Below are 144,179 nucleotides of genomic sequence, written 5' to 3' on the forward strand. Positions count from 1 at the left end.
CTGGGAGGAGTGAAGCTGGGGAGGGGGGGATGGCCCCTCAGTCAGCCCCCTCCCTGCACAGCCGGTGACTGACTCCACACTCCCTGCCCATCGCCCTGCCCTTAGCCCCGTCGCAGAGCAGGAGGCTCACGCCCCTGTTGGCAGTCCCGTGCATTCAAAAAATCACCAGTCAGGCCTCAAGGAATCAGGAGATCAGCTTAAAAATCACCAGGCTTTTACAACCACTAATTTTGGGGGTATTTTTATTTGCTTTGGGGTGGCTGAGCCTTTATGTTCCCCTTTTCAAGTTTTTCTTGACGCCAGCCCTGAGGACGGGAGATTGTATCTTTAAAAAAAATAAAATCTGAGATTCCCAGGTAATCACGTGACTGTAAGAGCTGGTGCTGTCACATACCCACTGGGGCAGGAGTGAGGTACAGAGAGCAGGTGGCTTGCCCAAGCTCATGCAGAGACGGAGCAAATTTTAACCCCTTGTTCTGCCTTTCTAGGCACTTAGCCTCCGCCACAGTAATAGGAAAGTGTGGTCTCCCAAGGAATTAAAAATGAAAGAAAATTAACACCTTGTGGTATGGGCTTGCTATTGTGAAATTTAAGGCCAGGTGTGTTATGGGGGAGAAGTTTGTACTATGGTTCTCTTTCCCCAGATCCATGCTGCCGCCTGCGAAAAAATTATATGTAGTTGTAATGGAGAGGGTTCAGAGATGGGACCAACAAGATTGAGTAGGAACATGGAAAGACTCTTATAAAGAGTCTGATAAGATGGAGATTGCTTACCTTAGAGAGGAGGTGAAAAAGAGGATACATGATAAAAGTATACAAAATAAAAAATTGCATGGAGAAGGTAGATTGAAATCTTCTGTTCTACTTGTCTCCCAACGCAAGGACAAGGGGAGACACTCAATGAAATTGGAAGGTGGCAAATCAAAACCGATAAAAGAAGATACAGTATGTGTTTACACAACTCATGATTAGTCTGTGGAACTCATTGCCCCAAAATACCATTGAGGTCAAAAGCTTATCATGAGTCACAAAAGGACTGGATGTGAATACAAGTAACAAGAACATCCAGAGTTATATAGGCCCTACACTCACAGAAGTAACCCCCTGTCACACTGTCTGCAGTGGCTAATGACCATGAGTGCCTACCTCAGGACAGACTGTTGAAAGCAGGGCAGTCACCCCAAACTGGTGGTATGTTCTAAAGTTAGATTTCACCAACTCAGAACCAAATGTGAACACCCAAAGTACTACAAAGTACTACAATAGTCTTATAATGGAAGCACAGACAGTCCCTTTAGACATGCCAGTATATCTTGCCACCCAGGCAAGCTGGATGGACTATGTAATAAATGGTCACTTACACTGAAAATCACAAAATATTCACATTGCACCCAGTCCCAAGAGACCAGTCACTCACCAGGTTGATCTCCATCTTAGGTCTCACACCAAAGACAATGCTGGTAGCCAATTTTATAGTAAACTAACTAAAGGTTCATTACCTAAGAAAAAGGAATGAGAGTTATTGAGAGGTCAAACCAGATAAAAATATATGTACAGGTGAGTTACAGATATATGTTCAAAAGGTACTAGAGATTAATCTGCCAGTTTCCCAAAAGTCTTTTAGGGCTACCCAGAATAACTTGGGGGAATCTCTGTCTTGTTTGGTTATTTTACCATGTATGACAAAGTTCCTGCTCTACCTTGGTGAGTCTTGCGCTTATTGGCGGATTTGCTTGCCTTGGAGCTTCACGTCAGCCGTCAGCTTGGCCGTTTTTCTGAATTCACAGTCCAGCTCGACTCCTCCTGTGTCTGACCAGGAGTTGGGAGGATTTGGGGGGAACCCGGGCCCGCCCTCTACTCTGGGTTCCAGCCCAGGGCCCTGTGGAATGCAGCTGTCTAGAGTACCTCCTGGAACAGCTATGCGACAGCTACAACTCCCTGGGCTACTTCCCCATGGCCTCCTCCCAACACCTTCTATATCCTCACCATAGGACCTTCCTAAAGCCCCACAAAATCACGGGATCTCCTGGTTAACCTCCTCCTAGCCTTGGCTAAAACAGCCATTTATAAAACCAGAGAGAGGAGGTTGGCCCATGAAACGTCCTGCGATTGTAGGGCCTTTTTCCGATCCTCAGTACATTCACGTATCCGAGCGGAGTTCCTCTGGGCGGCGTCCACCGACTCCCTTGACGCCTTCGAGAAGCGGTGGGCGCTGTCCGGGGTTCTCTGCTCGGTGACCCCGTACGGTTCCCTCCGTCTGACCCTTTGATTGAGGGGAAGAGCGAGAGACACCAGCCCCAGCTGTTGCCGCTGTGGATACCATCATTACTGTCATCTAGGAGGGGTCCTATAATATATGGGTGTCTACCCGCCCCCACCCCCAAACCGCCCACCCCGCAGCCATGCCCATCTTGCCGGGCACTCTCAGGAGAGGGATAATCAGTGACACTGGGCGCGGCACTAGGTAACTCGAGGGGGTGGAAGACCACGAGTGTCGAGGAAGCCCCCCCGCTCTAGGCCACCAAGTAACTCAGGACGGTGGAAGACCACGAGTGTCGAGGAAGCCCCCCCTCTCTGGGCCCAGGCTAGCCTGAACACTTCTCCCTCCTGAAAGCTGCTGTGTTATACCTTCTGTTTGCTTTGTTTTGTTGCATAGTTTGTTTTGTTTTCTTTGTTAACTCTTTGCAAGTGTTACACAATAAAATTCTTTTCTGTTTTAAAAAAAAAAAAAAAAACCTTCCCTGTTACCTTACCCAGGGAAAAGGGACCTATATAGCCAGGGGCTAATATATCTGCCTTCTATTTTAACTATTCCAAGCGGCTGCTGGAGAGTGGTTTTGACCCAAAGATTCGTGACAGTCGTGGCCAAACTGGGCTCCACCTTGCAGCAGCCAGAGGAAATGTAGTCAGCTGTTGCACAAATTTGGTGCTGATCTACTGGCCAATGATTACCAAGGTAACACAGCCCTTCACCTGTGGGGGCATGTGGATACCATCCAGCTCCTAGTCTCTAATGGACTCCAAATTGATATTTGCAATCACCAAGGTGCAACACCACTTGTTCTGGCAAAACGAAGAGGAGTAAATAAGGATGTAATTCGATTGCTGGAGTCTTTGGAGGAGCAGGAGGTGAAAGGATTTAACAGAGGAGCTCACTCTAAGATGGAAACCATGCAGACTGCAGAAAGTGAAAGTGCAATGGAAAGCCATTCCCTCCTTAATCTGAACCTGCAGCAAGGTGCAGGGGTTCTTTCCAGCTTCCGCACAACATGGCAAGAGTTTGTGGAGGACCTGGGCTTCTGGAGGGTGCTACTCCTGATCATCGTCATTGCCCTTCTCTCTCTTGGAATCACATACTATGTTAGTGGGGTGCTTCCTTTTGTGGAAACTCAGCCTGAATTGGTGCATTAAAGCAAATGAAAAGAGGCAAAAAAAAAAAAATTACTCTCCTATAGCCATCTGGCCTGACCCTGTCACACATGTTAGAACCCAAACAGTCCAGAGATAAAGAATTCTTCCTTGTGTCTGTACTTATAGCTTCTCTCAGAACCCAAGCGGATAGCAACAGGTCCCATGCAGGTCCCTTCTTCATGGAGTGGCTGGGGGAGAGGAGGAATGCACTTAAAGTCTTTGATCCTTGATCTCACAGGATGGCTCATTTGTGTTTAATGAACAGGATTTAACATCTTCTTGTAAGAGACCATCATTCGCATTACACAAGACTTTTTTCTTGTTTGATGGGTCATAGTGACAGGAGTATATACAATGCAAATGTCTGCTGTGACATTATAATATGGTGTATAGCTGAGTGAGAAAAATATATGCAGCATCCTACAAGCATTTTATAAAACACTAAACACATTCTTATCGACTTAATATCTAATATTGATTTTGATAATGCTAACACACAGGTAAACAGGACTGGTTTCCAGTTATATATTTGTACGTGTTCAGTGAGGTCTGGGCCCTTGATATGAGCGAGCGCCAGGTCTGCCAGAGCCTCAACCCCTATCCAGCTTCCTTTGAGAGTGATGTACGGCCATCTTGGCCAGTACCAAGAGGAGGCTGATGAGGAGATTCCATAAATTTGTGAGACCACAGATGGAGTGTGCAAGAATTAGGAGATGCAGGGGAAAGTATTCTGGTCAATGTCGGAGACAGGTTCCTGGATTAGATTGGCTACAGGTCTGGTCCAGTATGTCAATTCTTATATTCCTGTGTTTCTAAATCTATTCAAGGAAAGAATCCAGCAGTCTGGACTCCACTTTCCACCTTGACCCTTTGTGACTTTAGGGCACAATACTTAGAGCAAAGAGCTCAGTCCAGGTGGATCCCATAGGTCTATGCACATAGCGCTCACACCAGGATTTAGGACCACACACTTCACAAGCAGCAGAATCTGCTGGAGCTGCCAGTGTCAAAGAATAAATGGGTGCAAATGTGCTATTTGGATGAAGAGGAGAGAAGACTGAAGTGTGAAATTACAAAATATGCACAAGGGTTTTCAGGATATGTCCAGAGGTTAAGGAGAAGAAGAGGAAGGGTACAAACACCCAGCTGGGAGTACAAGAGTGACTACAGTAATCATCACAGTTTTCCTGTGGTAGGTGCTGTACAATATAATAATAAAAAAAGATGAATTTGGACTATTATGGCCCTGATCTTGGAAAGACCTACGCATGTGGTTAACTTCAAGTATTCAAGTAATCCCATTGAACTCACATGCTTAAAAATAAGCATATGCATACGTTTTTTGCAGGTTTGGGGCCCATATGTGGAATAAAAAATGATCAAATGAATTTAAAAGTAATTCTAATTAATCTACTAAATTTAATAAATAATATAAAATCATTGTAAAAATATGATAAATTATATTCTCAGTTTCAGTTAGGTTAGGAATGTTGTTATTGCCGCTGGAGCCAATAATATGTGGTTCATTTGCTGCTTTATTGCTATTATATTTTGCCCCCTGGTGGTTATTTTAGTTTTTTCAGATAGCTGTCTAAAATCATGTATAAAGCACCTGTTGATCTGAAAGGAAGTAAAAAATGAAATGGGGGAAGGAGGAGAACAGGAAGCAGGATAATTTAACACACTACAAAAGGTCAGGGTAAAACACCTTAGATTATTCTGTTTGGAAGCAAGGAAGAAAAAAATCTTTTTAAGAACAGGAAAATACAAATGGTTGTAAGTGAACAGACAAGCAGCCCATCTCTTCCCATATCTGGCAATGGCTATTAAAGTCTTAAAGGCCCGATAATGTACCTAACTGCACAGCAGTGTACCATGAAGGGTTCAGTTCTGACTCCAGCTGTGATCAGTTTATGGCCTCAGCCATAAGTGTTGATAGCTCTTATAATAATTTCATTCTAGCTAGTAAAAAGAAAAGGAGTACTTGTGGCACCTTAGAGACTAACAAATTTATTTGATCATAAGCTTTCGTGAGCTACAGCTCACTTTGCGATGAAGTGAACTGTAGCTCACGAAAACTTATGCTCAAATAAATTTGTTAGTCTCTAAGGTGCCACAAGTACTCCTTTTCTTTTTGCAAATACAGACTAACACGGCTGCTACTCTGAAACTTATTCTAGCTAGTATAACTACAGGTGCTAATCTAAAAAAAAAAATCCAATAATCTTTTAAATTTACTGTAGGAACTATGTGTATCAATAATATGCCATGGCTGTGACTTCCATAGGTATGGGCCTGAGCCTATGAGGTGCTGAGGGTCTCCAAGTCAATGGGAGTTTCACGGCTCACATGATCAGATCCATGAATCAGCATTGATTGGTTGTTTTGTATGGAAATTCACTTTACAACAATCAAAACTGAATGCAGTATCAGATATGAGAAGTAAGCGTTCAACCTGGAAAGTGAAGATGAAGCTCAGTATTTATGTACAATATGTATGGGTAGTTGGGAATGTGTGGTGAGATGTGTATTTTTATATCTTCTGTGACTGAAAGAGGTCAAATTTTTTCCACTATGAAGAGATTCACTCTATGACAGTGATAACTACTATAGATTTGTTCTGTGAGAGCCCAGATTTCCAGAGTCTGAACCAATACGTTACAGCACTAATTTCAATAGAAAACCTTTTCACCATCTAAAGTTTCCTTTATAAAAAGTGTATTACTGGTGAGCACTGTAAGTCATATGAGGGTCATGAAAACATTGTTCCATTAATCTTGATTTAAGGATCTTTTTCTTAAAAGTTGTTTTTTCACTTTATACTTTCAAGACATTTAATCTCTCAGCAGCTGGGTGTAGAAACTAGTTCTCTCAAGTTAGCTAGCTTGATGTAAATCCTAGTGGAGACAAAACACTGTAATTTTTACCTTGAGGTAACTAGTCCTGACAAACTCCAAGCAGGGGTATCCAAGTGGAGGGTATAAGGTTGACCTCAACTACCTACATCAATCTGTGCCTTGTTTTCACTAGGAGCTTACATCACAATAACTATCTTGATATAAAAACACACATTTTTTGTGGCAAAGACACAGTCTGAATTTCACTCTTTAAGTCTTCTCTGGACTAGAGAACTGAACTGTTGCAGCTTGAAGCTGGTGGATGACTGTGACATAGCGGGATACCATTCAAACCAGTGTGGGGAGGAGCTTGTGTCACCCCTGCCCTGCTGCTGTAGGCTCCAATGTGGACTGCTCACAAACAGCCTTCCACCATAAAAACCACACTCTGTGTGTAACTGCAGCCTGCCATTTAGACTCTGGCTATCACCAGCCTTGGTTATTCTGCATTGTGACTCCAACCCACCTCGGTCCCAGATTTCCCCCCAGAAATGTATGTCCTGTATTGCCCTCTCCTAGACAGTACAAATATATTAATTCCATTATTCCTTTAAGGAAATAATATACCAGCTAATTATCTTAAATAGAGTTATTCAGACACTTTAACTTAAACATTCCGGATTAGGTAAAACAGTGAAACAAGTTTATTGACTACAAAGAGAGATTTTAAGTGAGTACAAGTAATGAGGCATAAAAGTCAGAAATGGCTACCAGAAAAATTAAAAAAAAATGCTTTCTAGTGCTTAACTTAAACTATATTTGATTCAAGCAAAATTTCTCACCACATGCTTTCAGCAAGGTTACTGACCAAACTCTTCAGGTCAGGACCCCTCCTGCAAAGTCCAACAGCTGTTTTCCTTTGTCTTCTTGAGTGTGTTTACTACTTAAATGCAAATTAAGGCAAACATACATTCCTTTGTTCAAGACAGGCCCGTTTGGCCAGTTTGGTGCTATGTGAGTTTTGAACATGCACTCTTAACATCATACAGGGGAATCTTGTAACTTCACAAAAATGTGTTTCCACTGACCAGCAAATTATGAGTTTTCAAATGATACCTTACAAGACATACCTTGTACAAAGATCATTACAATAGTGAGTAGGAATGTATTCCGTCACACTGGCAAAGGTGTAAATTGTAATGAAGCAGTGTATTCACGCTAGCCATCTTATTTTGGGTGCACTACTGCCGTGAATCCACACACAGGACTCCCTGATCTGCAGTTCCCCAACACAGTTCCTATCCCACTATTTTAGTAGAATAGCCTGCAAAAAATACCATTCAGTGCATAAGTGGCAGCACTGTAACTAGTGCTTATGATATATTCCATATGAGATATTTAAAATGAATTTAAAGTATTATAACTTGTTAGTTATTGCAATATAACATGCAACTTACTATAATTATATTGTAACAATTACTACAAATAATGTTGCTTCTGATTCTTTGGTGTTTGGTGGCTAGTCCCAATGGTTTAGTCCGATGATTGTTTGCAGCCGGTTCTGTCCTGGTTGAGGAAATGTGCATGCATCCCAGGGTCTACCTGCTCACACCACTCTTCATGGTGAGATAGTGGATAGCTGCCCAGGCTGTTCCCCTTCCCACTGGTGCCCACGAAGGTATTCTGAAGAGCACGGCTGCATGTGGTGCTCAACCAAGCAAGGAAATAGTTCCTTACTTTTCCACACAGTTAGTGGTTGTGTGTGAAAGCGTTGTTGTTTTCATACTTTAATGGCTTCTTTTTCTCATGTGAGCTCCTTAGAATCTAGAGACCAGAGTCCCAAAGGGGAAAATAGAAGCTGGGCAAGTCCTTCTGGGAGACTCCTTTACCCAGAACTCAGCTGCCCCAATTCCCCTGCCACATCTATGGCAGTGCTCTCATTGGGGGGCTATTCTGTGCAGCAGGAGGAGGGGGACAGAGGAAATGCATGGTCAATAGAGAGCCACCTGCTGTTAAGTTAAAGATGTCTTGAGGGTGGGTTGGGAAGTTCAACTAGTGATTCTGTGCCTCTCTCTCTAAAATTAATTTTAAACCAGTTTAACTCCAGCAAGATCACAACCAGCAACCCCCATATATTTATTGTTGTTTTCCTAATTGTTCCTTTTGTATGGTCTGTCTCGGGTCTCCAGTATTCAGGAGATGCTTGTGCATCTGCTGCCCGATTAAGCCCATTGTAAGGGACAGACATTTATTTCACATGTGCTTCACTTTCAAATTCAGGCCTAGAGTGTTGTACTGTTTTCTAACCTTTTATTTTCCTTTCTTTTTTTGATACCAAGGTTAAAAGAAAAGGAGAATGGGTTATACTGTTAAAAATATTTTCTTGAAAAATGCAAAGTCTGTTGTATAAAGTAGTTATGAATATATTTGTTTCACATTCCTCTATGACTGCAATACCTGGACTACTTATCAGTGCCACATAAAACACTTGATCCAATTCCACCTACAGTGTCTATGGTGGATAATCAAAATTAAATGGCAAGATTTGGTTCCAAACATCGAGGTCCTCGAGTGCTGCAACATCACAGATATTGAAGCTTTTATTGTGAGACCACAGCTGAGATGGTGTGGTCATGTGATCTGTATGTCTGACAGTAGAATACCTAAGACTGTCTTTTATGGAGAATTGCAGCCTGGAACTCATTTAGCCACAGACCAAGAAAGCATTACAAAGACACTCTCCATCTCAACCTCTAATCTTTCACTGTTGACCTCAACACCTGGGAGCTCTTGACAAGATCTGATGGAGGCAGCTCTGCCACCTTGGACAGAGATTTTGAAAGCTCGCAGATTGCTGCAAATCAAGGATAGACAAGTAAGGCGTGAAGCTAAAAGCATTATACATTCACCTACAATAGTCTTCACCTGTGGCACTCACAGATAGGGCTGTAGGTATGAAATTGGTCTTTGGTCTCAGCTCAGGATGCACAAGAAGTGACTGTAGCTCATCCTTCAAACTCAATGGGAGATTCCATCAATAAAGATTTATTTTTTGAAAAGAAAATAATGGGAACACTGTTTTTCCATTTTGAAAATAAAAATGTAATTGGCTGTTTAGATGTGCCCTGCAGGGGCGGAGAGGGCAGAATCAGGACCAGCCAAAGACCACCTCCGCTCTCCTTGGCGCTGCATGTAGCGGTGGGGGGAATCTTCACGAGTAATGAAACTAGTGCTCTGTGCTCTCATAACTGTCACTGAAAGCTGAACAGGAGCATTGTGGGATTGCATTAGGAGGACTAATTGCACCATTGCAGCTGCTGCACTAGCACATGCTGTCTGCGCTCTCATTGTAACAGTTCAGAGTGACATGATGATGGATACAACATTGCTTAGCCTGACTCCGAGCACATACAGTCACAACAGTTGGTTGATCTATTGTATGCTGTTGTAAGCACTGTTGTGAATGGACTCAAAGTATGTTAGAGACTTGCTAGGGGGTTGCCACAACTCTGGCAATGTGAAAATATTATGGCACAGACAGAACCTCTGTGCCTCCCAGAATTATAAAGCATATATATATATAAAGATATATTGCTCTGTCTTTCCTCTCTCTGACCAGCAGGGACTGGACTTTGTTTACTTTTGTTTGTTTGTTGTGTGGTCCTTGTGTTAGAAGGATACCTCGACAAAGTGTGCAGTTTGCTCTAAAGTTTCAGAACTTTGTGGTCATCCTGATATCTTCTGGAGTGGAATTCCAGATGTTGTGGGCTGATTGCTGAGAAAGCTCTGATTCTTGTATATGTGAGTTTTGTTCTTGAGGATAATAATTATAACTATCCAGTGATATTTATGGGAAATGATTGTGACAGACTTTCAACTCGAGCAGTTGGTTTACATTTTGGAGGTTATCTTTGCAATTAAAACTACTAGATTTACTTGCTTTCTAAGTGCCAACTGAAATTAGCTGTGACATTTTTAAAGGATCTCCAAAACAAGGAGAACAATGCTTGGTGGCTAATAATTCAGTTGTTCCAATAGAATATAGCTATTGTGGAAGCACATGAGCATGAAGGGTGAGATGGTTCCTCATGTAATTTAGCCTAATCCCATCAAAGCTTTGAAGATGAGGATTGGAAGCTTGATTTTTGACATGATATGTTATGGAGAGCCAGGAAAGACAGCGGAGGACTATGGTAACATGCAGCCAGTGACCTGGATTGCTAAGCGCATGTATTGCTGTGTTGTTAAAGGTTTATAGCTTTTTTAAGGTATGTGTTTTCATACCTAGGTGCAGAGAAACACAATAATGAAGCCTGGAGGTCTTGAATTCATGGATCATTGTATTTAAATCCTAATCTGACAGGAGAGATTTTAATCTCTTTACCAGCCATAATCAAAGGTATCTTTTGCAGCTGTTGTTATTTGGATATCTGGAGGCCTAGAAAGTTTGTCCCCAGTAACTCTGAAACTATAAAATCTACCTATCAGACACTGCCTGTGAAAGTGGAACTGGAAATGGCAAGGACAAACTGTCATGATTCACCTGCCTATCTGTCATAAAACCCAACCATTTGTCAGTCTTAATAAAATGGCAATTTTCTATAAAGATCCTGCAGTTTAATTGATGCCCACTTTGGAGCCTGTAGCACTCTGGTGTGAATTTAGTGTTCATGAAAGATGATGGCTCGACAGCCCTGGATACTGAAGTCCTCTCTTCCATTATTATAGAATAGATACGGCACAGCATCCCCTCACCTCCCCACCTCTGTGTCCCAACCCTGACTTGAAGAAACCACTTCTAATTGAAGGATAGATCATTCTTTATCTCCCTTCATTGGCCTCTCTGTTAAGGCTGCCAATAGGGCTGGTCAAAAACCAGAATTTTTGTTCTGTGGGAAATTTTGTTCTGAATTGGAACAAAAAGCTGAAACTTTCCTCAGAATAAAAGTTCAAAAAAAAATTCAGTTCAGAACCATCTAATTGTTTTGCTTCAGTAATGTTGAATTGTTTCATTTCACTAATGTCAAAATGTTTTTTTCTGCAACACTGCAGCCTCAAATCAGACAACCTGACCTTTTGGGCCTGCAGAGCCACCAAGCCTTGTTCTCCTTGTTTTGGGGATCCTTTAAAAATGTCACAGCTAATTTCAGCAGGCACTTAGAAAGCAAGTAAATCTAGTAGTTTTAATTGCAAAGAACTTTCAAAATGTAAACCAGCTGCTCAAGTTGAAAGTCTGTCACAATCATTTCCCATAAATATCCAGTGATATTTATGTTCTTGACATTATTTTATAGGGATCCCAGAAATTATTGGGGGCTGCAAGGCCTGTGGCTTCCTTATTTTGGCTCAGATTGATTTTGCTAGGATGGGGGAAAGTTAACTGAAACTAGTTGCATTAATGTTTCTGTGAGCTTCTTTCTGAATACCAATCATCTGTCAAAAACAATGAGGAGTTTGATGGCACCTTAAAGGCAAACAGATTTATTTGGGCATAAGCTTTTGTGGGTAAAAAATCCACTGGACTCCATGCATCTGAAGAAGTGGAGTTTTTACACTCACGAAAGCTTATCCCCAAATAAATCTGTTAGTCTTTAAGGTGCCACCGGACTCCTTGTTGTTTTTGTGGATACAGACTAACACGGCTACCCCTCTGATAGTTCCGTAAAGGCTCTGACAGATGATTACTGTCAGTTCAAGCTGGCCACAAGGGAGCAGCCCAGTGGAATAACCATCTTGGAGCCAACACAAAAGGATCAAAAAAGTAAGAGACCCATTCTCCCTTTCCACATACACAAAATGGTTGTAGTTGTTGATTTCAGAGGAGTTACACTATGGATAAATTTTGCCCCAGTGCATACTTAATCTATTAAGCATCACATGCAAAATGCATATTACTAGATGTTCAGTTTATCAAGAAACGTACAGTTTAACCTGTGGCAATATTGCTAACTCTTGCTATTTTCTCCTGAGTCTCACCATAATTTGCTATTTTTCTTAAAGTCCCAACTCCTAGAGAGATGGGATTATGTGGAAATCTCAGCTTTCATTAAGAAAACAAAAGCACGTTTCTAGCCCTCAGGATTGTAGAGAAAAGCTTGAAGATTTAACTGAGTATACTCTAAAGGCTCAAAACCCTGATGATTTTTGAACACTTGGGGTTGGCAATACTGAAAATGTAGGAAGACAATTGTTCTGTTTTAATTCTTATTTTTATTAAACAAAACAAAAAATTTCAACGTCATTCTCCTTCTTTATGCCTTGGTTTCTTTATCTGTAAAATGGGGATAATACCTAAATACCTCACAGTTAAGGTTTGTATGGAACTCTAAACATGTAAAGTACTAAACATGTTTAAGTGATAAGTATTATAATGGTCTCCTTCAAATTGAGCTGTTTTGAACAGTAATAAACCCTGTTAACCTTCATTAACATTTATTTTAATAGTCTAATTTCTAGGAGGTGAAGAAGCCTTTCTGCATAGGTGCAGCAACCATTTAATACTGAGTTTTTGAACTGGTTTATTTTTCTTTTAAACATAAAACAATTAGTCAGCAGCCATATTACACTGTGTTGTAATCCCATCAGGTCTCCCAATATAAACATGGTCAATAGGGCAGAGATACCTCCTTGCTGAACAGAGATCAGCAGACGATGAGGAAGCAACATGCCATGTTGCAACACTGAAATGCAGAGAAGAAAGATCACTGCTAAAAAGCCTATTGGAAGCAATCTATCCTGGCACTAGGGCTTATAGTAGATATGTAGGACAGAGCAACTAAACGTGGAGGAATTATAGGAGCTGTGTCACCCCTTACATCCCTCGATGAATAGCCATCCAGTCTCAGACTGACAAGAGGGACACATATTCCTTTTCTGATTGGGCACCACATGAACCTATCCAGACACCTGATTCATGGCACAGAGGCCAATGTGCAGCAATAACTTGTAATAAGTTTCTAACCATTACATGCACAGATACTAAGTTATAGCATATGTATAAACGGAGGGTTGGCCCCAGTTCTAATCAGGCATCCTCTTCTGCTGTCAGGAGAACTCCTAATGATAGCAAGACGCTTAGAGAAAACTCCCTTGTCCAGTGGGATGCCTACCTATTGGTGGAGTCATTTACTTCAAATTGCTGTTCTCCACACTGAAAAATGGAGGGGAGTGTGTATACATCTGGGCTTTGTAGTGATCTTTTAGTTTATCTGTGTCAAGCAATCAGATAAAGGCATCAGGATGCACAGAAATAGGGGATCAACCATTACATTGTACATTTTCTAGACTTACTCATTTTCCTTAGTTCAGGAGTATTCTCCTGTCACAGAAGGAGACTTCTATGGCTGCAACAATCAGTTCTGCTGGAGTTTTGTGGCAATGGAGGAAAGTGTCAGTCTTCACATCCCTGTATGGAATGATGTCAAAATTGCATGTGCTGTGAGCATTCTGAAGACGTGGAAGAGCTGAAATGACTAAAAGTGAATGTCTAAGATGCAGATATTTCAACTATTTAGAAGCTTATTTGAATTTCAACAATACACAGTAACACTGGCACCATCCTCCATTTATTTTCTGAACTTTAGGGGTGTATACATTTTCAAAGTATAATCTGCCTTTGGAGTCTAAAATGCTCTGCTTTGATGTTGATTCACAAGAATATTAATATTGATGTAGGAGCTTCTGGACATTCCCCCCCACACATCAGTTAGCATTGTGTAACTTAGCCTTGTAAATATCAATACAAATCATCTGGGAATACGCCATCTACTCCAGCTGTTGTGGAGTCACATCCCTAGCAAAGGCCACTGCTCTGACTTAGAAACCTGAATACATTTCCTGGACCTGAAGAGCTCTGTGTAAGCTCCAAAGCTTCTCTCTCTCTCAACAGGAGTTGGTCCAAGAAAAGATATTACCTCACTCCCCTTCTCTCTCTCACTAATATCCTGGGACCAACACAGCTACAACACTGCATACTAACCTAGAAATGGCAGTAACGGGAACATATTGAGTTAGGTCGAGTAAATGGGAGCAAGATCAGACCCTCAAGAAGCATGTTCCGAATTGGGCTTGAACGGCCCAAATGTTAGAGGAAGGACTTGGGAAGAAATGAGTTGAATGGAGCAGCAGTGGGAGGAGGAGAGGATTGAACAGAAAGGATGGAGCAAGGAACAACAGCAGGACAATCAAAGGGACACTGGAACAGAGGTTCTGGGGCAGAGACTGATGAAGCAGTGGGGGGAAGTCCAGAGTTGAAAGCTTCTCCCACACTTAATGTACAGGATCAAACAAAGATTCCCATGGAGTGGCAGAATCAGTTGCTGCTGGGGCAACTAGAAAAGACTAGAGACAGCTGAACCAAGCATTCCAAACATCTGCAAATTCTGTTTCAACTAATCAGTATGTGAACATAAAAAACCATTGCATTAAGTTGTAGGACTCCATCTGGGTACTAGAGGGAAGTGAAAGCACATGTTGCTGCATGAGGCTCGGCTGCTCGTGCTTGGTGGGAGGAACAAGAAGTCAGCCAGTGACTATGGCAGTGTTCCAGACCCTAGAGAGAAATTTTAGGGTATGAGCACAACCCTCGCTCTCCTTGCACACTCACTCGCAGCTGCAGAGCAGCACTAAAGGCCAGCACAGGCTATATCTGTAGAACTGATGTAGCAACTACCACTGCTAAGCATGCTCACCTCAGCACCCCTGCAACATTACACCTGCTCTCTTCTCTAGGCAGCCACAATTGGCCAGATCCTCAACTATTGTAATCGGGAGCCTGTGACGGGGGCATTCAACTCACTACCATGGCACCTCCTGCTGACCATCCTGGGAATTAGCTTGGGGTTGCCAGTGTGCCCTCAGGTGGTGTGTCGCCCGTCATCACTCCTGCCTCCACATCCAGGACCTGCGTCGCTCCCCAGACTGCATCATCCTCTTCTGGACACAGCCCTCCAGCTGTGCCCCACTTGGCTCTTTCCCCACTTCCAGGGGACTGACAGTCCTCAGTCCAGCCACTTGCCTCAGTGGCAATCTGCAGTCCAGGTTCTAGACACTCGTCTCAGTGGCAGACTGCAGTCTATGCACTGGTCACTTCCCTCAGTGGCCAGTGGAGAGAGAGGGGGAGCACACGCCTGTCCACTACTCCAGGCCCTGACCCAGGAACCCTATAGGCAGGAGCCACATACTGGCCCTCCTCCAACTCTCCCATCTCCTTCCCTGGAGCACTTCCCCACAGCCCCTGCACCTCCTCTGCCCTTGTATCAGGGCCTTAGTTTGGTAGTCATCAGTCTGGAGCTTCCTCATACTCTGCTGACCCAGCTCAGCACTGCTCTGTCCATGGTGCTCCAGCCCTCTAAGCAGCCAGTCCTCCTTCCTCAAACTCCAGGGAGTGACTGCCTCAGAGTTCCTCAGCATCCCCTTCTTATATGGGCCAGCGTGGTCCTGACTGGCTCCTCCAATAAGCCTTCCCCTAATTGGCTGGCACTACAAGCCTTTTCCTTATTGGCTGCCTCCTATGCAGCCTTCCCAGGGTTGCTTTAACCCCTTATATACCAGTGAGGGGCAGTCGCCCCGTCACACACCCTCCCCGTTAAAGACCACACCCCTGGGGGGGTGTAAGAAGGAGTTTCTGTCTTCCTAGCTTCCCTTGCAGCTGGGCCTGTAGAGTGTCTGTCTCCTGCCTCAGGCTCTCCACAAAGAAGAGCACCCTGTCTCCCACTTCCAGGGTCTGGGTCACCAGCATAGCCTGTCCCGCTCCTTTGTGGGTTCTCCTGTCTGTCTGGGTCCCTACTGTAGCTTGTCCTACTCCCATGTGGCTTCACCTGTTTCTCTGGGTCCTCTCTGCCCGACTCATATTACCCATCACCTTCCTACCTCCCCCTGCTGGGTGTGAGAGATGGCTATCTATCAGGGCCTTGGGCCTCATTGCCCCATCACTCTGAGCATTTTCTGACTGAGCCTGGAACTCAGACATCCACCCCCTTCTCTTCTGAGGGCAATGCCTTTTTATATGGCCTTCTCATGGCACTGGAAGCACGTCCCTTGTTTCCCCTTGACCATGGCCCTCTCATGGTCCTTCTCCTTTTGCTTGGCCCCTTCCCCTGGGCTAGGCTTACCCCTACAATCCAGAGGGCACTGCCTCCACACATGTCCCTGTTGCCCACAGGTCCAACATACCCAGTGCCTCCCTGTTCTCCTCACAAGGGGGTTTCTCTTGGGCTCTTTTGTTTTCCTGTTCTCCGTGTGGGGCCTCCATGCCCCATCCTGGTCGGGGCACTCCCTCTTAATGTGTGCGAGCCACCCACAGGTAAAACATTATCTTGGCCTCCTGGTCCTGGTGCTTGGCTTTTCCTCTCACTCCCTGTGACTATCACAGACTCTCCTTCTCAGAAACTTAAAACAGGCACAGCTGCTGTTTTGCTAACCCCACCATATAGGCATGCAGGTGCTGCTGTACCTCCCACTGTCTCTGCTGGGTGGTGAGCACCTGCTGTAGCAGAGTCTGAAGCTGCCCTTGTGACCTGTCAGCCTCTTCCCACAGGGGCACCGCCTTCGGAGTCCAGTTTGGGAAGGCCCAGAATCCTCTGCAAAGAAGGCCTTGGTATACCGCAATATATTCTCCACCTTAGGTATCCGTTAGTCTCTCAAATAGGCAATAGTCCCCACAGTCTTCTATCTTCCCCTTTTATCAGGGGTGACTGTCTGCCCGCATTCTCCACCAGGTGTAATGGGGGTGTTTGACTCACCACCACAGCACCACCTGCTGACCGTCCTGGGAATTAGTTCAGGGTTGTCAGTGCACCCTCCTCAGGTGGTGTCTTGCCCATCATCACTCCTGTCTCCGCATCCAGGATCTGCATTGTTTCCTTGACTACATCATACTCTTATGGACACAGCCCTCCAGCTGTGCCCCACTTGGTTCTTTCCCCACTTCCAGGGGACTGACAGTCCTCAGTCCAGCCACTTGCCTCAGTGGCAATCTGCAGTCCAGGTTCTAGACACTCATCTCAGTAGCAGACTGCAGTCTATGCACTGGTCACTTCCCTCAGTGGCCAGTGGAGGGAGAGGGGGAGTACACACCTGTCTACTACTCCAGGCCCCAACCCAGGAACCCTATAGCCAGGAGCCACATACTGCCCCTCCTCCAATTCCACTGTCTCCTTCCCTAGGCTACTTCCCCACAGCCCCTGCACCTCCTCTGCCCTTGTATCAGGGCCTTAGTTTGGCAGTCATCAGTCTGGAGCTTCCTCATATTCTGCTGATCCTGCCTAGCACTGCTTTGTCCATGGTGCTCCAGCCCTCTAAGCAACCAGTCCTCCTCCCTCAAACTCTAGGGAGTGACTGCCTCTGTTTTGCTCGGCAACCTCTCTTATATGGGCCATCCTGGACCTGATTGGCTCCTCCAATAAGCCTTCCCCTAATTGGCTGGCACTTCAAGCCTTTTCCTTATTGGCTGCCTCCTGCACAGCATCTCAAGGATTGCTTTAACTCCTTATATACCAGTGAGGGGGCAGCCGCCACATCACAGAGCCATTCTTTTGACATATATGAGGCTGTTCATTTGGCCCCCAGTCTACAGGGACCCCCACTCAGGCAGTGCTGAGCATTCCCAGCAAAGCTCTGGATCCATAACAGAGCCAAAATAGAGCCCGTACAACTTAAAAAGGGAGTACTTTTTTTAGAAACGTATGCATCACAAAAACGATGAGCCAAATCCAGCTGTCACAGGGTGACTGACCCCTTTAATGGGAAATAGAGTCAGCTGCACTCATGCCATAATTAATTAGCTGCTTCCCATTCTGAGGAGGACAGGAGACTAAGGAGGGTCAGCTGATAGTTTAACAGACAGATGGGCCTTATGAAAGGGCTGAGAGAGATCAGTTTCCCCAGTAGAACCACAGGAAGTAGGCAGGCTCCTGTGGAAGGCCCTGAGCTTGTGGACTGTGTGCTCTGTGCTGGAGCAGGGAAGGATGCAAGGAACAGAGCCCAGCAGAGGCTGAGAACAATACTCCAGGAGAACTAGCCTGGAGGCTGAGTGCTCTATCCCCAAAATATAGACTCTTAAAGGTACCACAGAAAAGGCCTGGGAATAGGGCCCAGAGGTACAGCTGAAGAGAAGCCCTCAAAGGGAAGAACAACCTTTTTTGTTTGTTAGGACTTTTAGCTGGACTTTTCCTACCCTAGAGGCGGTTAAGTTTTGTTTGTGACTTGGCCAGAGGGCTAAGCCACATCTCCAGCACAGACTGGCATGTGTGGAGAACCAAGGAGATCCACCTCGGGGAACGAAACTCAGGCAGGGAACACCTGTAGTGCCTCATTTGACCAGTAGGGATTGCTAGGGAGCAGCCCCACCCCATGACACCATCCCTGGTGTAATTCTATTGAAGTCAGTGGATTTACATGAGACCAGAATTTGTTTTATTTATATTAACCATTTAATTTTAAAAAATCAATACTGTTTGATAATTACAATAACACACTATTGGTTCATCTGTCAATATGCACATTTCTTAGATGCGATGAAGGCACAGGCATGGTGACAAAAGCCCTGAAGAATATACACTTATGTATTGCATATTTTGTTACACATACATTTTTCAAGGAGTAGCTTTGTATTTATTTCTCCATATGTGTTTAAGGAATTATTTACAGCTACTATATATTTTGGCAATATGGACTTTATTGTTTGCTTGGTCAATGTCCAAATCAGCAGTTCTGTGCCTTTAATGAAGTACTAATTGCTACTGATGAGCAATTTATATGTAAATTGTATTGGTGCTATTTGCATAATTGTGCAATTTGCAATTTTATATTCGGAGTGCTGGAATGACTGTATCCATAAAACCATTTAAATGTGAAGGGCCCTATTGTCTCTTCCCATAGAAAGTCCCATGGAGGAGGGAATGTACTCGTGAAAATTTGTGAAGTTCACGGTGCTTCATCCTTTCAAATGGAGTTTGTTCCCCTGCTGAAGAATCAAGATGCTTGGCCCTCCACCCACACAGTTATCCCCAAGATCCACAGGTAAAACCTATCCTGACAGCACAGCTCACTTAGGAACCATGTTGTTATTTGTGGGCTACCTGCGTGGTAAGAATGCTTCTCAGAATAGTACTGATAAGAAATCAGATGGAAATAGCATGGATTTCCCAGGGGATAATGACCCCTCCAACCAGACATGCCCCCTAAACTAGAAGGAACTCCTACTGAGAGCTGTTCATCAGGGTGGGTGGGCGGTTCTGGAGGCTTGAGGACTAGGGAGATAATGCCTCATTGGCTGCCCTTTTGGGGTACGTCTGGCAGAAATTACTCATTTGATTCCATGTGCACTGCCCAGCAGAGGAGATGATGGGGCCTGAATTAGAACTCAAATAAAATTATATTTTTGTTATCAATCCTTTAGAGATCCCTGTATTGTACCACTTCAGGAAAAAGCACCACAGACCTGTTCTAACCCATTGTCCCTACACTCAGGCAACTTGGAATATACTTGTATCCTCTCCATGGCTGAAAGAGGGGTGAACTGTTTTTGTCTTTTTCCATATCAGCATCTTCAGATGCAGCACTCCAGAAAGGCATGTTAAAGAGATTTTTTCCATTCTGTGGTTATTTCACCATTAAGATGTGGATAAAATTCCTTATATGATGAAACGTCAGAGACGCCTGCATCATTTACACATCTCCTGGCTCGGCTGAATGTTCACACTGCAGTGCTTGCTTACAGCACGGCAATCCCCTTGGGAGCTCATCCTCTCAGATCAATACATATTAAGGCAGACAAAGCTGCACTTTTGCTGTAACTGGAAAGCAGAGTGTCACCTACCAACAATGTGTAGCCAATTAGTTCATTTTATCATTTAATTGTGCTATCTATTATTGTGGTTAACTCATACATTATTTCATATGTAATTAATGTGTGATGCATAGAGTTAAGTTGTAGATATAAGCATGGGAGGAGGAGTATAAGGTTGACAAGTATTTAGAAGTGATGAGTGTGTATTAGGTATGTAAATAAAGTAAGGCTGTAATGCAAGGCCTACAGGCTAAGGCCTGTAAAATTTCAGCTTAGCCATACTAGGCCTCAGGCCTAAGGAGGCTTGACATACGTAGGTGACCCAGGAATAACCCTGTACCCGCAAAGTTACAAGATTACTGTAAAGAATGTGCCAATAGGTGATGTTCGGGAAAATATGCCGGAGTGTACCCGTAGAGACCGTAAGACACCTGATGGTAGCATCATGGACATTTCTGCTTTCACTGCAGGTTATCATGGGAACATGTTTATGTAAATACTAATAAGATGCTAATGAGAATAAGGGGAATTAAGAGAACAACCTATAAGAAGCAGGGCCCATCTGAAAGTTTATGGAGTTCTGGAAATACAGATTTGAACCCTCATGCATATGATAGGGTCATGAGACAGGATAAAAAGGGTTCCCTGGTATGGATAGGGTGAGAAGACTCCAGCAGAAATCACCCCTCTATCGATGACCACCTGTTGAGAGTTCCAGCAGACTCTATGCCAGGGTATCTTTGGGTATGTGAAAACGATTACAGCATTGGCTATTGCATTGGCTCTCTTGGGGTTTGTGATTGTAGCCTTAATCATCTGCTTAGCTTTAGTGAAACTTATAATACAGACAAGTTTCCTTACTTGTGACTATGTTTGTGGTCACTGTCTTACTTTGTTCTTCATGTGTTCCCAACAGCCTTCTAACCTAAGAGAATCGCTAGGGGTATCTTTCACCGTGTTGATCTTAAAACTGTAGCAACACAGGAGCTGGAGTCACTCATTAGGCACACTCATTTAACACAAAACTACCAATTCAATTTAAAATAAAGGCTACAAATGGGTATGTCTACGCTGCAGCTGGGAGCATGCTTCCCTGATTCGGTAGGCAAATAGGTGCTAAGTCTGTTCAAGCTAGAAAGCTAAAAATAGCAGCATAGCTTGGGGTAGCACAGGCAGGGGGTTAGGCTAGCTGCCCAAGTCTGATCCCAGGGGGTGGGGGCAGGTTTCTAGTCAAGCAGGTAGCTTGAGCTGCCAGCTGTGCTACACCTGGCTACACAGCTATTTTTAGAGTGCCAGCTGGAGCAGAGCTAGCACATCTGTCTTCCCCAGCTGGGAAGCATGTTCCCAAACTGCAGTATAGACATACCCAGAGAGTCACTTTGTGTTTAGTTTTGGAGCTGTATTTTCTTTTCGGGCAGCTGCTATGGCACTTCTAATTCAGCTTTGATGGACCAGGAAAGTTTCTATTGTTTTTATTTAATTATTTTGCATAGCATCTGGTCATGGATTAGAACCCCCTGGTTCTGAGGTGTTTGTGGGGTGTCTTCTGTTTTGTACTGCTTGGAGGTAGCCATCACCAGGCTATAAACTAATCTGAAGAGATTCTCCAGGCTTATATTTATCTATGGGAAAGTTTCAACTGCAGGAAGGCTCATCCCCTTATTGCTGTGGCATACCTAGGGCTGTCACATCCCTAACTGGGGAGAGGTGGTCAGCTCTGAGATGCTGCTCAAGACAATCTGCCACCCTAGGCAAACTTCGGTGCTAAATTTGCTAACTGTTGCAAGTGAGCCCCAGCCTACTTTGCTTAGCCACCGTTAGCCAGCTCAAGTAGGAGTTTATTCTTTGGGTATTAGTGAGAGCGGCAGGCTGGTTGACAGTGGGTGATTGAATTGTAAAGCTGTCATTTCGTCCCCGGCTCAGTTTCACAGGCTGAGCATTCAAAATAAAATAAAAAACCAAACGCTTTTCCCCAGAGGTGGCAGAAGCTCACCTCGAATGGGAGGGCTGAGGTTTGGGGCTGGGAGTGTGGCACTGAGGGAGTTCAGGCAGCACCCAGGGCGATGGCGGTGGGTGGCAGGGCAGGCACTCAAGTTGGTCTTGGAGACATGCAGCAGGCTCAGGAAGTGGCCTGGTCTGGGTGGCAGCGGCAGCATAGTGTCCCCACTTCTGCACCCACAGCAGCTGCCCACCCAGCTCCCTGCCCCCACTGCTGCTTTTGTGCAACTGGCAGCTTCTCCTGCACTGGAGGGGGAAAAACTCTCTCTCCATGCCCAAAATGATGCCGCTCCACCCAGCTGCCCCTTCCCTGCCCATCCCCTCCCTCCAGGCTCTCAGGCCGGAGGAGGAGCAGAACCCTAGGCTCTCTCATCTCACACCCACCCTGGGCACAGAGAAAATATTGGAGGGTGGAAACATAGATCAACCCCCAGAATATTTCCATTGCAGGGCTGCTAGCCCCTATGGCCTCCCAGTTCTAGCAGCTGCCTAGTTTGCTCTGCCCTTTTCTTAGGATTGATATGAAGAGTTAGATGGAAGAAGGTTCCACCTGTGTTAGACCCAGAGCTCACTCCTAGCACAGATGGGGCTCTACAAAGTGCTGCGGAAATTTGTAGCAGGTTGCTGGGGAAGCTCGCTTATAGTGATGCTGTTGGAGAGTGAGTATGTAATCTGGAAAGGAGCAGATAGTCTCTCTAGTCCTGACAGCCTAGCACTACCCACAGAAAATGCACTGCATTTGTGTGAGCTTTTGAATCCTGTTTTACTCCTGCACTTCTGTTTCTTTGGGCTGATAAATTATTCTTGAATGTGACCATTTCAGTTCCTATGAAGTGAACATCACCACCAGCACACACAGGTGCAGTTTGCATTTATCACTGCCTGTTATCATTTGACTACCAGAGAAGGTGACTCTTTTAACCAGGAGATGACTGCCAGAAGAGAGGCCTCCAATGAGACCATTACCAAAATATTGTTCCATGATCAAAGAACTCAGCAACCCATCATTCTTATGCTACAACATCTAACTCACCTCACATACACTCTTGTCATATTATATTATATTAAAAGTCAAAACATTTCAAATGTCAGAGATGTGTGGGTGTGTACACACACACATAAAACATGCAGATATATGTGTATACATTTAGCCAAATATGGAGCGTGTAGCATACTTTGTGACTAATTTTGTTTGTATGAAAATACTATCTCCAAGCTGTTGTTCAGATTGTTGTGTGACAGGGTTTAAAATTAACTGGCTGTTTTTATATAAAATTTCTTTATAACTTTACTCCAAAGGGGACCATGTATCTCTCCAACTCAGAAGGGGCAACACCAAGCCCTTCCCTGATCCATCCTAAAAGTGGGGGCTTTCTCTTTAAAAGGCACTCCTGGTATGAATAAAACTGTCTGTCAAAACAACCATCTGCAGTTTTGTGCCTTTAGAAGGTGTAATCCAAACCTAATCTAACCAGGAATTTGCGGGCTTGATTTTTCCCTCACAGATACTAGTATAAATCAAAAATAGTTCTGTTGGCAGTGATGGAGTTACAGTGGTATGAAATGGGTTGAAGTGGGAGGAGAATCAGGCACTGAATTTCTAAGCTCTGTCCTGCCCTCCATCATCACCGTGGCAGCATATGCCCAGGAAAGAATAGAACCAGGAAGTAGTGTCTATCTGAAGTTCCTTAATTTAACAAGTCCTATTAGCTGATCATTACACCTGTATTCACTGGTGTTTGTGACTCTCACAGCCTTTAACCTGAAGTCTTTGCTCAGTGTTTACTTGAGCAAAGCTCTCATTGAAGTCCGTGGGAGATTTGCTTGAGTAAGAACACAACAGAACTTCCTGGATTTGGCTTAACGTGTCTATATAAAGAACACAGCTGTAAGAAAATGAAAAGCCTGCAGTCATAGAATATCAGGGTTGGAAGGTCATCTAGTCCAACCCCCTGCTCAAAGGAGGACCAATCACCAATTTTTGGCCCAGATCCCTAAATAGCCCCCTCAAGGATTGAGCTCACAACCCTGGCTTTAGCCGGCCAATGCTCAAACCACTGAGCTATCTTCCTCCCCCCTTCAGTCCTGATCTGCTGAGTAATGCTTTTCCCTGGGTGGTGGCAAATGTACTCAATGTAATGCATTCAGACTAAAGGCTGAGTAAGCAGTTGGAGTAGCTGTTACTCTTCACTGAAACCATGTTCCTTTTCCCTCTATTTTTCAGAGGCACTGTGGATTTTTTGCTTTTTGTTTTTAGTAGAGAGGCTGTTGTGTTTTGAGTAACTTGCCAATACTTAGCAGTATTATGTAAGAAGAGAATCATCTGCACGCTTACTGGCAGAGCCAGTCTGGGTTGTTGCTGGTTGATTATTATGAGAATGTGACCTGCACGTTGTTTCTGTCACATACATTCACCCATGAGGTGTCCATCTAATAACAGTAACTGACATTTATACTTTTAGCCAAATATTCCCAAGAGTTAGACAAACAGATTTGTATACAGTGATCACTTCACCCATCACTGATGTTAAGCCACTTCTGAGTGAAAAGGTGGCAGGCTTTAAACAGCACCCACAAATGCTGCACCCGAAACAAAGGACAAAAAAGAAAGACTGTGGGCAAAATTCATTCCCAGAGTAAACCCACCAACATCAATGGAGTTATGCGAGGGATGTATTTGACTTTGTCTTATCACATTTAACCTGCCGGGGAATTTAGCACAGGGGATTGGAATTCAGTTACCCAATTGGAATTTAGCTGGGACATCCAGGAGATAACGCTACTGTTCTTGAAAGTGGTGCCATGGACCAACTCTCCCCACTTTCCAGAATATCTAGCATTCCGAGATCTGTTTTTCTCTTCCTCCTTTCAGAGACAGGAGAAAGATGGTGGTCAGTTAGAAATAGGTATGGTTATAAAATTCTCCAGTCTGAGCTCAGTCTGAAGTGAGATACCTGGTCTCTGTAGATACAGTTCTGCTTTATCTTTCTTTACAAAGATGAGCCAGACATTTGGGGGTGAAAATTTCCCCTTTACCCTTCTGAGGTCTACCTCTTTTTAATAATTTAGGGCCTGATTCAGCACCCATTGAAGTCAATGGAAAGATTCCCATTAACTTCAATGGGTGTTGGATCAGTTCCTTAGGGACCTCTGCTCCAAAAAGCAACAAAACAGAAGTTCTTAAATAAACCCTACATGCTTGAAGTTCTTTCCACATCATATGGAGATTCTAGTTAATAGAGTTCGTTGTATTCCTTACGTGTAAAAGGTAGGGTTACCATACATCTGGGTTTTCCCCCGACATGGCCTCTCTGTCTGGGCAGATTTCTGAAATAAGAGGAAATGTCCAGGATTTTTTGTTGCAGAGCAGACATTGCAGCTCAGGAAGAGCAGTCTCCACACCCTGATTGGCCCCTCCCCTGCGTCCGCAGCTGCTGAATTCGGCCCGCCAGGTAAGTGGAGCTGCCAAGTGCCTCTTGGCCAGGTCACCTGCCCTGCCGTAGGGCCTCAGAGCTCAGTCGGAAGGGGTGACAGGGCCAAGCCCTAGGTCCCTACCTTGGGAAGTGGGAGAGGACTGTAGAGAGGTGCTGACTGATAGGCTGGTGCTGCGTCCCTGGCCTGCAACAGCCTCCCTGCCACTGTGACACTGCTCCCCACTTTGAGTGTGACTGGAGGCCTCATGTACCCCCTTCAGCACCCCTCAAATGTCCCCTTCAGCACTGCCAAATACCCCTTCCCACAACACACGCACCACTCCAGCACCTCCAAATACACACACCCCTCCAGCACCCCCAATGCCCCCTCCAATACACCTCTCCAGCACTCCCCAATACTCCCTCCCAGTACACATACACCCCTCCAGCACCCCCCAAATACTACCTCCCAGTACACACACCCATTCAGCCCCCCAATATCACCTCCTAGTACACCCCTCCAGCACCCCAATACCTCCTCCCAGTACACACACACCCACCAGCACCTCCAATACTGCCTCCCAGTACACACACACCCCTCCAGCATCCCCAATATGCCCTCCCAGTACCCCCCAGTACCCCCCAAATATCCCCTTCCAATACACCCCCGGCACCCCTCTAATACCCCCTCCCAGTACACACACACCCCTTCAGCACCCCCAATACTCCCTCCCAGTACCCACACATCCCTCAAGTGCCCCCCAAATACCCCCTCCAGCACCTCCAACTTTACCCCACTCCCAATAACCCTTCCTGCTGCCACTGGCAGTGTCTTCTCTTTGGGAACTTGAAATATGGAAACTCTAGTAAAACGTCTTTGCATCTCTTTGTCAGATTGAAAAGGAGGTACTTTATGTATATATTGTCACAGGTAGGTTGTCCGTCTGTTAATTCCAGGGCTTTTTTCCATTCAGAGCCACCGTATTGTCAGAACAGGTGGTCCCCTGTGGAAGCAAAATAATTAGTGTCTGTTTATTATGTGAGTGATGTATTCTCATTTGCCTTTGGCAGCCAAAAGCTGATTCTATTGCTTACCTTAGTGTGGTGTATTTTCACTTTTCCTTTTTTACTTAGGTATTTAAGGAGATGCATCTCAGAGTCATACATTCACCACTAGTTATGGCATGCTTGGCTTTATTCTTTTGTGAATCTTGGACACAAAGTTTTGGCTAGTAGGAGTCACTCAAAACAAGATTCTCAACTTTGCTCCCTAATTTAGGCATCCACTTGGTATAATCTGAAGCAGAGCATTTGTGGATTAAGCATCAGATTTTACTGCACTAAATAGTCAGAGTTGCTCTTTGAAGCCTTCGCCCTGGGAAGCTGTTGACACATGTTTGAGTCGCTGTGCTATCTTTTTCCAATAAATGCACATATAATTTTGTTTATATGCATTAGTTATATGTTCCTGCTCACTGAAGGAAGTGTTGGCACATTGTTTATATCCGTTTGCCAAATATCACAGCCAGTGGCTCCATGACCATAAATGGAAACTCACCTGTGAAGGTATCCAGAGTTTCCCTTCGGACATGCTTGAGGAATAGGATGAATAGCTCAGGTAAAGGTAAACACACCTGACGTGTGTTCAACATCTGTTGCAATCTCTAGGTGAGGAGCTGTCAGCTCTCACTTCGCTCTGCTTCACATTCTCATGAAAGTCATGAATTATATGTCTTAGTTTCAAACACTCCCAGGAATGGAATGAACTTTTTGTGCTATACTCTGTCAGTCAAACACTTAAAAATAGTAATAAAACCATTGGCCAAATCTTGCCACTCCACTCCAGCATTGTGGGCTAAAAATCTGGCCTCAGTAGAGAGGAAGTAACAATGGTTTACTGTACATGGGGGAGCAGGCTTTGGAGAGTTCACACAGTAGGAGTGGAGGTAGGTCAAAGCTAGCTGAGGAGACACAGGACAGTAAAATCCAGTACCATGACTACAAGGGTCCACTGTTTAAAATCCCTCATGTACGTAGAAGGCAAGCACTGGAGTCACTAGTAAAATCCATTGGCTGCAGTAGTAACTGTGGCAATTTCATTCCCTGTTTTCCCACAAAGGCCCTGATTCAGAAAAGTTCTTAAGCTCATGCCTACCATTGTTTAAATTGTCCTAAATTGGGGCCAAACACTTCCTGGGCCCAGTTAGTTTCCTTGGGCTTTATACAAGTGATCAGGATTTGGCTCAATAGGTGAGTCTTCATCTTACATTTGCATATCTCAGATTGGTGTTAGACAATGTTTAATCTCTTGAAATGTACCTTTCTTGATCTGAGAGACACTTTTTGTTCTTCTGCCAGTTAACTCTCATTGTGTGGTTTGCATGGACACTATTTAACTTTTTAAAAAAAAGTCTGCTGTGATGGATATGCGTCTCATGTCACACACATCCTTCCATAGATTCTCAAATAACTCCAGTGATAACACGATAGTCAATATCTGTGTATAGGTCATCAGGAATAGAACAAAATAGAAGAGGAGTCTATGTTAAGAGCTTCCATACTCAATGTGTCTCAGAGTACTTTACAAAGGATCTCAGGCTATTGCTAGCTCACAGTAAAGAATGGGAGACCCACTGCAAATGATTGAATTTTTCAAATTAGTAAGGGAACATAGGCATAAAAACACAATGTATTTTGTTCACTTATTTTACTGAATGTAGCTGAACTTATTTATGATAATATCCCCTGGTAAATTGGCTTTAAGATATTATGTGCAAGTGATGAGTCCTAGTAATATGAATCTGCTGTTAAGTCTTTGCTGGGAAATGAGATCAAACTGATTTTTGCGGGGAGTGTTGTGGTTTGTGGATTAGTGAAGTGTGGTTCCCTTGCAAGGAGTTGAAGTGTGATTGTGGCAGAAAGGCGACTGTATAAAAATGGCAATTTCTGACTCTGCATACATGCTTCCTGTGTGTGTTTGAGTCACGGCTGCTTGCTTATCTGACAAAACTGTTAGCATAACAGAGCCAGTACAGGTGTGGAAGACTGAGCTGGAATCTGTTCGGCCTCACTCAAATAGAATTGTCAGTCAAGTTCTGACTGCAGAACCTTAATGACTGAGGAAGATGTAAGAGGCAGAAAGAACCAGTAAAGCCACCACATTAAAGAGAAAAAGTAAAAACGGAACAGGAATGAGATTGCATTCAGGGCCTGATTGAAATTCACTGACGTTTTCGATTGGAAGCTCTTTTTTGGCAGGCCCATCTTTTTGTTCTGTGTTTGTACAATGTGTAGCGCAGTGGGAGCCTTGTCCATGACTAGGGCTCCTTGGGACTATGGTAGTAATGCAAATAATAATACTAATAGAGTCAGTAAGAGTGTTTGAGGGGGACATCAACAGGATAGTGTCTCAGCTGTGAGCTGGAAGGACTGCTAACTAGGGTAGCAGGCAGTCATTCAGTACCATGTCCATCCTGTCCTTTGCTAAGTGTGGGAAAGGGTGCTGCTGGGGGGCATGGAAAATCTCAGATGAAGAGAGATCAAAAAGATTGGGATGGTTTACCTTAGAGAGGAGATGAATAAGAGAGCATGTGATAAAGGTATGCAAAATGTAGACTGGTATAAAGAAAGTAGATTGGGATCTTCTATTTACCCTGTCCTCTAATATTCTACTTACCCTATCCTCTAATAAAGTATAAAGAAGCATTCAGCAAAACTGAAAGGGGTCAAATTCAAAACTGATAAAATAAAATACTTTTTCACACAGTGCAAATTAGTTTCATTGCCACAAGATATCATCGTGCCGAAAGTGAAGCAGGATTCCAAAGTGAATTAGACTTTTATATGAAACAAGAATATCCAGAGTTATAACAGTAAATATATAAGACTCAGGAGTTCTGAATAGGATACAAACACGCATGCTTCAGGGCAGAAACTAACCTCTAATTAATGGGGATTAGGAGAAAACTTTCCCTGGGGGCGGGTTATCCCATAACTGTCTAAGCACTATCTACCCCATCCTCTGAAGCAGCTGGTAGTGGCCACTGCCAGAAATGATATTCGATTAGTTGGACCACTGATTGGATCCAACATAGCAAATCCTAGGTTCCTAAAATGGATGGAGATAATCATCTCCTTTACTTCAGAGAGTAATGGTTTTCTGCTGAGTCTACTGACCTGTGGCAAGACTATGCAGTGGCTGAAGGAGATGCCAGGATGTAGAAATGGAAGATATACAAGTGACAGTCTGACTCCTCACTCTATATACTGCTGGTTGCCTCAAGCGTGTATCTCTTGTTACTCCTGCAAGTGTACCCAAGTATCTATGTTTGCTCTTAATAACTATTACCTTCCAGAGTTTGATGGCCAGCTGTGTAAGGAGTCTAACACATGGCCACCAATATTCTCCACCAACATCATGATGTACTTTCTAATGTGTTACGGTGCAAACTGAGGAACGGTGAGAGCAGACTGGCAAGACTGCATATGGGTCATCTCTTCACTGTGGCAAGTAAGGCGCATTGGCTCCCACTTCTCTTCCATACTGGCCAGTGCAGGATCGGTGCAGTTTCAAACTGGAGACTTAGAGGTAACAGCTCTGTCCTCACCAATTGTCAAGCTTCTGAGCTATCCTGTGCCGCTCCGAATAGGAGAACTGTTGGTGGTGTTGCCCAGGAATTCTTCCACTGATGTTTTGATATGCGAGTACATGATCATCCAGTTGCTACAATTACATTGTGGGAATCAGTTTCTAAAAATATTGCAGTCTCTGCTACCCTCTAACAATAGCCAAAGATAATGTGTCATGTTCCTTAGTTACCAGTGACATACAGGATGAAACTAATCAATACAGCTGTTAACATAAAAAGCAATCGTAATTGTAGCTGATTTTCCTTTTGCTTCAGCCTTAAAGAAACCCATCGTCATTTATCCTGCAGTATCACACCCTCACTCGCACAATGAATTAAAATTCTCACACGTTTCCCTTTGCATATGCTGATTAGACTCCTGTTAGTCTTTTTTGCCTGAGAGCATTTGTGAACAGCATAAAGTAATTAGTTTTATTGTGAGTCCCTAAGCAAACTCATATTAGACCAGATCATCAACTGGTATAAATCGGTGTCCCTCCATTGAAATCAATGGAGCTATGCCAGTTTGCACCAGCTGAGGATCTAGCCAATCATTTTGTCTAGGGGAATGTGTGTCTGTGTTGGCCACAACATCTTCTGAAAGGCAGGTGCAGCAAACTACTGCTTGTTCTTGGGCCTGATTTCCTTTCATTCTGTATTATTTATATTGCATTTTAAAACGTGCTTCAGTAGTGGTATGCAAACACTTTTTAACATAATGCCAAACCTTCTGTTTGCAAGGTTTGATCATTGTGTATTTCTTTTTTCTAAAACAGTCGGACTCTGGGGGGAGGGAGAAAAAGTGCCTTTGAAATTTTGTGGATTTTTTTTCATTGTGGGCCATTGTTGAATGAAAAATAAGGTTCTGGTTGGCTCAATTTAGGTATGAAATACACAAATATTTCATAATTTTGAAGTGATATTTTCTTTTAATGTTCCACATATTTTTATTCTAATTGACTTTTGTTCAAATGCTTTTGATGTGAGAAAAGGCCATTTCATGAAATTTCGTGACAAGAAACAAAATTTTGGGGGTCACCAAATGGTCCAGAATTAAAGGATAAAATGTTTGCACCAAATACCAGGATTTTTGCACAATTCTAATAATAAAATATGCATTTCAATACTACGGAACTTTAAGACTGAGTCTATAGAGACCACACTGTCCGAGGGCCAACTTCTGCCACTTCTGTTCTTCTTGTGAGCAGTGCTTTACTCCACAAATGGTCTCTTTCATTTTAACTGAAGTACTTGCAGAGTATATTACTACTCAGTAGGAATAAGGGTGGAAGAACCTGGCCCTAAATAGTTATCATTATAATGAACAGTGTTGTCTGGTGATTGGAGCCTGCACTCAGAGGTTCACTCAGGTATCATAGTGATGGGTGTGCTAAAATGTAGCTAGAGAGATCTATTCCCAGCTCTGTCACTGATGTCTGTGAAAGCCACATATAACCTAATTCCTAAGTTCTCCGGACTGTAAAATGACACAATAAAAATTAAATGATATTTTGTGAATCTTATTAAGGGTTTGTAAAGTGTTTTGAGATTCTTCTGTAAGAGGTGCTATGTAAGTGAACACTATTATATACATATTCAGGTCTGAATGAAGTAGTAAGTGCCTCAGATGATGTGCGTAGAAAAGAGATGGGTCTGTGTCTCCAAGTTAGGATCCAGATCCAGAAGTGAACTTCTTTGGAGCCAGGATTTTTCATCCAGGTTTATCTCTGGTGCAGATTATCTGTCACCACTAAGAAAAGTATGTGAAGTTGAGTGGTGATTGAATGAAGAAAAGTCTCACATTTCTATTGATCCTTTCAGTACAAAATACATAGTCACTCCTGGGTTGGCTTTCTCTGACTGTGCATTTGTGTACACTACTAAAAACCAAACCAAACCAAAAAACGCCCCCCACACACAGCAGTGAGTCTCAGAGCCTAGGTCTACAGACTTAGGCTCGCAGGGCTTGCACTATGGTGCTAATAATAGCAGTATAGACATTCCCACTCTGGCTCTGAAATCTGGCGAGGGGGGTAGGTCTTAAGGCCCAAGCTCCGGTCCAAATGGGAATATCTGCATTGCTATTATTAGCACCGGAGCATGAGCCCCGCAAACCCAAATCCGTATAGCTGGGCTATTGTTTGCTCTGTGCAGCCCCTTGTGACTTTTACTCCGTGAGCTGGGAGGTAAAAGGAGGCCCGTCTGCATCATCCTCTATGCTATCTTTGTGTTTCTTTAATTCAAAGATCTTGTTTTCATCTCTAGTAAGTACTGGACCTATTGGATTTTTAAAAAACTCCTTTTTTACTATGGGCCAAATACCCTCCTGGGCTCCAATCTGCGGGCTTTGAATAGGGTTCATGATGCATAAAGGCTGAGTAAATTGGAAGTTTCTCAGGGGGAGGGGGAGAGAGAATCCACTATCCCAGGCTACGAGTCAGCCATGCAGTAGCTTTGCAGCTGCTACTAAACTCCTCATGGATTTTAATATTATGGGCACTGGCTGTGCCCCATACATAGTGGCTTTTGGCCAATGGATCTGCGCAGTCACAGAGCTGCTGGGCATGTCTTTGAAATCTCCTGTACAATAACTCTGATCAGGTCCCTGCAAAACATTCCTTCCCTGGTATGCAGGGGGTGTGGATCACCCAGCAGGGGCTATCTTGGCCCACACACCCACTTTCAGTACAGCAGAATCACTTCTGTTGCACTGTCTTTTGGATACTGTGCACAAGAGGAAGGAACCAAGCAGGGTACAGACCTATGTCACCGAGACATTATAATCTAGTACTGAAGGCCTCTCTGCTCCACTTGAATTGCTGCAACCAAAAAGAGATACTATTCAGCCTCACGGAAAGTTTTCTCTAATTAACCCAACCTTCATTCTACCTGGGCAAGCCAATTCCTTCATGCCACACTGAAAATCCTGAGAAGTCCCAAACCTTTACTGCTGCTCCACTCTTGAATCTCTATTTCAAAATTACCATTGGTCAGCCCAGGGAACAGGATGGGGATTCTTTTTGTCACATCAACACAGGTCTTTAACTGGCCAGAAGGATTGTTGCTGCAACGCACCTCCTCCTCAAGCTCTTTAGTTGGCTGCAGGGGCATTTATTGAGGTACGCCCTCCACCTCAGAGTCTGGGGTGGCAGCATTCCCTGCCTGTGCCAACAAGCCCTGTCTGGGAATTGAACTGCCTCCTACCTAAATCCCTGCATAAGAAAAGAATTTATAACCCTTCAGAGGATGCGTACATGAAATTTCAGAACCAGACTTAGATGAACAGTGAACAGATTTCATACTTTAAAAAATACCTGCTGCTGTATTTGCAGTAAGTAGCTGCATTAATGGTATTTCTGCGTGTAAATCCCTCCACATGAATGGGCTTCAGATATGCCACATTTTGGTGGAGTATAACATAATCAATTCTCTAGATCAGCGGTTCTCAACCAGGGGTACATGTACCCCTGGGACTATGCAGAGATCTTCCAGTGGATACATCACTCATCTACATATTTGCCTAGTTTTATGACAGGTGACATGAAAAGCACTAGTGAAGTCAGTAAAAACTAAAATTTCATACAAAGCCTTGTTTATACTGCTCTATATACTAGATCAGTAGTTCTCAAACTGTGGGTGAGTTTGTTTTAATAGGGTTCACCAGGGCCAGCTTTAGGCTTGCTGGGGCCCAGGGCAGAAAGCCGAAGTCTGAGCCCTGCCACATGTGACTAAAGCCGAGCCCGAATTTTTAAGTGAGATGAAACTTGGGGTACGCAACACAGATCAGACTCCTGAAAGGGGTACAGTAGTCTGGAAAGGTTGAGAGCCACTGCTCTAGTTCTTCCACGGCTGAAGTGGGAGTTAGACACCCAACTATCATTGAGAATCATTGGAAGTTAGATGTCGAATTCCCATTCCTACTTTTTGAAAACCTCCCTCCCCGGCCACTTATATCACACTCAGTGCTGTGGTATCGGTTGGGTGCTGACGGCAGCCTTTGTACAACGTTTTTGCTGTGCCAAGATATTGGCATTCTCCAAACAGTGTGCGAAGACAGATACACATTTCTAACACGTCTGTGCCTGAAGAGAACAAAAATGGGGTGTGGATTGATCGAAAGTGGGAGGTTTAACATCAAGACTCCACCCAGCTGTAGAATACAAACTGATCAGGAACAACTTTAAGTGTAATTTATTCTGTACTTTTGCTGGAATAATCAATGCACAGGAACTGGCTGGCTACATATAATTGTACATACCTTTCAGTTAAATCAGAGAGCTAAATGCAAAATCCAGCTCTCAGGGACAGCATTTGTGACAGATGCTGAAGAGCACTGTGGTTTACACTCACACAAGATGGATATAATATGGCCAGATTTCATCTAGTGAAATTCTTGCTCCCCTCTCCTCAAGTGCTGAGGGCCCTTAATGCAGAGCTACTATAGTTCCACGGCAGTGGTGCGAGGACGGTGGATATAGGGAGAGGGCTCATGAGATCTATGAACTAGCGATCTGCAGGGGCTCTCTGTGTCCTGACAGGTCTGGGGAAAGGAAAGATGAACCCATACCTATGCAGATCTACCAGCCAACCCTGCCACCCACTCCCAGTCTCACACATAAGGGTGCAGCAGCCTCAGGGGCTAATGAAACCCTGAGTCTACAGTCTGCTGTTGCTCCGCACTTTGAAAGGGCTACTTTCCCTCCACTGCCAGCACACAGCTAATTTACTCAGGAAGTGCACCTGATCCACAACGTACCCCTTAGCATTTAAGGCCAGATCCAAAGCCCACCAGTCAAGGGAGAGATTCCCATTGGCTTTGGGCCCCAGCTGTAGAATAATTCAGTGCAGTACAAATTTCAGGCCACCATATCTGAGAGAAACTTATTTCTTTTTAAACAAATGCTAATTTGTGCCCCAAGACTATTTGCCAGTTCCCCTTTCACATGGATTGCGGGGATTTCTTAATATACAAATTCTGTTTAGAATAGTGGGGAAAATATAGAGTCAACTTCAAAGTCGGTGCAAGCTGGTAACCCCTTTGATGGCAATGACTTACACCAGGTGTGAAATTGGTCCACAGCTGCAAAAAGGTAAGGAGAGGGAAATAATCTCCCAGTTCCAAAACCTCTTTTCCATGCCAAAAATGTAACATTTTATTGGAAAAGGGTTAGAATGGCTAAGTTTGAATCCCAGTTCCCCAGCTGTTCAATGCTGTTTGGATCTAGGGTTTGGACTTGGACCCATTTCTACCTTTTACAGCACAGAGTTTGCTATAGGGCCCATCCTTCTCCCCTTGAAATCAACTGGAGTTTTGACAATAACTTTAATAGTAACAGTATGAGACCTTCAGGCCTGATCTGGGCCCATTTAGGTCAATATGAAGACTCCCAATTGAGTTCAGGGGGCACTGAATCAAGCTTTTAATCAGCATCACTCATGTCAAAAGTTGAAATATTGTAGAGTTACTTCTCTGGCATAGACCCAGGGCTCGATCCTGCAGGCTTTACTCACAAAAGTAATCCTTATGCATGAAAGTATTCCCACTGAAGTCCACAGGACTACATGTGTGAGTAAGGACTGCTCATTTGGGTGATGCTTTAGAGACTCAGCCCCCTAAATCTTACAGCCAAACATCCATATAGAAGCCCTGCTGTCCTGGCATTAAGAGCTGAGTCATGCTCATCTTACATTACTTGATGTCAATGGGAATTTTGCATGAGTAAGGCAAGTAAGATTTGCCCTTAAGAATGTAACCTGACTGTCCAGGATGGTGCATTTGAACTGAAAAGTTGTTTCACCCAAGCAGCTATCAAAGCTGCAGTCTGGAGCCCCACACTGCCGTTTTAGTAGGGGAAGAATCTAGAAAATGTTCAGAGGATGACGTTTGAAAGAAATGAAGAGGCTGCGTAATTAGAATAAAGCATCCAGGTAAATGACACCACCAATTAATGGTTTCATATTTTATTCTTATTAAAAGTTCATTATCAAATTGGCACAACATAAAAATAGATTTGTGGTGAACAATACATATTATTATTGCCAGATCAAATCATGCATACCCTTTTCTAAAATCAGAATGTAACTTTCGTGAAGCTCTCCACTGTGCTCACCTCCAAACCAGCATTACTGCAGAACGGAAAGGCTGTGCTTTCTAATGGTTCTATTCAAATACATATGGCAGGCAAGAAATATTCCCCATCTCATACTTCAAAGTAAATTTAGAAGAATAAAATACACCTATAAACTGATGCTCAAACTTTGTATGTTTCAGGTCAGAATAATAGGACTGGGGTGTAGAAGAGAAATATCCTCATTCCTATGGACCTACTCCCACTCAAGTCAAAGAGAATTTTGTCATTGACCTCAAAAGGAAAGATACAGCTCTATGCTAACAGACAGATCCAATAGGTCTAGCAATAGAAACTAGGGAAGATGTGTAGTTACGTGGGCATTGATTATTTTGATGTTGCACACAGTGCTGATCATCATACAGCAGGCAATCCCTAGTTACACTAATTGTATTTTTCATACAAATCACTGGTTGCTGGGAGGAGCCGAGAGGGTGTATCAAAGCAAGACAAAAAGTGCATACAGCTCATTTTTCCCCCATTTGGGTTGGCCCTAGTTATGAATGCAGATACAACTTTTCTAATTAATTGTGTAGCTGAGATCAGAATCTGGACCTTTTTCTTTAACACATGACACACACGGCACAGCTCAAGTTTCAAACACATCGCTGAAAACAGTTTAACCAAACAGAAAAATATACACCTCTCACCAAGGAGTAATCTTTCGTTTTTCTGCAAAAAGCAGGGAATTCATTGCTAGGGTTCAGTTTATCTTAAGAAATTAGAGTTTGAAATATTTGTTTGCACTCTTTAGAAAGCGGCAGGGGAAGGGATACCTAGATTCTGCCTTGGGACGTGTGTATGCAAATTGACCTATAGGGCCAGATCCTCAGCTGGTGTAATTGGTGAAGCTCCACTGAAGTCATGCCTACATATACCAGCTGAGGATCTAGTTCATATATTTTCAGGAGCTGAGCATAGGTATCCAAGGTCAGAATTTGGCCTGTAATCACCATCAGCCGAATTTTGATGTCACTTACGCTGGTGAAATACCATTGATTTCAGGAAAGTTCCTCTTGATTTCCACCTAAGTGAGAGCAGACTCAGGGCCCATGGTGCTGCAGTTCTCGATATAGAAAAGTCAGTGTCACTGACCTAAGTGATCAAGGTACCGTGCACTATGGGTCTGCTCCTGGAGCCATTTGGCACGTGGCGCTCCCATAGATTTCAATGGGAGGCCCATGCAAGGAGCAGCTACAGGCCCACGTCAGATGTACCATATGACTGTCAGCATTACAGACTACTGCACTAGAATGGCTACCATGCTTTTTTTCCCTAAGCTATCTTCTTATTTACCCTCAGTCCCTGTTTCAAACAAGGAAGCTAGGAATTTAAGTAAGGTCAGGTCTTCCAAACTTAAATTCCAAAACTAGCCTCAGGGACATTTGCGCATGTCCTTCAAACATACCTTCTCAGCTTAACTCACTCTCTTATGCTTTGGCAGGCTGTGGTACAGAACTTGAACTCTGCCTTTGAGCTTACGCTCCATTAGCATTGCAATACAGCGTGCTACCACCGTGCCACTAGAAAGCCAGTGTGATGGCCCCATGGTTCTCATTTCCTCCTTGCGCACAATTTTAAATAATGGAAGATAAAATCTCAACCCCGCTCCTACACATTAAGAGTAATCAACAAAAATCTCTGGGCCTGCCTCTCCATTTGGTTGCACCAGCTTCATTGATCTCAGTGGCATTACAACGGCATCAAACTGGCATAGCAGAATGGTAAATCAGGCTCTCGCTCATGCCACATGCAGTATGTTCAAAACAGCCCTCAAGCAAGACGTTTGCTTCAAGCAGACTTTACACTGAATTGGTTTCGTGACACCGCATATTTTTACAAGCTGGTCATGGAAACGAGAGGAAGTTCAACATCTCACACATAATTTGGAGGTTCACTTACACAACGCGAGAATATTTAGTACAAAACGTTCTTCTAGTTTAGTGCAAATATCTTTAACTGTGACATAGAAACATTAGAAGACACACTGTAACATTTTAAGCAGCTTAGCCAAGAAAAAGCATTTCTGTGAAGTATTTTCAGAGAAATACTATCTCTATACAATGCTGAAGTATTTCAAGGCTGTTTCTGAGTAGGCAACATTCTCGGATTTAAAAACCAGTAAGGAAATCAGGTTGTGTTTTATCACTGCCAATTCCAAACATAACAGTGTGGATTTTAAAGCTATACTAGTTAAGAGGATAGCATCTACTCCTATTGGTATTTTATCACTCGGGGCTTTATTCATTCAATATTAGGTTCCTCTCATTGTAACAACTGACGGCACTGGGAGGAAATTTACAAAATAAACTACAGCGAAATGTTTCTCTAGTAGATTATTAACCTGCTCACCCCAGGTGGGTCAGCTCAGCACCCCAGAGCTCCTATTGAGAACAATACAAGTGGAACTCTTTGGAAAACCTCCCCTTGGGAGGTGCTGAGTCTTTTTGAGAGTCAGACCCATAGAGGCTGCATGCTAGATCATCCACCACATCAATGGACTAATACTAAAGACAGGTTTAAAAAAAAAAACTCCCAGAGCTGAATAATCCCCAAATTCCAGGGAAACTTGCATCCAGACCCAAGCTTTGCAGCATAGTCCCATCTCTAACGAATACTCTGCATTTTCCTATTAAATCACATAAGGGCCTGGTGATATATTTGGTTCTAAAGCTTACTGAACAGAAACATGTAGGGCCTGATTCTTGTCTGACTTATTCCACACATCAATTAGTTAAGAGCAGCTCCTCAATGGAGTTAGCTTGTATAAATCCAGTCTCCAGTAAATCAGAATCTGGTGCTTACTTACATGCCATCTCCAGTCTTGTTTGATTCTTTATAGCCTGGAACTGCCCAATGCAAAAAATGAAAAGGCTTCAAGTATCTACCAAAGAGACTAACGGGGATGGAAGCTGTAACTGGGACTTCCTGGCAGGTTTCCTCAGCATTAAAGGCTGCAGATCTTTATGCTAAGTTAAGTCCAAACATACTATAAATGTGTTTATGATCTTCCGTCTCTCTGGGCCTGCTTCTAATCTCATACCAGTGTAAATCAGGAGGCTAGCCATCGAAGTCAATGGAATTATATTAGGCAAGACTGGAATCAGGCCCTACAAGCCTTTTCCTGGGACAGAAAAGTATAATATGTTGTAAAGAGGGACTTGAATGCAGTTGAGAGCCATAAAACAGTAGCTTATACGGGACTGGTATAGCACTAAGAGCCATATAAGGGTGGGAGAGTTGGATGGGCCACATCATGGGGTCTGTTGATCCGCACAGAGCACCTGTCATGGGCATGTGCTTTGCACTCTCTGGTCCTGCTGCTGGTCTGTACAGGGCTAGTGCTGGGTTACAGCAGACTGGGGGCTGCTCTAATTTATACCAGCTGCAAACAGTCCCAAGGGGCAGAAAATGTAGTGAGAGAGCAGCTTAGCATAGCGGCAGCCCAACCAAGCCTCTTGTCCCCAGCTATACAAACAGTGGGGACGGGAAGTGGCATAAGAGCACAGAGCCAGTGGAAGGCTATCGGAGGATTGTTCTTTCTTTGGTGATAGCCTCCTTGGGCCAGGTACACGAGCATTCTGACTGGATTCTGCTGGTGATATGGCACAAAGTAGCAGCACCACCCCAGAGAGCCTGCCCCTAAACGTTCAAGGTTGAGAAGATGCTGGACCAGTTGGCTACTAATGTATCTTCCTAAGCATAATTCATCTTCTACCTGCATCTGCCTTGCAACTATAAACAGTTTCAAAGCTGGAGAATAATCCAGAGGTTTCATGTAAAAGCTTCTTTTCCTAGGATTTTATTTTTAAGAATATATTTTTGTATTGAAACACGGCCAGCATTCTTAACATATTTGAAAATGACACAGTCATTTCATTACTTATGTATCGTGTAAAACTGATAAAAACAAAGCAAGACAGGAACATTTCATATCAAGAATCAACCTGCAATACAAACAGAGTCCATTTTACATATAAAGTCACACACCAGAAAAAAATCACCTGAAAATAACATTTGGGCTGGTTTAAATGGGGGGAGGGTGGGGGAGAGGAGAAATCACAAATTCAAAGATAAGGCTAAAACTCCATCTTTAATTTGCACTGTATGGCTAGGGGCGCAATCCTGATCTCACTTGCACCAGCACAACTCCAGACTTTAACAGAGTTACTTTTCATTTACATTAGCGTAAGTGAGATACGGATCAGGCCTCTATGTTTGTAGCTCATATGGAGTCTCATCCGAAGGCCACGGAAGTCAACAGAAAGACTCCCATTGACTTTAATAAGCTTTGGATCAGGGCCATAATTGGAATTTTGGCTCACTGTCTAAGGCTTCCTGATTCAGGGCCAGATTAGCTCAAAGGGAGGGCAAAATGAACTGATTGACAATTGGTGTTCTGTCCTCACTCTGGATGTTTCAGTTTTGGTTGGCTTAAACCAGATCTTTATCGTAAGTTTAACATAGTTCAGAGATTATTCTTCCTTTTTTTTTTTTTTTATGTTGTGCTACAAAAAAGGCTCCAAAATACATGCCTTAAAAAAGTCCCTATAATACATGTTTTATAAATTGTCTAAATAAATGTTTATTTCACAGACTAGAACATCTCAAAAAGACTTGTTGTAGTCCATTGTGTACATCCAAGGAAAAGTGTATGAAGTCCTAAAGAAACTATGAAAAGTTACTGTGTTCATCCGTAGTGTAGATCAGTTACAGTGTTTAGAGAGCTACACCTATTACTTAAAAAGCTATTTGGAAAACTTATTCAAGTGCAGTAGCTGATTTTCAAGTGCTAATAACTTGGCTGTCCACACACGATTTTAAATTTTAATACCAAAGATCAAATTCTGCCCTTCGATGCGCCCAGAGAATTTCCCACTTACCCCCAAAAGGCTAGTGCCCATTATGAACTGATGGGAACAGAATTAAATTCTGCAAGCTAAGTTCCAAAAAGCACAACTAAACCTACAAACCTTCTATATAAAGATTTTTTTTTAAACTGCTTTAGCTCAGACTTAACATTTACAGCAAAGTTGTAAAGTCCTGAAAAACAGTCTATAGTGAATACACGAGCAGACCCCCTACCTTTCTGGGTTTACAGGGCACAATTAGAATGTAACCGACCGTTCAGCAAGACACCTGTACTGCTTCAATAATGATATGTCAAGTTTACCCAAAGAATCTAAGACATTTGTACATTCAAAATACTTCTACTTTGCTGTTCTTAATTATCAGTAAAATCGTTCATTTTTACTAAGAATACATACAGAGATGAGTATAAATAAATAAACTACGGGTAAGCGTCAAAAACTGTATTAACGTTCATTTGTGCAAAAACTTGTAACAATCTACATTCTATGCAAATACCCTGACTAAAATATACAAGCCAAATCCTGAAGCCCTTACTCAGTTTTTGCACAGTCCCAACTCTTCCTCTGGCATAAATCAGCCTAGTTCCACTGAAGTTAATAGAACTGCGCTGATTTACATCAGCTGAGGATCTGCCCTTTTCTTTGGCAAAACTCACAGAAATCAATGAGAATTGTGCTCGACTAAAGGACTGAAAGTTTGATCATGAGTCATGACTCATTGAAGTCAATGGGAGTTTTGCCATTGATTTAAATAGAGACAGGATCAGGCCCTGGATAAGGACGTCAGCATTTGGCCCTGTTTTGTGCTACACTAATCCACTTCAGTGCAGAAACTATTTGCAAAAAAAAATTTTTTTTTTAAATCGCTGATCAATAGCTGGCTTTAGCGCTTGTTTCAGAAATTGCCTTTCTCTGAGAAGGTTAATAGCTGCTACAACTTATGACAAGACTGTAAATCTTTCTGAATCCATTCTAATTTGATTATCCTGCATGGAGGGGCTAGTCTGTTTGAAGAAAAATGGCTCAGTGTCTATAAATCAACAGCTTTCTTCAGTAGGATAAATATCAGTTCAATTCATCAACATATTCTTTACTGGACACAGGAAAGAAACAGTGAAGCTTGCCTATAATAGTTGTGTCCAAACTCAGCTGTCACTGATCTTCCAGATAGAAGATTCACCTGAGCCAGTTTGGAATCTACAGTTTTCACTAGGTTAGCCAAGTTTAGTAAGTCGAAGATCTCCATTTATCTTTATTGTGTCAATTGCTGACAGCGTTTCAATACGATGGTAAAAATCAAAAAGCTGATGTCCATCCACAAATACTCTAAAACGTGGGTGCTCACAAAGTATTTCAACCTGTAAAAAACAAAAATGATGAACCAGGTTCACAGTGTAACCAGAGTGCTTCATTTCCAAGGGCACAAATGTCACTCAGTTATTCTTTACATGATAACTGTTGGCCATTTTATTACTGAAACACCATGTACCAGTGAGGGTATCGTGGCCAAAGTCTGCTTTCCATTACTCTCATAGATCTGGAGTTACTTCACAGAGATCACTGAGGTTACTCTAGATGTACAGTAGTACAGTCAGACGCATACTGGATCCCAGTCCTATTGTTCTGCACACAAAAGTTCCGCTGACTTCAATGGGAATTCCCAGTTTGGAATAATGGCAAAAACAGGCCCCATATGCTAAGTAACATGTAATTACAGAGGCACAGATCATGCCTCCAGGGTCACGTGTGGATTTCTACTCCCTCCTGTGCAGAATAAGAAGTAGGATGACAGCAAATGTAAAAAATCAGGGCAGGGGTGGGGGGGTAATAGGAGCCTATATAAGAAAAAGATGTCCAAAAATCGGGACATCTGGTCACCCTAATAAGAAGGGTAGTTGCTTCCACAGCACTACCCCTCCCTTCAAAGGATTCTCTGGGTGTTGAAATTCATGAGAGGGGAAGAGATTAGGGACTGGTTAAGCTGGAGCAGGTAAAGGATAGTATCACACTGGGTGTGCCTGGGGTCAGGGAAGGATGCACATCATCTCCCCCTACTGCCCTATGGAGACACCTTGAAAAAAGTGATGTAGCCTAGTGCTGTATCTTCTGTTCTGCACAGCATTGTCCATGGTGATTACTCACATTTAAGGGAATCCCTAATCTAGCTGCAGTCAGAGGGAGTCACAGAGCCATACTGCCAATAAGCAGGGATGTGAGATTGCTGGGGGCACAGAGTGGGTCCATATGATCCTGGCCATCCATATCTGGAGGATCTCCAGGGATCTGTGTCTAATCAGGATTTTTAAAGCTTAATAGGAGCAAATAAAGCACTCTCAGGCTTTCTGGGGCCTTGTGCAAAATCAGACAGACAGTGCCTGAAGCATGCTTCCATAACCTACCCCGTGTGGAAGACTGTTAGCTTTTTGGGTTGGAGGAGGATTATCTTGGGGCAGGATGGTTTGGCAGTTGGTCAGAGTTGGCATTTGTTTTGGGGGTCAGACAGGCTTTATTACTAGGGAGAGGAGCGAGGCCTTTTCTGGATTAGCTGCATGGAGAAGGCAGCTTGCCTGCCTTTCTTCTCTGTGCACTTTGAGGTTGCTGAGAGCAAGGCCCTGTGCAGAGGCACCGTTTGTTGGCCACGATTAGCAAAGATGTCTTCATATAATCATAAAAATTAGAGATGGGAAAGTATATTAGGTCAATCCAGTCCATCTCCCTGCCAGTGCAGGATTGTTCAAACTGCTACATCTTTACATTATATAAGATTTTTTTTTAACTCCAGGGTACAGAATTACTAATGATATATATATATATTTATTTTAATCTATTAACACAATGGGCCAAAATCAACCCTGGAGTAACTCCACTGGGGACAAACAGTTACACCAAGGCTGAATAAAGCCCACTTTAAGTATAAAAATTACAAACACTATGTCCACTATGATATTACAGCCTATTTGGGAAAATATTCTACAGCTGCAAGTATGAGCATATGCATGAAAACACACAACAGCTGATCAATACTTTAATGCCTTTAGGTCTGTTAGTTGTTACCGTAACAGAAGAAATTCTTGTACCTTAATGTGATTTCTGAACATGCACACAAAAATGTTTTGCACTATCACATCAAGTAACACCTTGTCAAATATGATGTATACTCTTCGGCTGGTGGTACTCACCCTAAATGGCTGGTCTGGAATAAATGGAAAGTAAGGAATCGATGATTGTTCTTCGCCCCATTCGCCAGATACACAAGAGTTTCTGAGGAACTGTTTGTCTGTAAATACAGCTTTCAGTTCAATGGCTACATCCGCAGGAGGATCTTCTGATTCCCCACATGTCAGACTGATGTCAAAGCTGAAATAGGAATAAAACGGTTCTCACTCGGCAAGAAAGAAGCAAACAAATCCAAAATGCAGCACCACGCCTGATTTCTAAGCTTATTCAACAAGCCAATCTGAATTTGTAACGGGATATGGCTAGTCCCCAAAGTTGAGAAAGGGACCATGACACAATATACGCTGTGCTCTTATATTATTCTCTAAATTGTGTCCTCCTTTAAAATGTTGGGAAACAAAAAGATCCTTTTAAGAAATGCCCCCTCTATGGGTCAAAGGAGAAATCAGCACTCTATAATCTCTGATAAAAATAGCTGTCTTCAGAAATGATGGATGTTTTTTGGGCAAATTCTCATCATGGGAATGTAGTACTTTCTTGGAGCTCTTCATTGGGAAAATGTAGACAGGACTGGAGCAGCCCTGCCAACCAGAAGCAAGCTCTGCCTCTGTGTTATTACCTCTCGGGGTTGAGATCCACCATGCCCATAACTAAGACCTTCTTTCCTGGCCTCATTCCTCCTTTGATGTGTCCACAAAATGGGACGATCTGGAAAAGAACAGCCGGGAATCAGAGGGAGGAACCCTCAAGCTGGAAACAGACTGGGCCAAATCCAGACCACAAGCACAAATTATAGGAAAGGGAGGGGTAGCAAGTCAAAACAATTTACCAGCCGTGGAAAATACACATCTGCTTGCACTGGAGATCCCAAGGAGTTGTTTAAATGTCCGTCCTCTATTTGCTAAAGAGGAAACAAACACACACTGAGACAGAGAAACCACTGCTCCTTCTGTGCGTTTATTACCGAGCCTGCCTGTGACTGGGACGATCTGCAGCAAACAACAGCTTGGGAAAGTCTCTCTGCAGCTTGCCAATTTAATTTCAAGTCACCTCCTCAATATGGTCCATATTCCGAACTCCTTTGCAAAACAAAGGGTGTTTCCTGCTCTCCGAGGGTGCTTCTCTTAAATTCCCAGCAAGTGTCCAGGCTCAAATTCAAAAGCCAGATGTCGAGCCCTGGCAATATTTAGCTATGCACATAGTCTGTCCCCCGACCCCTCTCCTGGCCCCTACCAATGCCCAGCTGCATGCAGGAGCATTCCCACGCACCCCAGGATCGTCCCTCTGGAGAGATAGGGGAAAGAGATCCACGCAAGGGGATGGGTTACCTCCCCCCATTCAGCCCTCTAGCCCAGCCACCGCATCCGCCCTGACCACAAGACACCCCTAAGCCGCAGCCAGCCTGGCCGACTCACGGGCGGGGGGGCTGCTGCCGCCGCGGGCGCTGCTCACAGGTATGCCGGAGACGCGGCGGCCGGCGTCCCGAGCGGCGCTAGGCGCCCAGCGGCTCCGTCCCAGGGGTGGGGGCTCCGCATGGCCCCCGGAGCGGAGCGGAGCAGGGCAGGGCCCCCCCCGGCAGCAGGCAGGAAACGGGCCACTTACCAGCGCGTCCCTCTTCGCCACCGATCCCGCCATCTTGTTGAATCGGTGCAGTTGTGAAGGCGCAGGCGGCCGGTGCGGGGCTGGAGCGGGAAAGGGGGAGGGCGCGGGACGCAGCTCGGCGCAGGGCTGACCCGGCCGAGGGAGGGGGCGGGGGCTCGGCGCTGGACCCGGAGCAAAGCCCGCCGGCCCGCGTGCACCCAGGCGGGCTGGTGCCGCGGCAGGGGAAGTGGCGGCGGCGGCGGCAGGCGGCATATAAAGCCCTGCCCCGGCCGTGGGGCAGCCCGGGGGCAGGGGCCGGGTGGGGACTCGGCGCGGTTGTTGCAGCTTGTTCCACTCGCCGCGCTCTTGACGCAGAGAGTCGGGAGGGGGCCGGGGCCGTGCGGCGAGCTGGGAAGGGCAGGCGAGCAGCTGAGAGCCAGCGCCGGGCTCCCGGGGCCCTCCTGCCTAGGATGAGGGCCCCATGGAGAAGGGGCGCTTGGTTCAGCTCCTGAGGGAGAGCGGGGGCTGGATTTCACACGCCCCAGCGGTCAGGGATGGGGGCTTCATGTTGGGCCCCGCCCCCAACCGTCTTCTTTGTCTCCTGGGCTTCTCCCAAGCCAAGACCCCGAATCTGAACACCCTCCAACCTGTTAGGGCCCGCCTCTGCGCCTGGGGTTGGGCCAGAAGTTTGCAAATAGCCCCCGTGTTTATACTGGGCCACATCAAAAGCCCAGATCGAAACGTGCCTCGAGCTTTGGGGTCTTCGAAGCTGGGATTCCGACGTTGTGGCTTCTGCGTCTGTCTACACTATGAAATTACGTCGAATTTATAGAAGTCGAATTTTTAGAAAGCGATTTTACACAGTCGGTTGTGTGTCCCCCCCCACTTAAGACCATTAAGTCGGCGGCGTGTGTCCACAGTACCGAGGCTAGCGTCGACTTCCGGAGCGGTGCACTGTGGGTAGCTATCCCACAGTTCCCGCAGTCTCCGCCGCCCATTTGAATTCTGGGTAGAAATCCCAGTGCCTGATGGGGCAAAAACATTGTCGCGGGTGGTTCTGGGTACATGTCGTCAGGCCCCCCCCACCCCCCCTTCGTGAAAGCAATGGCAGACAATCATTTCGCGCCTTTTTTCCTGGGTTACCCGTGCAGACGCCATACCATAGCAAGCATGGAGCCCGCTCACCTCACCGTCACCGTATGTCTCCTGGGTGCTGGCAGACGTGGCACTGCATTGCTACACAGCAGCAGCAACCCATTGCCTTGTGGCAGCAGACAGTGCAGTACTACCAGTAGCTGTCCTCGTTGTCTCCTGGGTGCTCTTGGCTGGCCTCGGTCAGGTTGGTCAGGGCACCTGGGTGGACATGGGTGCTCCTGGCAGACCTCTGTAAAGTCTGTCAGGGGTGCCTGCATATAAATAGGAGTGACTCAGGTCATTCTCTTCTTTAAGTTTTGTCTAATGGAGATTCAGTCCTGCCTGGAATATTGGCAGAGGGATAGCTCAGTGGTTTGAGACTTGGCCTACTTAAACCCAGCGTTGTGAGCTCAATCCTTGAGGGGGCCATTCTGCCTCAGGCTGCTCTCCCAGCCAGCGTAGCCCTTCCTCCGTGAAAGCAACGGCCGACAATTGTTTCGCACCTTTTTCCATGCGGGCGCCATATTGCTGTCAGCACCGTCCTCCAGCATTGCTGCTTCCACTGCCACTCTGCTCTCTCGCTCACGCCATACCACAGCAAGCATGGAGCCCGCTCAGATCACCGCGGCTGTTGTGACCACTCTAAACACCACACGCATTATCCTGCAGTATATGCAGAACCAGAACCTGCAAAAGCAGGCGAGGAGGCGACGGCAGCGTGGTGAGGAGAGTGATGAGGACATGGACACAGACTTCTCTCAAAGTACGGGACCCGGCAATTTGGACATCTGGTGGCAATGGGGCAGGCTCATGCTGTGGAATGCCGATTCTGGGCCCGGGAAACAAGCACAGACTGGTGGGACCACATAGTGTTGCAGGTCTGGGATGATTCCAATGCCTGCGAAACTTTGGTATGCGTAAGGGCACTTTCATGGAACTTTGTGACTTGCTTTCCCCTGCCCTGAAGTGCCAGAATACCAAGATGAGAGCAGCCCTCGCAGTTCACAAGCGAGTGGTGATAGCCCTGTGGAAGCTTGCAACGCCAGACAGCTACCGGTCAGTTGGGAATCAATTTGGAGTGGGCAGATCTACTGTGGGGGCTGCTGTGATGCAAGTAGCCAACGCAATCACTGAGCTACTGCTATTAAAGGTAGTGACTCTGGGAAACGCGCAGGTCATAGTGGATGGCTTTGTTGCAATGGAATTCCCTAGCTGTGGTGGGGCTATAGACGGAACGCATATCCCTATCTTGGGACCGGACCACCAAGGCAGCCAGTACATAAACCGAAAGGGGTACTTTTCAATAGTGCTGCAAGCACTGGTGGATCACAAGGGACGTTTCACCAACATCAACGTGGGATGGCTGGGAAAGGTACATGACGCCTGCATCTTTAGGAACTCTGGTCTGTGAGAATGGCTGCAGCAAGGGACTTACTTTCCAGACCAGAAAATAACCATTGGGGATGTTGAAATGCCTATATGTATCCTTGGGGACGCAGCCTACCCCTTAATGCCATGGCTCATGAAGCCATACACAGGCACCCTGGACAGTAGTCAGGAGCTGTTCAACTATAGGCTGAGCAAGTGCAGAATGGTGGTAGAATGTGCATTCGGACATTTAAAAGTGCGCTGGTGCAGTTTACTGACTCAGTTAGACCTCAGCAAAACCAATATTCCCATCGTTATTACTGCTTGCGGTGTGCTCCACAATATCTGTGAGAGTAAGGGGGAAACGTTTATGGCAGGGTGGGAGGTTGAGGCAACTCGCCTGGCCGCTGATTACATGCAGCCAGACACCAGGGTGGTTAGAAGAGCACAGTAGGGCATGCTGCGCATCAGAGAAGCTTTGAAAACCAGTTTCATGGCTGACCAGGCTATGGTGTGAAAGTTCTGTTTGTTTCTTGATGAAAACCCGCCCCCTTGGTTCACTCTAGTTCCCTGTAAGCCAACCGCTCTCCCCTCCCCCCTTTGATCACCGCTTGCAGAGGCAATAAAGTCATTTCATGCATTCTTTATTAATTCGTCACACAAATGGGGGGATAGCTGCCAAGGTAGCCCAGGAGGGGTGGGGAGGATGGAAGGACAAGGCCACACTGCACTTCAAAACTCCTTGAATGCTTGGGCAGTCCTCTGGGGTGGAGTGGTTGGGTGCCCGGAGGCCCCCACACCGCATTCTTGGGCGTCTGGGTGAGGAGGCTATGGAACTTGGGGAGGAGGGCGGTTGGTTACACAGGGGCTGTAGCGGCGGTCTTGCTCCTGCTGCCTTTCCTGCACCTCAACCATACGCCAGAGCATATCAGTTTGATCCTCCAGTAGCCTCAGCTTTGCATCCTGCCTCCTCTCATCACACTGATGCCACCTCTCCTCTCGCTCATCCCTCTTCTCCTCTCACTTGTCCCTCCTGTCCTCGCGTTCATTTTGTGCTTTCCTGGACTCTGACATTGTCTCCCTCAACGCATTGTGCTGGGCTCTTTCAGTGTGGGAGGCCTGCATGAGCTCAGAGAACATTTCATCACGAGTGCGGTTTTTTGGGCTTCTATGATAGCCTCTGGGACGGAGATGATACGTGGAGTGATGAAACATTTGGCTCTGTGGGAGGGAAAAAAGGGAGATTAGTCTTTAAAAAGAGACATTTTAGAGAACAATGGGTAGACTCTTTCACGGTGAACCAAGCTGTTAACATTACATAGCACGTGTGCTTTCTTTACAAGGTCGCATTTTGCCTCTTATATCGAGGGCCTTCCGGTATGGTGTGAGAGATCACACACGCAGGGCCGGCGGGCAACAGAATTTGGCTTGCAGGCGGACATGGTAAGCCACCGTCTTTTGGCTTCTTTAACCTTCCTAACATGTGGGAATGGTTTCAAACAGCAGTGCCCTCCTTTCCCATACCAAGCACCCGTTGGGTTGGCCTTTAAAAGGGGTTGGCCATTGAAAAGGAGGGGTTGCGGTTTTCAGGTTAACGTGCAGCACAAACCCAACTAACACCCCCCCCCCCACACCCACACACAACCAATTCTCTGGGAAGATCGCTTACCCCTCCTCCCACCGCGTGGCTAACAGCGGGGATGATTTCTGTTCAGCCACAGGCAAACAGCCCAGCAGGAACGGCCACCTCTGAATGTCCCCTTAATAAAATTCCCCTATTTCAACTGGGTGACCATGAATGACATCACTCTCCTGAGAATAACACAGAGAGATAAAGAACGGATGTTGCTTGAATGCCAGCAAACACCAGGACCATACGCTGCCAGGCTTTGTTATGCAATGATTCCGGACTACGTGCTGCTGGCCTGCCATGGTAAAGTGTCCTACCATGGAGGATAGAATTAGGCTGCCCTCCCCAGAAACCTTTTGCAAAGGCTTCGGGAGTACATCCGGGAGAGCTTCATTGAGATGTCCCTGGAGGATTTCCGCTCCATCCCCATACACGTTAACAGACTTTTCCTGTAGCTGTACTGGCCGCGAATGCATCCCAAGTCTTCAGGGCAAATTAATCATTAAACACGCTTGCTTTTAAACTGTGTATTACATTTACAAAGGTACACTCACCAGAGGTTGCTTCTCCGCCTTCTAGGTCCGGGAGCCCGCCTTCGGTGGGTTGGGAGGGTACTAGATCCAGGGCGAAAAACGGTTCCTGGCTGTTGGGGAAAACCGTTTCTCCGCTTGCTGTGCTTCAACCCCCTCCTCATCATCGTCTTCCTCGTCCCCAGAATCCGCATCCCTGTTGTGTGAGAGTCCATTGACGGAGTCCACATACCGGGCTGGGGTAGTTGTAGGGGCACCCCCTAGAATGGCATGCAGCTCATCACAGGAGCGGCATGTCTGGGGCTCTGACCCCGAACAGCCGTTTGCCTCTCTGGTTCTTTGGTAGGCTTTCCTGAGCTCCTTCAGTTTCACACGGCACTGCTGCGGGTCCCTGTTATAGCCTCTGTCCTTCATGCCCTTGGAGATTTTTTCAAATATTTTGGCATTTCATCTTTTCGAACGGAGTTCTGATAGCACGGATTCATCTCCCCATACAGCGATCAGATCCAGTACCTCCCATTCGGTCCATGCTGGAGCTCTTTTGCAATTCTGGGACTGCATGGTCACCTGTGCTGAAGAGCTCTGCATGGTCACCTGTGCTGATCAGCTTGCCATGCTGGCCAAACAGGAAATGAAATTCAAAAGTTCGCGGGGCTTTTTCTGTCTACCTGGCCAGTGTATCTGAGCTGAGAGTGCTGTCCAGAGCGGTCACAATGGAGCACTCTGGGATAGTTTCCGGAGGCCAATACGGTCGAATTGTCCACACTACCCCAAATTGGACCCAGCAAGGTCGATTTCAGTGCGAATCCACTCGTTGGGGAGGAGTACAGAAACCGGTTTTAAGAGCCCTTAAAGTCGGAAAAAATGGCTTCGTAGTGTGGACGGGTGCAGGGCTAAACCAATCTAACGCTGCTAAATCCGACCTAAACTCGTAGTGTAGATCAGGGCTAAGATCGCTGCTCCTTCCTGCTGGAGACACAGCTCTGCTTCCATCAATGTGTCCTGCTGCCAAGAGTTCTCTGCTCCAGAGAAAATCCCTGAGCCAGCTTTACATTTGCCAGACCCCAAGCTTCCGGAGTCATGAGTTGGCCCCTTTGTGGTTCCCCCAGCACAGGGGTGGGCAAACTTTTTGGCCCGAGGGCCACATCTGGGTATAGAAATTGTATGGTGGGCCATGAATGCTCATGAAATTGGAGTTAGGGTGCAGGAGGGGGTGCGGGCTTCAGGATGGGGCCAGAAATGAGGAGTTCAGGGTGCAGGAGGGGGCTCCGGGCTGGGGTGGGGGGTGAGGACTCTGGCTTGGGGTGCAGGTTCTGGGGTGGGGATGAGGGGTTCGGGGTGAAGGAGGGGGCTCAGGATGAGAGGTTCAGAGTATGGAAGGGGGCTCTGGGCTGGGGCAGGGAGTTGGGATGCGGAAGGGGGTGAGGGCTCTGGCTGGGGTGCAGGCTCTGGGGTGGGGCTGTGGATGAGGGGTTTGGAGTGCAGGAGGGTGCTCCGGGCTGGGATCAAGGGGTTCAGAGGGCAGGAGGGGCTCAGGGGTGCAGGCTCTGGGCGGCGCTTACCTCAAGTGGCTCCCAGAAGCAGCAGCATGTCCCCACTCCGGCTCCTACGTGGAGGTATAGCCAGGAGGCTCTGCTGCGCGCTACCCTGTCTGCAGGCACTGCCCCTGCAGCTCCCATTGGCTGCGGTTCCCAGCCAATGGGAGCTGTGAGGGCAGCGTGCGGAGTGGAGCCTCCCGGCTGCCCCTATGCATAGGAGCCAGAAGGGGGACATGCCGCTGCTTCCGGAGCCATGCGGAGCGGCCCCCGACCCTGCTCCCTGGCTGGAGCACCGGAGCAGGGCAAGTCCCAGACCCTTCTCCCCAGTGGGCGCTTGAGGGCCAGATTAAAACGGCCAGCAGCCCACGCCTGCCCTAGCAGAAGAGGTCCTGGTGAGTGACGAGCTGTTCTCTCTCTGTGTGCTCATGCTGCTAAAGGAGGAGATAGGCTTTGTCCCTGGTTGTAGAACTTTGAAAAGAGCAAGACCCCAAGTGCTTGCTTCTTTCTTGCTTTGCTTGTACTTAGAGCTGGGCCCTGAATCAGCTCCCAAAGTGCCTGGGCAGGGGGATTTGAAGATGAGGTTTCAGAAAATCAGGAGCAGTTGAGCTGGAGAAGGCCTTTCATTTTGTTTGAACAGTCTGAGTCATTTTATTTTAAAATTGCTGCCTTCACAATTGAGTGGCTTGGGGTAGGGGAAGAAAGGAGGTTATAGAGCCATCAGATACTTCAAATGGTCTCACTCCCAGTCCAGGGGCAGAACCCTGGACCTTTAGATATCTGTATCTGCAAAGAGGGATGTTGTAATGGAGGTGACAGACACTTCCCTGCCTTTTTTTACCTTCCCACATTTTTGTCACCAATCTTGCTTCTATGGAAGTCAGAGTGTAAGCCGTTGACTTTAGTGGGAGCAGGAACTGGTTTTGACACTGCTACAGGTAAGTACATTAGGCCTTTTTCTGGTACAGATTTACATTTATTTTGTTTACTTTTATTTTCTTTTATATTTATTTTTAGGGGGTGGTATTCTTCTGTTTGATTCAAAAGTATTCTGAGATCCACTGTGCCTTTGTAAAGGTGCATCCCTGAAAAACAAATGTCTATTGCTACATTTATTTACATTTTACAGTCAAGGGCTTTAAGTAATTTCGTATATTAAGGGCCTGATCTTTCAGATCTCACTGAGGCAAAACTCTCATTGAATGGTAATGAGACTTGCAGGATCAGACCCTCAGTGTGTATTTGATGCTACAAGGCATTAGGTAATATACTAGTCTCTTGCCCATGTCATATAGCAACTGTTTTGAATTCTTCCCTACAACATTGTAATGACATAAGCTAACTGAGTGAATCAATAGGGCGTTTATTGCTCATTACAGAGGCCCAAAACCTAGCTAACACCTACGCATATGGAGAGTTCTTGCTCACAGAAGGTGGTGCAATAGGGAATCCTAGCTCCACAAAATAAAATCTCTTGGACCCACTCCACTCTCAGTTACACTAGTACAAATCTGCTGAAGTCAAGGAGACCTTAGTGGTGCTGCAGCCGTGTGAATGAGAGAATTACAATGCCTGACTAAGGAAATCACAGCTCTTAGTGCCTTGTGACGATTAGAATTCACTATATATCTATTTGCGACAGTGTGGTAACTGCATTATTCATGAGCTCAATGTTCTTCTGGGATTTAAAGAGCCCCCTGTCCCCCGCCAAGCTAGCATTTGGTGACATGAATGTGGACAGATGAGCATGATTTCTGCAGGGACCATAATGAGCAGCGTGGTACAGTGGACTGAGCATTGGACTTTTTCCTGTTCTATTTGGGTTCTTATGCTACTCCCATTATCATGGTCTCAGAGTGCCTGAGTTGGGGTCAGGAGTCCTGACTTCTGATTCTGGCTGTGCTGTGTGGCCTTGGGCAAGTCACTTCACTTCTCTATGCCTCAGATTTCCCATATGTAAAACTGGGATCTCCTCACAGAGGCATTAATAAGATTAATTAGTTGCAGTTTGTGAAGTGCTGTGTGAGTGCTTAGTTGTACTGTTATCTGGGTTTTAGATACCATAATGATAGGTACCTGGGAAATAAAGTGGCTGGATAATAATAGTCACTCTGTCTAAATCTTCATTCACATGAGGATAGCAAGATTCTATTGGGAACAAGGTAATATTGTGAAAAAATAAAATTTTGGACCAAAATTTTCAATAATGGATGATGATTTGGGGGTGCTTTATTTTCTGAATGCTCAGTTTCAGACATCTTGGGCTTGATTTTCAGACATCCTTAGCACCTGCAGTCAACAGCAGGCACTCAGCACTCCTGAACATCATACTCATGGTTTCCTGAGTGGGGCTGGCACAAATGGGGTAAAGAATCAAGAAGTCATAACAGGCCAACCAAATCTCAGTGCAGGAGCAAATCTGGGCCAGTTTGTTCAGCTATGGGCATTCACGGCTTAGAAAAACACAATCCTCAAATCATGTTAGGAAATTGAACTCGTAAACAGTTCAGTAACATGGTGCCATCATATATTAAAAATTATTGGCTTTGTGGTAAGTTTAGTACATTTGAATAATCACAAGATAATCACAAAGAGGATTTTCTAAGTGCGAGGTAGTTTTATGGTTTTGTCAGGCTATCTATGATGCCAGTCTGTGCTCTCAGTTATGCTGATGCAGCTGCATTGACTCCATTAGGGTTTGTACCAGTCTAACTAAGAGCAGAATTTGCTCTGAGGGTTTTAATTTTGTTTAACGGAGCAGGGACTCCTATTCAGTAATGCATGAGGAACTCTTTTGTGAAATATTTCACCCCCTTCCATCTTGCTCCCATTGCAGAGGGAAGACCCCCCCCCCCCCCCGGCCTTGTAGAGGGAGATCCTTCTAAAAAAGATTCAAGGTAGCTGACTTAAAATCATAGAGGCAAATCCTTCAGGCCAAACTTTGAAAGGGGTCAGCTCTAGTAGGAAGTGTGGTCATTATTACAACTTTAAAAAAAAATTTAAACTAAATCTTTCATTGCTACATAATTAAATAATAAAACATGGCCCTTCTAGCTTCTTTGCGCTACATTTTTTTTGGCTTGTTTACAGACGCTAGAATAAATGTCGCATTTGTTCTCTCAGGCGTGGAAGGATTTGGTTTAAACAACGTGCACTGTGAGGTGGTAATGGAGCAAATTCCTTGCGTTTTTAGGCAGAAGGAAAGGACATGACAGTCTGTGTATTTTGCTGTCTGTCCTACATTCTCCTCCCCTACACAGTGGTCCATGAGAACTCTGAAAGGCATGCTTCATACTACACACAGGGCCAGAGTGGGACAGTGCCAGATGAGGGAGCCACACAAAAACCTCACCCCCTTGTGCTGCTGGGGAGGTGTTCGCCCCTGTTCCTCCCTCTGGGGAGCAAGACACCAGAGGGAGCAGGGAGGAGGCAGGATTCTGGCTTAGCCTCACCCTCTACACCAGCCCTTGTAGCTGGCACAGCAGAGGAGCTATATGCCCCAGGCTTGTGATCCACTTGTGCACACAAAGAAGCCCTGCAGTTGAGTGTGGTTGCTTGAGAAATAACCTCCCTGCAGCTTGTCCTGGAATCATGTAGCTCCCCCTCTACACAGGGCTGTGGTGTAGATGCCGTAATCTAGCCCACAATGTTCTTCAGTAAAGAGAACTCTGAGCCAAGTCTGCTCACCTTACATGAAGTCCCATTAACTCCTCTGCAGAAAAGGGCCCTGGCAGATAATGTGTGGAGAGATCCTTGTGCCTGTGTGCAGCCCCACTGGAGTCAGTGAAGCTCTGAGCAGTCACAAGGCTCTGACCTCGCAAACCTGATTGCAACACCGGGGGCTAGGTGAGTGGGATGTGGCCCCAAACTAGCTACTGCACGGAGAAGTGAGTATTGAATCCTCCTTGGCCAGTAGGCATGAAAGCCAGGCAGGAAGTGGCATGGTGGGAATAAAACTCAGGAACATTTAGCAACCCTTCACCCAGGCACCAAAGCCATTGCTGGGGGTCTGTTAACCCTGCACATCCCAAGTGCCACTCCCCTTGTGGATTTCAAGAGGTGTTTTTAATTTTTAGTTGTCCTTCACTAAAAAGGAATGCAGCATAATTACAGTTTTGGTGTGGCATAATTACCTTGCGTTTCTCACCTCATTACATCTGACATGGCTGTGTTCATTTACAGGCTTATAGACTGACTGGTCTTGCTGCCGTGGTTTTATGAAATTGCCGTCAAGATGTGAGGTGTTTGCTGGTTTCATGGAAGCTTTGCCTGGTTTCAGGGTGGAAAGGAACTAGGGTCCATATTTAGTAACAACCTGGAACACCTGAGCAATGAGTAAGAGAAAATATAGCAACAAGTTTTACTCATATAAGCAAACTGTGGCTGGAGCCAAATCTTTTTTAATGTTTTGCATGTGAACAAGTTCAGAAGAATGACAGTAAGGCTCTCACAGTATCATTATACATCTGTCAGGGTCCCTGGCTTTTCATCCCCAGCTTTGTAGTTAAGCCATTGTAAATCATATGGGGCTGCAACCTGCTACCTGACAGAGGTTTGACAGACCGTCTATAATTCTGTGTAAATACAGGTTGTCTGTGCTGATGTGCCAGTTGGGGGGAGGGTAAAAGGTACTTTCCTTTCTCTTTGTGCACAGATTGGGAACAGTCCCAGCTCCTATGCGCAGGATGTAGAGGGAGTCCGTAGCTCTAGCTTTGCCACAGTGCTAGACTTGCAAAGGAAGGGATTTGGTGGGGGTGAGTCTTTGGTCTTGCCTTCCAGTAATGCAGGATGTCATGCCAAGACTGACTTTTCCTAGAGGACACGGGTCGCAACTTTTCCATACTAGGTGGTGGCCACTGCTGGGAAAAATATGTTCCCATTAACCCTGGCTCCACCATAAGAATGGCCATATTGGGTAAGACCAATGGTCCATCTAGCCCAGTATCCTGTCTTCCGACAGACACCCATCCTGGCTAACAGCCATTGATGGATCTATCCTCCATGAATTTTTCAAGATCTTTTTTGAACCCTGTTATAGACTTGGCCTTCACAACATCCTCTGGCAAAGAGTTCCACAGGTTGACTGTGCATTGTGTGAAGATCCAGGCAAGAAGTTTTCATTGACCATTATGAACATAGCAAATGCCTCACCAATGGATGCTGACTCAGTAGCTCATTAGAAATAAATCTCTTACTTACCCATGCCACATTGCGTACCCAGGTACTCTCCTGTTCATCCTAATACATGAAAGTCTATTACAGCCCGAGCACCTGAGGGAGATGCAATATCTTCCACTCTTCTCTCACAACCAGTTGCTGCCCGCCCTTAATTATCCCACTGTTTTGGAGTGTATATAGGTAAATGAATGAGTAATGACAGGAGTTAGCCTGAGCTGGCAAGAAGGACCTCCCATGAGATCCAAATGCATGACAGGTGGGAACAGCCTCCTCAATGAGTGCTGTGCGAGAGGACAGCTTCAGTATTGGAACAGCTCTTTGACAGGTGCGTGTGAACTAGTGAGGGTTTGCACTGCCATGGTAGGCAGGGCCAAGAGAGGGTTGTGTCCTATAGGGAGTGTACTTGGTGTACACTGGGTGTACACAGGTGTAATCGGTATTTTCCTGTGGTTGTGGACAGAGCTATCCTGACCCATACACAAAGCACGCAGCTGCGTAGGGCACCAGGAAATTTGGGGCACCAAACTTCCTGGTGCCCTGCGCAGCTGCGTGCTGCTCCAGTCCCTGCTCCGCCTCTTCCCCAGGGCCTCCGCCCCGTCCCGGTCCACCCTGCCCCGCCTCTTCCCTGCCTCTTCCTGCCCCCACTCCACCCCTTCCCCAAAGCCTCCGCCCCACCTCTTCCCGCCCCTGCTCCGCCCCGCCCCCGCCCCTGCTCTGTACCAGCCCCGCCCCGATGCCCGAGGAGTGCAGCAGGGCTGTGCCTGCGCTCACCAGTGGTGGGAAGTGCAGTGACCCGGACCCAGCCGGTGAGTGCTGGGGGGTGGTTCCCCCCTGTTCCCCAAGCCAGCTCCGCTCCCCGTGTGGAGGCCTGGGGCCAGCCCCCCCCACTACACATGGAGGCCTGCCCCCACATGGTGGGGCTGCCTAGGGCCCCAGAATACCTAGGGGCAGCCCTAGTTGCGGATCTCTCGAGATATCTCGATAGACTTATGTGTTGTGCTGGGGAGGAGCTGGGGTGGTAATGGTACATGTAGGTACCACTGACATAGGGAAGTATAGGAGAGAGGTCCTGGAGGCTAAATTTAGGCTGCTAGTTAAGAGATTGAAGTCCAGGACCTCCATGGTTGCATTCTCTGAAATGCTTCCAGTTCCACACGCAGGGCCAGTTAGACGGGCAGAACTGCAGGGTCTCAATGCGTGGATGAGACAATGGTGTAGGGAGGAGGGGTTTCATTTATTAGGAACTGGGGAAACTTTTGGGAAAGGGGAAGCCTATACAGGAGGGATCGGCTCCACCTAAACCAAAATGGAACCAGATTGCTGGCACTTAAAATTAAAACGGTCACAGAGCAGTTTTTAAACTAAGGGCTGGGGGCAAGCTGACAGGTACGGAGGAGCACATGGTTCGGACAGAGACACCTCTTAGGAGAGGATCTACTAATGGAGATTCTCTGTGTCCTAGTAAGGAGGAGAGGATGGAAGATGATAAAATATGGGTAGGATCTGATGAGAAACAGTCAAATGAAAAGGAGTCCCATTCAATTACATCATGTAATGGCAGACAGCTAAAAAGTGACAAGTTTTAACAGTGCTTATATACAAATGCTAGAAGTCGAAATAATAAGATGGGTGAGCTAGAATGTCTTGTATTAAATGAGGATATTGATATAATAGGCTTCACAGAAACTTGGTGTAATGAGGATAATCAGTGGGACACAGTAATACCAGGGTACAAAATACATTAGAAGGACAGAACAGATCATGCTGATGTGGGAGTGTCACTATAGTGAAAGAAAGTGTAGAATCAAATGAAGTAAAATCTTAAATAAACCAAACTGTACCACAGAATCTCTATGGATAGTAATTCCACGTTCTGATAATAAGAATATAGCAGTAGGGATATATTACCGACCACCTGACCAGGATCGTGATAGTGACTGTGAAATGCTCAGGGAGTTTAGAGAGGCTATTAAAATAAAAAACTCAATAATAATGGGAGATTTCAACTATCCCCATATTGACTGGGTACACGTCACCTCAGGACGGGAAGCAGAGAGAAAGTTTCTTGACACCTTAAATGACTGCTTCCTGGAGCAGCTAGTCCCAGAACCCACCGGAGGAGAGGCAATTCTTGATTTAGTCCTAAGTGGGGCACAGGATCTGGTCCAAGAGGTGAATATAGCTGGACCGCTTGGTAATAGTGACCATAATATAATTAAATTTAACATCCCTGTGGCGGGGAAAACACCACAGCAGCCCAACACTGTAGCATTTAATTTCAGGAAGGGGGACTACACAAAAATGAGGAAGTTAGTTAAACAGAAATAAAAAGGTACAGCGCCAAAAGTGAAATCCCTGCAAGCTACATGAAAACTTTTTAAAGATACCATAATAGAGGCTGAACTTAAATGTATACCCCAAATTAAAAAACATAGAGAACCAAAAAAGTGCCACTGTGGCACAAACAAAGTAAAAGAAGCAGTGAGAGGCAAAAAGTCATCCTTTAAAAAGTAGAAGTTAGGTCCTAGTGAGGAAAATAGAAAGGAGCATAAACTCTGGCAAATAGGTAGTAGTTGAAAGCAGCTATCAAATCCCCCCTTATTCTTCTCTTCTGCAGACTAAATACTCCCAGTTCCCTCAGCTTCTCCTCATAAGTCATGTGCTCCAGACTCCTAATCATTTTCTTTGCCCTCTGCTGGACTCTTTCCAATTTTTCCACATCCTTCTTGTAGTGTGGGGCCCAAAACTGGACACATTACTCCAGATGAGGCCTCACCAGTGCTGAATAGAAGGGAATGATCAAGTCCTCGATCTGCTGGCAATGCTCCTACTTATACAGCCCAAAATGCCATTAGCCTTGGCAACAAGGGCACACTCTTGACTCATATCCAGCTTCTCATCCACTGTAACCCATAGGTCCTTTTCTGCAGAACTGCTGCCTAGCCACTCGGTCCCTAGTCTGTAGCAGTGCATGAGATTCTTCCGTCCTAAGTGCAGGACTCTGCACTTGTCCTTGTTGAACCTCATCAGATTTCTTTTGGCTCAATCTTCTAATTTGTCTAGGTCGCTCTGTATCCTATCCTTACCCTCCAGCATATCTACCACTCCTCCCAGTTTAGTGTCATCTGCAAACTTGCTGAGGATGCAATCCACACCATCCTCCAGATCATTAATGAAGATATTGAACAAAACCGGCCCGAGGACCGACCCTTGGGACACTCTGCTTGATACCGGCTGCCAACTAGACATGGAGCCATTGATCACTACCTGTTGAGCCCAATGATCTAGCCAGCTTTCTATCCACCTTATAGTCCATTCATCCAGCCCACACTTCTTTAACTTGCTGGCAAGAATACTGTGGGAGACCATATCAAAAGCTTTGCTAATGTCAAGGAATAACACGTCCACTGCTTTCCCCAGTTATCTCATCATAGAAGGCAATTAGGTTAGTCAGGCATGTCTTGCCCGTGGTGAATCCATGCTGACTGTTCCTGATCACTTTCCTCTCCTCTAAGTGCTTCAAAATTGATTCCTTGAGGACCTGCTCCATGATTTTTCCAGGGACTGAGGTGAGGCTGAGTCGCCTGTAGTTCCCTGGATCCTCCTTCTTCCCTTTTTTAAAGATGGGCACTACATTAGCCTTTTTCCAGTCATCCAGGATCTCCCCTGATTGCCATGAGTTTTCAAAGATAATGGCCAAGGGCTCTGCAATCACATCTGCCAACTCCAAAGAAATCTACTAGAATTCTTTGAGGGGTCAAGAAGCATGTGGACAAGGGGGATCCAGTGGATATATTGTACTTAGATTTTCAGAAAGCCTTTTGACAAGGTCCCTCACCAAAGGCTCTTAAGCAAAGTAAGCTGTCATGGGATAAGAGGGAAGGTCTTCTCATGAATTGGTAACTGGTTAAAAGATAGGAAACAAAGGGTAGGAATAAAAAGGGGTAAATAGTGAGGTGGCAAAATTTGCAGATGATACAAAACTACTCGAGATAGTTAAGTCCCATGCAGACTGCGAGGAGCTACAAAAGGATCTCACAAACATAGGTGATTGGGCAACAAAATGGCAGATGAAATTCAATGTTGATAAATGCAAAAGTAATGCACATTGGAAAACATAATCCCAACTTTACATATAAAATGATAGGGTCTAAATTAGCTGTTACCTCTCAAGAAAGAGACCTTGGAATCGTTATGGATAGTTCTCTGAAAACATCCACTCAGTGTGCAGCGGCAGTCAAAAACGTGAACAGAATGTTGGGAATCATTAAGAAAGGGATAGATAATAAGACAGAAAATATCATATTGCCTCTATATACATCCATGGTACACCCACATCTTGAATACTGTGTGCAGATGTGGTCGCCCCATCTCAAAAAAGATATATTGGAATTGGAAAAGGTTCAGAAAAGGGCAACAAAAATGATTAGGGGTATGGAACAGCTGCCATACGAGGAGAGATTAATAAAACTGGAACTTTTCAGCTTGGAAAAGAGACGACTTAGGTGGGATATGACTAAGGTCTATAAAATCATGACTGGTGTGGAGAAAATGAATAAGGAGGTGTTATTTACTCCTTCTCCTAACACAAGAACTAGGGGTCACCAAATGAAATTAATAGGCAGCAGGTTTATAACAAACAAAAGGAAGTATTTTTTCACACAATGCACAGTCAGTCTGTGGAACTCTTTGCCAGAGGATGTTGTGAAGGCCAGGGCTATAACAGGGTTCAAAAAGGAACTAGATAAGCTGTTAGCCAGGATGGGCAGGGATGGTGTCCCTAGCCTCTGTTTGCCAGAAACTGGGAATGGGCGACAGGGGATGGATCACTTGATGATTACCTGTTCTGTTCGTTCCCTCTGGGGCACCTGGCATTGGCCACTGTTGGAAGACAGGATACTGGGCTAGAAGGACCTTTGGTCTGACCCAGTATGGCCGTTCTTATGTTCTTACGATTACAGAAAGTCAAAAGTCTGTTTTTGGTAGGGTTTCTGGTATGTTGTAGCTAGTATAGATTATAGGTGAGTTTTATGACCATTAGATCATCTAGTCTGACTTGCTGTATAACACAGGACATATAATTTCATTCACTTACTTCTGTACTGCCCAACAACTTGTGTTTGACTAATGCATATCTTTCAGAAAGGCATGCAGTCTTGATCTGAAGACTTCAGGAGATGGAGAAACCACTGTGTACTGGTATGACAGGTATGGAAGACATCAAAACTGTATGTATTTATATCATTATTGAGCGAGAATTTGCCTTCAGTACTTATTCACATGTATTCATCACACAGGAGGTGATGGAGGGATGGTGGTGTCTGTGGGGGACTCTACATAGTTGTAAAGTGGCCTTAACATTTCTATTTTCCACGGGAGCTGAATAGCATCAAGATGTTTCTACAGAAGGAGAATGTGTGCTGCTGAAGGGGCCTGGAACCTAGCCCATTTCCTTGGGTCTTTCCGGTTGTACTGGTACCTCAGTGGAGTGTACAGGAATGAGCAATCCTGGTCTAGTGTTATAAAGGGCCTCATTCTCCTTTCCCTTATGCTGTTGCAGTTATATTACGGTTTGTTTACAGGGGATACTCAGGAAAGTTTATCTGAATTAACTAAAGGTGTGAATTTAAAGTGGATTAGTTAAACTGCATTAAATCTCTGTGTGGATACTGTCATTCAGAATTAAAGTAGCCTTAATTCGGTTTAGTTTAATTCACTTCCAAGGTGTAAAACTGGATGATAATGAGGCGCACCCAATAGGAATTGCAGTACCGGGTCAGGCCCATGGTCCATCCTGTCTCCTACAGTGTCCAGCACCAGCAGCTTCAGAGAAAGCGCTGTTTGCTTCATTTATTTTTCATGCTGGTAAACATTGTTTATAAATGTAGGCAGCTTGGATGTGAGCGTAACTACTCTTCCTCAGGACAGTGCTGGGTTCCCAAGCCTCTCCCTTCTGCGTGTCATGGTTGAGGTGAATTGGGTAAGTGACCTCTCCACACATCACATACCATTTGGTGTGTTCATAAACACACCCTCCCACACTCACCCCTACGCAATGCAACTGTTGGAGCAGCAGAACAAATAGAACAGGACAGGTATTTAACATGACTGTGCATTGTCATGCGTTAATTGTGTTCCTTTCTGACAAACTGATGAAGGAGTCCAGGATCCACCCCAGCACCAGCTGTTTGTTTTTCATCATTGGCTGACATATTATTTATACAGAGTGTCTTATAATTTCAGATTAAAAGGATCATTTATTTCACACTATGAACCTTTTCTTGTTGCTCACTGAAATGTTTTGGTATGAGTATCACCTCGTGGGTTCATATTTTCTTCATGTGTGTGATGGAGAAATCAGCCCTCCAAAGCTCACACCGACTGGGACCAAACAAACTCCTATTTGAAGAGATGGGTCAGATGAATGAGTCATTTAACCACACACACTGTTGATCCCCAGTTAGGATACTCTTTGATGTCCATTTGTATTGCAGAATAATTATAGATCCTGCAGCGTGTGTGATAAATAGAAGAAGGCACCTTGAGCCGAGAACATGTGCATAAATGTAAACCAGATATGGGATTAGATATTGATTGAATAGGAGGCTTTTGGATCTTCAAAGTCCTCCTGCAGCCACATCCATAACTTCCAAATGCTAGGGTGGGCAGAAGTGATAGTTGCAAAGATCTGATAGGAATCAGGAGATCCGTAGGTCGTGAACCATGTCTTGTGACCTCAAGGCAGATTTATTGTACTGTGTTTTATTTGGGACTTCCTTTGAAAAACCCTGTGTTGCCATCTCTCATGATTTTATCATTAGTCTCATGGTATTTGATCTCTTTTCTTAAAGCCTCATCTCCTGGAGTCATGTTATTTCACGAGACTCTTGGCTTTTATTTTTTAATGTAAGTTTTTGGCCACCATGGGTGTGGAGAAAAGCTTGAAAATGTGACTCCCTAAATGGCACAAAAACCAGAAGGCAAATAAAAAGAATTCAATATATTTTTTAAATGGCATGATTTTTAAGCCAATCTCATAAATTTTTGTGGCCTGACTCATGAATTTTGAATGCCGGGGCTTGGAGTAGCATTGCAGCTACTGTAGCACTTGGAAGCATGCCTGCTAATAAGCTTTTGCCCATGAGTGTCAGTGAAGCCATTGCTCCACAACACTCATTGGCTGCCTTTTTTCCAGTGAGTGTGCACAAAAAGGTCCTTGTACTTCTCAATATGCACATCGTAAATTGCTATAGGACCACTCTGCCTGAGAGAGACAACCTGTTGCTTTCTGTGTTCCTTTACAATAATTGGAAATGGCAGGACTGAAGCTCCTGGCAGTCCCCCAACATAAGCTCAAGAGTATTGTAGCCGCTTCTCCATTGAAGATCCATGTGTGTAGAATCTTCTCCTCACCAATAAATAGTGCATATTTATAGCATCTGGAGCTGGGCTCCAGCTGTGAGGTTTGAAGCTGCATCTGGCTCTGGGTTTCCCCACTGGTCAGGGCTTTTCAGGTCCATGTCTAGTGACATCTTGCGGAAGAAGCCTCTGTACTTTTTTGTTACTATTGAGCTTTATCTGGGTGGGTGGTTATTTTATTAATAGATAGTGGAAGCTGGGTTATTTGTTGTTTTGCTAGATTCGGACAATGAGGCCTTTAAAAAATGTTTGTCAGGTTTTTAGTTACATTTTGTCGGCTGCCCAGTGGCCTTTGTGCATAATACAAAAATATGGAGCTCTAAGAATTCCTCATTTTAATTCCTTCTCACCTCTGACACCTTTAAATGGCTCCGGAGGTTGCAACTGAAAAACGTGAGATGCTTCACAGCTGGGGGGCTTTGTCTAGAGTGGACAGAGACTCAGCTGGAGTCTGAGGCTGGGCCTTGCTCTCCTAACTCACGTTGATGCATCTGAGAAGTTCCCCCAACTCTTGACCTTCTCCTCAGCTTTACAGGCAACCACCACGGCTTCTGTAGACCACCATTCCTGTTGACAATGCAGCATAGTTCTGCCTCAGGACCAGCCCTGGCCTAAAGTATGGTTCTGCTCTGAAAAATGAGCATGGAAATAACATCCTAGGATTCCATGTTTATTGTCTCAGAGACTCCAGTGTCAATGTGCTTTTTTCCCTGTGATGGCCAGCCCTGCAAATTCAACCTGGAATCTGGGAGTCAAGCTGGGTCTTTATGTTTTGCACATCTTCATCTGTAGTAAAGGTCCTACTTCTGTAGAGCAAATTCTATGCTCAGTTGCAGCTGTGCAACCCCACTGTCTCTCTTATCTTCATAAGCTCTGCTAGGCTGGCAGGAGTGAAGGACCAGTAACAATTTCACTGAGTCATGGAAGATGGCAGATGTGGCTCTGCCTGCACATGGGGAGTTGGGTACGAAAGTGCCACGTTTTCACAAGTAACCTGAGGAATCCCCTCCAATTAAGCCAGGGGATTCCACGGCCTGATGGAAAGCCCACTGAAGACAATGGGAGTCTTTCTACTGATTTCAGTGGGCTTTGGATCAGGCTTGCAGAGCAGTACAAAGCAGCTGGAGCAGGGCTGAGGAACTGGGCCCACATCTCTTAAGAAACTGAGTATTGCTGGATTTACCTGTGACTGTGTAAAACAGGTTTCTCTATATTTTAACATAGGATTTTGGTCTTGAATTCTATTACGTTCATTCAATAATGTAGTGTTACAGCCTTATCTTGCCTTAGGATTAAAATGTGTTTTTTTGGTTTTCATTTTTTATGATAAAAGTGTGTAAATAAAGAAAAAAAGAAAGCAACACAGAAAACATATTATCCACTTATAACAATACTACCTAGCTATTATACAGCACTTTCCATCAGTAGATCTCAAAGTGCTTTACAAAGGGGTCAGTAGCATTATCCCCATTTTGCAGATGGGGAAACAGAGGCTCTGAGAGGTAAAGTGACTTGCTCAAGGTCACCCAACAGGCCAAGTTGATCACTGTGGGTGCTTCACTGATACCACTGGTGAAGTGGAGTGGGAACAGCCCAGAATGCCACTCTGGTGCTATTTTAGAAGGTTGCCAAAGTAGCAGCCCACACACACTGCACGGAGGACGCCATTTTGCAGAGGACGATGCTCCATCCCGGCCATTCTGGTAGCCTTGAGATGTAGGACTATCCCACTGCTGATATTCATGTGCGCTGGGTGGGGATGGTGCATGATCATGCATTTTCTTTAAGAACACAGGATTTTTCCAAAAGCTGCAAGCAGGGTCATTCTTCCCTGACCAGCACTTTACCGTTGGCGATGTTGGAATGTCAGTAGTGAATCTGGGGGACCCAGCCTGCCCCTTGCTCCCCTGGCTCATGAAGCTGTATGCTGGCCACCTCGACCACACCAGAGACAGATTGAACTACTAGGTCAGCAGGGGCAGGATGAAGGATCACTGACGGTGTTTACTGACTAAATTAGATCTCAGTGAAAGGCATTTATTTCTTCAGTGGGTGAGAGATCCCTAGATATATTGCTTATAAAATGCCTTTGGGAATCCTGCATGGAGTGGTTTAAAAAAAAAAGAGGATAAACTAACTAAAACTAAACTCCATATTCCTCAAATGAGAAGCGGGTAAACTCTGTTTACCCTTGACTATCCTACTGCTTGGGATAAAAGACATTATTAGAGTGTTTAGGAATCTTCTGTATTGGTTCAGTTGTGCCTTGCTTGGATCGGAGGGTCACTCCCACCCAGAAGACTAATGGAGTCGGAACACAGATGGCAGCTTTGGGGTTTCATTCTCAGTGGCTAATGGGGTTCTCCCTGCACTACACCCACAAAGCCAATTTATCCAAATATTCCTAAAAGAACAGCCAAGCACCCAGTCCTGCAATTGATAGGGCACATTTTCAGCAGTCAGCCCATGCTTATCAGTTGCAACAGTGCAGCCCATGTCATTAGGACACAGGGAACGTGTTTGTCCATACATGTTTGTGAGAAGTATTGAGTGTTCCTGGTAATTGCTTTGAAATGTATTGCAGCATAATTTTTTCATTAACTTTAATATGCATCACCTGTCGCTTTCACCCGTCTGTCTCGCTTATCTCCTCAAACAAGTGTATCAACAGCTGGATAGCAGGGCAGGGGCATGTTTGCATATTAACCCTGAAATGTCTCTTAAAGGAATGATGCACCACAAGATAATCAGAATATTTTACCTAGCCACAAGCCTGAGAATACTCTTAGATTTGGAAGTACTTGCAATATGGATGGTGATGATGAGAGTAATTAATAAGAATAATATAACAGTTCAAGCAAATTCTCTTAATCCTGGCTATTCAGGGAGTGTAGTCTAATGGTTAGAGCGGGGGACTGTGAGTCAAATAAAATGTTGATTCTAGGTTTGTTTTTGGGTGTGGGTGTGGGTGTGTTTGTTTTTGTTTTGCCAGGCTTAGGCAAGGAGGACAATTTTTATTGGTCCTCTCAGTCCATGCTCACTCACACAAGAAACATTCACTAACCATCTTGTTGGACCTGATATTTTTGTGCAGTAGACAGTGTGATAGACTAGGCCTTGGCTTTAGACGTAAACAAAGCGGTGCATGAATACCCCATTTGCTGACATTCTGTGGTGCGACGAGTGGGTTGATGCAAAGTAATCAGTGCATTGCATTCTCCTGCAAAATCTAGCTTTGCTCCGGACTCCCTATGACCTTGAGCACCCTTGCGGAAGCTCAACTTAACGATCAATGAAATGGGAACGGCATTCTTACTTGGCTCATGTAGGTGCTGTGAGGATTATATAAATTAAAGCCCATGAACCTTTTTTAGATCCTCAGACAAAAGGCACTATAGCAATGCAAATTAGTATTACTGGCAAACACTGCAGGCTCTTTATCGTATGTGCGAGTACTACGATAGCTGGTAACAGACATGAATAATATATTTGCCACTCAAATTAATAATTACAGATACACCATGAGATCTGAAAACACTTTTCTTCTTTATATTTTAAATACTGTGTTGCATTATGCCCTTCGTATCATGCACACTATATGCTAATAACACTTAGCATCTCTATTATTATGGTATTTAATATTAATGTAGTGGTAGGGCCCAGAGGCACCATCATTGATGGGAGGATTTCAAAGGTGAGCATTATTATTCCATTTTACAGATGGGAAGACAGAGGCACAGAGAGGTTATGGGATTTGCGTGCAAGTCTGTGGCAGGGCCCAGCATAGAACTCAAGTGTCCGGACTCTCAGCCTCTTTCTCTAAGCACTGGAAAATACTGCCTCTTCAAAACCACTGAACACCCATTAATGCTGCATCACAATCGATTCACAGGCAAGAGTTTTGTGAGGCAACGTTTTTCTCCCCCTCCTCCCCCCTCCCTGCACAGGCAAGGTGCAGCGGGACTTCAGAGAGGTTCTCAGATGAAAGCGAGTAACCGCCTAAGAAAGCAAATCCTGGCTACGTTGTTGCAGCACATTCATAGAAGAAGATCACTCATTGGGAATGTGGGACTCCATTCAGAAGGCTGGTTATTGGAAAGCATAGGTCCTTGGGTCCTTTTGTACATCCACAGGACCTACACATCCATTATCAATATATTCCTCAGGCCAGTGAGTAACGACTACAGACAAAAGTAAAGGATGGGCGGCTATGAACAAAATGTACCCGAATTTCTTTCTCGACAGAACGTAGCTCTTCTTAAGTTATAGTTTCTTCTAAGACCATAACTCTGTTCATTGTGGGGCTGGTAATAGGGGCGTCCGTTATTTGAACAGTCAAGTAATTTTTATAGTGTCTCTCAATTTAAAACTGTCTGATGGCAAGGCAGGCTTCTTCCTTTTCCATAAAAAGAACGGGAGTACTTGTGGCACCTTAGAGACTAACAAATTTATTTGAGCATAAGCTTTCATGAGCTACAGCTCATTTCATCGGATGTAGCTCACGAAAGCTTGTGCTCAGATAAATTTGTTAGTCTCTAAGGTGCCACAAGTACTCCTTTTCTTTTTGCAGATACAGACTAACACGGCTGCTACTCTGAAACCTTCCTTTTCCATTATATCCTTGAAAAATAGCATGGAAGTGCAGGGAAAGGGCTGCCCAATTTATCCATAGAAAGGAAAGAAGGTATCCAGAGAAGTCTTCAAAGGGAAGGGCAGAGTCTAACACATCTTTCTGCACATAACTCAGAACAGGGCCAGTTCTAATGTGTTCGTGCCTTGGGCAAATAATTGCCATAGATGGAGAACCTGCTTTGTTGACTCCCACATCCCTAAGTAAACAAGACAGGTTCTCCGTCAGATCCCATCTGTGAGTCCCACCCATCTCTTTCATTTGCCCCTTCCAACTTCCTGCTGTCCCAGTTTCCTTTGCAATGCCTTAGCCTCCCCACCTCTTTTCTCTAGGTTTAGGACATGTTCTTCTGATGACGGTCAGCCTCGTAGCTTGCGCTCTGGAGATAGGCTCCCATAGCAAGGGTCTTTTGCTCTGGTAGGTTGTTCCAAAAGAAACTCTGCCCTGACTTACTTGTCTTTAAGCATAGTGCCCTGAGCAGTTGCCTGTGTGGTCTGTGCCTAAAGCACAATGACTGAGCATGGAGTTCTGGCCCCCTGGTGCAACAGTCATGTTTAAATATTGTGTGTCAGTCAGTTTATACCAGTGTGCATGCTCCTAGAGAGTCAGTGCATATTTTAAACATAACACTGCTGACCAAATCATCTGCAAAAGAACTAATATTTCCATTCACACTCAAAGCCAAAGCTGCAAATCATCCCAGAATCCATGGCTGTTATCAGGTTTGGGCTCTTAAGGTGTGAGTGATCCTGAAGTAGATATGGCTTTATGTTGCTTGTTTAGGTTGCTACAGTGGCTCCAATTTCCTTGCTACAAAGTAGAACTGTTGATTAATTGCCATTAAGTCACGCGATTAACTCAAAAAAATTAATCGCGATTTATCGCCGTTTTAATCGCACTGTTAAACATTAATAGAATACCAATTGAAATTTATTAAATATTTTGGATGTTTTTCAACATTTTCAAATATATTTATTTCAATTACAACACAGAATGAAAAGTGTACAGTGCTCACTTCATATTTATTTTTATTATAAATATTTGCACTGTAAAAATAAAAGTAATAGTATTTTTCAGTTCACTTAATACAAGTACTGTAGTGCAGTCTCTTTATCATGAAAGTTGAATTTACAAATGTAGAGTTATAACAGTACAAAAAATAACGGCATTCAAAAATAAAATGATGTAAAACTTTAGAGCCTACAAGTCCACTCAGTCCTACTTCTTGTTCAGCCAATCGGTAAGAGAAACAAGTTTGGTTGCAATTTGCAGGAGATAATGCTGCTTGTTCTTATTTACAATGTCACCTGAAAGTGAGAACAGACGTTTGCATGGCACTTTTGTAGCCGGCATTGCAAGGTAATTACATGCCAGATATGCCAAACATTCATATGCCCCTTCATGCTTTGGCCACCATTCCAGAAGACATGCTTCCATGCTGATGATGCTTGTTAAAAAAATAATGCGTTAATTAAATTTCTGACTGAACTCCTTGGGAGAGCATAGTATGTCTCCTGCTCTGTGTTTTACCTACATTCTACCATACTACATTCTTCATGTTGTAGTAGTCTCAGATGATTACCCAGCACGTTGTTCATTTTAAGAACACTTTCACTGCAGATTTGAGAAAACGTAAAGAAGGTACCAATGTGAAATTTCTAAAGATAGCTATAGCACTTGACCCAAGGTTTAAGAATCTGAAGTGTCTTCCAAAATCTGAGAGGGACAGGGTGTAGAGCATGCTTTCAGAAGTCTTAAAAGAGCAACACTCCAATGCAGAAACTACAGAACCCGAACCACCAAAAAAGAAAATCAACCTTCTGCTGGTGGCATCTGACGCAAATGATGAAAGTGAACATGCGTCAGTCTGCACTGCTTTGGATCGTTATCGAGCAGAACCCGTCATCAGCATGGATGCATGTCCCCTGGAGTGGTGGTTGAAGCATGAAGGGACATATGAATCTGTAGCGCATCTGGCACATAAATATCTTGCAACGCCAGCTACAACAGTGTCATGCGAACACCTGTTCTCACTTTCAGATGACATTGTAAACAAGAAGTGGGCAGCATTATCTCCTGCAAATTTAACCAGCCTTGTTTGTCTGAGCGATTGGCTGAACAAGAAGTAGGACTGAGTGGACTTGTAGGCTCTAAAATTTTACATCATTTTATTTTTGAATGCAGTTATTTTTTGTACAAAACTCTACATTTGTAAGTTCAACTTTCATGATAAAGAGACTGCACTACAGTACTTGTATTAAGTGAATTGAAAAATACTATTTCTTTTATTTTTACAGTGCAAATATTTATAATAAAAATAAATATAAAGTGAGCTCTGTACACTTTGTAGTGTGTTGTAATTGAAAGAAATATATATGAAAATGTGGAAAACATCCAAAAATATTTATATAAATTGTATTCTATTAATGTTTAACAATGTGATTAAAACTGCAATTAATCATGATTGATTTTTTTAATCGCTTGACAGCCCTACTAAAAAGTAATTCAGATGTATCCATCAATTATGCCTAAAAGCAGTAACATGAAGTGAATGGAGTATATCAAAATGAAATATAATGACAGTGCCCGTGGACATTATGCATCGATGTAAAATAACCACAATGCTACAAAAAGCTTTTATTCCAATGCTCTGGTTACTTTGCATCAACTCACCTATTGCACCAGAGAAAGTCAGCAAATGGGGTATTCACGTGCAACTTTGTTTATGTATAAAACCAAGGTCTAGTCTACCATCGGCAAAGAATCCTAAAAGCAGAATTGGAAAAGCAGCTAAGAATTTTGGGCTATTACAGAAATGTGCAGGACCGGGTGGGGGGGGTGGGGGTGGGAATTTTTAAAGTAAAACAGAGAGGAAATCAGAAGACTAATGCTGATAATTAGAGAGACAAGATGGCTGAAACAATATATTTTATTGGACCAACTTTTGTTGGTGAGAGAGACAAAGCTGTCGAGCTTACGCAGACCTGAAGAAGAGCTGTGTGTGTCTCGAAAGCTTGTTCTTCTCACCGACAGAAGGTGGTCCAACAAAAGCTATGACCTCACCCACTTGTCTCTCTAATATCCTGGGACCAACATGGCTACAACAACAGTGAATACAATGCTGCCAATTGTTACTTTTATTACAGTAGCATGTAGTGACTTCATCTGAGTTCAGGATCCCATTGTGCCAGATTGTAAAGGAACAACCCTGTACTGAAGAACTTACTGTCTAAATAGCCAAGCAAGAGAAGGAAAGTATTGAGTCCCAGTCCAGTGCATTAGGCACAAAATCGTTTCTCTTTGCTTAAAACCCAGCTAGCCTAGCACTGTAGTAAGTTTAGATAACTAGGCCAAACTTTTTTCAGTGACAATTTATTAAGTAAGCGCACAGGATTTTCAATATTTATATTAATATCTTAGGGAATTAGTTTGCCTTTGCCCCGCTCCCCCAGCAAACCTGTCCACCTCGCCAGCAGATTTTGTCTACTGGCTCATTGAGTTACAGAGAGGGTCAGTGAGTGACTGTTAGCCCTCCATGTAAGTACACAGAGCTTTCATTTGCATGCCTTTCTGGGGTTTGTGTTCAGATGTCAAACATTTTCCTTAGCATGTTGGTCATTACTTCCCCAGTAGTGTACAACTGCACTTGCATTGCAACAGAATGTTGCATCGTACCTCCCTAGCAGTGAACAATCACAACTGCATTTTTCAGATTAAAATGTATTCATTATCCTTTCTCTAGAAAGGTACAAGCTTTTCATTTTCCTCCTAATTTGTTTCCAGTCATATTAGAGTGCTGACCCATTTCCAAGACTCTTTGATCTTTTTCATAGGATCATGCAGGGAGTGACTGAGTAAACATCCCTCAGAGACTTAAGTTCATTAGAATCTTAATAACACTCTTACCCATGGAAGCCTTAATAGGTATCCAGGCTGATTAGGCCATCCAGAATAATCCCTTGTAGACACAACACTAATATTACAAATAAATGGTAAGCCAGGGATCTTCATTGGAGGTCACATGTTAAGGGAAGATGCCTGCAAGAAAGATCCTCCTAATTTGCATGGGGTAGTTAGCTTCCTGGAAGTGGTGTCCTTTCAGGACTACACAGGAAGAGCAAGGTATGCTACTATGCCCTGGTCTACACTAGGACTTTAGGTCGAATTTAGCAGCGTTAAATCGATGTAAACCTGCACCCGTCTACATGATGAAGCCCTTTATTTCGACTTAAAGGGCTCTTAAAATCGATTTTCTTACTCCACCCCTGACAAGTGGATTAGCGCTTAAATTGGCCTTGCCAGGTCGAATTTGGGGTACTGTGGACACAATTCGACGGTATTGGCCTCCGGGAGCTATCCCAGAGTGCTCCATTGTGACCGCTCTGGACAGCACTCTCAACTCAGATGCACTGGCCAGGTAGACAGGAAAAGAACCGCGAACTTTTGAATCTCATTTCCTGTTTGGCCAGCCTGGCAAGCTGCAGGTGACCATGCAGAGCTCATCAGCAGAGGTGACCATGATGGAGTCCCAGAATCGCAAAAGAGCTCCAGCATGGACTGAATGGGAGGTACGGGATCTGATCGCTGTATGGGGAGAGGAATCCGTGCTATCAGAACTCCGTTCCAGTTTTCGAAATGCCAAAACCTTTGTCAAAATCTCCCAGGGCATGAAGGACAGAGGCCATAACAGGGACCCGAAGCAGTGCCGCGTGAAACTGAAGGAGCTGAGGCAAGCCTACCAGAAAACCAGAGAGGCGAACGGCCGCTCCGGGTCAGAGCCCCAAACATGCCGCTTCTATGATGAGCTGCATACCATTTTAGGGGGTTCAGCTACCACTACCCCAGCCGTGTTGTTTGACTCCTTCAATGGAGATGGAGGCAACACGGAAGTAGGTTTTGGGGATGAAGAAGAAGATGATGATGATGAGGTTGTAGATAGCTCACAGCAAGCAAGTGGAGAAACCGGTTTTCCCGACAGCCAGGAACTGTTTCTCACCCTGGACCTGGAGCCAGTACCCCCCGAACCCACCCAAGGCTGCCTCCTGGACCCGGCAGGCGGAGAAGGGACCTCTGGTGAGTGTACCTTTTAAAATACTATACATGGTTTAAAAGCAAGCATGTGAAAGGATTAATTTGCCCTGGCATTCGTGGCTGTCCTGGATGTACTCCCAAAGCCTTTGCAAAAGGTTTCTGGGGAGGGCAGCCTTATTGCGTCCTCCATGGTAGGACACTTTACCACTCCAGGCCAGTAAAACGTACTCGGGAATCATTGTACAACAAAGCATTGCAGTGTATGTTTGCTGGCGTTCAAACAACATCCGTTCTTTATCTCTCTGTGTTATCCTCAGGAGAGTGAGATATCATTCATGGTCACCTGGTTGAAATAGGGTGCTTTTCTTCAGGGGACACTCAGAGGTGCCCGTTCCTGCTGGGCTGTTTGTCTGTGGCTGAACAGAAATGTTCCCCGCTGTTAGCCACGGGGAGGGGGGAGAGTTGAGGGGGTAGCCACGCGGTGGGGGGAGGCAAAATGCGACCTTGTAACGAAAGCACACGTGCTATGTACGTAATGTTAACAGCAAGGTTTACCCTGAAAGAGTGTAGCCACTGTTTTATAAAATGTGTCTTTTTAAATACCGCTGTCCCTTTTTTTTTCTCCACCAGCTGCATGTGTTTCAATGATCACAGGATCTTCTCCTTCCCAGAGGCTCGTGAAGATTAGAAAGAAAAAAAAATGCACTCGTGATGAAATGTTCTCTGAGCTCATGCTGTCCTCCCACACTGACAGAGCACAGACGAATGCGTGGAGGCAAATAATGTCAGAGTGCAGGAAAGCACAAAATGACCAAGAGGAGAGGTGGCGGGCTGAAGAGAGTAAGTGGCGGGCTGAAGACAGGGCTGAAGCTCAAATGTGGCGGCAGCGTGATGAGAGGAGGCAGGATTCAATGCTGAGGCTGCTGGAGGATCAAACCAGTATGCTCCAGTGTATGGCTGAGCTGCAGCAAAGGCAGCGGGAGCACAGACTGCCACTACAGCCCCTGTGTAACCAACCGCCCTCCTCCCCAAGTTCCATAGCCTCCACACCCAGACGCCCAAGAATGCGGTGGGGGGGCCTCCGGCCAACCAGCCACTCCACCACAGAGGATTGCCCAAAAAACAGAAGGCTGGCATTCAATAAATTTTAAAGTTGTAAACTTTTAAAGTGCTTGTGGCATTTTCCTTCCCTCCTCCACCAGCCCTCCTGGGCTACCTTGGTAGTCATCCCCCTATTTGTGTGATGAATGAATAAAGAATGCATGAATGTGAAGCAACAATGACTTTATTGCCTCTGCAAGCGGTGATCGAAGGGAGGAGTGGAGGGTGGTTAGCTTACAGAGACGTAGAGTGAACCAAGAGGCGGGGGGTTTCATCAAGGAGAAACAAACAGAACTTTCACACCGTAGCCTGGCCAGTCATGAAACTGGTTTTCAAAGCTTCTCTGATGCGTACCATGCCCTCCTGTGCTCTTCTAACCGCCCTGGTGTCTGGCTGCACGTAACCAGCAGCCAGGCGATTTGCCTCAACCTCCCACCCCGCCATAAACGTCTCCCCCTTACTCTCACAGATATTGTGGAGCACACAGCAAGCAGTAATAACAGTGGGAATATTGGTTTCGCTGAGGTCTAAGAGAGTCAGTAAACTGCGCCAGCGCGCCTTTAAATGTCCAAATGCACATTCTACCACCATTCTGCACTTGCTCAGCCTGTAGTTGAACAGCTCCTGACTACTGTCCAGGCTGCCTGTGTACGGCTTCACGAGCCGTGGCATTAAGGGGTAGGCTGGGTCCCCAAGGATAACTATAGGCATTTCAACATCCCCAACAGTTATTTTCTGGCCTGGGAATAAAGTCCCTTCCTGCAGCTTTTGAAACAGACCAGAGTTCCTGAAGATGCGAGCATCATGTACCTTTCCCGGCCATCCCACGTTGATGTTGATGAAACATCCCTTGTGATCCACCAGAGCTTGCAGCACTATTGAAAAGTACCCCTTGCGGTTTATGTACTCGCCGGCTTGGTGCTCCGGTGCCAAGATAGGAATATGGGTTCTGTCTATAGCCCCACCACAGTTAGGGAATCCCATTGCAGCAAAGCCATCCACTATGACCTGCACATTTCCCAGGGTCACTACCCTTGATATCAGCAGATCTTTGATTGCGTGGGCTACTTGCATCACAGCAGCCCCCACAGTAGATTTGCCCACTCCAAATTGATTCCCAACTGACAGGTAGCTGTCTGGCGTTGCAAGCTTCCACAGGGCTATCGCCACTCGCTTCTCAACTGAGAGGGCTGCTCTCATCTTGGTATTCATGCGCTTCAGGGCAGGGGAAAGCAAGTCACAAAGTTCCATGAAAGTGCCCTTACGCATGCGAAAGTTTCGCAGCCACTGGGAATCGTCCCAGACCTGCAACACTATGCGGCCCCACCAGTCTGTGCTTGTTTCCCGAGCCCAGAATTGGCGTTCCGCAGCATGAACCTGCCCCACTGGCACCATGATGCATGCATTGGCAGGGCCCATGCTTTCAGAGAAATCTGTGTCCATGTCCTGATCACTCACGTGACCGCGCTGACGTCGCCTCCTCGCCCGGTATCGCTCTGCCAGGTTCTGGTGCTGCATATACTGCTGGATAATGCGTGTGGTGTTTAATGTGCTCCTAATTGCCAAAGTGATCTGAGTGGCCTCCATGCTTGCCTTGGGATGGCGTCCGCACAGAAAAAAGGCGCGGAATGATTGTCTGCCGTTGCTCTGACGGAGGGAGGGGCGACTGATGACATGGCTTACAGGGTTGGCTTACAGGGAATTAAAATCAACAAAGGGGGTGGCTTTACATCAATGAGTATTTCAGGCAGGACTTCACGGAGGGTTCCAATAAGAAATGGTGCACCTAAGTAATTGTTCTTATTGGAACAAGCAGATTGGTCTGGCCTCTGATTGATACATGGCTAGATTTACCTCGCTGCACCTTCTCTGTGAGTGACTGCAGTGTGACCTAGAGGAATGAGTCCCCTAGACGGGGGAGGGGGGGAAGCAAATGAGTACAAAACAAATCTGGTCTATTTCTTGTTTTGATCCACTCCATCTATCTTTTACATCTTTGGCTGGCAGCAGACGGTGCAGAAGGACCTCAAGCCATCCACATCTCATGGCTGCTCGGCAGAAGATGGTACAATAGGACTGCTAGCCATCCTCATCTCTTACCTGCCCAGCAGAAAATGGTACAATAGGACTGCTAGCAATCCGTATCGCCTGCCTGCTCACCATAAGATGGTTCAATAGGACTGACTGCAGGACTAAAGAGAATGACCTGGTCAAGTCACTTCTAATGTAGTCCCTGCACCCATGTCTGCCCAGGCGCTCCTGGCCGACGTGGCCAGGAGCACCTCGGACATGACGATGACGGCTACCAGTCCTATTGTACCGTCTGCTGCCACAAGGCAATGGGTTGCTGCTGCTGTGTAGCAATGCAGTACCACGTCTGCCAGCACCCAGGAGACATACGGTGACGGTTACCTGAGCGGGCTCCATGCTTGCCGTGGTATGGCGTCTGCACAGGTAACTCAAAAAAAAAGGCGCGAAATGATCGTCTGCTGCTGCTTTCACGGAGAGAGGGAGGGAACGGGGGCCTGATGATATGTACCCAGAACCACCCGCGGCAATGTTTTAGCCCCATCAGGCATTGGGATCTCAACCCAGAATTCCAATGGGCAGTGGAGACTGCGGGAACTGTAGGATAGCTACCCACAGTGCAACACTCCGGAAGTCGACGCTTGCCTCGGTACTGTGGAAGCACTCCGCCGAGTTAATGCACTTAATGCACTTAGAGCATTTTCTGTGGGGACACACACACTCGAATATATAAAACCGATTTCTAAAAAACCGACTTCTATAAATTCGACCTAATTTCGTAGTGTAGACATACCCTATGTGGTCTTTCAACCACAGTGGAAAGCTGAGGTTTGAGGGTGAGTTGAGTCTGTTGTAGTAATTTAGATTGAATGTATGCACTAAAGGTGTTAACGTAACCCAGGCATTGGCCAACATTCAACAGTTTTAAACGAGGTTAGGGGTTTGGTAAACTGAGACTTCAGACTCTTTAATACCTTGGCAAACACACTATTAAAAATCCTTTTAATCTTTTATTAAAGATACAGAAAAGGGAAAACAGTTAAAGCATTTGAAATGTAAAGCATTAAATGAGGCTTTTACATTCATTTGTAAAGGATGCCTTTTTGCCTCTGACCACATCTTGAACTTTGTTGTTTAGCCCCGGTGGCACTTTTTTGGTCCTCTTACTATGTTTTTTAAATTTGCGGTATACATTTAAGTTCAGCCTGTATTATGGCATATTTAAAAAGTTTCCATGCAGCTTGCTGGCATTTCACTTTTGGGACTGTACCTTTTAATTTCTGTTTAGCTAGCTTCCTTATTTTTGTGTAGTTTCCCTTTCTGAAGTTAAAGGCTACTGTGGTGGGCTTCTTTGGTGTGTGCCCCCCCCCACCCCAGGGATGTTAAATTTAATTATATTATGGTCACTATTACCAAGCAGTGCAGCTATATTAATCTCTTGGACCAGATCCTATGCTCCATTTAGGACTAAATCAAAAATTGCCTCTCCTCCTGTGGGTTCCATGACTAGTTGCTCCAAGAAGCAGTCATTTATGGTATCAAGAAACTTTAGCTCTGCATCCCGTCCTTAGGTGACATGTACCCAGTCAATATGGGGAGAGTTGAAATCTCCCATTATTATTGAGTTTTCTATTTCTATAGCCTCTCTAATCTCCCTAAGCATTTCACAGTCACCATCACCACCCTGGTCAGGTGGTCAGTAGTATGTCATTGGTACCTACATGTATCCATTACCACTGACTCCTCCCCAGTACTACACATAGGCCTATCTAGATGTCTTGAGATATCTGCAACCTTTGGACCTGGCAGGCAAGTCACCATGCGGTTCTCTCGGTCATCGCAAACCCAGCTATCTTTATTTCTAATGTTGAATCTCTCATTACTTTTATCTATCTCCTCCTAATAACTGGGATTCCCTTCCCTGGAGAGGTATCCGCAGGATAAGAGGATACCATGACATCATCTGGAGGGAGGGTCCCATCTATGGGATCATTACCTCCACTCCACTTTGATGTTTTCCTTCCCTGAGACTTTCATCCTCCTTAACAGCACAGAGGCTGTCAGGCTGGGGGTGGGACAGGACCCTTCTACTGTGTCCTGGAAAGTCTCATCTATGTATCTCTCTGTCTCTCCTCCAGTTCAGCCACTGTGGTCTCCAGAGCCCCTGTTCAGTCTCTGAGGGCCATGAGCTCCTTGCACCAAATGCACTCACATGCCACCTATCCATAGGGCAGGTAATCATGCATACTGTATTCGGTGCAATAAACTGGATAGTGCCCACTCTGTTGCTGGGCTTCTCCCTGTATTGTCTTTACTCCTGCAGCTTTCTTTGTTGTTGGGTTTAGTTTTTTTGTTTTGCTTTGTTATTTGTATCGTGTGTGTGTGTGTGTGTGTGTTTACTGCCTTAATTTTTTAGAGAATGTTAATCAGGGATATCTAGCTCTCCTCCTCTTGTTTTAAAAACTCCCTCGCAAAACAGCTGATTGCAGGCATGGGCTTGGTATTAAGGTGTTTTGTAGAACATTAGCTACAAATGTTTTCACTTTTAAATACTTGTTTACATAACTTTTCTTATAATGCTGTGAATTAATAGATCTTTATTTTACAGCTTTAATGGTATTATAGTTATTGTCATCTTCATTCTTTTACCTTAGAATTTCCCCCTGCTCTGTGGATCTTGTATGTTTCTTGAACAGGAGATATTGGTCTTGTAGAACTGATAATCTCTTTTGAGTGTGTCTTTGAACTATAGTCATAAACACAGCAGAGCTTTCAAAGTACGCAAGACCAACCCTGTAAACCCTGTAAAAGTCACGAGGGGCCCATTGTGCTCAGTATCAAAATTATAACTTTTAGACGTTTTCAGATCCATAGGCAACATGTTGATTTCCTAAATTTCATAGCCAATGCCTGCAGACCTTGTAAACCCCATGTTTACTTCAATGGCATTTACAAGGACTGTTGAATGGGCCTGTGCATATTGTAAGGAATACACTCCCCTGCCTTATACAGCCCACTGCCGACACTAAATGCTTTATCATTGCAAGTGCCTGTATTTCTTGAGTGGCGGCCATTTGGCTCCCAGATTTCCCATATTGTGTCACGTGTCGGTCTGTAAAATGTATACATTGCTTCAGCCAGAACTATAGCTGATGCATTTTACAAATATGCAGAATATACCGGAACTCATGGAGTTTGTAACCTCCCTGAATGAAAGCTATTCCTTTGTGGATTATGGCGACTACTCTGGGTGTGTCTAGGAAAGTTTAAAGTTCTTTGAACCAAACTCTTAAATCCCATTGATGACATCTTTAGAAAGTGTAATCTCCTTGAAACAAAATTATGGAGATTCCAATTGTGCAGAAACTCATAAGAGTTTCTCATATCCTTAAATGAAAGCTATGGGAGTTGCTTCTACTTAGATCAGGGCTGAATTTCAGGTCATATTTTTGTTGAATGGGCAATTCCTCCATGCTGACAAAGGATACTGTTTTAGCTGCATTGGACCTTATCCAATAAGCACAGAAGACAATGAAAAGATTAAAGAAAAGACCCTTAGTGCTTTTGGAACATTTGGCCCTATCTGTCTGGGTGTTGAATCTGATCATTTATTGCAGCATCAGAATAGTGTGTGTTGCTGAACGTTGTATTATTATTTACTAGGACTCTTAGTTAAAAATAGAGTCTTTTGTGATACCTTTGATTACTAGCACATTGTGACAAATCTGCTTTGCAGCCTCAATTATCATTGCTATACGAATAGTCTTTACAGAATCTACATAAAGTGAATAGCATGCTGAATGTGATGTCCTGGTGAACATACTGTTGGATAACATGGCAGAATAATTATGGCCCTTTGAGGATCTGGGCTATAAATTTCCCCTAATGGGAGTTAGGCCCAGATCCTCAAAAGGTATTTAGATGCCTATGTCCCTGTTTTTCTGTCTCATATATGAAACACAATGCTACCAGTATAGGAGTACATCTATAGATGCAGGGAGAACCATGGGTATTATAAACAACAACGTTTGCTACTTAGACCTTTTTATTCATAGATCACTAAGCATTAGCTCTTTACAAAGGTGGGTAAGTATCATTATCACCGTTTAAAAGATGGGAAAGCTGAAGAAGGGAGAAGTTAATTAAGTCCTTTGCCCAAGAAAGTACAGCAACTCAGGCAGACCTGATAATAGAGCCCAACTCCCTGTAATAACAAGGAGTCATGCCAAGGGTAGGTGCACTGCAGCTACCCAGAAACCCTCATTGTAATGTTCCTGTGATTATGATGTCCACCACCCCTCATGGCCACAGGTTGCTCTGCTTTCCCCTTCTTCACAGAGCACCAAAGATCCTTGCAGGAGTGACAGAAAGTCCCTGAAAGTGGATGGGGCCACTGGTGCCCAAACCATGCCCCCCCTTTACCTCTAAGGCCCCACCCCACCCCTTCCCCCCGAGGCCCTGCCCTCACGTCACCCCTTCTCCCCAAGCCCCCGAGGCCCCGCACCCCTCTTGCTCCTCTCTGCCTCCTCCGCCCCTGTCACTCATCCTTAAGGCAGGTACAAAGTGGGAGGGACATGGCCCCCTCGCCTCCCTTGTTCCAGTGCCCCTGTCTCCTTGTAGTAGGGGCCAACCAACATGTCCACATTCTCCACCCTATGTGACACAGCAGGGCTTCTCCCCAGTTTAACAAGCACTCACTGCCATCCCTAGTCTCCTTTAAACAAGTTTACTTATCCAAACATAAGAACATGAACAGACAAAAAGAGTTCCTCAGCAAATCCTTTGTCCTAGGGTTTCCAGGCCTCTCCTCCCAGGGGTCTCTGGTAATCCTGCTTCTAGCAGCTTCCCCATCCCAGCCAGCTCTCTTCCCCTTTTGGAACACCAGCCCCAGGGCTGCCTCCCTGAGCACCTTGTCCCCTGTTTCAGGGACCCACCACAGGCACGAGCTCCACTTCACAGCACTGTGTGGCTCTGGTCAGAGGCATCAGGCAAGCCTTTAGTTAGCCAATAACTCATGTTGTGTGGGACATGGGAGACGTGTGTTCTATATTATTTGCCCTTTCAATAAACTTGTTGTTCTCCTCCAATGCGTAGGTGCATTTGTCATACCCTCTTCCATCTAGCTGCTCTTGCATCACTTCCCCCTGCAGCTACTGTTACCCTAGTAACTCTGTTGTGTGTGCAGTGTTGGATGCTTCTCTCTTCTATGCTCTTTCTGGAAAGTTACTGGTCTAGCCTATGGCCACAGCTTGGCAACATCCTTGTGCCTCTTGCTCTGCAACCGGCCTCTTTCCCTGCCTTGCCTGGCCCTAGATGCCTGTGCAGGCCTGGCTGGGATCCACAGCTGCAGAAACCTATGTGAATCCTGATGGCAATATAGCATATACCTGCCAGCCTGCTCTCTCCCTGCTGGCTGAGCCACATGCCCAAAGGAAGAGGAGGTGGTGGGAGCTACACAGGTGAGGTCAGCATGGTATTAAGCATGAGCAATACCTCCTCAAACTCCATCGGGAGTGAGTGTTCCCTTGATTGGCAGACAGACAGCTAAGGAGGACAACCTGGACATGGTGATTTTCTCTGAAAAAGGACTGTAAAAGTGGGCGTCCATGTTTTTCATCTCTCAGTGATGTGATCAGTCTGCAAGAAAAACATGTTGACCCAAATGCCAGCCTGGCACACTCAGCCTGGGGGCTCTGAGAGCCTCTTTCCTTTTCATGCATCATCACGAAAGCTCTGTGGGCCGAACACTGCCTCAATTTCCTCCTCTGGAACCCCACTGAATGCATCCTCCCCATGTGGATCTCCCCCTCCCACCCGGAAGGTTGCTCAGCTGTCTTTGTGGCACCATTTCCCTCTCCTCTGCTGGACCCATGAAGGGTCTGGGGTCCATGCTGGGGAAGGAGCAGGCTGGGGAGGGGTAGCGGATGGACATCATTCTCCTTTGGCCCTGCAGAGATTCCTCCGATAGATAATACAACCCTAAACTGTGCTAGCTTCTTAGCAGAAGCCTGTCAACCAGGTTACAGGAGGAACTGCAGTTGGGAGAGCCCCCAGTAATGTGACTCCAATGGAGCTGGTCTCTCATGGATTACTGGGGATCTGCCAGGTTTGGGGTCAGGTCCTGTGGCCTCTTCCATGGGTGGGGGTTGCAAGGCCCCCCAACAGAATGATGTGAAGCGTTCTCCATGAGGAAATTCTCATTGAGACGTCCTCCCTCAGAGCCATTTCCTTGGGTTTGATCACAGGAGGGGATGATCCAGGCTATGATTTGCTCAGGAAGTTGCGATGCAAAGTTTGCTCTCTGCAAGCCTGGGTGGAGCATCAGCTGGTGAAGCAGGTAGAGGTGAGTTAGTGGTCTGTTCTGGAATGAAGTAACAAGCAACACCTCTCTTCAGGTGAGCTTGTGTCGCCCTGCTCCTGTGATGTGATCACAATAGTAGTCCCAGGTAGGAACCATCAACCATGTCTCCTTTCACATATTTCACTGAGAAAAATCAGATTAAAATAAAATTCTTTCATAAACGGAATCAGTTTTCATTGCACCTTGTCATTGGGGATTGCTCATCACCCTACAGCTCGGGAGTCTTTCAAAGCAAGAGGGCAGCTGTACTCCTGGCTGTAATAATGCTCGTTAGCACCATCAGTAGATGTCCCTTTCTGCTGACACTCTGATCATCACATCAGCCTTTGCCCAGTGTCTGCTCACAGTGGAAGAGGGAGCACGTTAGTTGCGTTGACAATGATGGCACGGAAGGCAGTTGTAAGTAAGCGTTCTGAATGTTGTGTTTGATAGGAAGTCAATATCTGTGAAACAGTTTTCCTGGCTGATCATTAGAAGAGCAAAATACACCTGCCACCAGGCCTGAAGAAGGTGATCCCCAGAATGCAGCAGTGCCATACCTGTCATTCCAAAGATATAAATGGAAATCATACACATATGAATAGCAGGATATGCCCCCAGTGTTGAGAACTGACATGAAGAGCTGCATGGAGACAGCCATACGTAGGACAAAGCAATTTTAATTGGCCTGACAAAACTCAGGTTCTATTCTTGGGAACCACCTACTGGCGCCTCATCTATTAACTAACTATATGTATACAGCTGTGCAACACTCTTGTAACGCTCAAGACCTAAAATGAAGAGGCCAGCTTGATTTTGCCAGACCTTGAATGACTGTTCAGGTTGCATAATATGCTGTTGGTTTTGTGACGGAGGAGAAACATGCTTCTGTGCTCTCTTAAAAGCTGTGTTAAGTAATGAAGAGAAGCGTAGATGGGACCAGGAGAAGGGATGTTGAAAAAAGTGAAGTGAGAGGAGATGGATGAGGAGAAAGAAGTGAAGGAAGACTAATAGTGTGGAATCAGTAGCTAGAAAAAGTCAGGAGGCCTGATTCTCCACTGGCCTGCACCTTGTGCAAAGGTAGAGTAAAATACCACTGTTCTGACTTGGCTGCATTTTACACCCGTCTTGCACTGGTGTAAACAATGGTGACTCTGGCCCAGGCAGGGTTTTGTGTGTGCATCAGTAAGGATCATGTGGCGCAGAAAGAAACTTTCTGAATGATTTGGAAGCAGCAGAACAAACCAGAAGGAAATAGGGAGTGGGATTTCTCACTGCTTCGCCCTTTGTGTAGCCATCTGTGCCTATGTCACATGAGTGCCAGGGGGCTGTGAAATGCTACCGTTCTGAGTCTGTGGCATTTGTTAGCCTCTTTGCACAAAAGCTTAATATCTAAATAGATAAACGAGAGGAAGGGAAGCGACTTGACCAACCAGCAGAGCCAGGAATAGAATCTGGGTCTCCTGACTCCCAGTCCAGTACCTTGGCCTCTGGCCCTGCCTGCTTTTGCCAATAGCTTTACATAAGGCCCCCACTGCATCGTTTCAATGACTACACAGCATGCCACACAGTGGAAAAATTAGGCCTAGTTTATCCAGTGAGACATGAAAACGATTGACAAGTCCAGGACGGGCAGGACTAGATAGGACTGAATGTTTTCTTCAGAGACTGAAACAAACTCATCCTAGTGACTAGCTTAAAGGGACGACTGGGTCAAGACAAAAACCCTGCATTGATAGGTGTGCCTAAGAACTGTGGACAAAATCTTCAGCAGGGTTTGAATCCGCACAAGCTGCAGCGTTTGGAAGAATCCGTGACCTGTTTCTGAAACAAGTTGGGTGTACAAATAGTTACGTAAGCTGTGCCAGAAATTACTGATCTTGCACCTCCCAACTGGATAATTGTGCCTGGAAATTATTAGAGGTGATCGTTTATGGGTGCAGTTGGGTAATTGCTGGGACCAACTAGGTTTTATGGGTGCATTGCCCTGCAATGAGGACGAGCTGGGACAGAGATGCTCTTCCTGGCATCATCCCCCTGAGAATCTGTGGGAAGTGTACTGTCAATGGGAGTGTTGCCATTACCATCAATGAGAGAAGGATCACGCCCATGAGCTGTCAGCTATCCAATTTTTGGTGTTGTAAATATAGGCAGGACTATCCCGGGGGAGAGTTCCATGGTCAGTATTACGTGAACAAATCAATTGATGTTCTAATAGAGACAGGAGCACAAAGGGACACATCAATGTGCATCAAACCACAGCAAGCCAAAGGAATGGGACTCACCCACTGCCGCGCTTGGGTTTGTTCTCACACTAGGTCAAATCCATGATTGCGGAGGACTTCTGATTCCCACCTGGAGGCAGGCCTGCTGTTTTTAGGTCAGTGTGTCTCATGTTTTCTGGGACTGTTATTTACACGAACATCACAAATAAAAATTCGTAATTAGACAGTTTTTCTTGTTAGTGATGTTGATGGGAACTTTTGGGTCACCGCTTTCACAGTCTGCATATTGGTATCTCCTGAACACTTAAATGATATTATTAACTGCAATAATAAATTGTGTCTTTGGGTTGGGAGCTCTATATCTCTGCGAAAGGTCTGAAGATCCCCCAGGTTCTCCAACCAGGAGACCCTGGGATGCAACCTCCATCCTTCTAGCACAGGGAGAGTTTCCTCTCCCAAGCCTGTTAACTTTCTTTTTTAATTGACTGGCACCTACAGTTGTTTCTGCTTCCCTCTCAGGCTCTGTGTGATGTCTCTGCTATACTGCAAACACAGGGAGCATGAGGCTGAGAATATGTGACTCAAACCCAATTCTCCATCCCATGTGGCTGCATAGAGCACTACCACCAGGCATAGCATGAATGCCTTTTTCATCAGGAAAATGTAACCACCTCTTTACTGGTGCTCAACTCCAGCATCTCTACAATGGCAGCACAGGTTTGTACTGATGGCTTGCAGTAGAATGCTCTGATATATCTATCTGAGGGTTTTATACATCACCATGGTATCTGAGTGTCTTCCATGTAAAATCAATAGCAAGAATGAAGTCCCTGGTGGTCTTGGAGTTTCTGGCTGTTCTCTTTTCTGGTCAAAACTCTGCTGGGGGTAGGGTTTTTGTTTGTTTTTTAAAATATTTTATTAATTTCCTCCTTTTATTTTGAGGTAGTGTTGGAGGGGGCTAGGATTAGAAGACGGTGTCAGTATTGTGAGATGTACCTGGTACAGGCAATAGCCCCATGCAATGTAGTTTTCCCAGTGAACTTTACCAAGGACATTAACCAGTAGCAAAATGGTTAATATTAAGAGTTATTTAAAGTGATTGTGTTTACAGAGGTTTCTTGCAGTCAAAGCAGCAACCTCCTTGTATACTTCCATGCTCTGTTCCGTGATGTATTGCAAAAAACTCAACATTTGTCATTTCTGTGCCATGTCTCCTTGCACATAAATCCATGCAAATGAGACGGGAGCCTGTCTTTGGAAGACACTTTCATGATTTGAGGGTGTTTGTCTGGCTTGGTAGCTTTCCCTGATTGCACTTTTTTCAGAACTATTGAAATCCCTAATGAGATGTACAGATTACATCTGTATAAATCATTCCAGAGATGGCAGATATTTCATTGATCACAATGAATAAAGGATCTAGGCCTTACTCTTTTGTTTTCATTACAAGCAGTACTGTATTACAGTTCTTAACTGTACCAAAGAGCAGAATTTAGCCTACACTCATCAAAGGATAGGTCAGGTTAGTTGAAAAGACAAGACAGTTGTTGCTAAAATGGTCCACAAACATCTAAAAGAAAAGTCGTCTTATGCAGAGTGAATGCACAATTTTTTCTTTCCAGTAGGAATATGCTGTATCATACTGTGAACTGCACATTCCCTGGCTTTAACAGGAGAAAGCCACACTTCTATATCATATTGCCACATTCTTGGGGAGTGGGGTAAGGAGAGGTCTGATCTCACAGACAGAGTTGATGTCGTCATTAAGCTACAGTCATCCCTTTATCACAGCCAGCGCTAGCTGTGATTCTCCATCGTTGCCAGTTGTGTGGTGGTGGCAGCTGTTCAAAGGGGGTATGCTATTCGTTGCCTACAGTGTGTAGGAGCTTTGTTGGGCCACATAGCACTGGACATCTGTGTGAAACAATGGCAAATCGCATAGTCTGCAAGTTGCCCACTGTGCAATAATAATAATTATCTTTATCTTTCTGTGTCCATGAAATCTTTAAAATTGCACTAGAGGGAATGATTCTGCATCAGCAGGGAAGGGGCCTGGATTATATATTCAGTCCTCTCCACCTTGCACATCTCTGAATCCTCGACTGTGCCATTCCACGCAACTGTTCTCTCACACACTGCCCAATCAATTCTCTAAACCTCTGTAGACAATCATGCATTACTGCTCTGGATTATAGTCACTGACCTTTCTAGTGATACTTACATCGGATTGTCAGAGGTGCTGAGCACTGGCGCCACCATTGGCTTCAGCTGACATAGCAGGTGCTCTGCATTCTGAAAATAAGGCCTCCAGGCTTTTGTAAAGGCAATGTTCAAAAGTGATTCGTTATCTCAATTTTGGGGGGCCAGTTTGAGATGCTCCAAAGGGGCTTGCTGTTCCTGAGGGGTTGCTCAGCACTTTCGGAAAATCAAGGCTCTTTTTTTAAAGTGTCTCAAGTTGGATATTCAAAAGCTAAGGCACCTAAAATCACTAGCCAGTTTTAAAAATGTAGGACATTACAATGTGTTTGTGTGCATGTGTATGGGGGGGAGAGAGAGAGAACACACACACACACACACACACACACACAGAAAGAGTATCGGCCGCACTGGCAATGATGCCTGTAGTTAGGATTGCCTGACAATTCCCACTATAAGATCCTACTTTCAGTTGCTTATAACATATCCAAACTTTAACCATTCAGACTGAAATTTCCCGATGCTGGGTATCTTGGACTGAATTTTTCTGAAAAGTTACAGCACAAATGAGTCAGCTACTTCTGAGAACAAGGTTGGGGGGAAATATGTTGTTTTGCCCTTGTTAAAGTATTCTTACAACCATTTCACTGAGAAGCTCTAGTGCATCCATCCTTTGGTGTAAGGGCTTGAAATTTGGTAGTACCAGGGATGTGCCTTTTGCTGTCTCTGTGAAAATCTGCCCAATAATTTTAGCAAGCTATAAGCCTGTGAAAATCACAGTTCACACATGCATGTACTGTTAGAGGCTGGCACCATTAGTCTCTGAAGATTCCATCTGAACTAAGCAGAAAGGGCCAGGGATTGCAGGGTGTGGGACAGTAGGATGGGAACAAAGGGGTAGAAGCAAAGAAGGGTGGGACAGAAGGCTGGGGGAGACATGGTGCGGAATAGGGTCAGAAGGGGGTCCAAAAAGGGAGGAGTGGGGCAAAAGGATCTGTAACCAATAGAGAACACTGCCTTCCAGAATCTGGAACTTAACCCAGGAGTCCTGAGTCTCATCATGCCTCTACTGTCTGTGAAGAGCTGTGAACCCCACTGGCAAAATGTGTCTCATCCCCTTGTCTTAGCTGATCCACATAGGGGATAACAACCTATTACTGCTACCAGTAGCTCAAGTAGTAGAGATTTGTGCTGTGGATCTAAAGGTTCCAACCCTACTGATGATCCATGTAGGAGTCAATAGCCTTCAACATGGTGGAATTTCTATTTTTTCAGGGTTTTTTTAAACTTAGGCAATTACATTTAACCCCCTCTTCCCACCAAAACCTCAAACCCGCATTAAGAAAACACTAATGTTGCAAAGTCAAGCATTCAGAACTTAGGAGATGCTGGAATTAGGGTTGACTGTTCAAACTTAATTCTGTTCCCATGAGAGAAAGTCACTTAAACCAAAATGTTCACAGATGGCCACTGCTTGTTTCTCATTTTCTCAATTGCCAATTTGAGATACCTAGTGCCAGGTTTGCAGGAGTGCTGAGCGCTCACCACTTCAAGTTACATCCCTGGGAGCTGTACTCAGAACATATAAAGTACTGTACAAATACTAAATAGCCTGAAAAATTAGGCTCTAGGCATCTCAAGTTGAGCACCCAAAATTAGTGGAAACTTAATAGTTAAAGCTTTCTGTGCCTCAGTTCCCCATCTTTGAAATGGGGATAATATTCTCACCTCACAGGGGTGTTGTGGAAATAAATTAATGTCTGTGAAGCACTCAGATGCCATAGTGATGAGCACTGTAGAAAACCCACAAGGAAATTAATAATTCTGTATTCAGAGCAGGGTTTGACTGGTGTATGTTAAGTAGACCTGGGGCCACACTCTGAATGATGAGGATTAAAAGAAATATTAAATAGCTACCTCTTTAGTGAGCACTGTCCATCCTTTGCACTGAGTGAGGAAGGGGTTCTTTCAAAAAATAGCATTCAGTTAAAGACTGTATCATAATGCATACACATAAGGCAGCTGAATTAAGGTTGCACAGGCAGCCTTAATTGTAGCATTTTTGACTTTTGAGCACTTGATTTAGTAATCTTAATCTTCCTTTAATCCAGAAGTTTTTATGTAGTTTTTATTAGGATGAAAAACACATTTATATATACTGCATGTCAAACTTCCAACTGCCAGCTGCTGTACTCATGTTCCTCAATGCTGCCATCACTGATAGGACAAGTTCTCCCTTATTGGCTGGAACTGGACTAATTTACCAACAGACAACCAGTAAATGCGAACATATGTGAAATGTTTTTTCGATTGTTTGCCGCTCATGGTGTCCAGCCTAGTGGTTGGCAAAGCACTGTTGTTTTTACAGGGAGAGAGAGACAAGGAATGGAAGAGTTTTGATTTACTTAGACATTCAAATCAGCCTCTCTTAATCCAGAGCTCAAGCAAAAGATTTGATAGGGATCAGTCAATGAGTTTTATCAAGGCAACTGCTTCAAAGTCTGTTGAGGTAAACTAGGCATTGCAATCTCATTAATTTATTAGTCTTCCCCCCCAAAAAAATTTATTCCCAGAGTCAGCGCTGCCAAAAGATGGACAGATCCCTGTCTCGCATAATAAAAGGCAGATGCTCTTGCCTTGAAAACCAGACAAACTGGCTCTATAACCCAGATACTCTTGGCTTGCTGCCCTTGCCAGTGCACCAACTCAAATCCCCTCCCATGCGGCAGTACAAAGATGTTAATCCATGGCACTGAAGGCACCCAGATTAGCCAAGTGCAGAATTAAGATGTCGAGCTGTTGCTAGAGGATTAGTATATGGAATTCTCAACATTTCCAAAGTTGTACTGAAAATGATTTCCAGTGAGGTCACTGACTTTCTGTTGCCGCTCTAAGGATGTCCTGATCTAAAGCATCTGGAGGGAATTTTTAAATCAGAAAAGGCCAGAGCAAGTTTCTGTGCATTTAGCATGTTATTCTCTGTCACAAATGTGACAATATTACAGGGACTCACTCGATTTTTATTTGGAGAGGTAAACAGGACTAGGAGACTAAAGGGCTCAGGAGCTTGCCAATGGCCTACAGACACTTTCCTCAGTCTCAGTTGCCAGGTCATAGCCACCCAAGATGGTGTGGGTGGGGTTATTACTACTAAAAAGTGGGGTTTATTACAGCTCAGACAATGTGGTAGGTTCCTTATGGATAGGTACTGGTAAAGGCAACACAGACTGGAGTCAGTACTGACTTTTCCAGTAACCTGCTAGGTGACCTCAGGCAAGTCACTTCACTTCTCGGTGACTCTGTTTTGCCTCCTGGCCTTTGTCTATTTAGATTGTGAGCTCTTTGAAAGAGCTCAGTACGGGTATGATTACACTGCAATCAGGGCAGCGCATGTAGGCATACCCAAGGTAGCTCACTAAAAATTGCCGTGTAGCTGCAGTGGCATAGGCAGCAGCATGGGCTAGCCACCAGCATGTGCACCTAGGTTCCTGGGCAGGTCTGTACTCAGGTAGCTAGCCCGGGCTGCCATGGCTACACTGTAATGCTTTTAACAAGCTAGTTTGATCAAAGCTACCTTGGATATACCTCCATGTATTGCAGTTGCGCCTCCCAATTGCAGTGTAGACATACCCTCAGTGTATGTACAGTGCCTAACACAATGGGTCCCTGATCTTGGTTGGGGCACTACCATCATAATAATAATAATGATAATTAATAAATGGTAACTGCTATTAAGCTAAGGTCCATGCCCCAAAGGTGTTACAAACTAATTCCTGATCTTGCAAAGACTGCTAGGGGTAATGTTTATTACCATTCATTCATTTCCATTTATATAACACTCCTCCACAGCGCTAGATGCTCGGCATTTTAAAATTCCATCTCATGCAACCATTGCAGGATTGCTGGGCAGCCATTTTGGCTTGTGTTAGATACAGCTGTGTCTATAGATGCACGCGAGATGATGACAACAGGTCAGGGAAAGTACTTGGAGGGACTTGTGGTTTGCATTCCTCCTCGCCCTCCAGTATTCAGAGGGTAAGGCTACCAGTTTTGAAGTGGGTTGGAACCTCAAGGTCACAAGCACTCACAGTTGAGCACTCACGGCCACGGTGCCTCCTGCTAGTCATCCGGGAATCAGCTCAATTCCAACACTTGAAGTGCCTCCTGCTGGCCAGTGTCTCTCCTGCCTCAGGCCCCTGTGTCCCTCCCAGCCCCTAGTGCCCCTTTTCCTTGGGGTTCTGCCCACTGCAGTATACCCCAACACCCTGGGTCTCCCCACCCAGGGGAACCCCCTCCCCCTATGCCCACCTTGCCTCAGTGGCTACTGCCAGTCATCATCTAACTCCCCCTTTCTCTGGGGCAAATTGAAGCCTGTAATGGCCACTCATCATTGGCAAGGGGGTTGGACCAGCTGCCTTTGCCTATCCCCGGGCTGCACCTCTGCAGCCCCAGTACCTGCTTAGGCCTTAAACAAGGCCTCAGCCTGGGGAATTGCCAGGCCGGAGCTCCCCGGCTTCTCTTGCCCTTCCCCAGAACTGCTCTACTTCAGGTACCTTATGCTCCCAGGCAGATAGGCCTTTCCCACTCCAAGGCTGGAGTGAGACTGACCCAGCTCCTTCCTTAGCCCTTATATCTGGGCCAGCTGTGGCCACCTCCTCAATCAGCCTACCTTTCCCCCCCAGGAGCGGGGTAACTGCCCCCCTACAGACACCAAGGCCACAGCAATCTTAGACTTCTCTGTCTTTTGCTTCCTAATGCAGATCTCACCCCTGTCATTCATATGGCTATCACGTCATTGTCCTTCATGCCTACTTGGAGTTTATACTTGACTTTCACCGGGAAGCTTCACCAGTTGCAGAGAGCAGCTACCCTTCGTAGGAAGGAGACAGTCGTCAATCCCTACCCTCAGTGATTTGCACTGGCAACAGTAATACAGCTCTTTTCATCAGTAGACCTCAAAGCACTTTACAAAAGCAGGTCAGTATTATTATTATCTCCATTTTATAGTTGGAGAAACCAAGACACAGAGCGGGGAAGTAACTTGCTCAAGGTCACTCAGCAGGGGTATCCATTAGGCCAGGGTTTCTCAAACTGGAGTCCTCAGACCCCTGGGGGTCCAGGAGGGTACTTCATGGGGTCCACAGGCCCCACCCCCTCCCACCCTCAACTCCTCCCCCTCCCTCCCAGTGCCTCCTGCACACCAGGGAACAGCTGTTCAGCGGTGTGCAGGAGGCGCTGGGAAGGAGGGAGAAGAGTGGGGGTGGAGCACGCTTGGGGGACGGGGTGGAAAGAGGGGGGGAAGAGGAGAGACAGGTGTGAAGAGGGGGTGGGAAGAAGTGGGATGGGGGTGGGGCCTTGGGAGAAGGGTGGCGTGGGGGTGGGGTCTGGGGCTGAGCGGGGGGCTTGGGGTCCGCGAAAAATTTTCAATCAAAATGGGAGTCCTCGGGTTGCTAAAGTTTGAGAGCCGCTGCATTAGGCCACAAATGAATTTAGTTCAAGGCTTTGCTTATAGTCCTCAATGATCAAGTCCTAAGGTACCAAATTGCATCTCCACAAAGTCCTTCAGGCCGTTGCAATTGGTCAAGTTGTCCTGAGGTACAAGCTGGGGCAAGGCAGGGACAGTGCCTGCTCAGTTAAGGGATCCTGTCCCTGGCACCCCTTCTGTAGTATGTCTGCCAGAGTCCCCTCCCCCAGTGTCTGCATTCAGGACTTGGCGCATGGACCTGATTTTCGCATCAGCTCTCTCTCTCTTCCTTTTTCAGCCCCATGTCCTTTTTTTATTCTGTTTTCTTTGTCCGTTTGGTTTGGTTTGGTTTGGCTGGAGTGGTGGATAGCTGGCTGATTGGGACCAGGTGCGTTTAAATTATACAGTGCTCCAGATGTATAACCAAACAAATATGTATATATAAATAAATGCAAAGACATAGAACCAAATAGAGTACTCTCATCTCCTTCCTGGAGAGAAAATATCCTCCTCACGCTCACAGTCGGTGTCTGGCTGGAGTGAGCTGTCATTGGTAGCATTTGTGGCTTCTATAAAGTCACTGAAAACAAAATCCCTCCCCAGGAAGCGTATTTTTAGCATATTATGTACAGTGGCAACTGAGCATATTTATACTGGGGAAGGGTGGAGTCAGCCCCCAGTGCAAACTCTTTCTCGGGAGATCTCTAGCTATAAAGCTCTCCAGTTCCTCCCCGTGTAGGCTGCAAATCGAACTCCATGGCAGTGCTTGCATGTGGTATTGCCAACACTGGAATTCAGGTCAGAAGAATCAGACTCCGGGCATCAAGAGATTAATTTCAGGGCAGTGGGGCGCTCAGGCTAGCTTGGCACATAGAGCCTGACGAGTTGTTACTGCTGGTCCCAGTGTATACGGGAGTGATGGCTGAACAGAAATCCGGATGTACCTCTTACCTTGCACTCCAGCTTCTGTGGGGCTGCATCATGCTCCTGTGCTGTCCGAGAGTCGCACCGATGTCACCAGAGAATGTTGTATCGTGCCACAGCTCGGGAGGTGCTGTTCTGGGTATGACAGGTGTCACCAAAGTCATTGTGGTCTCTAGTTCCTGCAGTTAAGGATAAGATATGAGCCAGCACAGAGCCATGCCTCCTCTGGAGACTCCTGAGCCTTCGTGCCTGCTACTGCACCCTTTGTGGGTATAGCTTGCTGCCTGCCCTCCCTGCCAACTAACTCCGCTGGCCAGTTGTGGGAAGGGTGGAGCCATGTCCCTCAACCTCCTGCCTGTTTCCTTTGGAGAACTGCAGGCACCCTGAAGCAGCTCTCCCTGCCCTTCCAAAAGCATTGGGCACTGCCATTCTGCCTGACCCTTACACAGGCTATGCATGGGAAAGAAGACACCACACCTTCCCCAATGCATAAGGGGCAAGCAGCACCTAGCCACAAATAATCAGTGGATTTTACTGGATCTGGTTAGTTTCACACTGTATTATTGAGAGGATATAAGATCCACAGAGATTATAAGCAAATGACCTGGAGGATGCCAACTCTCCTTCACTGATATGTCCTGCACTAACAAATCATGCTTAAACCTAGTGGGTAAGAAGTAAATATTTGTATGTTGGGGTTGGTGAAGTAAAGAGCTTTCCCAGTGCTAAGTATTCGGATTGTCTGATTGTTTTCTCATTCTAATTACTCTGAGTCTCACCAAAATCCAGCTGTTTCTCTGAATTTTCCCAGATCTTTATTTCCTTAATGCTTTTGTCTCCTATAGAATTGATGAGCTCCATGGGAGTTCTCCGAATCATATAGGGTCTGATTCTGCCACCCTGACTCACCATGAGAAAGGATGCTAGAATTAGGTCTGTAGTATTTAATCAGGACCAAATCTGGCTGGCTCTTAGTTGGGTGGACAGTATGGGGGAGCGCACAAGGAATTCTGCTCTGGTGGCTTGTACAAGGACTACGCTGAATCCAGTCCCTCCTCTCAGAGGGACATATTCCTCTCAGCTCACAGGAAACCCCAAAGGAGGGCAGGGAGGAGACAGGAGGCAAGGCCATGCCTCCACCCCCTTACACACCCAACAGCCAAGCTGGCCGGTCACACAAGGTGTAGTAAGTTGCTTCCCATATGGGATGCAGTGGCAGGTGTGCAGCCTTTTCACAGCTGGGAGTTGTGGGAAGCATTCCACCAGGGACACTAACGCTGGCGCGGTGAGGCTCGGCACTAGAGATGGGTGGCAAATGGTTTCCTTGTCCCATGAGAGAGTTCAAGATTTCAATTCCGCCCCCCCATTCCGAAACAGGATGAAAAGTCAAAATCTTGAAAAATGTTCACAGACCAATAATCTGAAAAAAAAAATCCATTTGGGTCAATGCAAATGTGTTATTTGGATCATTTTGAAATGTTTCGTTTAGATTTTGACATTTTAAAATCTTTTAAAACTTTTTGGGGTCTAAATTGATTAAAATTTCAAAATGAAAAATTGTTTTGAATTGAAAAATGAAACTTTTCCTTTGTAAACTGTCAAAACGGGACATTTTGACAATTTCTAGGCTTTTGGCTTTTTCAAAAATGTTTTTCAAAAATGTTCGAAGGTGGCCAGTTTGGGTTCTCACGACAGTTTCTGTTTGAAAATATCGACATTTTCCGATAAAAAACATTTTGTTTGAAAATCTTCGACCAGCTCTACTCAGCACCACTCCTTAACCATCTTCTGTGCTGCAACAGTACAGTTTAGCGTGCAGGGAGTCACTCAGAAAGTCTATTTAAATGCCCTAGTTTTATTCTTTTTGGCTAATAAGTCCATAAAACAAAAACCACTCTCAGTGGTTCCTGCTTGAAGAAGAGAGGGATCTGGCAAGCCATCTCTTTTTCCAGCAGGAACACTATGTTCCATCCAGTACTTTTATAGCAACAGAAATGCAGGGGTGACAGCGAAGATGAATGTGATCGTTAAAAGCCAGATTTTTTGGTTAAATAAAAAAAAGAAGCAGCTGTTTTTAAAATGGTGCTGGGATCTATGCTGTTTTGGAGTAACCCCTCCACTTTACATAACACATGGAGCTGTCTGACATACCGTATCATCTTCTTTAGTTATAATAGTGTGTTAGTGTCTTTTTTCCACTGAATTACAGAGCGTTAGATTCATATATCATAGGGACAGCAAAATATTAAATAAGAGGAAGTCTACAAATATGCGCTTTACTAGTCATTTTCCCTATCAGCAGGTTTCAAGATGGGCAGCAGGACTCTGGGTGATATAACAGGTCTGAGTTAAGTAACCACAGTTCTGTTGTATAAGCTTTGCTTTCAAGATGCTTCAGCCAATCAGAGGCTACAATAAACAATGTGCAAAACAAAGAGTCCATTCAATAACCACTAGCTTTCTAAGGAGGACATGCTGTTGATCTTCCTAACTTTGTATAAATTCTTCTGTACATAAGCCTGAAGGCACAATTCCTAGAGGCAGAGTGAGACTCCAGCTTGGAAAGTAGCAGAAGCACAGCTGAAAGACGTCCCAGAAATCAGCATTGGGAGGAACACTGTGAGTAATATTTCTAAATCTTCTAAACAACATGCATGACCTATAATTGCAGCTAGGAAAATAATGAAAACCTTTATTGTCAACAGTGAATCAAAGGGAGGCAGTAGGAGAAAGGTAACTTGTGAAAATGTCATTAAGGCATAAATATTTTCCCTCCCAGATTTCCACAAGCAAATACTTTTTTCCCCAGTACTCTCTAATCAAAGGCCTCTTCCAAATATGCTAATAAAGAGAACTCATGCTGGATTTTGGTCTCGGTTACGCCATTGTAAATCCAGAATATCTTCAGTAAAGTTGAGGGAATTACTCCAGATTTATGCTGGTATTATCCAAATCAGAATCTTCGTCTTTTATTTAAATGATCTCCCCTACATTTGAAATCTAGGATTTTAATTGAAATAAATTGACAATAAAACAATCCAAAAGAAACACATAAGAAAAAAACTCACTTGGACTGAACAGAGAAAAAGCAAGTTTCCCCTCCCACTTCCCGATGGTGCATTTGGGTGTAGTTAAATCCAGGAACAAAGGACAGAACTCTAAAATTATCCATTCATGTGTGACCTGGAATTCACTAATTTAACCCTTATCAACTCAGAACCATTCACTTTTTATTTCTATCAAGTATAGAAGGAATTGCTGTGCTGCCATTTATTTGATGCAGAAAACTCGAATAAAAAAATCATATGCCCGAAGTATGGAAGTTTACTTTGATAGATGCCATAACATTTTCCCTAGATGTCAAAATACTTGCCTAAAAGATATTATTTGAGAAAACCTCAGTTATATTTTCAAATGCCTCTTTAAAAAATTGATGTATAGGTTTTAAAATCTATAAAATACCCGGAAGCTGTTAAAGCAGTTTAAATCTTATTTCTAGCCAATAGATGGAGAGGTAATACCATGGTGAAAATAAAAGATTACTTTGTAGGATTAAAGACTCATAGACTCACAGATTTTAAAGTCAGTAGATGAACATGAAAAAGCTACACTGAAGGAACTGGTGTGAAGCCGGAGTAGAAGACTGAAGTAGTGTAAAAACCTAGAAAAAAGCAGGGAAAATGGCAGGTTTGCCTGATCCAGTATAAATGTGATCGTGACGTAAAGAAGACAGATTTGCAGATGTTTGCTAGTTGTTTGGTCCATAAACACACTCACAATATGTCCCCGGGCATTTCTAATCTATAGTGTCCTTCCTCTATTGCTCCTCTAAGTAAATGGGTCCATGCTTTCAAGGATGCTGGTGCTCTGACCACACTCGGATGGTCCATTTGAATTTTTTAGTCTGCTGAATGTGCTGCCCTTACTATGTCTCCTGCTCTGTTTCTCCATTCACTTGGTGTCCAGTCCTTCACTCTTAGTAGTCCCACTGACGTAATGGGAGTACTTGTGCCCACTCTCCCCCTGAATAGCAACCTGGGATACGTTACATTTGTCTTCCATACCCACGGAATTGCTGCGAGTTACAGCCACTTACTTTGCCATCTACAAGCATGTATAGCCCATTTTTGGACCATCTTATACCAGGTGTGTATGTTACACCAGCCCCACAGGAGGCTGGGCTGCCTTCAACAATCTAAGAATGAGGGGATTAAACTCTGCTTGGCTTCCTTCTGTTCTGATTTTCCTTTTCTGTCCGACAGATGTTTACACACAACAAACTGAAGATTTTCGTAATGCTTCTGGCACTGGCCACTTACACAGTCATGGTGGGGCTCAATGCTGGAGCCGGTTCAGGGGCATTCAAAGGTAAACACTAGCAGATGTTTCTGATTTGACTAGGCGCCTGTCGCTCCCAGAACACACGACTGCTTGCGTTCTGAAGCCTGAGCTCCTCCAATTCAGTGGGTTTATTAGTCAGGCACCTAATGGTAGAGATTCTCATGCTTTGCCTCTCCTACTCTGTCACCGTTTTACCCTCTGCTGTTTCCCAGTCTTTTCCCCATAGTAAGAGATGGCCCTACAGCTGCCTTTTCCCCAGAGCATACTGGGGGGCATTTCCCAGGTTCAAAGAGTCAGCATACTCCCTACTACTAGGCCCCTTGATGGGCTATAGGGTACAACCTCCCATCCCTCCATCCTGTCAACTACACTGGCTGGTGTGTAGGGGGTGGTGACATACCCTGCCTCCTCCCTGTCCCCTTTGGGATGCCATGAGCTCCCCAGAGGAATAGGGAGGGAACAGCCTCTGATTTCTTCCCACTGCTGGGGGCAGTTCTGCCTGGTTTAGTTTCCTTTGACTTCACGGGGGCTTTGGGTCAGGCTCTATGTGAGCGGTGTACAAGGAAAGCCCCCTCTCACCCTCCCACAAGTGAGGGCTATATAGCACCTGGACCCAGTGACTTGGCAGCAAGAAAGGATGAGCTTCTTCTGTTACTGCTGCCTGTTTATAAAGATCAGTGCCGCCAATTCACAACACCAACAGAGTTTGTCAGCTCTGCATATCGCGGCTCACTCCCAGCTTTGGCTTTCAAGCCTGACTGGCTTTTCTGGTTCTGTGTAGCTGCAATTCTGTTCTCTTTGTATAACTTGCTCGAAGTCACACCTGGCCTTCATAAGCGAGGATCGTCACATATTCAGTGATTCTGCAAAGACAACCCCATTACAACACAGGAATCATTTTGACAAGAGAGTCCTATCAGCTCTCACAGATGTATGCTGATGCAATGAGTAAAGCCTGAGAGAGGGCGTGGAGAATTGTGGGCTCTTCCCATTACTTGTGTGCAGTAACATGTTTTCCTGCAATAACCTTCATTGCTCCAGGTGTATTCCTAAGTACTGTTGGAAACATCTCAAACAAGTACAACACCGACTTCACACCAGCTGGCTGGGCCTTCCTCATCTGGAATGTCATCTATGCCTGGCAGTTTGCATGGCTGGGTTATGCACTGTCAGGAATCTGCAGAAGGTATTTTTTCTCCATAGAATTTGAATGCAGGAGTCTCCGTCACATACTACCATAGCTGAGCTGACACTGAGTTGAGGATCTTTGTCAGTTTTTTGCTTTCTGTTTTCTGGTCCCATGTGAATATTTATTATTTGTATGTGCATGGCCCTGTGCAAGGCATAAGATACAGACAGGACCTGCCCCAAAGTGCTTGCAACCTAGACAAGATGGACACCCAGGAGACACTGGGCAGTCCAGGGGAGGGACTGGCTACGATTGTTTTTAAGTATGTCTCAGTATTAGCCTTGACTTGCTGCTTGTGGGCCTGGTGGAAAGAGTGAGGTCAGAGGTGGGATTTGAATGAAGATGGGGTGATCCATCTGTGATGATCCCTTGCCCCTAACTGTCTCTGTGATACACAGCTATTTAAGTACCACTGCCTTTCCCACTAAGGGGGCAGCAGGATTACCATGGTCAGAGATTGGCACCAGTGCACCATATTACTCAACTGGAGTGCTGGGAAATGATATACTGTGATGCTGCTTTACCAGAACACACAGAGCCTGATTCTCATGGCGGTGTAAATCAGGAGCAAATCCATGGAAATCAGTGGCGTTACACTGATGTAGGAAGTGGTGGAGAAGGGCCACAGTGTCGTTTCCACAACGCTCACGGTATAAGAGTCTGCAGACACTGAGATCTGTGTTCACTATATACACTGGCCCCTGGGGAGCTTTTTGAGTGGGCAAGAAATAGCCAGGCTAAATGGACTAGCAAAGATCTGTGGGGAACTCATGTAACAAAACTTGATTGGCTTGATTCTCATGGCAGCCCCTTTCTGCTGACAGTGGTATAATAGAGCCATACTGTAAATGAGAATGAATCGCTCAGCTCTGCAGTTCCAGACTGTGCTGGGAGCCAAAAACGTTACTGGTAGCAATGCAACGACATATGTGAAATGAGCTGGTGTGCTCAACCCTAGCTAGACAGGTATGCAGCTCACAACATGTTGCCATTACTGACACCAACCTCTGCACAGGGTTTTCCCAGTCTCAGTGGAGAGGCCAAGGATGCAGTAGGCCTGAATACTAAATGAGTCTAGGACACTGAGGTTAACCATCAGCAGACACACAAACACTAGGATATATTGCATAATCTCGATGTAGTTGGTGTGCATAGCACGCAGTGACATATCATGGATATTATGAATGAATTAAATGGAAAGCATGCTTTGTAAAGCCACGAGGCCAGATCTCACTGACACCAGCGTAAAACAGAAAGTACTTCCTTCACGTCAGTGGGCTTCAGCCAGTGCCAATCCACTGTAAGTGGGAGGAGAATCAGACCTGCAATGATTGATCTTCCTGACAGTCAGTACTGCTTTCTCCAGATGCCTGCTTTTCATTGGCAGGAATGAACTTGGATGGGTCTACACAGAGCCAGATTTACTGCCAATATCGTTCTATCTGGTGTGGATACTGAACAACTCCATTAATGTTGGATGGCTGTTTCTGTGGGACCGAGAGTAAGTGAACTGTGAAGAGAGGATTTTTGCAATCCGCTCCTTGGGCCTGATTCACTGCTGCATTACACCATTTTCACCCCTGTGTGACCCCTGCGAGGTAAACTGAGTCACATTGGTGTAAAACTGCCTAGGCCAGGGAATCAGGCTTTATGTCTTAATACACTTGGACTAGGCAAAAGGAAGCCTTTATATCATGTTTGTTTTGTGTAATGTTTGCTTTTGGCCCATGAGTTGGATCTGTGATATCTAAATCTAAAATCTCTTCCAACTTGCCATTCCTGCATACTGTCAATATAAGCAGGAAGCTAGGATCAGTCATCTTGTACCACTCTTCATTAAGCCAGTTAATTTTGTGGCTTTTGGTTATTTTTATGATCATAGTCATTTCACGGGCGCAGCACTGCAGTCATATTGTCATTGGCTGCCAGAGGAATGCAGTTGCTAAATACCAGCATGAATTGTATAACAAAGTAAAACAGCTATAGGTTAAGTAAAGGCTACATGTAATGATTAGCTCTGTTAAGGGTCATTATGAGTCCAAGAGTAAGGCTATAAGGTGAGGGATCCAATGCGCTGATATGTAATACAATTTAGCTAAAATACTGTATCACATGTGTTTTCCCCCGAGGTATCTCATTTCAGCCCTGGTTCTCCTGGCAGTCCTCCCTTTTACCTGTTACGTTGGTCTCTTCATTTCACACCGATCCTTGCATATCCATGCCGTTTGGTTCCTAAAGTCTCACAAAGCAGATCTGTGGCTCATCCGAATTCTGGTATGCTGTGTGTGAGCACTGTTATTTATAGAAAAGCTATACAGCCACGTTCATGCAGGGTTAAAGGTGGCGAAGTTCAGATGCACAATGTTGTTATGATTCCTACCCCAGTGTTAACTCACACCCCTTGCACATATCTTCAGTCTTCCCTTGTATCTCAGTTCCTCATCTGTTGACAGCATGGGAGTCGATAGGAGGAAGATAAGCCCCTCATCTGTTTCACGATGCTTCACGTATAGACTGACAGTCCAGATTGTCCCCAAATAGTCCTTAATCCATTAGACCATATTAAGAATGTATAGCTGGAGTGGAAACTTTTCTTCTGCCTTTTCCTTTTGTTCCACGCTCTGGATGAAAGTGATTGATCCCCCAACCTTTAGAACAAAGATTCTCAAACAGTGGTCCACGGACCACCAGTGGTCCGCGAGCTCCATTCAGGTGGTCTGTAGATAGTTCCCTCTAAGGTGGGGTGAGAAGAGGGGTTGGGGGGAATTTGGGACATGCAGGGCTACGACGGCGAGAGCAAGAGGTGACTTTCACCAGGTCCAGGTCTGCGGTTGCTGGGGAGAGACACCCCCCGTTCCCAGCCTCAGCTTTGCAGCTGCTGTGGCGGAGGAGAGACCCCCCCCTCTGTCCCAGCCCCAGCTCGGGGGCTGCTGCGGTGGGGGATAGAGGGAGAGACCCCCCTCCTTCCCAGCCCCAACTCGGGGGCTGCCGTGGCGGGGGAGAGAGCACACATCCATTGCATTAGAAAGGTAAGACTACTGATATTAATATAGGTGTTGTGTGCTTTTATTTGTAGAACAAAAAAACATTAATTATTATAACTTTTTTTTTATATAGCACTTTTATTCAAAGCGCTTTACAATAGTTAGCTAACGGTACAAACACCATTTGGAAAGAGTATTAAGTGGTCCGCCGAGACCCTCAGCAATTTTCAAGTGGTCTGCAAAAAATAAAAGTTGGAGAACCACTGGTTTAGAATATTGGCTGTTTGTGCTCAGTACATTGCACAGAGGCAACGATGTTGAATATCTTCAGCCACATGTGATCCTCCCTCCGTCCATCTCCCCACAGCAGAAAAGAGCTCCATACCTGCTACCTCCCCTCCTTACCCTCCTCCCCGCACCCCCCACCACCAAGAAACCCTACACCCCCTAGCTGTCTGGTCTACTGTAACCGCTCCCCTGACTGAAATGTCCTCCCTGACCCTCCCCTCTGATTGCTTGATTCCTAACTGGGAACATGCAGTGGAAAAGTGGGTTGGGTGAGAATGCAAGTCTGAGACCAGGGAGGATTTCTCAGCAGTAGGCAGTCTGTAAAGATGAGACTCTTCAGATCACAGTCCTGACCTACCCCAGATATGCGTTCCTGCCCCAGCCTGTCTCCCCACAACTTGTTATAGTCAGATTCCAGGACTCATGATCCATATACAGGCACAGACAGTGAGTCAACTCTGAATTCAGCCTTTGGAACTATAGGCATCACACCAACACTCAACACGATGAATCCATTTGGCTTAGTGTTTACAAAAGGTTCATTAGGAATTATGTATTGCTGTTTATGGCCCAAATTTTACTCCATGGAACAAGCCTAAATTTACAAACCCAGGCACAATGAAGGGTGAGGGTAGAGAACTGCACCTATTAGTAAGGGATGGACTCCATCAACCCAGGCTGTGGAGGGGTAGTGCAGCCTCTATACAACCAATCCTGAAGCTGGTGCACTACCCTATCAGGGCCCAGTATTGAACCCAGGTCCACAAAGTCCTGAGGCAGCATCCTTAGCTGCAGCCCCTGACCAACAGCTTTAGAGCTGAAGGCCTACAGACCCACAGCAGCCATGGCCACACCATGGCCTAAGTAGCTGGACAGGCAGCAGTCTCCATGGGTACTTGGACTATATAAAGGCCCAACAGGAAGAGGAAGCTGTCTGAGCAACACCCTATTACCTGCTGCCGAGACTGCCTTGCCTGTCTCTACCTTACCGCCTTGCCCCCACTGACCTGGCCCCTTCCATTGGATCTTCTGGCTGATCCCTGTAGAACTCTGACTGTTGGCCTGGACAGTCTCTGATATGGATTGACCTGCTGGCTACCCAACCACTGTGCACACTTGCCTACTGCTTTTGACTGCCTCTTCACCTGCCTTGGCCACTGGGCATTACATCCCCTCCCTGGAGGGGTATGGCTGAGGATCTGCATAGGTGTGGAGCCACCAGCCTTACTTCTTCCCATAAACCCCTCTCTGCAATAATGCTGATGGAGCCACTGTGAAGCTAGGAGTGTACCTATTGAGTGGGGCTTTCTGCGTCCTGCACCTACCCCAATGTGCCATACCAGTGCCAGTTTAACCACCCATTGGGGCATGGAGGGGTGGCAGGTGTAGAGGTATACAGAATGTTTATTTCTTATCATCCCTCAGCGTATCATTATTCTACATGACAGGTGCAAAATGGGATTGCACTGTACGCGACATGGACCACAATTGCCGCTCTGCTGAATTTTGCTGTGGTGCTGATCTTCAGTGGGAATGTATCTAATAAGATTGCAACTGCAACCTCTCTGGCCATCCTTACCTTTGAACTGGTAATATGGTAGGTGACACTGATAGGCTCCCATTTGTCCCTAAAAAAATCTCCGGCCATCTGGATCCTGCTCACTTCTTGACTCATAGTGAGTAGCATCAGGATCACTCTCAGACACTATGATTAGATATTTGCTGGACCATGTAGGAGAAGGGGCCTTATCAGCTTCTTCAGTGACTGAACACAAGTGGAGAATGGTAGTTCTGCTCAAGGTACTGGAGTGGGGCGAATTGAAAATTTACCATCAAAATTGTTTTTCAACAGAAAATTGAGTTTTTCAACAAAACAAAATTTTCTGCAAAAAAGGTCAAAAAAACGTAAATCCAATAAACAGAAATATATCAGGGTTTGGGCTAGATATTTTTATTTGGAAATGCTGCCACAGTGCTTCATTGGGATGTAGTCTGACCAGGGAGCCCAGCCTATATAGGAGAATGAGAGCTTGAGTCACCCAAACTACAACTCCCAGGAGGCACCGCGGCAGCATTTCAGAAACAAAACATTTTGGTTTTCAGCCAAAATTTTTCAGTATTGGAATTTCCACCTAAAAATAGAAACTTTCCATGAAAAAAATCGGACAAAAATGAATTTTATTCTTTTTTATTGGTTTCCATGGAACCCCCACCTTTTTTGACATGCTCCATACTGGAGCTCTTCTCAGGCTCTGAGAAGTGACAGAGATAGCCTAATCCAGCCTTGGCAAACTCCATGCTTGTTCCCACCTGCTCCCTAAAGAAGTTGTCTGTGGGTGGGGTGGGGAAATCCACTGACAGGATGTTCATTTTTTTGCCACCTTTATTTCCTCCTAGGTTTTCTCTGGAAAACTTTGTGCTTGACAAGTATGTGCGGTATAATCTCACTGTCTACCCCGTGGTCATTGTAGCACTGACTGGCATTGTGTGGAAGAACTACTCCCCTTCATCTCCAACTGACAACAGTGTTTTTACAGGTGGGTCCTTGTAATGTTTAAGCTCATTTTATCTAGAAGAGGCCACCAATCTCTTCTGAATGTTTCCAGCATGTCATTCCCCCCGCATCTTTGTGGGCAGGGAGAAGGTCCTTCGTGCTAAAGGGGACCTTTAAAAGCCAACGAGGGATTTATGAGACGTCTTTAATTTTGCAGAGTGAGAGTAGAGCGAGGCAAGACCCTTAAACTGCCGTGATTGCCCTAGGGCCTGCTGTGCTTGGGGTGGAAAGCATACCCTTAATATCACCCCAGTTCATTTGTTAGTGGGGCAGATTCCATCCCCTCCCACTCTCCATCACCACCTGCGGGACGCCGAATGGATGTGTTCCCACGATGCAAGTGGGATAGGACTTGGAGAGCTGCCCCAAGACATCTGCACCCCTGGTGCGCCACAGGAGCTCCCTCCACTCTGCTGCTGAGGAGGGTTTGGGGGTGGGGAGAGCCATGGGGCGGAGGGGGCAGGGGCAAGTCTGGCAGAGCTCAGCTATGCAACTCACCGAGGTGGAGGTAGCACGTCCGCCACAGAGGATGCAGTAGCAGCAACAGCCAGAAAGCAGCTCTGCTGCCACTCTGTGGCCTGGGGGAGGGTTGCTTCCGATTTCCTTCGAGCCCCAGCTTGCACACACTCCCATTCCACTCAGGCTGGGTCTATACTTACAAAGTTTTACTGGTGTCATTCTGTCAGTTAAGGGGATTCTCCCCACGCCCCTATATAGCTCTGTTGGTAAAAGCTCTACTGTAGTGTCAATGCGTTTATAGTGGTATAAATGCGCTTCTGCCAACAGAGCTTATGCTAGTTTGGGGAACCGGCCTAAACGCTAGCTTGGGTACAAGTTTTGCAAGCTATGTCAGATAGGAATGTGAAGAAATCGCCCCCTAGCCTACATCGCTGTGTTGGCAGAAGGCCCAGTGTAGGCACAGGTATACTGGCAAAAACCGTGTTTTTAAACTTATTTCATTCAGGAAACTGGTATAATGTATGCTGGCAAAAGAACTCTTCTGCTGATCTAAGCTGTGTTTCTACTAGGAAAGTTTGCCAGTATACCTGTACAGGCAAACCCTCTCTAGTGGAGACAAGGCCTATGCTGGTATAAGCCATTTTATACGGCTAGTACTGCGTCTAAACTAAGAGGGTTTTTCTGGTATAGATATACTGGTTTAGTTAAACCAGCACAACTTCTAGGTGGTGATAAGACCTTATTCTGGCTGAGGGGCAGGCTCTAGGGTTTGCTCACAGTAAATGTGAAGACAAGGTTTAAATAATTCAAGGGAGATATTGGGTGCTGTTTGGAGTTCTCCTCCTTTGCTGTTGTTGTAGCCCTTCTCCCAGTTACCCCCGCTCTTGTAAAAAGACAATTTATTTGCTCTCTCACACATAATAAAGGGTGCTCTGTTTCTTTTATAGTTGTGTTGCTGGGAGTGGCTTGTGTTACCTTTGTTGTTCAGCTGGGAATAGTCATATGGAGACTCTGTAGAAGGCCTCTAGACCGGTCAGATTCTCCAGCCATAACACTGTGAAGTACATTTCCAAAGTGAAGACCTTAAGGGGGAAGATTTTCAAAGCCATGAATGGGAATCAGGTACCCAACACCCATGGCCTTGGTGCTTTGAAAAATCTCTGAAATGCAGGACAGTGAACACCACAAAAAGGACAATAAGGAGGTTACGATGATTTCATATAAGCATTCAGGGTCTCACTCTCCTTCCACTCTGATTGGTTACACTTACCCTACCATCTTTAATTTGACCACTATGTGTTTTTTTTTTAAAATGGTCTTTTAAGTTTATACCAGAGGAGCAGATGAACAGGTCCCTCTGATAAAGCCTAATGCACTTCTGGATAAATGGACAGTAGCACTCAGGTATGTCCAGCCTGAGGCAGACCCGTAAACACAGTTGCCACACTTACACTTTTGCACAGACATTATCTTTTCCTGTTTTTTTTTTTTAAAAATGGCTGTAAATAAGCAACCCCTCCATGGTGACTGAAATACTAGAATATGTGATGTTGTTTACTAGAACAATGGATGAAATTTGTGATGCGCTTCTTGTTTCCATTCCTTCACATTTTTTAAAACAATAAAGCAACTAATGACATGACATCTATATTTTCTGCTAATAAACCATTTATACAAACATCTGCTGTTAAATGTTTGTTCCCTGACCCTATAAACACTAAGGCACTGAGCTTCCAAAAAGCACTGCATGGATAGATGATCCCTGTACCTGTGTGGAGTCCCCTGAAGTCAATGGAACTCTCTGTGCTTGCAGGATGCCACCTTGTTACTGGATTAGGGCCACAGGCATGCGAGTAACTTGATACTGCTGAGGAGTCCCTTTGACCTCCTTGTGCCTAAGTTGTTGTTGAGGACTTGTGTTGCAGTAACATCTAACACCGTCAGTCATGAACCAGGACCCCATCCTGCTCGGTGCTGTAAAAACACAGAACACAAAGGTGATCCCTGCCCACAGAGCTCAGTCTAAGTAGTGTTTCCAGGATGGGGACCTTGGTTTTTCTTTTGTACAAGAAAACTACCTATTATAATCAAAGGCCAAACTGGTATCTAAGAAGAGAATGAAGGCAGATTGAGAGTAAAAGGGTACAAATAGCACACCATGCAGTAGGTCAAAAAGCACAGCAATGGACTATGTGTTAACCTCAAAACACAAAAACCATCCTGGGCTATGAGCTGGACTGACCGCAGGTTAACTGAGCCGGAGGCTAGCAAAGGCTGAAAGTCATGCTCTTGTATTGTAAGCGCGGGAGTGAGTTTAGCTGGACGGCATTAGACTGGCAGCACTAGTAGCTAAAGTCCTCTGGTAATGCCCAGACCAAGTACAACACAGATGACAGCAGCCCTGCAACTTCCCCACTCTGCTCAGCCAAGGGGTCACTCAACCCTGACCTGGAGGGACTGCCTCTGGGGCAAAAGGGGAGTTCAGACCCCATGGCCCTTGGCCTTGATATGGAGATTGCCAAAAAGGGGACCGAGCTTGACTGAGATTCCCTCTGAGTCTTGGATTCATGATGACTACGAGGGAGTTAGTTCTAAAATAGTCCAGATTTTCTCTTATGTGCCATCTAGTGAGTGCCTGGTAGTGTGGGGTGGCATAATTGTACTAAAAAGAAAAGGAGAACTCGTGGCAAGTACTCCTTTTCTTTTTAGTACAATTATGCCACCCCGCACTACCAGGCATTGTGGATACAGACTAACACAGCTGCTACTCTGAAACCTATAATTGTACTAGTTCGCCAGTTGCCATAGAATCTGTAATGTTTTGGCACAAAGAGCTGTTGTGTTTGCTTTTGTGGGTTTAACCTATAGGCAGGAGCAACACCTTCAAATATGCTTAGGCAAAGACGTAGACAGAGAAACTCTTACTGGTGAAGATCTTATTTTTATGCAATCAGGTAAATAGAATATATAACACTGGGCTAGATCATCTCAGTCCTTATTCCCTTGTACAGACTATGCACATATAATGGATAGCAGCATGGGAAGGGAAGCAGGTTCCATAAACTCACAGTCTGCTTCCTGGACTGCTCAGGGCAGATCTAAAGGTGACACTAACCTGCTGTCTTGAAAAGCACAGCCTGGTGACTCCCAATGACATTAGTCTTCCATATGAGTTAGCGGAGATTTAAATTCCTACTGTAAAAGCCAACAGATTTTTTTGTATATAAACATTTCCTGCTCTCTCTCTTTTCATCATAAAGTAGCCAAAGAATGCCCAAGCCTAGTGCTGTCTCCCAGTTGCAGGTCACAGTTAATGAAAGCATGTTGGTATAGGTGGAGCTACAGCAGAAGTGGAGTGAAACTATCAGACAGTTCAGACTTCCACATATGCGAATACCAGATGGGACAGGTCATTAGCCAGCATTTCTGGCTCAGCCATGCATCAAATGTTGGTTCTTTCCTTTCGTTTAGCTAGGTATAGCGCAGATTCCAAAGATGCAATTCCATCAACAGGGTCAGACTGAAGGGACTGATTTACTCCTGCTCTGTGACCTGCTAGATGAGCTGCCAGGAGGCATTCAGAATACTTTCCTGCCCATAACAGCACTGAATGCTTTGCAGGCCTGTCTGTGAGCAGCCCCCTTAATATAATTGGCTTTATTTAGCACCACTCTGGTAGTTCCCGGAGGGGAAAATTATGTGCAGCTCCAGTCAAAGCAATATCCTTAGAGCTGGGAGATGATTTAAATAGGACTGCAGCTGTGAGGGGGGCCCTGGCACATGCTGACCTCACAAGATGGGACAGTCCAGCAACCTTCTTTAGCAAAACTTGATCTACCATGGGTGTCTGCCAACTGTAGGGGCTCAAGCAGCAATCCTGCAGAGGGGCAGAGAGTGTAGGCCGTGCACCCTGAATACAAAGCTCAGCTATGGAAAGTGTGTTTTCTTATATTTATGGCAGTACCAGAGCCAAGTACAAACATGTTGGAATTCCCTTCAGAGCCCTGAGGGGGCCCTTACTCACTATTGTCACTTACACCACTGACAAATGGATGTCAAATGTTACCATTTGGATCTGGAGGCATTTTACGCCCCCGTAGCACTGAAGTAAGTGACTACATAGGTGGAGTGAAACAGTGAACCAGCCCCTAGGTTGTGGCTTTAGCAGCTGCTATTGGTTTACTACCATGCCTAGAGCCCCTCTGGCTGCAGAGGGCAGAAAATGGGACTTAGGCTCTTGTCACCTATGGGCTTTTGAAAATTTTAGCTCAGGTGCCTGCAATGGTCATCCCCCTTGTCTGTGCTAACATGGCCCACAGCAGGATGCTCAGTGCTGGGGCGTCAGGGAACAACTGCAACACCAACACTTCTGTGGCCATGCCCATAGCAAATCTTGCAAGTGTTTGAGAACATAACACAAACATGGATACGCCGGTCTCCCAGATGACTAGTGCTGCCTGACTTCCCTCCAACAACAAGCCAGCCTCCCCACTGTAGGGATAGAAAATGGCTAGTACTTGAAATGTGAGCGTGGTGGGGCGAGGACTCACCAGCGTGGCACCTCCTGCTGGTCCTCTAGGGAATCAGCTCTTTCGACACAGAGCACCCTCTGCAGGCCAGTGTCTTGCCAAGTGCTGGCCCCCATGTCCCTCCCAGACCCCAGTGCCTGCTCTACATCTGGGTTCTGCCCCCCCCAGAAACAACCCACAATCAGGGTCTCCCCACCCAGGGGAACCCCCAACCCTCTATCCCCACCTTACCTCAGTGGCTATTGCCAAACACCATCTAGCCCCCACTCCCTGTGGCAGACTGCAGTCTACAAACCACTCATCATCAGCAATGGGGGGTTGGACCAGCTGTCTCTGCCTATCTCTGAGCTGCCCCTCTGCAGCCCCAGCACCTTTTGTAGGCCTTTAATTAGGCCTGCAGTTTTGCTAGGCTGGAGCTCCCCAGCTCTTCCCTAGCACTGCTCCATCCTAGGTACCCTTCTGAACTTCCCAGGCAGCCAGGTCCTTCTCTCTCTAGGAAGCCCTCTTGTAAGGGCCAGCTGGACCCTGATTAAGATGGCCACAGATGTGGCTGCTTTCCCAATCAGCCTGCTTTTCCCATTCACAGCCCTCTCCCAGGCTGCTTTAACCCCTTCAGGGCAGGAGCGGGGTAGTCACCCAGCTACAGGGAGGTATTAAACAGATACTGCTACATGGAGGGGATAACCTACTCTATGCGTAGAGTTTGTGTATATGGGAATGACGGAGCATCCTTTGAAGGATTAATCCAGCAGCTAAATGACAACCTTGTGCAATCACAAGGCTAGCCAAGAAGACTGCTTGACTACAAAAAACTATGAAGTAGTAATAATTTGGCTGACAGTCGAAGCACTGAAACCAGACTTACCAGGTCCCCATGACACAGGAAAAGACCCCTACGTATTACTTCTTATCCTAGTCTGGTCGCTTCCGCTGCCTTTTGTCTAACACCACCCAAATGCCACCACTTCCTTTCCCTCACTAAATCCTCCTTGGAGGCTAGTGTATGTACCACAGAGCACGAGAACCCACACGCTGTCTGCTACAGCCGCTTCACTATCATGGGTAATACCCTTGGCATACAGAAAGATACAGTGCTGTTCTAACCAAGTACAAGTCAGATTTTATCACAAGCCTACAGTTCAATAAAGCACCACAGTTGTGGAGTAGAGTAGAGAGGAAGGATGGTCTAGTAGTGAGAGCACTAGTGTGTGACTTAGGAGACCCAGGCTCAATTCCCAGTTTCTTGTGTGACATTGGGTAAGTCGTTTAGCCTCTCTGTGCCTCAGTTCCCCATCTGTGAAATGGAGATAATAGCACCGCCCTACCTTACAGAGGTGTTTGAGGATAGATACAGTAAAGACTTTGAAATGCTCAGATAGCATAGGCACCGATTCTGTGGGTGCTGTGGGGCTCAAGCACGCCTGGGAAAAAAATAGGGGGTGCTCAGCACGCACCAGCCACAGCTGTTGGGCAGCCAGGGCTGGCTACCGATCAGGTGCTCAGGGCCTGGCGGTAGGCGTTTGGGGGAGAGTACTGTATAGCAAATGTTCATCAATATTGCAGCTGCTGTTCTGGAGAGTCATAATGAAGGGGCTATATATGGATATTGTATTATGCATCAGAAACTAACACTGCCTCCTGCTTTTTTTTTTTTTTTTTTTGGGCACAGAGCAACATCAAATGAAATAGTTTATAGACGGTGAATCTGAACTGGAACAATGCCTAATTAAACTAGTTCTGGGTTTGGAGAAATATGCCTTTGAAGCAGGAGTTCAAAGATGTTAATTCAAAAGGAACCTAAAAAAAACTGCATTCAAACTCATGAGTGCACTAGGCTCACATTTAGGATACACAATTCCCTGAGGAAGATGTGTCTAGTTTCTTAGGCCTGGTCTACACTGGGGGGGTGGCGGGGAAATCGATCTGTTACACAACTTCTGCTACGTGAATAACGTAGCTGAAGTCGACGTACTTAGATCTACTTACCATGGTGTCTTCACTGTGGTAAGTTGATGGCTGACGCTCTCCCATCAACTCCACCTGTGCCTCTCGCCCTGGTGGAGTACCAGAGTCAACGAGAGAGCACTTGGCAATCGATTTATCGTGTCTAGACTAGACACGATAAATCGACCCCTGCTGGATCGATCGCTGCCCGTAATGTAGACAAGCCCTTAGTGTGCCAGGGTGGACTAGGTCCGGAGGCCCCCTGCTGGAGGCCTTGTGGTCCTGCGTCACCTTGCCCCAGAATAGAGCAGAGAGAAGTCCTCCAGGCAACCTAGAGTGGCTGCAGAGGAACAACCAATCAGAGGGGCTGATGGAGAGACCAATCAGGGTCGAGAAAGGTCCTATATAAGTTAAGCAGCAGTGCAGGGACCTTGGTTGCTGTGTAGAGCTTGAGGAATGAAGACTGGGTGACTGGCTGGCTTGAAGAGCAGCACAGTACTGTGAACAGCCCCTGTGGAGCGCTCACTGCGGGCACGACTGGAGCCTAGGGAAGGCTGCTGAAGACCAGGAGCCTGGCTGGTGAGAAGAGCAGCAGGACCAGCGGAAGATCAGTGCAGGCAGGCTGAAGCCCAGCAGGACTGAGCATAGAACCCGGCCATGCCAGTGAGGGTACTGAGGTAGGCCCCATTGGTCTGGTTGAAGACTGAGCCCAGGGAGGCCTGCTGAAACACCACCTGCTGCGGGTACTGAGAGGGGCCCTGGCTGGGTGATTGAAGAAGGCTGGGATAAGCTTTAGAGCTATGGCCCTGTACCAGGGCAGTGATAAGAATTTGGACGGTAGACCCTGGCACACAGGGGACAGTGTGTGTGGCTCAGCTGGAGGGCTGAGCTGCTGACCTGCTGAGAGAACCATCGGCCTAGGGGCATTCATTAAACTTGGGTCTGAGGGATAACTGAGCGTTTATAAGAGGAAACCCCATGCCATGTCTTATTTCAAGCAACAGTTTGTAGCTGCTTCAGATTAGGTACATAGTTATTGGGTGAATAAAACGGCTCAAAGAAAGAAAACTGCCACAGGGAGGAACCATAAAGGTATAAAACCATTAGCAATGGAGAAGAGTAAAACAAAAGCCCACTACTACACTGCAGATTCCTCGGTGAAAGAAAGCAAAGTGCAAACAAGGTGGCGCCAGTGTGGACCAAGGGCATCCATGTATCCTGCTTACCTCCTTCATGTCACTCGGGTGTCCTTTGCTGTGGGGTCAGAAAAGGAAGAGATGAGCCTGAGGGTCAGAGAGGAACAATGCTAGTAGCACACCAGGGGAACCTGAGTTCAGATGCTGCGGCAGTGACCAAGGAAGTGAGCACATGGGGCCTTTCACGCCCACTAGTGTGAATGGAGGGGGGGGAATGCCAGGGAAGTCAAGGCATGTGCTCTGCTGTTACACCTGTGCACATGGGAGGATCAGGCAACAGCTACACATCTGCAGGTGCATGCTCTGTGCTGGCTCGCCCTACTTCTTGGTTTGCCTATAAAGTAGAGGGGCTCATTCCGTGTGGGTGTAAAGCCCCCCTGCTGCCACCAGGCACTGCTCCGCTCACTTCCTCGCACTTGCATTTGGGTTCCAGTCTTTCACTTCCTTGGTGCAGAGAAATGGCAGGTGTGGGAGGAAGAAGAAAGTGGTGGTATCTGGCTTGGCTGGTACAATAGGGCTGCAGGGCAGACGTGTCTCCTGCTGGGGGATACCCCCCTCTCTGGGGGCCCCACATGATGTGCAGAGCTAGCTCTGCACTGCCTCCGCCCCCCTGCTCAGGGGGCATTCTGTCCATGTCCAGGGCTATGGAGGGGCTGCAGACTGAAGAAGGGCACCCCTCAGAGCTGCTCTAGCCTGTACCAGGGGCAGAACTGACCTTGGCAGCCGCTGCACAGTGGTGGTGCAGGCCTGCTCCCTTCCAGCCTTTGCTAGCCCAGGGAGGATCTTCCCTGACCTCCTTCTAGCAGCGCTCTAAAGCTGTCTCAGTATCACTTATACCAGGACTCTCACTAATACTGTGCCTGGAGCCAGCATTATGGCTGCTCACTCTATGGGTGATCCTCTCAGAAAGTGAGAGGAAAATGAAGAGGCTTCCTCAGCACTGAGACAACGGTTGATACAGAGTTAGGGGTTCATGTCTGCCTGATCCTACAGGCTCTGTCTTCAGAAGTTTGCAAGAAATCAGCTCCTTTTGGATCATAAGTGCAGGGGATGCGGACTCGTGTACAGCGTTTACAGTTTGGTTCAATGGCTCTCAGCACCCCCTCTATACAAATTATTCCAGCACCGTGCCGTTGATAGAGTAGGTCACTTCCTGCTCCCCAGACCCTTTCCCAATTCTTTATCTCACAGTTTCACAGGAAGCAAAAATCCGTTCCTTGATGAAGTCATGTGGTCTGGCAGCTCCTGTCCTAAAAATAGAGTCAAAGTATCCATGTTTGTTCTGTATGTGAAAAGGTCAATGTCAAAGCTACCACTGGCGGGAGATCAGTGACAAATTGAGTGACAGGCTGAGGCAGTGCCAAGGTTTCCAGGGGAATATGAAACCAAGTTTTGTAAAGATGGCCATCTAGCAGAAAGAGGCATACTCACTGGGGTTCATTCGGATGCACATGAGGAGAGTTTTCTTGCCCCACTGCATGGCCTTCTGAATAAGTCCTAGGCTGAAGGTCCTGTCAAAAAGAGGTAGTAAAGCCCTTTGCAAGAGAAATCCATCTCCTTTGCAGATTAAATCTGCACCATTTATTATACCTATTTAAGGTGCCCATCGCTGTAATATCTGGGTATCAGATCCCGCAACTGGGAAACAGATGTTCATGATAAGAAAAATCACTGTGTGGATGGCAGCATAAGCACTTTGGGCACATTAACTATGGGCATGTTAGAAATGCATAGATGAGGAAGAATTGTGAGCTACCATGAGTAAGAAGGAACTTTTTAGATTGGGACAAGCTTCTCTCTGACTCCATGCATCAGTAGAAGTACACAGCCAGCAAATACCTGCCTGAGCCCAATCCCAGACTGCAATTTGGTGCACGTTGCTTTCTTTGACAATCATCCCTTCTTGATAGGTCCATAATCCGGAGCCATAGAATGACTGCATTCAGGAGTATCTTCGGACAGACTCCAAAACCAGACCATTGCAGCCGGGGTGGGTGCAGGGAGGAGATGTGGCGTTGTGATCTAATTCATTCCTGGCTTGATGCTACCCTTGGTGCTAATGAAACTGTATTAAAACATGAAGGAATCATGACTGCTGGAGAGAAATAAAATATTTTAACCTTGCTAATCTGAAGCAGCACCATGAAGCAAAATAGTCTCTATTCCAGAACCTCTGTCCAAGCAGAGTATCCATCTACCCCAGTTCCATTGCTATAGTCACTGAGAAGTAATGAGTGTCCTCTGGTGATGCCTTGCCAATTTTCATGATATTTCATAGCATTACTCCAGGCTTTGGCTTTCCAAACAGGAAGCAAACTAGCCTAGCAGTTAGAGCGTGGGACTGGAACCCAGAACACCGAAAACGCTTATCTCCGCTCTGGTGCAGGCTTTTTTTCCCCGTGACTTCAGCCTCTCTGCCTCAGTTTCCACCATCTGTACAACTGGAGTAATGTTCATCTGCCTTTGTAAAGCACTTTGAGATCATTGGACAAAAGTGCAAATGATGATTATTAAAAGGAGCCGTGTGATGTACAGTGCATAGAATCTAGATCTATTCAGGGTGTAGTTGGCCCATCATCTTTGAAAACAGATGGCTTCAAGTCAAATATGTATTTCCCCAGCATGCAGCAGAGACATTGATTTTCTCAGGCAACTAACTCAATTTACCCTTTTAAAGGCATTTCTGCAAAGAGCTATGGGATCAGGCATGACTCATGAAGCAGTTGAACACATGGGAAAAAATGCTTTAAATAAATTAAAGGACCTGACCCTGCTCCCTATGGAGTCAGTAGCATAATTTCCAGTGGGAGCAGATTTGAGCCATAAAATAGGATGATAAAGGGCCTGATCCAAGCCCACTGGAATTCTTTGATCAGACCCTCAATGCTCTGAATAGGAAATTTAGTATTTTTCTCTCCTCTTTGAGGCATTCTTCTACAGGAGACCTTTCATGAGACACTTCTAAAAAGTAATACTTTATTCACTGAGAACGAATGTAGCTCGCTCTGGGCTGTGTACAAGGCAAATAGGACCAACAATGCATTGGAAGTAATGGTTACATTAGATGTGTAAGCACTGTTCTGTCTTAACATAATTCTAAGATAAAAAGTTCAGACTGGAATGCACTAAGCAGCTGAACTTGAGACCCCTGACAAAAGTTACTTCCATTAGCGTGAGAGAGAAGAAACAGAGAGCCCTGTTCTCTTCCAGGATCTACAACTCTCAGTTCTGAATCCTGAGAGCAGAATGTGTTAGGTCAATGATGGCTATTCCCGAGCCCTGGATAATCTGCATGTGCTAGATGAAGAGGATACCAGGAACCTACTTCTCCCCTTTTCCATTGTGTGTCCTACCAAAGAGCCAGGGTCAATCAAAGTTCCTGATCTTGCAGGGAGCAAAGGCCCTGCTCCTTTGGTGCACACAGTGTACACCAAAGGGGGCAGGGCCACAGCAGAGCTGGCCAGCTGCAGAGGAGGGCAGACTGCACCGTTTGAAATGATGGTGCAGCAGCATGCACACCCCCTGTATGCCTGGGGGTCAGACAGGTATTGGGCTCCCTGAGGCATATTCCACCTAAGAGCATCCCCTGGGGAGGTGAATCTCTGCATCATATCCCCTCAAAGGCACAGCCTGGCCCCCGAGAGCCTTGGATAGTGGCACTGGGAGCGTGTCTCTCAGCCCTGAAGAGTTAAAGTGCTGAGCCAGAGTGACTTTCACCAACCACGCCAACTGTTGGCTCAGAAACAGGTAAAGTAGCAATTTGGGGGACTCTGAGAGGAGATTACAGGCCACTGGCTGCAATGGGAGGAGCTACAGATTTCCAGAGTACCTGCTGGATTGGCAACATGTTGTGGTTTCACTCTGGAGTTCATCCAATATTATGTATGCATTCATTGCGTTGCATTCAGTCCCTAGGAGCATAGTTATTTCTGTTTTAAGACCAATGAAAGCTATTTTGGTCAGCGCACTGTTCCGAGAGTCCACACAGCAATAGGGATGTCTCTGCCTGTGTGAACTGTGACGTGGATGGGAACGGAAAGATTGACGTTAAGCACTTCTGTCCTAGGTGCAATGGAAACTGATTTGCAGTTCCTCATTCTGGGCTCTTAGGCTGCTGATGTTGCCACCACGACTCCCAACAGCTTCTAGGAACACCTTGGATAGACATGGTTATACGAGCAACGTGTTTCGGTTTGTTTGAGCTCCAGTCACCTGGCCCTGTTCCTTTATCTAACCCAATTGCACAGAGACAGAGCCTGAGCAATTTTGTGTCTGACATGCATTTTCCCCATCAGCTGCAGATTGTCACTGGGCAGAATGCAGCCTACCTAAAGAACAGCTGCTGCTGCACCATTTCTTGATCTTGAAGGGGCAGGGCAGCATGAATGGTTTTCAGACGGGCAATCTAGTGCTGCTGGGGGTGTGTGTGTGTGTGTGCGAGACACACAGCAGGGGCATAAAGGGAAAGTGTTGGGAAAGGGCGAGAGATACCAAAAGAGCTCACCACTGAAAGTCAAAAGGCAAACCCAGCCCAAATATTCCAGTAGCGCAGACACCAGATCTGACCTTGGTCAAGAGAGATCCAATTTCTTTGGACAAGGATATCTGTGGGTCCTTCTTTCCGCACCCCTTCACTCCTCTTCCCTGCCCCCATGCTCTGTTCCTTCATTTTGGACAAGGGAGTTGGCACTCACGGCTGGCATATCATCCTCTCAGAAGAGTGGCTCGCATGCTGTGTGTGCTGCAATGCCTGGCACAACATGCCTAGGCATGGGGGTAAGTGCACAGAAGTGGGGTTGCGTTGGTTGGTTGTGGGCAGAGTCCTCATCCTGTAACTCCTTTTGCTAGCTAATCACAAGGAACGGAATGTAAAGGTTCCTAGTATTTTACTGATTTTTAAACATTTCATCCATTTGTATGGTGTCTACTACAAAGCACTGAAGCACCATCCCGCTGAAAATTAAATACAGGTAATTACAAGTCTCAAAGACCAACCAACCCCCTGCAGCAAAGATAACCCCTGAGGCAAACCACCCTAGTGCTGAGAGGGAGTCGTTCCTAAATATGCTGTATGGTGGGGTGTACAAATCCCACGCTGTAGAAGCTGTAAATAGGTAGAACAGCTGTTTCCTCAGTTGAGATAAAAGGCTGCACCTAGAAAGAGAAGCCTTTAAAAAGAGAGGAGACTGCAGGGGTAAGGAGGAGCTTCCAGTAGAAGGAGCTTAGGAAGAGACCTTCTTGATGGCTGGAGAAGGCCCTGCCTGTGAGATCTCTAAGTGCTGGGTATTTAAGATGCACCATAAAACACTGGGGTTGGCAGTTTAGCTGTTGCATGAAGTGGCCTGCTGAGAGGGAAGCGGGCTCAGACCCTTATGTCTGAAACTGCATCTGTGAAGTCACATCAAATCTCTCAAGTATTCACAGTCGGGATGACTTGGTAATATGTGACCTCGGTGCACTGCATCTTCACCAGCAAATGCAGCTTTTCAGTGGGCTGGATCACACCCTTCAGCAACAAATCCATGAGAGAGGGGGCAGGGGAGGATGGTGATATTGCCAGGGTACAATCTGGACTGTTGAACAGCTGTCTCTCCTCAATTCTCCAACCTGGGGTGACTTTTACACTGCTTTGCTATGAGCGCAACCATTTCTGGCCTGCTCACACACAGCCTCTAGCATGTAAATTACTCCCAGCTGAGTTATAGAGTGCTCTTAGCCTGCCTCTCCTGAATTATATTACAGAATGACACCAATGAATTCCAGTCCCAGACTTGTCCCCAGAAACAAGCGTCTTGCATTGCCCAGCTCTCTCCTGGACAATACAAGCTCATAGAAAGTCTCATTTCATTAACAGAAAGTGATACACACATACCTTGTGATCTCAAATGAAGTTTCCCAAACACTTCAATCCAAACACACTTTTTTAGATAAAACAAGTTTAACTACAGAACAAAAGATTTTAAGTGATTACAAGTAACAAGGCATAAAAGTCAGAATTTGGTTACATGAAAATAAAAGATAAAACACAAACTAATACCTCACTTAACAGGCTCAATGAATTCAAAGCCCAATGTCTCTCACCACATGTTCTTTTGCAGTCTTACTGACTGGATGCTTTCAGCCAGGACCCCTCCCACAGTCCAATGCTCCTTTCCTTGTCCTTCAGGTGTGATGGATGTCATAGGCAGAGAGAAAGGGAGGAGAGAGATGATTTGGAGCATCTGTTTCTCATTCTTATACCTCTTCCTCCTCTTCAAAAATCTGCTCCAGCTGAGGTTCAGGAGACAAAGTCTGTTTGCCAAGATATAAATTTCTCACTCATACCCTTCTTCCTGCCAAAGAATGGCTGTGTAACCAGGTGATAGTCCATTTGATTAATGCTGACACTGCTTAGGTGCTGGCTAGCATTTTGTCTCTGAGGAACTGGTCTGTGCCTGCTTTTCTAAACTTAGAGCATGTCTCAGTAAAGTCATACAGTAGAATCTTATAATTGTAGGTACAATGTTGCCACACATTTTACCAGGAAAATAATGACCAGCAAATTGAGTTTTCAAATGATACCTCACAAGGCATGCTTTTTGTACAAAATTTTGTTTGTGTAAAAAAGGTGAACATAGGGTACAGACCGTCAGAAGAATCTCCTGGGACAGTCTCCTACACATAGTACTATCGAGTTTGCTCCCCTTGATACAGGCTGGGGTGCCCAGCCATAAACTCCATAAGGCCTAGAGGAGAGAGGATTTTTAAGACAAACTTGTGACTTTTTTGAATACTTGTATAAATGCAGGGTTGCCTACTTCATGTGAAAAGGAGGTCCTTGCCCCAAACAGCATATGCTCTGAAGACAAACCACAGAAAGGAAGAGGAAAAGGGATGTAACATAAAACAAAGTGAGCAGTTTAGTCTGGCACAAATTTTGTTAGTACCAGTGTGGTTTTATAAATGTAAAGACCAACATTCTGCTCCCAGTTACATTGGTATAATCTGGAGTAATTCTACTGGGGAAACTCCATTCCTTCAGTTTAGAGAGCAGATTAATAGGAGGAAATGTTGCAGAGGTACATAAAATAGTGAATAAGGGACAGAAGTTAAATTTAAGTCTCTAATCTACCCTTTATGTTACAAGACAAGAGGACATCTAATGACATTGAACAGCAACACACTTTAAACTGATAAAGTAAGTATTCTAGTTTACACCACTTACAGGAACCTGTGGAACTGATTGACACAAGGTTTCTTTGAGGCCAAGAGCTTTGTAGGATTCAGAACAAGACCTGACATTCATATGGATAATGAGAACAGCCACAGTCATGTTCAATATAATAAACATATAAGATATTAACCCTTACACTTTGTGGCAGAAGCAAGTCTCTAATTAATAAGAGACATTTAATAAATGTCACCTGGGGTTCCATGATTGTCCACTGCATGATTGTCCACCCCTCTACCTTCCTCTGGTGCTGGTCACTGTCAGATAGGATGCTGTAACCCAGAGCTTCATGTGTGCCAGGGCTTAGCTCCAGCACCTCTCTGTCAGCAGCATTTAGTAATGCATGCAATTCTACACTTGCATGCCAGGCATGACCTCACAGGTACAGTGCTATTTTGAGCTGCGGCACCTCCTTGACAAATTATGCACTGACTGCACCAGATGGCTCGCTGCTGCGCGGGAGGGAGAGAGCATCGGCATGGGCAGAGTGGCTGGCAGAGGTGGGGAGAGGATGAAAGATGAGAAGGTTGTTGTGGGACATATTTAAGTTTGAGGTGGTGGTAGTGGGGCAGGCAGGAGAAAGATGGAGAGGGGGCAGAGGGCTGCGTGGAGGGTAGTTCATTGGGAGTCCTCTGCACTGAGGTGTTGCTCGCTACCATAGCGAGAGGTGAGGTAGTGCAGAGTGTATATTGGTAAGGGAGAGTAATGAGGGATACCAACCGAGTATGCTACTCCTCTGTCCGGGGAGAGGCAAGCGTGCTACTGGGTCAGAAAGCCAGGAACTCCAAACGGAGGAGGCAAGGATTAGTTAGCAGGGCCAGCGAATGACATGAGAGCCCGTTGGCCAGCCTGAAGCATTTCAGAGAAAATAGGAGCCAGCTGCATAAGCCTCCCCAAACCTCACACCACTGTGAGGGGCAGTGGCAGATTTGGGGCTCCCTGAAAAATCTCCCCCTGTCACAGCCCCGGGCTGGAGAAGCTCTTGCTCCCCGCCAGAGCTGCGGTGGGAGCACAGACCTTTTCTGGTCTTGGGGTGGTGGGGAGCAGTGGGGGGCATGGCCTCAGGGGGGAAGAGGTAGAGCTTTCAAGAGCTGTGAGAGCCCTGGAGTCTGCTCGCACACTGGGCTACAGCCGGAACCTCACCGCATGCTGGTTTCTTTGCTGTGAGGAGCAGTTGTCTCAGGAAAGGGAGGGCGGGGAGTGTACACAACCAAATTGCTGTCAGGGCCTGAGACAGGGAGCCCAAAGAGCAGGGTGGGTTGCAGTGCTGTCACTCAGCCTGACGGAGTTGCCTGATGTCTGGGGGTGCTATCAGGCAGTCTGTAGATTGAATGGGGGACATGTATACACACACCCTGATGGGCCCTAGTAGGTAGGTAGCACATGGTCACAGAGCTGCTGGAGGAGCGGTCAGTGTGGTAGGGGGGAGGCAGAGGAGTGGGTGAGCAGTGATTCAGAAGGCAGCTGTGTGACACAGCCTCCTTAGGGATGAACTGTGCTGTCGGGAATGTGGGGGTGGATGGGGTGCAAGTCAGCATAGAGTTCAGTCCTAAATATGTGTAACAGACACTCACAGTGAAACAAAGGGGACAGAACTCATGGTGGCTGTTCTTGCCTTGTGCCCCTCTAACGGTACAGTGATTCCATGGAGCTGCTTTGCATTCTGATTTTCCTTGCATAATACAGGCAGAGTGACAGACTGCGTCTAGTGACCTGCATTTTCATATTAACACAGAGAACTCTGAATATGCATTGATCTCAAGTCAGCATACAGCTAATTAGCCCAGAAGCGGAGCCGGGAGGGTGTTCTCTACCCTCCCTGCTGCTTTCATGTCTCCAGAGAAGTACACATGAGCTACTAGGCAGGGCTGTACTCCAAGCACTGCCAGGGGAATGGCTGCCACATGGGAGGAACAGGCGCTGGTGAGCACTTTCACGCAGAGCACTCGAAAGGTCTGGGCAGCAGAGATACTAGCTAGGAAGAATGCTCCTTGGACATGGCAAAGAGGAGGGCAGTGCGGTCCTTGAGTACCATCTCACAGAGAACCAAGAGGAATGTATCCGGATTTAAATCCCTACCATGGCACAGTCTGGATTCAGGTGGGGCTGTTGTGTGCTGAGGAGGAGGGGCTAGGGCTTCCTTTTACCCTGACAGGTTTCAGAGTAACAGCCGTGTTAGTCTGTATTCACAAAAAGAAAAGGAGTACTTGTGGCACCTTAGAGACTAACCAATTTATTTGAGCATAAGCTTTCGTGAGCTACAGCTCACTTCATCGATGAAGTGAGCTGTAGCTCACAAAAGCTTATGCTCAAATAAATTGGTTAGTCTCTAAGGTGCCACAAGTCCTCCTTTCCTTTTACCCTGGTTATTCCTCAGTGAACAAGGCCTATGAGAAGTGTGGCTGCCAGAGGGCAGGATAGAGCAGCCTCCAGTAGCCCCACAACTGAGGAGGTGTAAGCTGCTAGCCCTACCACTGGCCCAAGAGGGACTAATTCCCCACGTCGTCCCTGCTGCCCTTTTGAGTTGCTACCAGAGCATGACTGTGGGCTGTGGTTTACAAGCCATACCTACAGCCCTTAAGTATTACTTGAACAGGCTGAGCTCTTTGGCTTCTAGTCTCAGTCTGGACCTGAGCTTCCCCAAGCGTCGAGTCCAACTGTTTCCCTATAGGGCTGCATGGAGCAAGACCGTGGAGGCCTCGGCTTCAAGGACTTGGAAGAAATTAACTGACTCTGAAGCTGAAATCTCAGTGGTCCTGCTCCATGCAGCTCTACGGGATAAGAGAGGTATTTGGCAGCACCTGTGGCCTAGCCCCCAGGGATTGCCCTGGTCTCTTCATTACTGGGTAGCACAACATGCATTAAAGGCACAGCACAGCAGTGATCTACAAACACTTCTGCACCCAACAATCACTTCTCCCACCACGGGCAACTCCCAAGAGTGCAGGGGGGCCTGGCTCTGATGCTGACCTTACCGGGCTGTAAATCGGAAGTAACTCCAGTGACGCTGATGGAATTGTGCTGGTGAAAGTGAGGAGAATTAGGTACCACGAGCTCTTCCTCCCTGTAATAACAAAAGCTGGGAATCATTCTTTTTTTCGCCTCCTTTTTTCTTTCAGGGTTTTTTGTCTTACTTCTGCCTCCTTCTCTTCTGTCTCCAATCCTGCCTCTCAATTCCCTCTTCTCTCCGATTGTAAAAATCACCAGTAACGCAAACGGACAGACTCTGCTTGTCCTCTCCTCGCTCGAGCGCTGCCATTGAACTGCCCACTGCTCTGGGAAAATGCTGTCTGGCATCAGACGGGCTGCCATGGAAACCCCTCACTCTGCCACCCTCCCCAGCTCTCTTCTCCACAGTGATCTGTCTCTCTCCCTGGACTGCCGCCAGAACCCGTGGCCTCGTGTTGCTGTGGTGGTGACCGCTCAATGGTACGACTGATCAGGGACCAAGGTTATGGACCCAAATTAAATTAGTCATTTCTTCCCGTTGCACTGGTATGTCTTTGAGAAAGATAGCTACTGATTACAAACTCTGCACAGGTTTAATTCCCAGCTAGTCCCCTACAGCAGAAGTGTACCACCTTAGCTTGGATGTGTCACCCAAAATGCATATGAAAGTAGAATCCAAGTCCTGTGTGCTGTCAAGTACGCGAACGTAATATGAAGAGATGGACTCCAGCTGCAAGGTTTGTATTGGACCCTTACCAAAGTGCAGGGGTGTTTGGGTCTGGCCCATCATAGGAAGGGAGTGATCAGCAGTCTATAACTGGACCCAGTCCAAGCTTCCTGATTTGGGGATTGTTTAGGTTCTACTTATTGAGTATTTGTTACATCACAACTTGCTGTGAGAACAGGGAGATGTGTGTTCTCAGTGATCCCCCCTGGGACTGGAGGTGGTGAGGAAAACTGGGAGTGGATGAGCAAGGACCCTGGGATTGAGAACCAGGGGGGAAGGAGGGAAGGAAAGACGGTGCTAACAAGGAGTTAAGGGGCAGGATTAAAAGTGGAACTGGCTGGGCAAAGACTAACAAGGAGCTGTGTGGAGGAGGGGGGACAATGGGACTGGGAACTGATGGAGAACATGGGTGTGGGGGAGGGGTGGCAACTGGAGGCCAGGATGGTGAGGAGAGACTGATCAGGTGTGGCACTTGGGGCAGGGGGGAAGGACAGCAACAGGTGGGGTGGAACTGAGACAAGCTGGGCAAGGAGACTGGGCCTGGGAGACAATGGGGAGATGAACTGAGAGTCCAGTGGGATGAGACTAGGACTGTCTGGGCAAGGGGACAGGGACTGGGATGAGATTTTGAAAGTGGATGGCAATTATCTGCGGATAGCAGAGGAATGGTGAGATTCAGGAAGCTTGAGGTCCATTCCAGGCTTGAGAGAGTACAGACTCTTCTGCCCACTCCCCCCTGCCCTCCAACCTTGTCCCCCTCTGTCACCTCCCTTCACATCTGTCCCTGTGCCAGCCCATCTGTTCCCCACCCTTGGCTTCTCACCCCAGGTCTACTCTCCTCCTCTCGCCAGTCTGTCTCCACTCACTCCTCAGACAGCCCACTTCTGCTACCATTTACTCCTTAGCTGAAGTGGCAGAGATCTGTGTCCTAGGCGCTGACTTCATGGGTGCTGAGGGGCTGGAGCACCAAAGGGGGGGAAAAATAGGGGGGTGCTCAGCGGCCTTACCGAGCAGCTCCTCCCCCAGCCCCCCAGAGCCTCCCACCTGCCAGTGATCAGCTGTTCAGCAGTGTGTAGGAGGTGCTGGGGAGGGAGGGGAAGGAGTGGGGGCAGGAATAGGTGGGGTGAGGGTGGGACATGCTCGAGGGAGGGGGAGTGGGGATGGCACCTTGGGAGAAGGGATGGAGTGTGGGCAGGGCCTGGGGTGGAGTAGGGGTCGAGCACACCAGGGAAACCAGGAAGTCGGCACCTCTGGTCTGTGTGGTGGATCTAAAGGTTTCCACCCTGCTGATAAACCCTTTGGATGTCAATATAATGCCACCTGAAGGAATTTCTGGTTGTTCAGTTTGGTTTTTTTAAACTAGCAAATCTCTCACAATGTTAAAAATACACTATTAAGGTTGTAAAGTCAAACACTCGAAAGTTAGGAAATGCCAGAGTTAAGGTTGCCTGTACAACCTTAATTCAGTCCCCTTTTGTATCTGCATTATGATAATCTTTAGTCACATACTATTTGTTTTTCAACAGAACCCCTGCCTCACTTAGTGCATAGGATGGACTGCGCTTTGAGAATGAATTAGAGTTGTGCAATGAACGAGATTCTCTTCTGTAAGATCCCTGTTTCATCTGCTGCAGAATTTGAAAGATGTGTCATGAATGAGGGAGGGGAGGCAAGAAGAGAAAGAATGGTCTCATGGTTAAGGCAGTTGAATGCTGCCTTGAGAAACTAGATTCTCTGCCATAGAATTCCAGTGTGATGCTTGGCAAGTCCCTTAAACCAAACATTTCAAAAGTGGCCACTAATTGTGTGTTCCTCATTTCCCAGGTCCCTGATGTGAGACCATAGGGTCTGACCTGCAGAAGCGCTGAGCACTCACAGCTGCACCTGAAGTCACTGGGAGCTGTGCTGTAAACATGTAAAGTGCGGTTTAATGCCAAGGGCCCTGCAAAATCACGCCAGAGGCATCTCAAATTGAGCACCCTAAAATAGTGGATTCTTTTTACCATAATCTCTCTGCCTCCGTTCCCCACTTTACAGGTGGGGATAATAGCACCCTCTACCTTCCAGGGCTGTTGTAAAGATAAATGTTTGTGAAGCTCTCACATACTACAGTGATGAGTGCCACAGAAAAGCCCACGAGAAACCCGGTAATTCTGTCCTCTGAGCAAGGTTTGAATAGTGTGCAGTGGGCCACATGAACAACGAAAACAAAACAAACTATTCAATAGCTGCTCATTAAGAGAGCACAGGTTTTCTTGTGCACTGACAGAAGGGTTCTGTTGCAGGGGGAGCTGTGATCATGTAATTAGACTGTATCATAATTCAGACACACAAGGGGACTGCATTAAGGTTGCATAGTTAACCTTAATTCTGGCACTTCCTGACTTCTGAGTGCTTGACTGTGCAACCTTAATGTTCTTTTTATGTTTTCTGAGGGAATACACACTGCCTTTTTATTTCTCCTTTCAGAGCTGTAGGACATCTTCCCCAGCAGTGATGTTGTATGTGTGAGGCACAGTCATGCACACATCACTGAGAAGCTAAGTCCCATAACTATATGAACTCCATTACCATATATCTGTGCACCTCACCCTCTTTTATGCATTTACCCAGCCAATTCTCCTGTGAGGCAGGGCTGTATTACCATACACATTTTACAGATGACAAACTGAGGCACAGAGATTACAGGAGTCGCCCAAAGTGACAGTGGAAGTTTGTAGCAGAGCAGGGAATTGATCCCAGGTCTCCCGACAGGGCTCGATTTAGGGGCAGGCAACCCAGGCGACCGCCTGAAGTGCTGGGCTTGGGGAGTGCTGGGCTTGGGGTGCTCCTTTTGTTGTTAGCGACAAAAGGGAAAATAGAATGTCTGAAGTAAAATGTTTCAGGTATTCCGTATGTGGATTCATTTTTCACTAACCTCCTAGAATGTTCTGGACTTTTGTAGAATCTCATGGAACCTTTCCTGACTTTCTGAACACTACATTTTCCTTGAACCTCCTAAAATGTCAGTCATGCCCTCGTGGATATATAAGGGGCAGGGTGTCGCCAGTCAGTCAGTGAGATATAAGAACAAAGTGAAGTGAAGTGAGAGTCCAGCTGCAATATTGTGAACCTTGTTTTATTGTGTAATTGTGGTTAAATCAGGCATGAAAATCGTGCATCAAAGTTGTGAAATGCAATAAAAAATAAGGTATTCAAAAGTTTAACAAATGGAGGGGAGGGAGGTGGCGAAGACGCTCCTTGCCTGGGGTGCCGCTTGGTTTAGGGCTGGCCCTGTCTCCTGGGGTCTAGGCTTCACTCTTTTGCTGCTCATCAAAACATGTCAGAGAGTATCAGACTGAGAAACACTGATGTAGATCTTCATAAAATATAGGGCACCCGTCCTGGTCAGACATGAAGGACTGGCTGGGGTAGGAGGTGTGAAAGATGTAGGCTGGTAATTTCAAGTGCCTAACCACTACACCATCCTTCCTCTAATTATACTAATTGGCTACACTGCACATGCCCATTAGTTTCTCCATTATAATACATCTTTCTGGCTCATTATAATTGTGTGTGAAAGGTATTATTTAATCTCCAGACTCCAACCTTGGAGGATGAGCAAGAGGATACAGTAAAAGTTTTGTGCATATTGAGTCCTGGACACTGTTTGCTGTACTGGATCCTTGATTAGAAATACAAAGTTCACTGTAACAAGAAACCAAGTCAACTGATGTACACAATCCATAGGAAGACCCCATCCTGCTTCCTGATAAGGCTGAAACGAAGTACATTGTGTGGGTCAGCTTGACCATTTACACAGTCTCTGGTGTACTTCAATTAGCTTTGGAACAGGTCCTAGATGAGGCCTGGTAATCAAACCCCTCATTAACGCCAGATCGCAAAGACTTGTCCTAGGGTCACTGTTATAACTTCAATTTTCATTTTCCCCACAGAAATGTGTGGCATTGAAGGTGTAAACCGAGGTTGATTTTTAATACAGATGCTTAACTAACTTATAGCACATACAGCAAAGTTCTGTTCTCAGCTACACTGGTGCAACCTCCTTGATTTCAGCTTCCTCTGTTAAGTAGGCATCCATGCAGTTGAAAGCAGGATTTGGCCCCTAAGAGTGAGATTAAAACCCAGATTTAAGGTTTGCTACTAGCAGATATATATATATATATACACACACAAAAAGCAAAGTAGGGAAAAGAAGTAAAGATGATGTTGAACTAGATCCTCAGCAGCTGTAAATTGGCAGAGCGCCACTGAAGTCAGTCCTGATTCACTGCAGCTGAAGATCAGGCCCTTCATCTAACTCTTAGACAAATCCACTCACACCTCTCAATTCTGAAGTAGCCGTTCCCTCCCTGCCCCCCACAGCTGCACCTCATCTTCCATCTCCCCTTTAGATTCTAGCTGACAGTTCCACGGCCTTGTGAGCACGGCTTAGCTGCAGCCCAATGGGTATGTGACCTAATTCCCTACATTCTGTTTCAGTGCCTTTCTGTCATGCTGTTTCACCTTTTGAATTACTTTATTAGAAACCTCACCACTCCACATACTGCATACAAATTGGATAGTGTTCTTTGTCATTAATGCTAGCAAAGTAAATCAAATGTACAAACTTTTACAGGACTCTGTTATTACCATTATTATTTTCATTTGTTAACGATAAGGCCAATGTATGCCTGTCTGAATACCAGCTTGAGTGAAAGTTCCTTCTTTCCCTAAACATGTACAAACACTGGGCAATATTTTCTTGGGTTTTATTAACAATATATTTATTAACAAAGTTAAGAGGTTTAAAAATCCTTGCCATGCCAAATATCAGAGCCAATCAATCATTACAAGAGTGAGCTTTTTGTCTGGAGAAACACACAGTAATATAACCATCAGATCTCTCTGCTTAACAGGTATTAGCACGTTAGAGTGAACATCTTTACATTAACCATAACATGCTGTTTCTGGTGATCTTATTAAATTGAGTGATGTCTCTAATTACACATTTAACAAAGAAGACATGTCTATCAAATGTTAATAATTAAAAAAATTGGACAGGTGTGCTAGGTTTATTTTACAGGTGAGTGTGCTTTGCCCGAGTACTGAATAAATGGTAGGCAAATATCTAAGTAGCTGTTTGTTGTCTATTCTGCTGGGTTCATAGTTGGTATATTAATTTTATGACAATATCCCATATTTTTGAGACATTTCTCAAGGGTTGGACTATATTTTTTCAATGGGAGGCTATGAATAGCCATACAGCTACTAGCAGATGAGATTAGTTCTTCCTTTCTTTTGGGTGACTATTTCCATAAGGAAGCCCCAGGAGGATTACTACAGGATCATTTGGTATTTTGTTTATAAACTGTGTCCTAATACAATCTAATGACTGGATGTGTCCACAGTACATGCATAAAATCTTCCCTTTCACCACAATTTCTCCACTTATATAACTTGGTTTTTTAAATCTGACTCGTGTAAGGTACCATTTCAATGGTATCTTAAACTTGCTTTCATTGTGCTACAGACTCAGGTTGTTGATCCTCTTTTTCCAGATCACAATTCATTTCTCTGGGATCATTTGTCTGTCGAGATCCTTTTCCCAGCATGTCATATACGGACACTTCTTTTGTTAGGAAAGCTATCTGCAAAGATTGATATAAATTAGTTATTATTTTAATTGACTTGATGTCCTTGCTTCTATTGAAGTTAACTCTCTGTATAAAACAACTTTCCTGGAAAGTTGAGAAACATAATGCCTAACTTGAAAGTACTAGTACCATGAGATAGTGGGCCAGCTAAAGTTAGTTTTGATCTCTAAATAAGTTAGAAAGTTTCTTTACTGAATAGCTGGCCAACCGTATATATTCCATGGTTCTCCAAATCTTTAAAACTTTCTAATCTGCTATTTGGGTTAAGATCTGGATTATTTGATCTGGATATCACTGACAGGGAAAGAGGTTCTTATCTCTAGTTCTATCTCAGATTGCTTCAATAAAGGAGACTTGTGAGGCTAAAAGCAGCACACATTCATCGACAATTGTCTTCATTTGTGGCCCTTGTGAACAGGCTACAGGTCCAAAATTGGTCTTTGGTCTCATTTTTCAGGAACTAGAATAAGTGAGGACTACCTCATCCATCGAACTCAGTGGGAGACTCCATCACTTGTATTCCAGTCCCATAGAGTAGTCTTTGCTAAAGGATATTGTAAATTTCTAGGCAGTGTGATTTCCCCACCCCCCGTTAATCCTTGGTAGCCTAGTGATATATACTCTGCCACAATTATTTGGAAAAGCTTGTCTACCCTGTTTAATGGGTCTGTACAAAATATCTGCACTCACTCTTTGTCTCTTCTTATCCTATATAAATTCTAACAATGGCTTCTGTATTCCTGCTAGGGTTTTATCTGGGATGATCACAGAGCAATTTTTGAAACAAGATGCCCTTGGGAAAATACCCTTTTTTTATTTTTTGGCTGTGACTATTCTTCCCAACCACAAAACTGTATTTCCCTTATCACTCCAGATTTTTTTACAAGTAAATCATAGAGCTCTTCTAAGTTGTTTGAGATTTGAATTGCCAGGCATTTTATAGAACTTGTTGCACATTTGTACCCAAATGTCTTCTGGAAGAATGGCCTCTGAGTCTGACAAATTTATAGCTAGCATTTCAGATTTGCCATAACTTAATCTGAATCCAGCGGCTTTCTCAAAGTCTTGGATTTCTTTAGATACTAAATTTAGGGATATGTGTGGGTTAGCTTTATATACTGATGTAATATTTGTATCTATTTCCTGATGTGTTCCTGCAAGTTTTATTCCTGTGACAAATTCATTGCTCCTTACCCTCTGTGCAAAAGGTTCTATGGCCATTGCAAAAAAGTAAAGGAGACAATGGACATACCTGCCTAGGCAATATTTTCTTTGCCTACCTCATCTCCACATATTAATGTCCTTCAGCGGCCCTTAATATTTGTCATTCAAAATGTTGGGGGCCAGCTTTCATTATCATGACAGAGTGACTGGGCCAAATCTGCCACCCTAGGCCTACGGGTGGGGAGAGAGTCAGCACACTGAAGTTCTCCTTAGGGCAGCAGATTATTCTGAGCAATTTCTGAAGAGACTTGGATAAGAGCTCAGGCTCATTGCATTAATACAAAATTATAAATCATATATCCTAATATAGTTTAACTGTCACAGAAATGCATGCAAATGGACAGGTGTGAATCTCATACTTGGCAGCAGGGGAGAGAATAAATAATAATAAAAGCTAATTACAAACACTAGATTTCCTATCATCCCATGAAACTGTGAAGTGTTACTCCCATTTCACAGGTCAGGAAACTAGAGGCAGAGAGCATAAGTGATTTCCCTAATAGACAGATCTCCAAGGATCTGAAAACTTATAAGATGACTAATATAATTGTTATTTAATAGGACAAGAGTACTCAGAAGCCCCAGTTGGGACTGGCACTGTACAATCATATAATGAAGACAGACAGTATTATTAATATGAACACACACCAGTCAGCCTTCTGCATGTTAAACTCTGACTGTCACTGAAAGAATTCCAACAGACCTACAGGTTAATATATGCAGCGTTGTTGCGGGCATGTTGGTCCCAGGATTTTAGTGAGACAAAATGGGTGAGATAATATCTTTTATTGGACCAACTTCTATTGGTGAGAGAGGCAAGCTTCTGAGCTTGCACAGAGCTGTTCTTCAGGTCTGAGACATTAAGTATGCTTTGCCAGACCTGAAGAAGAGCTCTGTGTAAGCTTCTTATAATCTTGCCCCTCTCACCAGCAGAAGCTGGTCCAATAAAAGATATTACCTCACCCAACTTGTCTCTCTACAGGTTAATGATCATTCAGATTCCTCTGTGAGGAATCTCAGTGTTTTTCTTTGGGGGCAATGCATTATCTTCCCCTGGCTGTGGGCTCACATACCCAGGCACAAAGCTGGTACCAGTAAAGTGAGCGTCTGTGAAGGAAAAAGTAGAGACAGCCGGATGGTGGTAGTACCCTGCTAAGATATGACTGACCACTAGGAAAACCTATACTGTCTTTGGTATAAGAAGTTATTGGGGACTGGAGTTAAAATGGTCTGATTGGTAGCAAGGGATGGGAACCAGATTTTAAATCTATCCATGTAGACCTGGTTGATACTCATCAAATAAGGAGCTAGCAGACCTTTAGCAAGACAAATTAGCCATCTTACTCTTCATGGAGCTATTCTGACTCCCTTCCCAAACAACTACAGCCAGTTTCATGTAGGATTCCCCATTATTCATCTCTTCACACCCATGTACAATCCTTCTGACCTAATAAAGCTTTCAAAAGGCAAAAGCCTTTGGGGAATTAACTAATATATGTGATGTCTAACAGGATTATGGACAGGTGTTCCCACATAGCTAAGCCCAAGAGAAGTCCATGGAAGAAGTTGGAAAACTCTGCAAGGGAATTTTTCATATTTTGGGTGGGGAAATTCAAGTTTCCTGTTTTGTCCTTTGTCTTCCAGGAAGGTGTTTCATGGCAACAAATGGAGAATGGGACTGCGTGTTATCCAGTACTGGCTCAGTGTCGTCACTGTTATCCCTGAGGTTGCAGCTCTGATTCTCTCTCGTCTTCCGCTTTGTGTAGTCATTTACACCCGTGCAAGGTGAGTGTGAGCCACTCCCTTTCTGGCTTAGTAGCTCTTTTCACCCACTGTGTAAATCACTACACAAAAAGACAGGCAGCATGTTCTCAGGACTGCCAGTGTTACTAGGTCGTACTGGTTATAATCATGTATATTTTTCACTGAAATTCTTTACAAATAAAGACCTGTTCTATTCTTGATGTTACAATCCTACCCCTGTAGCCGCTCTAGCTACATCAAACTTAGCAAAGCTGTGTTTCAAGGGCGAAAGTCTGATATTGTTACTCAGGCAAAATCTCCCTTTGGCTTTAATGGGAAATTTGCCTGAGGTGGAAATTTCAGGATTTGGTCCCAAATTATGAACAAATGTCTGCTCAATTTTTGGACCTGAATCTGCAAGCTGAAAGCTGAGCATCCCCCATATCCGTGGAAGTCAGTGACGTTAGATACTGAGCTCTTAGCGAAATCCGGGCCTTCAGGCAACAACCCCTAAGTAGTATCATCTTCACTTATTCTTTTAACTACCCAGAGTCGTTTGTATGCAGTATTGTCCTTTATTTAGCTGACAGCTCTCTATTAGTGTGAGACATTCAAGAGACTCTAGCCACAAAAATGTGGCTCTTATCAAAGAGGACATCAAGCAACAAATGGGAAATTTTAAAAATATTTAGAGAGTGTTTCAAGCTCATGGTATGTTTTCTTCTTCCTAATGCAAAGCGAGGTTCTTTAGAATCCATAATTTAGGTCCAGGAGCTTCTGGGAAGCAGGATAAATGGTAAACTTCATCAAAGTCAGGTGTTGTAGAATTTGTAACGCAGGTGTATAGTTTGGTGCTGGGGCCAGAGCTGAACCCAGGTCAGTTCTGGGCTCTTGTAGACCTGCTTATAATACAATAGGAACTGTACTCGATGGTGGTTTCAAGCCAGGTCTTTGGCAAACAAAATACTTCACCATGATAATGAGCACTGACTGGCACCAAAGGTAGCAGTTTAAAGAGCAAGGCCTGGGACTGAATGGAGAAGGAGAATGCCTTACCCCCTCACCCTATGTGATAGCACTATGCCAGGTCCGACATCCCTTTAATGGTTGGAATAGGGAAGTGTGTAGTAAGGGTAACAGAACAGCCCTGTCTTACCCATTTTGAGAACCAAACGCACAGCAAGTCTTCACAGGGGTAACTTTTGTGTGTGTCTGGCTTTGGCTTTGTACTGCACTTCAGTTTCCAGCTTAACCAAGCCCAGAATACGGTGGTGGTAGAACAGAAGGCTGTTCTCATGGTATTTGCAGCCAGGAGTAGAAGTCTGGTAATCTGGCAAGAAACCCTGATTCCCCCAGGACTTGCTGCCCAAAACTGCAGTCAGATGCTTCACACAAGCTTTGGATTCACATCTAAACATGAAGTAAGTCTGAGGGGAACTTGCTGAGGTTCATTCCCCCCGATAGTGTGGCAGCTGCTGCATCTGCTGTACCTGTTCTGCGGCTAGCGGGCTTCAGTCATCCCTGCTAACAAATGGATGATTTTACAAGCACTGGCTGCACTTTAAAACAAACTACATTAAACTTATGCTAGGAGAGTGGGGAGATTCCTTGTTAAATATATTCCCCCTTTACTTCTGGTAATAAACCCTCCATCTATCTCACCAGTGTCCCACTGCTGAATGATGGACCCAGAATGCATCACTGCATATGCCTTACTTTTAAAAGCAGCCCAGCAGTGACTGTATCTGGGGCGCTGACAGCACAGCAACATAAGAACTGTACTGGTTAGAAAGCAGATCTAGTTAGTGCTAATGCTGCAGGGAGTTGAGGGTAGGTAGCACTGCACAGAACTGGGCCCTATGCTTGTGCTGTGACAGGGACCTCACATCAGGGACAGCCCAGGACAAACCACGTTAACTGGTCTCTCCAGGCAGGCTGTATATTACTCTGTGCCTCTGACCATGTGATGCTGCTTGTTCTGTATCTCTGAGGCTTGTTCTGATGTCTTAGTTGAAATATTTTTCCTGGTGTATTTTTACATTGTGGGACCTGAAATAAAGTAGAATCCCACTGAAAACTCCTATTATTACCATGGCCTATGTCCCCCAGTGTGAATCTCTTACATGGAAAACTCCCTCTGAACCCTCTTTCCCAAGATAAGTTACATGAACCCCATTCTGTTCAGACAAAGGAGGGTCTACTGACGTTCAAACGCTACTGAGAATATAAATACAGTAGAAGCTCAGAGTTATTATGAACACCGGTCAACCAAACACCTCATTTGGAACCAGAAGTACACAATCAGGCAGCAGCAGAGACAAAAAAACAGCAAATACAGTCCAGTACTGTGTTAAATGTAAACTACAAACCAATAAAAGAGAAAGCAGCATTTTTCTTCTGCATAATAAAGTTTCAAACTTGTATTAAGTCAATGTTCAGTGGTAAACTTTTGAGAGAACAAACATAACATTTTGTTGAGAGTTACGAACATTTCCAAGTTACCAACAACCTCCATTCCCGAGGTATTCGTAACTCTGAGGTTTTACTTTATCTTTTCCTTCACTGTAAAGGTAGTTTTCCTATGATAATCCGTGGGAAATAGCATCACCTAGTGGACAATGTAAAGTGCAGAAATAGTCATGAGTTTTGCTACAACATATTCTGTGAGTTACTGTGATTCCAGCGAACATGGAATGATGATGTGATAGTGCCAGATATGTTCTGCATGTGTTTATCTGTTTGCAGTGTGACTGCAGCGAGGCAAGTGGGCTGATGTGAAAGAGAAGAGATACCGATAGGACGTGAGGAGCAGCAGTAAAGGTAAGAAAGCTGTGAGATTGGCGTAGGGGAAGGGAACAGGGTGTTTCTTCTCTTTCTCTTCTTCTCTGGCACTGGACGGTTGGAACTTGTTTGTCTGTAAGTGATCTCCTTTAGTGTAATTTCTACTTTAAAATGTAACATGTTCCATGAATTTCCTTATTTCCCTGTGGCTCCAGCTGATTATTCTGATGACAGCAATGTACTCGGTTATTGTATGCTTCATGAAAGGGCTTAGGGAGGCAATTTGCTGATGTTCTTATTTTCACCCTATAGATGTACTTGGTCCTTTGTTTAAAAAAAAAAAGAAAGAAAGAAAAGCACTCCTTATGCTGCTGCATTTGGAGAGGCAGCATGGTCTAGTGGATAGAGCAGTAGGCAAGGAGTCAGGAGGTCTGGGTTCTAGTCCATCCCCAGCCCTACCGATGACTCAGTGTGTGAGGTTGGTCAAGTCTCATTCCTCCCTTGTTGCTGCCTGTGTTGTGTGTAAGCTCTTTGGGGCAGTGTGTGTCTCTTACCACGTGCACGTTTAGTGCATAGCACAGTGGGGCCTCTGGGTGTTCCTGTAACATTAATATTGATACGTGCAGAATTAAGCCAATAGAATTGTGAGTGAAGTTAGGCAGGGCATTTTCTTTACTTGCCACCTGCAGTTATGTTAACTTAAAAGAAATAGCAAATGGAAACTATTTAGAGTCTCCAGCTGCTTTAGGCAGTATCTGTGTTAAACCGTGGATGCAGGAACAAGATTATTAATGGTGAAATTAGTCGTGTTGGATTTTGTGGCGAAACTATTAGAGGATCAGTGCAACAGGTTCATTGGAAAGACTGAACAAAAGCCCCTCTGGGTGGATGCTGGAATGAGCAATAGAGTGCAGATCTGATTATAAACTATTAATTATATTCAATGAAAATCATGAGTGGTGTGGAGAAAGTGAATAAGGAAAAGTTATTTACTTGTTCCCATAATATAAGAACTAGGGGCCACCAAATGAAATTAATGGGCAGCAGGTTTAAAACAAATAAAAGGAAGTTCTTCTTCACTCAGCGCACAGTCAACCTGTGGAACTCCTTGCCAGAGGAGGTTGTGAAGGCTAGGACTATAACAGGGTTTAAAAGAGAACTGGATAAATTCATGGAGGTTAAATCCATTAATGGCTATTAGCCAGGGTGGGTAAGGAATGGTGTCCCTAGCTTCTGTTTGTCAGAGGGTGGAGATAGATGGCAGGAAAGAGATCAACTAGATCATTACTTGTTAAGTTCACTCCCTCTGGGGCACCTGGCATTGGCCACTGTCGGTAGACAGGATATTGGGCTGGATGGACCTTTGGTCTGACCCACTATGGCCTTTCTTATGTTCTTATGTTGTTAGGGGTAGTGATATACGGTAGAAATGGGGACACGTGCTATTTTAGGGTCTGATCACACACTTAACCATAGTACTTTTATACACAGGAATAGTGTCCTTGAACTGAATAAGGCTATTCACGCGCACGCCTATTTACAGGATTGGGTCCCCTTTAACTCAGTTAACGGTTAGAGTTCAAGCCTATAGGGAAGCCTGGGGTTGAATTGCCTTGAGCTGACAAAGTTGTGCTTGTCTATATGAGAATGAAGGGAAGATCCCAGTCATGTGACATCCTTGGAGCATGGGCTTAATTAAGATTGATAGTTTGTTCAATATGTATGTCCTGAGGAGTTTAAAGGCCTCTGATAAAAATCAAGTAGTAAGGGTGGATAATGCCAATAATCTGAAGCTTTGTAATTATTCCTCTGTCTGAAATGTATCCAGTCAAGTGTACCTGAACCCACCCTGGCTTTTATTTGATCAATATTATTAATAAAGTTTGGAATGTTTTATGGAAAGGTATTTTTTCACCATGTGTTGATAGCAGACGGGTTGAATCGTGAGGTTTTTCTGAGACTCCATTTAATGTGCAACTGAAGGAAAATGAAAACCACTTAAATGTCATCAGCTAAGATCTCATGCACCACACACGCCAGCTGCCAATGTGTGCAGAGACTATATGTGGTAAAGAAGGTGTTTCATACCAATACAAAACATGCATTTGTATCCACACTCTTGGTTTAACCTCCCACCTATCCCGGTCATACAGATATCCTCTGCCAACTCTGGCAGTGTGTGACAAACAAGGAGCGTGTCTTGTCAATGAGAAATGGGTAAGTGTCGTTTTGATACAAAAGAATGGACCAGCTCCATCCCTGGTGTAACTCTTAGGACTTCACTTTGGCCTAGCACATAAAAATGAACTGTTCCCCATGAGAGGGATGGCATCTCTCACCCTGCAAAGGGAGGGTTAAAATCCAGACTGGACAACCCCCCTCATTGTAAATGGGTGTTGTGTTCTCACCCACTGACATCATACTGTATTAACAGAGCAATGCGGTCCAATTGCAGGGAGAGGTGTGCCCTGATAACTCAAGTGGGAGTTATACTCAAATTCCTGTGTCTAGGATGGGAATATATTGCAGCCCATGGAACTTTCTCAGTCCTGTGCCTGCTAAGATGGAAGTGATAGGGCCCCTGCAGGCGTTTGTAAACTTGGTGGGGATTAGAACTGTCCTCACAAATAAGGTATTCGCTGCTTTCCTTGCATATACCCATGACTGCCCTTGTAAGCGGCTCTTGAAGACAAACAGGGACGCTCTGATATTGCTATATGTCTTGTTTTGGTTTTCTTCGCTCCCATATGTGGCTGCTAGTTCCTCAAATAACTGCGACAGAGGCGGCATATGGCACCCTGCCACTTGCGAATTGCAGCAGGGCCGACTGCTTATTTGGGAAGTCATTACTGTCTCTCTTCTTTCCAAATAAACGATGAGTTTTGGCAATGGGGGCAACAACAAGCATTCTGTTTGCTTTGTGGGTTTTTAATGATTGTATCCATGTAATTGATTTATTCAAAGAAGGGAACCCACATCCTGATGGAACTAATTGTAAGCGTTTTATCATCACATCTTCCCTGGCACAATTACCTTGACAGTGCAGAACTGCTTTTCACAATCAGTCATTCCCTTTTATATTTCATTAAGAGGGCTGGGAAATGGTCTCCTATGCTCTGATAGAAATAACTCCCTGTTTACGTTACAAAGGATGGCTTGACTCTGTACCACAGAGCTCACCATCAAATGGTAAAGGAGTTGGGTAGATTACCTATATAGTTTCACACTTCCCCTTTAAATTGTGGGGTATGTCTACCATGGGGGGCAGGGGAGTGTGTTCTTAAGTCAGGTTAAAATAGCACTAAGGACACGATCACTCTGCTTTTTACGCAGGATAGCCACTCACATTCAAGCCTATAGGGAAGCGTGGGTTTGAACTTGAGCTGCTACCCCTGGTTAGAAGCTGAGTATCCCTGTCTGCACTGGTGTCTTAGCCCATGTTAAGAACAAAACCCACCTTTCCTTGCAGTGTGGAATCCCTTGGGCTAGTTCTCCCCTTCAGTGCAGCGCACAGGATAGGAGCCAGGGTTACACTCTTAGGGGTAGGTCTCTACAAGTTTCCCCTCCCCAAGTACTCGATTTGTATCATTTACATTCTAGTAGCACCTAGGGGCCCCGGCCAAGAGTGTGCTGTACACAAACCCACTGAGAGACGGTCCTTGACCCAAAGTGTTTACACTCCACATAGACAAGACTGGTAAGGGCTGGGAGGAGAAACAAGCACAGAGTGGTGAGGACACTTGCCCAAGGTCATACAGCAGGTCACTGGCAGAGATGGGACTAGAACCCAGTTCTCCTGAGTTCCTGTTCAGATCCCTATTCAACACGAGACTGCACGGTCACTTTCATGGTTTGTGCAGCTACCTGGAAGGAAGACAGAACACCTGTGCTTACACCCTCTGACAAGAAGGGGGTGAATTAGCATGGCCACAGGTGACCACGCTCCGAAGGATCACGCTCCAAAGGACCACTGTAGGGGAGCATGGCCATGGCCAATGCCTCGCCCTGCCCCTTTGCAGCAGTTAATGGCAGGCGTGCATGCTGCACTGCTGAGAAGGAGGAGACAGAGAAGATGTAAGCACCTCAGCATCCCAGCTGAGCTTCGGCTTCTCTCAGCACTCCTGAGGCAGACTGCCTCTGGCTCCTGCTGCGGTGGGTGTGATCCAGCCTTGTAACCTTGCCCCAGCCCTTTAATGTTCTCTGTCTGGCTGCGAAAAGCCACAACCTCCTCATGCTGGCCCTGTACAAGTGCCAATCCAGACAGCACCGTATGATGCGAATTCACAGGGGCATTGGCCTTTTCCAGATGGGCACATAACTTGGGGGCAATTGAACAGTTAAGGTGAAATATATACACTGACTGTGAGTCTAACCCCTCACCCCACCCCCAGTCTGCCACCTCTTTCCTACCTAATCTTTGGCAGCAAACCCATCTAAAGCACTCCTAGGGAGCTGCCACATCATGAGCTGACGGGGACTCCCTATAATTGAAGTTTATAATGCTGCATTACGAAGCCACACCTGCTTAGTCATCACCCCCTTGCCCTGCTCTCTTGCTTGCCCAGGGCTGCATTGTTGTATGCCTCTGTCACCAATGGATCATGTGTTTAGCTGCGCTCCTGCTGGTGGTTGCAATCTGAACCTGTGACTTGCTCTTTGCCTAGAGATGCTGCTGGGTTAATCCCCAAAACACCTACCTCTAGTCTCGCCTCTCCTTCCCAACGGCCTGATCCTGGCAGGCGCTGAGCCCCTTGCACTCCCATTGGCAACAATGGAAATTGGGTGAGCACCTCTTGCTCAGCACCAGGGAGGAGTGGGCCCTCTATGCTTAAACACCAAATATCCCTTCCCCAAAGCAGACCCAAAGCAAAGCGTTACCCCAGAGGTGAGAGGCCCTGCTACCCCGTCTTGTTCCAGGGTGTAATCAGCCCCTTCCCAGTGAGTCTTCCATTTTCTTGAAAGAAATTTAACTGCCCTTGATAAACCGTTGTCTCGAATGTCCGTTGTTAAGCGAATGAAGCTTTGCCATAGACTTCAATGGGGCAGGGCTGTAGCCCGAGTGGACTTTAGACATTTTTCATTGCCAGGCTTTTGGGGACTCATTATTCAGCACAAACATTAGTTGTCAATGCTGGCTGCGTGCTACTTTTCCCAGTCTAGTACTGAGGCAACTTCATTTTCCCCTCCTTCCTACGAGTCCGTTTCCTGAACATACCCACTGAACAACTGCTAGCTAGCAGCCTCCTCACTTGCACGCGCCAGCCTTCAATAGCCCACAGAACAGCAGCAGCCTCGCAGACTTCAGCTGTGACCGTTGTGGGGGCCACACCAGAGACTCAGCCCAGTGCTGTTGCTTCCCAGCTAATTCCCAGCCTCCCTTGCCTGGCCCGGTGCTGAGAATCCCTGTAAGCCCAACTGCTAGCAAGAAAATGTCTGATATGGTTGAGCCAAGAGAGTTGAACGTGGGGCCTAAACTCCCTTAAATAAGTGGCCTGATTTTTCAGAGGTGCTGCTAACAGCCACAGTTCCCATTTGTGTCCGTGTGGGCTTGCCTGGGCTCACCCCTCTGAAAGTCAGCTGATGGGGACTCCCATTAATTGGAACTTATAATGCTCCAATACTAAGCCACACCTCAGGGGCCTGTGGGGGTTTTGGTGCCTAGGATTAGGCCCCTGAGTATGACAATAGGGGTCTTAGCTTCTTGCTTTCGCAAGCATGGTCAGGGTACTTCCTTTCCAGGGGCATCTGAAATCAGACCCCTGAATGCCCCATGTAGAATTAAAATCTATTTAGCCCAAAACTACAATCCACAACCTGTCCATATCCAACCCAACCTGCTCCTAGGTGGGTCAGTCATGAAGGACTGGACTGGGCCTGGCTTTACATGGGGAAGGGGGAAGTCTCCTCCCTGCACCCTCTCGTGCAGCCCACCTAAGAGTTTGGCAGAACTGAATCCTTGCTCCAGCCACGCTCTCCTGGGCATGGGGGATGACTGAGCCTACTCTACACGCCAGCCAGGCAGGAAGAGGGGTGCCACTTCGCCCAGTGCCCCCTCTAGCTGCCTTGTGTGGCTCTGCACTACCCTCTCCTACAGGCTATAGCAACTTACCCAGTCAGCCCTTAGAGTTAACACTGGAAGCCTGATTTATGGTTGCCCTGTGGCCCCTCTATGCCAGCTAGGCTGGCAAAGGCAGCTGAAGGGAAGGCATAAGTCTCCCCCCTCCTGCTGCCCTCTCCCTAGCAGTCCTGGGCACTTAGGACAGACCAGAGGAGGGAGGGGGAATGTCAGGGGCAGTAGGAAGCATGACAGGGACTGTTCTGTGCCCCTGCCAAGCCCCATAGGAACCACGAAAGCAGGGGCACAATTCACAGCTGCCCTGAGGGCTGGCCTTGTCTGTGCTGGGGCTGCACTGGCTCCTGTGGTGTCTCACGAGGTGGCAAGCTGCTCCCTGCCCACTCTGTCCCTGTGCTGGCACATGAATATGGCCCCCCCGGCCTGGCCACCTGGTTTACTGTGTTCTGGCAGCTGAGGATATGAGCGGAGACTGAGGGCAGGCCGGGGAAGTAGTGCCGGTTCTGTAAGTCCACATCAGAGCCACTGCAGAGACAGGGACGGCCCACCTTCACCACAGGAGTTCCCAAGAACGAGGAGCAGCTCAGTTTTCCAGGCACCTCCACCAGTCAGGACATGTAGATGAGAGAGAGATGTGAGTACATAACTGGCTCAGCCCATCCGTGCTCTCCTCTGCTCACCAGTCTGCGCTACGAGCCCAGCTGATTTCTTGGGTATAGCTGATTGCCTGGATTTCACTGCTTTTCATATTTTTAAATGGAAGCTTGTTCCACCCATGATCAATTGTGATCCATTATGTTTTATCACTTCAGGCAGCAACTCCATCCCATTACAGCTAAATTGCATTTACTAAACATGGGCACTTTTTCTGATCCCTTTGGGCCGGGGGGAAAGCCCTACCGATGGTGAAGCACATCCTTATGCTTGGTCAGCCTGGGGAGGGGTTTAGATGCCGCTGTGCAGGGAGAAAAGAGGCACAAATATAATGCAAAACAGTATTTTCTCTGTTGTTCTGTGGTGCTCCTTGTTCCATGTAGACAGAGGGTTCTGGGTGCACCTTCCTTCTGCGGCTGCTTTATACAGTCTTCAGAGTAACAGCCGTGTTAGTCTGTATTCGTAAAAAGAAAAGGAGTACTTGTGGCACCTTAGAGACTAACCAGTTTATTTGAGCATGAGCTTTCGTGAGCTACAGCTCACTTCATCGGATGCATAGCATATCGTGGAAACTGCAGAAGACATTATATACACACAGAGACCATGAAACAAAACTTCCTCCCACCTCACTCCCCCGCTGGCAACAGCTTATGGGCTGTTGCCAGCAGGAGAGTGAATTTGTATGTGTGTGTGTGGGGGGGGGGGAAGGGTGAGAAAACCTGGATTTGTGCTGGAAATGGCTCTACTTGAGGATCACTTTAGATAAGCTGTTGCCAGCGGGGGAGTGAGGTGGGAGGAAGTTTTGTTTCATGGTCTCTGTGTGTATATAATGTCTTCTGCAGTTTCCACGATATGCTATGCATCCGATGAAGTGAGCTGTAGCTCACGAAAGCTCATGCTCAAATAAACTGGTTAGTCTCTAAGGTGCCACAAGTACTCCTTTTCTTTATACAGTCTAAGTCCTCAGTGGTCTTCACCATTTAGTGGAGAGAAATCCCAGGAGAGTTAGACACCTAAATACCTTTGAGAATCTGCGCTTCACTAACTGGTGCTTCTCTTGTACTCTGATCAGTGACTAGAACTGATTTGTTTTCCCTTCATCAGTACCGGCCCGCAGAAATTATCACTTTGT

General features: G+C 45.5%; 2 protein-coding genes, 1 long non-coding RNA gene and 1 pseudogene across 4 annotated transcripts; 3 read left to right on the plus strand and 1 right to left on the minus strand.

Moving 5' to 3' along the window:
- The first annotated feature begins 1,512 nt into the window (after window positions 1-1,512).
- Window positions 1,513-3,441, plus strand: LOC102937881 (annotated as a pseudogene).
- Window positions 3,442-36,021: 32,580 nt separating this feature from the next.
- On the minus strand, window positions 36,022-46,508 carry LGALSL (galectin like). The gene is made up of 5 exons (XM_007062874.4): window positions 45,855-46,508; window positions 45,082-45,153; window positions 44,872-44,960; window positions 44,255-44,432; window positions 36,022-42,433 (listed from the first exon to the last, which is right to left on the minus strand). Exons 1-5 carry the CDS (start codon window positions 46,104-46,106, stop codon window positions 42,290-42,292), a joined length of 735 nt encoding a protein of 244 aa, XP_007062936.2. The 5' UTR covers window positions 46,107-46,508; the 3' UTR covers window positions 36,022-42,289.
- A 9,638-nt stretch (window positions 46,509-56,146) lies between these two features.
- Window positions 56,147-86,742, plus strand: LOC122465243. The gene is made up of 3 exons (XR_006289944.1): window positions 56,147-56,365; window positions 62,351-62,416; window positions 86,502-86,742. It is a non-coding gene; the product is annotated as an uncharacterized LOC122465243 (long non-coding RNA).
- Window positions 86,743-92,919: 6,177 nt separating this feature from the next.
- LOC114019724 lies at window positions 92,920-108,055 on the plus strand. 2 transcript variants are annotated; one of them, XM_043543972.1, is made up of 9 exons: window positions 92,920-93,155; window positions 97,085-97,185; window positions 98,829-98,934; window positions 99,949-100,093; window positions 101,463-101,597; window positions 102,226-102,370; window positions 104,817-104,965; window positions 105,766-105,905; window positions 107,329-108,055. In XM_043543972.1, exons 3-9 carry the CDS (start codon window positions 98,829-98,831, stop codon window positions 107,439-107,441), a joined length of 933 nt encoding a protein of 310 aa, XP_043399907.1. In that variant the 5' UTR covers window positions 92,920-93,155; window positions 97,085-97,185; the 3' UTR covers window positions 107,442-108,055. The 2 variants fall into 2 exon arrangements, with proteins under 2 accessions (XP_043399907.1, XP_037751992.1); XM_037896064.2 differs by having other exon boundaries at window positions 101,484-101,597.
- Window positions 108,056-144,179: the final 36,124 nt, after the last annotated feature.

The sequence above is a fragment of the Chelonia mydas genome, chromosome 3 (genome assembly GCF_015237465.2).
Source record: "Chelonia mydas isolate rCheMyd1 chromosome 3, rCheMyd1.pri.v2, whole genome shotgun sequence".
In the NCBI taxonomy this organism is placed as follows: Eukaryota; Metazoa; Chordata; order Testudines; family Cheloniidae; genus Chelonia; species Chelonia mydas.

Bases quoted from the DNA above. Each gene is read 5' to 3' on its own strand.
- LGALSL (XM_007062874.4), bottom strand. From the start codon at position 46,106: ATGCCGCCTGCCGCCGCCGCCGCCACTTCCCCTGCCGCGGCACCAGCC. The intron at 45,154-45,854 runs GTAAGTGGCCCG...TTTCCTCTTTAG, and splicing joins TGGCGAAGAGGGACGCGCTG to CAAATAGAGGACGGACATTT. The intron at 44,433-44,871 runs GTAATAACACAG...TTCCTATTTCAG, and splicing joins GTGGATCTCAACCCCGAGAG to CTTTGACATCAGTCTGACAT.
- LOC114019724 (XM_043543972.1), top strand. From the start codon at position 98,829: ATGTTTACACACAACAAACTGAAGATTTTCGTAATGCTTCTGGCACTG. The intron at 101,598-102,225 runs GTAAGTGAACTG...TTTTCCCCCGAG, and splicing joins CTGTTTCTGTGGGACCGAGA to GTATCTCATTTCAGCCCTGG. The intron at 102,371-104,816 runs GTATGCTGTGTG...TCTACATGACAG, and splicing joins TGTGGCTCATCCGAATTCTG to GTGCAAAATGGGATTGCACT.